Here is a 140,991-nt window from a genome sequence, read left to right as displayed (position 1 = left end):
TTTACCCCCCCCCCCTCTCGACATTTATTTCGAAATCGTAATAGGCTAACGTGTTTGTACATCAACCAATGGGTAGAGAGGTACGTCATGGAGGCTTGGCTTATTTTTGACCCGAGTCGGGGTCATGTGTTTTTCCCCCACTTGAAAGCTTTCTTGTGTATTTTTAATAGGTGGTTTGACCTGTCTTGTCTCTTTCCTTAGTTTCTTGAAAGCTTTGTTGTTTTGAACTCAAAGTAAAATTCAGGACTTACGACAAGATGTTTCTCTTTAAAAGTTAATAATATTCTAGTTAAATGTTTCCGTATAAATAAGAATTATATATATATTTTTAATAAATGTCTCAACTAATGCAATTATTTAAAAATAGATACAAGAAACCTGGCTATTCCAGAGAAATTAATTTTATTGAACACTGTTTCAAAAATAGGTTCATTATTTTGACAATAATGCATAGATTACATTAACATGGATAACACTAATAAATTTATAATGCTGAAGAGTAGAATAGATCTGATATAGTATTTCATCCACAGTAAAAAACCTCTACTCAGTAACTTAACTGTAAACCACAAGTATCATTACTACTACTACTATTTGCTTGAATCTGAGAGTCATTGTAAGACACATTTTCACAAAATCTGTTGAAGAATTCAAGAAACGTCTTGTCTGGAGCTTTTCTAAAATGCTGTACAAGATGTTTTTTATTCATTATTAGGGTAAGATATCTACAGTGAATGAATTATTGACATCCACAGGTTTTCCTCAGAGGTTATTAAATTTTTTTAATAAAATATATTCAATTCGACAGAAAGGACTAAAGTATACTAATGCAATTATTTAAACAATAGATACAAGAAACCTGACTTTTTTTAGAGAAATTAATTTTATTGAATGCATGCTTCAAAAAATTAGACACCACAGAATATATACAGTACATAAATAATGAAATAAAAATAAATGAAAAAATATCTAAAAACTAATATTAAATCAAGGTATTCAATTTTTATTTTATGAAAAATCAAGGAAAAAATTCAAGTGGACTTTATCAAAACATGCTTTTGAATTAGAGAGAAAAAAATTCGTAAAAATCTAACAGTTTTAGGGTAACATTTCTTCAGAGATTATGAAATTTTTTTAATAAAATATATTCAATTCGACAGAAAGGACTACGTCATGATGTCTTAGTTTCCAGGCTTGGCTTGTTTTTCGACCCGAGTTGGGGTCATGTGTTTTTCCCCCACTTGAAAGCATTCTTTGTGTATTTTTAATGAATGGATGGTTTAACCTGTCTTGTCTCATAGCTACATGTAGTTAGGTCCTGTATTCCGGAGATAACGTTGCATCAGTTTCTTTCCCCAATTTCTAATGCAGGGGGAAAAAAATTATTTTCCAATGAGAATCCCACTTACAACGATCTTTGAAAGGCTCTTTTGAAAAGCTTTGCTGTCTGTAGTTAGGTCATGTATTCCTTTCGGCTCCCTAAATTATAGATGAGGGTCTATAGAATTAAAGACATAACATAAAATTCCAATAGATCATAGAGTTGTTGTTTCGAGGCTTGTTTTCGACCCCCGCGTCGGGGTCACTACCTAGATTCGAGGTTCGTTTTCGGCCCCCAGCGTCAGGGTCACTTGTCCTAATAATTTTTCCTCCCCAGCTTTTAGGATGATTATCAGTTCTCTTAAAAGCTTTTAGGGTAAGGTAGCGACATTTGTGTGAAGAGGTTCTAATATCGTTAGCATCAGTATGAAAAAACAATAGACCTCTTTGTAGATGTTAAATTTAAGAGATAGCTAGAAATACATACACATCATTAACCATCAGCTAAAATAAGTTTCCATCAAACGGTTACAAAAAGTAAAAACCGTAAATGATAGGAGAAGATGGAATAATCTCCAAACTGTTGGAAATTTGTTGGAAACATGTCCTCCGAGGTTATTAAATTTTTAAATAAAATATATTCAATACGACAGAAAGGACTAAAGTATACTAATGAAATTATTTAAAAAATAGATAGAAGAAACCTGACTATTTCAGAGAAATTAACTTTATTGAATACATTCAGAAAACAGTCGCTATGCAGTGGATGCAGCATTTTGATTAAAACTACTTATAGAGAAAATATAAACTTTAATTTAGAAAACTGATCCCTGTTTATAGATTATCGAAAAACATTTGATAAAGTAAAATATATATATATTATTTGATATGTTAAAAAGAATAAACACGCAGCATACGTATTATTTTATTACAGACAGTACAGAATATATACAGTACAAAAATAATGAAATAAAAATAAATGAAAAGATATCTAAAAACTGGTATTAAATCAAGGTATTAAATATGTTATCTCCAGATTTTTTAATATTTATTGTAATGCAACACTATGCAGTGGAGTACTTTTAAATAACTCAGGTATAGAAACTTCCCGGATTAATAAAATAAATAGGTTATTATCTGTAGATGATTAGTTAATAATATCAGATTAGGAAGACAATTTGTAAAGAGCAATATATCTTGACAAGAATAAAGATAATATTATAATAAAATAAGTAAACAAATGTGTATAGATGAATTTTCCACGACATTCAAAAGTTCTTATTTGGTAATTTATGAACATTAAAAAGCAAAAAACAAAAGGAGATTATTAATTCATATTTTGTCTGAGATTACAAACCGTGAGGGAAGGAAACGCTTACTTTCTTACTGTACCCTTCTGTCGGGGACGGGTTTAGTCGTCCATGTTTTCACAACAACAACCTCCAGGAGTGTCAGTTTCTTACGTGACTGGTGAGTTGTCTATATGTTTGTAATCCGGAGTTGACCTTTATTGAGGTTATCCATTTAGCTCTTGGTCTTCATTTTTTTCTTTTTTTCTTTTTAATCTTGCATACAGAACAAGGTTGGGTAGCCTTTCTGATGGTATGCTCTCGACTTGTCCTTACCGCTGAAGTTGTATTCTTTTGATCTTTTCTATTAATGAGTATGCATATATATTTTAGATCTTGTCATACAGTTTTATTTGTTTTCTTTTCTGCCCATTTATTTTTCTGAGATTCATATCTCTGTCTTGTTGAGTGTCCCAGTTTCTGAAGCATGTAGCACAAAACATATCCCTCTTGACTTTATATATAAAATTTTACCACTGAAAATTAACTTCTAAACAGTCTGTTTTCATGCAAACTACACTCAGAAATATATCGAACACGTACAAACAACAGAGTTCCAAAACTAAGCGTAAAAAGCATTTTAAAAGAAATAAGGAAGCACTGACACCCCCAAGCTAGCTAGCTTTCCGCAAATGTTTTTCAAGAGAGCGGACCTACCTGAGATCTCCCGTAATGAAAGGAGGAACCGTTTGTAACAGTCTGTTTTCATCTGAACAAGTAAAAACAAGATAATTCTTTCAGAAATATACCTCGCTTAACACACTTAACCAGACTTAACACAAAAAAAAAGCTTTTTAAGAGACCTAAGGGAAACTGATAATGCATCATGACCGCCCCCTCCCTCTTTTTATAAGTGAAATAACGGCACATACGTCCTCTCGTAAAGTACGGTGAAATATTTCTACTATTGAAGCTTTGGTGTCCTAACTGTTTGTTCTACGGAGTTGGTAAACGAAAGTCAGTTGCAGGTGTGAAGATTAAACTCTTCAAGAAAAACACCCTTACTATTTAGAAAAACTGTATTGGTGAGCCAAATATCTATACTCTCTCTAAAAAAAACGTATGTTGCCTGATGATTATTCCATCAAATTGGTTACAAAAAGAAAAAAACGCTAATAGTAGGGAGAAGATGGAATAATCTCCACACTGTATAAATTTGTTGGAAACATTTCCTCAGAAGTTATTATATTTTTTAATAAAATATATTCAATTCGTCAGAAAGGACTAAAGTATACTAATGCAATTATTTAAAAAATAGATACAAGAAACCTGACTATTTCAGAGAAATTAATTTTATTGAATACATGCTTCAATAAAAATAGGTTCAGAAAACAGACGCTATGCAGTGGATGCAGCATTTTGATTAAAACTACTTTTAGATAAAATATAGACTTTAATTTAGAAAACTGATCCCTGTTTATAGATTATCCAAAAACATTTGATAAAGTAAAAAAATATATACATCATTAGATATGTTAAAAAGAATAAAACACGCAACATACGTGTCATTTTTTTAAAGACAGTACAGATATATACAGTACAAAAATAATGAAATTCAAAAAAAAATGAATATTTATCTCTGCTTATTGGAATTATATTGTGCTCTGCATTCGTCAAAGAGATAGTTTATTTTTTTTTATGTCACAGTATACTCTTTTAAATTTTTTAAAAAAATTCAGTCCCTGACTCCCTGGACATCCTAATGCAGTGGCCGGTTTTTTTAAAGTTTTTGTCATATAAATTTTGTAATATATTTTGTAATATATTCTGAATATATACCCATATAAATTTACATAATTTATATGAGTATGTATTCAGTCCTATTTCTCAGAAAAATAAATAAATGGACAGAAAAGAAAAAAATAAAACTGTAAGACTTTATTTATTAATCTGGGAAGTTTCTATACCTCAGTTATTTAAAGTACTCCACTGCATTAGGGTGTCCAGGGAGTCAGGGACTGAGTTTTTTTAAAGTTTAAAAGAGTATACTGTGACACATAAAAATGGACTATCTCTTTGACGAATGCAGAGCAAAATATAATTCCAATAAACAGAGATAAATATCCATTTTTTTTTTAATTTCATTATTTTTGTACTGTTCAGTAACCAATTGATCTTTGCCCTGAAGTAGGGTATTTAACGTATTTAAATGATTAGTAATGTCAACCAGAAAGGCTAAGTCACATAACTAATCCGTCAGGGACGTTTTAGTTTTTTTCAGTCATGAAGATTTCAATTTCATCAATTAAATTTAGGAACCAGTCCAATGTTTGTCCACGACTTAGCCAACTGACTTCTGTGTAAAAAAGTAAGTCACCATATTCACTTTCAATGTCTTCAAGAAACGTTTTAAATTGTCGGTGATTAAAGGCCACGGGATTTTATAAAATTAATCGTTGAAACCACAACGTTCATGACATGTTCAAATCCAAGTTTCTTAGGACACAAGCTCTCCTGGTGGATTATACAGTGGAATTGTATCAATTCATTGTCGTGCCGTCCCATATGCTATTTCACTAATGTTACCAATCCAGAATTAACTCCTATCATGGAAGGAGTTCCGTCAGTCTGATACCTGATAATTTTGTCAGATCTAAATCAATTTTGGAACACTGTTCCAAAAGTCCAGTGAACATGTCATTACCTTTCGTTTGACCTGACAATGAACTCATTCCAATCAGCTCCTCACTTACCTCAAATTCTTGCGTTATTCCACGTGCAAATATTAACAACTGGGCTGTGGAAGTAATGTCAGTTGATTCATCAATAGCTAATGAAAAAATAGGCAAATTTCTTTGAATAAGATGTTATGTGGTTCTTTACATTTTCGGACATTGCAGTAATTCTTCTTTGCACAGTCATCCTGTTCAACTGAATTTTCTCAACATTTTTGGCTGATTCAGGACACATTTTTTAGCAGCTGTCTCAAGGCAATCTTTAACGAAATCTCCGTCTGTAAATGGTCCGCACCTTTTTGCTATAAGGCGAGATATTTCAAAACGTATTTCTGTTGCGATTTCCGAATCTTGAATAGGTTTTGTAAACATCACTTGCTGACCTGTCAATTCTCGTTTCAAAAATGAAATCTTTTGTTTACGTAGTTCTTCGGGTAGATTTGAAAATGTAGAATGCAGACTTTCATAGTGTCTGCTTATATTGTATTCTTGTGGTATGGCTACAGCACTTTTGCAAATCAAGCACACGATATTATTATACGACTGCACAAAACCATCTTTTTCGGTCCAGCCATCCTGAAACTGCAATTTTTCATCCTGTAGTTTGCGTTTCCTACTTGGCCCTGGTTTATCCATTGTAGAATTTATTTTTTACCGTTTCCTAGGGGTGATAATTAATTGTAGCAACCGCACCTACGAAAACAAAATAATACTCATATGACAAATAGACGAATTATAAAATGTACCATTTTTAAAAATTACCTATCGTGTAACTTGTTAAAGTTAAAATAATACACGGTGAGGCGGGCCGCCAGCAAATCAACGGAGGGCCGCATGCGGCTCGCGGTCTGTGCATCCCTATTCTAAAATAACAATCGAAATGAAACAGAGCAGCTAATTTGCTAATCTGGGTACAGAATGGACAGCGGAAATACTACTTTGTCTAGAGTAGTATTTCCTGATTACGTAACTATCAGATCACCCACTAACACCACTGTACCGCTGGATTACAGCCTTTCGTGGGAAGGAATCTCATAAAGAAAAAAAAAAGATTGTGATATCAAATAGTCTGAAATTCATTAATGGGAGAGGCTTGAGAATACCATTTGCTCTTTACAACAGGGTTACCAGATTATCTACCTGTTCGTGCAGCCAGGCGGTGAAGTAGAATGTATTTATTGGTTTACAACTTTCATTATGTGGGTGTAGGGGTTGGGGAAAGTTTGCATAAAAATGTTTATATTTAAGTTACATTTACATTTATATATCTAAGTTATATTCAAGAATTGCTTGAAAAGCGAGCCTTGTACTTGAAAGTAAACTAAAACACTGAGATTTATTTTAAAATAACCGCCACATTTTTCCGTGATGCTCCTGAATTCTTGCTGCCCAATGGAAGACATTAAAAGCGGTTTGCTCAGTGAATGGGTTAATGTGATTTAACGAGAATTATTATGAGTGAGAGAAAGAGAGAGAGAGAGAATGAAAAATTACAAACATATCACTCATTTAGTACGATAAGTGGACTAAATGATACCAAAGCAGGAAACCCACCAACCTGCTTACTTGAGGCCTGAAGTGGCTTGAAAAAAATAGTTCCTTGTTTCGGATTTCTGGATTATCTAAAAAAGAAAGTAAAGAATAATTAAAAATATTCTTAGCCCGCTGACAGTAACCCTATTAATGTACTATGATCTGCAATCATGTACTATGATCCATATAATAATAATAAAATAATAATAAATGCCCGCTGATAGCTACTCTCATTAATAATCTCCACACAAATTAAAACACCTTACCAGTTACAAAAACACTAAAACATGAAGTATGGAAGTCGTAGTAGCACAATTGACAAAACACACCCCTAGAACTGAAGACTAGGGGTGTATTGTGCCAATTGCACACAAAAACACCAACAGTAAATTAACAACAATCCCACTGTCTTCACAAAAGCTTATTCTATCTTCGAAGACGGTTGGTTTATAATGCCGCACTAAAATCCTATTAATTAACTTTTAATTAACAATTAACTTTCAGATTACATTACATTAACCGATATCATCTATAGATCATTGTCTCTCTTACTGAGCTTTAAAGATATTATTTACTCCTACGACAATCCGATGCATCCCTAGTTACATAAATTCCACTCTCTTTGTGCATATCATCAGGGCCGAGCTGTGCGGTTGTCCAGATTGTATGCCACACAAGGGCGCTTGAGATAGGGGTGCCATTTCACCACCCGAAATAATAAAAAAAATATATAAATTTTCTTATTCTTGAATTACATCGTTTGAAGTGAAACATTATTACCACAGATTTTATTTCACAGAGTAGGCATCGACTCAGCGAAAATTCTATAAATATACTCGATTGTTTGTTATATTTTTAGTGGAAATTGTTAGTTTAAGACAGGCCGTGAATTCATTCTTACACTTTGCTTTGCCCAGTAGCGTCGACAGGATGTAGCATAGAGGCAGCCTGCCTAACGGCGCTGCTTAATAAGGGCGCTGGTTCAGCCATTTTACGGCAACAAGATATTTTACAAAAATGCAGCGTTTAGTTTACCAAGTAAAAAAGGCGTCATTTCCAATTGACAGTTAAATATGTGCTTAATATATTTTATTAATAAAAAAATTATAATCATACATACTAAAACTAAACAATTTAGAACCCACTTATTAGTTACTTAAGGAACAACCCATGAAGTATCATACGATGTGAATTTCATAAACTTTTATAGTTTATATATATATATATATATATATTAAATTATATTATGCATGAATTCTCCTACTCAAATTGCGAGTCTCTATCGCCCCATTTCGCATTTGAGCGATAATTCGCTCCCTGCAGTAAACAATACGTTATCCCCAACAGCCATTATACTGCAGAATGAGTTTTATCATGTCTCACTGGATAAGGTTCACAGACATCATTTGCAGACTGTGTAATATATTTCTCAACAAATAGTGCAATTACAGAAAACTGGGAATATAAACACACTAACTAATGAATCACATCTTCCCCCCCAACAGAAACTGCTATATACAGCAGGTGCAATATATGGTTTTTCTTGACACTACCCCGTCATGAACGTGTTAAAACTAAGAAATATATAGTGAATGCATTTCAGATATTATGGAAATCGGTTTAACAGAATTAGTATTTCAATTCAACTGTCAGCTTGTTTTGTTTGGGTTGCGCGATCTTTTGTTAATACCGCACCAATCATATGCACTTCTTAATAGTGGCTTTTTCTCTATTATACTGGCCTGAAATCGCGCGAATCTTTCATTTCTCATTAGTAATTTGTCAAGGATTGTTAATTACGTATCTCAGGTCTTAAATTACTGGTAATTTTTGCTTGATATAATGGGAAAGATGACTCTATTTGGGTAGATAACTTTGATTACACACAAGGAAACTGCTCTTGAGGACAGAAGAAATGATGGAGAATAGAAGCTTCTTGGTAAGTCATACCCATTTTCAGTTTTTTTCTCCTGAAAACTTTAGTTTCCCAAACTCCCCACATATATATCGCAGCACGGTTTTTTAGTTTCAATATAGACGAAATAGCGTCTATTCAAATACGCACTTCTTACAATTTTTTCGGAGTCATTTCAACTTTGAATGTGAAACATATTGAGTGTATTTCGTGTTTAAGTGACTTTGGACAATTTGACTGATTATAATAGTGCACTTATTTTTAGATTTTTCAGAGACAAATAAAATTTTAAAGATAATAGTTTATAAATTATAAACATATTAATCAGCTGAGGGACCATAGATAAAAATCCCGTATATATGCGGGATTAGCTATCGGCGCGTTAGGCTGACGCGACTCGAATTAAATTAATAGACAGGTTATTTATGAGGTATAAAACCCTTTTAGATTATCTTTCTTTACACATACTGCAATTGGCCCTTTCTTGATACTATTTTAGTGTATTTTTGCATCATTTCATTTGTGCGTTACAGTAACAGTGTTACTGTGCACTGCCTTTTGTTTTATAAAATATATTTATTCTGGAATGACTTCTAATGGGACAATATTGATCAAGTACATATAATAAACCACTATGTCATACCAACTAGTTTCACCAACTAAGGCTGTTGGCATCTTCAGGGTACATAACTGACGTAAGGCCCTAAAAAGTAAAAAACTGTTACAAACTATAATCAACCGATTCCAATCATATTAAACAAAGAACAGAGCGCTTACACTACATGCATAGAGCGTGCACGATCTCACTTGTTATTTAGGAACGTTCTATAGTTGACACTATAATTCAGTTCTGGCGAGTTGAAGGATCTGATAAGAGTCTTTCAGATCACGGGCAAGATTAGGCCTTGATTCCTGTTAAGGTTTTGTATACAGCGGACAACTGCTGTGGCTTCTTTAAAAATTCGGGAGCGGAAGTCCTCCTCCATATAAGCAATTGTGCTTCTATCCCACTCTATGGTATGGTTCGTTCTTCAGATATGAAATGCTAACCCCGATTTTTCTTCTCTGTTATTATTGACGTCACCTATGTGTTCTTTTTTGCCTAATTTCTGGGCTTCTTGAAGTCTGTCCAATGTAATTCAAGCTGCACGAGCAGGGTATGTTGTAAACTCCAGCATAAGAGAGGATGACTATCTTTTGGAGATCTTAAGAATTGCCTAATCGTTTCTATAGGTTTAAAGGCCACTCTTATTTTATGTGGTCTAAGGAGTCTTGCAATCGTATTGGAAACTGTCCCTAAGTATGGAATGACGATGGTAGAAATATAACGTACATCATCTTGTTGTCTTTGTGGGGGGTCAGAGAAAAGTATCTTGTGGACGAGTCTTCGAGGAAATCCATTCATGGTAAGGTTGTTAGATATCAAGGATAGTTCTTCCTGGAGGGCCTGTTGCTCTGTTGTAAGGAGAGAAGCATGGTTCTTTAGCATGTGCACAATGCTTAGTTTCTGAGAAATGTGGTGGGAAAGGAAGTGAAATGTAAATAACGTCCTGTATTGGTAGGTTTGTGGTAAATTGAGAGGTTGAGACCACCATTCGTTAGCATCTTAATTAAAGTATCCAGAAATGGTAATTAGTTATCTTTTTCAAGTTCTAGAGTGAATTTGATTGTGTGGTGTAAAGAGTTGATCTTGTTTAGAAAGTCTAACAGGTCCTTTTGTGTGTGGTTCCAAACAATAAAGGATGTGATTCTAGCAGTACTATAACGAGGGTATGAAGCGCCTGTGACAAGTGTCTAGCTTGCACTCCCCCTAACCCAAAAATGACAAAAATGTTGAAAAATTTAAATGTAACAAGTCAAATTCTCCTAAATGCAATACGTTAAATACTTACTATTATCCCCATCAAAATGAGTTGCAGAATTTGTGTGTCTAAAGGGGCGTATTGCCTAAATTTAAAAATAAAATATAAAATAGCAGACTTTTATATCTATTTATTTATTTTTATTTTTTACTTTCTGTGCCCCAAACCTAGTTGCGCCCGTGGGGAGCGCCTCTTTCGCCACTCCCTCGTTACGGCACTGTATTCTATATCTTTAGGTGAAATCAATTTCGGATAACTTCAAACGTTTATTCTTATGAACAGGCTATAAAATATACAGAAAGAACCGAATCATTCACTGTTGTTCATACCTATATTACTTTCATCGTTATCTTTAGTGCAAACTTCTTGACATTAATTTTAAAATCATCATTCACATTCAAAACATTTCAGCACCATCTGTCGAACAACCATGGAATTTCTTTCCATTTCCTGCCTTTGCTAAATGGAGGGGTGGTTCAACGCGACGCAGAGGTTTATTATTGTCTGTGTGCTCGATTATTCCTACAGGATAGATAGACTGCACTCATATTTTTCTCTGTATTTATACTCTAAAGTAGTAAAATCAGATTACTGTAGGAAGATTTGGTTTATGTGTTAAGCAAATCAAAATTTGATTAACATGTGGCTGAAATACAGAAGGAGAAGACCCTTTTCTACAGAAATTTTTGTATTTTGGAGAGAGAATGTGCTGATAAATGGGCCAGATTTGGTCGACCTTTTATTGACGAAATTGAAGTTCCAGTGCACTTCAGCAGTTTTAGAATTAAGATAACATTTTAGTGGCTACGAAAAATGAGAAAACGTTTCTTATCCTTCGTAATTTTGGGAAAAAAAATCTGTTCACTCCGTGTCTAAATGTTTACATTGCTAACGAACCTTGCATGTGTTTCCTGCATGTAATTGACTTTATGAATCAGTGTTTTTTTAAAAAAACTCATGTCAGCGAAAAAAACGCTTAAAATCTCTCTCTGCTGTTCGGATTTTGTACTGGGAGTTCAGTGACACCAACTGAACTCGTAGAACAAAACTGGTAAACTACGGATGAGATAACTCTTTAATTACTTGCTGAAAACCTTAAAGACGTAATGATTTTCGAAGTCAGTTAACAATTGTCATAGTTTTATAAGCAGATTGACGTGCGGTGGTGGTATAGAGGTTAGCATAGCTGCCATCCAAGAAGTTGACATGGGTCCGATTCCTGGCAATCACAAGATGTGCTTTTATCTCTTAGAAATAAATTTTATTTATTAATTCAAAAATTAAAATCACCCGATAATTCGGTTTGCAGTTATTGGTGTAGAATGCTTTGTTTCATTCTGGACAATTCTTCTGTTTTGTAAAAAAAAAAAAAAAAAAAAAAAAATCGAAATTGAATTAAAAGAGAAGTTAACCGTTTTCTAATTTGTTTGTCATATTGTAAATTAATTTTTTAAAAAATGATGTTTTTCAAAAAAAATCGAGTGTTCAGAGAAGGCTAACTAAATGTACGAAGAGATTGTGTGAAGATATTTAAAATAATCGATTCGTTAATTTTAATCTGAAGGATTTATTCAATAGGTGATGGAAAGCTGATTTAACTGACCTTTATACGTTAGTTGAGGGCAGGCTGAAGATGTTAATTTAGGTGATTCTTCACTTACTACAAGACTTCGCTTAGCTGAAGAAAGCTCAACTATGGGACTGCTGTAAGAAAATTATTCTTATTGTTACGGTAAGAAGCACGTCGAATCACTGGGTGTTTAAGTAGCTTTAAGTCAGAACTTATTTTATTATTAAGTCAAGATTTATTTTGTTATAAATCATTTAGTGAGTATTATTTTATGTAAAATATTTTGAAACTTTACATCTATTTTTTTTTCTACATTAAATTTTGTTTACATAAATTTAATGTAGAAAAACCCCAGATAAACTGGTGGAAAAAACCTGCTGTCCACGCCCAAGACTGGCTAACTTGTCTATTGCTGAGGAAGATTCTTAAGCTCCTCATGTTGGCAACGGTAAACGAACCCAGGACACTCCCTTCCCAGGCAAGCGCAAAGCTACTGTTCTAACTGCGCAGACTAATTTGAGATTACATGCGTGCAAATTACATGCCTCAATCTCGTGTTCATAAACAATTTACATCGCTAATAACAGCTTTGTAACTTTTCTGTCTTTATAGTCGCATTCTGCATCCTTCTGACCAGATCGAAGAGAATGGACCGTATTGGGAGGGATCCGGGCCTGATTTTACGAAGCCACTGTCGCCTTATCTCCTCTGGTCAATGCCGTTCTCGATTGCCATTTGAGGTGTGTATAACACGGAGCACTGCAGCAATGCTTCCCTGTTGTACACACTGCCCTTACAAGACGGTTCTTGAATTTCAAATTGCTTAGTATATCACCTCAAGATCCGTGTCTGTCTGCCTGTTCCACGATTACAATATCTCCAGTAAAGAATGAATTCTGTATTCTGTGATGTGGATCGCACATTTCAATCCTTGAAATAAGCAAACCAAAGGTGGATTAAACTCAAAACACTGGAAACAGGAAAATAACTTCGCACTGCAATTTGGAAGTTCGAAAGAAAGTGGCAAGGCCAAAATGCGAACCGGATTATTTCTCTAATTTGCAGGAACTTTGCTCGATACAAAATGTGATTATACTCCTTACTAAATGCATAATTTTATCCATGAGAACGAAAGTGTAGGCTTTATATACATTGTTACATTTATGTTTGCATTCTAATGATAGAAAGAAAGTTCAAGGGAGAGGGACCAGTCCGATATCTGGAATGAGCGATGTGAAGAAGAATTTGCCATGGAGGACCGCAAAATTAAAGAGAATGCAAATAAAAAGAAACTTGCCGAAGAGTAAAAAGATGTAAATGGCAGAAAGGTTAATTGTGGGCTTGTTTTGGCATTTTCCCAGGAACTGTATACCCTTGGCAGAGTACCAATGAAGGTTCGCTTTAGATGAGAACAAGAAAATCCTATTTAATCTAAAAAAATTATCCATTCGAGTAAACTCCTGTACAATGCTTTATTGCAAAATGAAGATGCTCGCGTGTGTGTTTTTCAACAAGGAAATTCTTCCATTAAAAATCAATGGAATTGAAAACAGCGAAAAAAAATATTAATAAGAATAAGGTTAGTAAGAGAGAGTTAACAAATGGAGAAGTGAAAGACAAAAATTAAAAATGATAGTTGAAAATAATATTCTTCTTTTTCTTCTTCTTCTGCAGCTTTTCCCACTTACGTAGGGTCGCTGTTTGTGGTGAGTCTCCTTCACAACTTCCTGTCTTGGGCTGTAGCCACATCCAAGTTCTTCATCCTCAAGTCCTCCTCCACCATCTCCCTCCATCTCTTCTTTGGCCGTCCGCGCTTCCTCTTCCACTGCACATCCATCTGCATGACCTTTCTTCCCACATACTCTTCCTCCCTATTCATCACATGACTAAACCTTCTCAACCTTGCCTCCTGAATCTTTGCTCCTAATTTCGTAACTTTCACCATTCCCCTTACATAATCATTTCTCAGACGATCCTTTCTGGTCACACCGCACATCCACATAAGCATTCTCATCTCCGCTACCTCCATCCTACTGATGTTATTTTTCCTCAGGGCCACAGTTTCCAAAGCGTACGTCATAGCTGGTCTCACTACTGTCCTGTACATTTTGCCTTTCAGATTGATCGGTAACCTCTTATCGCATGGCACTCCAGCCATCTCTCTCCAGTTCCTCCATCCTGATTGTATCCTGCATCCCACTTCCTTCTCAGCCTCATCATCCCCTTTCACTGTTGAACCTAAGTATCTAAAGTCCCTAACCTTCCTGATGACATTTCCTTCTAGCTCTAGATCTGTCTCCTGGCTACCATCCACTTTGCAACACATATACTCTGTCTTACCTCTGCTCAGTCTCATACCTCTCTCTTCCAGTACTTTCCTCCAACTGTCCAGTTTAGCTGCCACTTCTCTTGATTCTTCACACAGCACGATGTCATCTGTATGCAACATAGTCTAAGGCGCGTCTTCTCTCACCTCCTCCGTCACCACCTCCATCACATTATTAAACAGGAACGGACTTAATGCTGACGCATGATGCAAGCCAACTGTCACTGGAAAACTTTCTGTCTCTCCCAGACAGGTTCGAACTCTTGTCTTCACATTTCTACATCTCCTGCACCAACCTGACATATTTCTCCAGTACCTTCTTCTCCCTCAAACACATGAAAATAATATTAAAATCATGATTCATTATAATTTTAACTGCAGAGTTGTTATCGTTATTCTATTGTGAGTTTGATTTTTACACAATTAAAAAAACGTCCTGAAGAATATCCGTTGTGTGTGTTTGCAACAATCAATGACTAAAAATTACAGAGCACAAGAGATATTTTTTCGGTATTGATTGTTACAAGAAGCAAACGAGATCGCACTGTGTTGGATCCTACTTCGTCTTAACACATACTTTGGATCCGATATTAAGTTATTACGATGTTCTTAAACAATTGATAAGTTGTAAGTTGATTTCTAATCCAAATATAGAGAAAATTTATATTTATAGACTGCGCCACTCTATATCTGAATTAGTTCAAGAATTGAAGAAAAACCAACTCTCGACTATTTCTCCTTTATATTTTATTATTATGTTTATAGGACGAGTTTATTTAACTTACTTAATTTACCCGCTTTGGTTCGAATATTTTATGGATGGTGCAGTAAAAGAGATTCAGGCAAAATACAACTTTTGATTAACCAAAACAAACATTTAATTTAGGATCACAAATAATACACTTAAGTTCAAATCACTAAATAAGATATTATAAACATTTTGGCTCTTCTGATAATACAGTCATATAATTTTTAGCAATGGTAAATCTGTTGTCTGAAACATAACTTTCACAAAATCCAATTAACCACTTGGTAAAGATCAAATCTTAAAGTTCCTTAGTAACCAATTACACAAATATCTCACAGTTGCTTAAGTTACGAATACGATAAAAAAGGCGGCAACACTTCCTCACAAGTATACACTTTTAAATCCTCACGCCAGCTAATCTCCGCAAAAATGTTACTGTTAATATAGGGATATATTAGGAAGAGCCACACACACACATATCTCTGCATAGGAATATCAATGGTTGGAATATTCTTACCGGTAATCTTTCTTTTTCATCTACTTATATACGAACACTCTTTATAACTGTATACACTTTAACCAATTAACAGCACTCATTAAAACAAATCTTCTTAGTAATAACTGAATTAATTAACGGTCACAATACACATAATTAAACGTTCTTGCATGAAGTAAAACGCTTGTACTATCTTAGACATTACTTGACTAATTCAGTATTCTATTAATCACTCATGAACTAAGGTAACACACAATAATTCCTTAACCTGAAATTTTTATGCACAGTTGCCTATTCCTCCGGCATTCAATTAATCTTTTAGGCACTATAATTCTAAACACCGCTATTATTAAACACAACCCTGTTGCCTCTAATTATTTTCTAGTTACTCTGTGCTATGCTTCAAGTTTCCGTGTGTCCTTGAAAAGTCGGCCCTGAAATTAATTCTCAACTAAAGTATAGCTAGTCATTTAGTAGTCACTTAGCTATCTTCTGTTGCTTTACTTGTTATTCTGCAACTTACTAGCTAACCCGCTCCACGACTAGTAGACTTTAATTAGCTACTTGAGTGACTCTCCGACTCGCTAATATCGCACTCTGATTTCCCCGAATCAATCTCCTTTTTTCTTTCCTACTCCGAATGCCGAATTAAAATATCCCTTCTTTTTTCAGTGTACCGCGCTTATATATCCCTTCTTCCCACCTAAATTGTTCTCGTGCTCTCTTTAACTAAAAATCCTTTCCAGTAAACTTTCAACATTCTCCCTCATGCTCAGTTCCAAACTCGTGCAAGCTATCTAACATACGTTTCCATGACAACAAAACAAAATATAATAAAATTGAGGCATTGCATAACATTATACCTCTACATATAGGAACAAATAAGGAATATTTACATTTCAATTAATACGCAGTTAAAATGTTGAATATAAATTCTTATAATACTAACATAGCAATAAATAAAATAAATTTAATAATATTTTAACACAGAGTTTTTTCACTATTAACACATATCCTTTGATTAATTAATTAATTATTAATAGAACTTAAAGGTAGTTAAATGAATATTAATTTATAAATAAGTGATTCCCATTAAATAATATTTACAAATGTAGCCTTTGCCATGGTGGATTATGTTGGATTCTGAAGAGAGTATTAATAATTTAAATTTTTCTTCATTCAGAATCCAACAACTGAAAGCAAAAAGTTCCTGCCAATTTTATGGGTTTCTGTGAATCGCAACTTGCTTATATAAGAACAGAAAATCATCCGACTGTGTGAACATTTTCTTAATTCCTCATCGTCCGGAGATGTGGAAGGATACAAAATGGAGACAGAGTGAGTAAACTGCTTAATTTTGGCTTTATTTTAACTGTGTAACGTGTTCCTCTCTGACTTTACAACAATATGACAACATTTATGTGATTTGACAAGACAAGTTACCTACAGACTGAATATTGTTAGGCCAGCAGGTTTATTAAAGGCAATTAACAGACTAAATTGAGTTCTAGTAATTTACGTATTTCGTTTTCTTATTACCCGCGACCAAGACTGCTTCAATCAGCCTAATTTGAATGGGTTTCGAAATCCATAGTTCGGTTTTCTTGACAAATCTGAGTATTCAGAAATACCAAAACACATTAATAGAGAGTAATAATCTCCGTTTTCTCATTTATTTAAATGTGTTTATTCGAACTAAGTGCAATGCAAAATTCTTCGTAGCTTCACTCAAATAAAAGAGAGAAAGAACAAAGTGGCGACTGAAACCACAAAAGCAGAAGAGAGGAGTTTGCGGTGGGTGCATTAAGAAGGATCTCCAAAAAGATTCAAATGTTTTTGAAGTTTTATTCTATTATAAAATGAAGATATTGTGAAATGCAATCTTATTCTATTTATTGTGTGTGTGGGTGCGTATGTGTGTGTGTGTGTGTGTGTTTCGAATTTCGCCAATAATATGGTCCTATTCGATAACATTAATGTATTTTCGGTAGTGCATTGATTTCTCTTATTGTAATTTAACTATTATGAGATGTCCACGCGGTTAGCCTAGTGGCTGTGCAACCCTATGCCTGGGAAAGGAGTGTCCTGGGTTCTATTCCCGTCGACGACGCGAGGAGCTTAAGGATGTTTCTCAGCCTTGGGCATCGACTGCAGGGTTTTTATCTCCAGTTTATCTGCGGTTTTTCATCCCCCAAGTAGGCAAACCGGCCCCGTAAACAAACACACGGATTACATTCAGGAATACTTAAGCCACAGCCATAGGCCTGATTCGTCAGCTACGCCGATTCCGAACCAGAAGGGACAGAGTGTGTGAGAGATAGAGAGAAAGGGAGAGAGTGCTGGGAGCGAGACAAGGGAGTGCATGGTGACAGAGAGGAAGAAAGATGGAGTGTGTAAGAGAGAAAGGGAGAGAATATGTGTGAGAGAGAGAGACAGGGAGAGTGTTTGTATGGAAGAGACAAAGAAAGAGTGAAAGGGAGAGTGTCTCTCTCTGAGAGAGAGAGAAAGAGAGAGAGAGAGAACGGGGAAGCGTGTGGTGCGAGAGAAAGAGAGAGTGTGTGCGAGAGACAGGGAGAAAGGGTTAGTGGGGGTGTGGAAAAGACAGAGAGACAGAAGAGGAAAAGTGTGTGAGAGAGAGAGAGAAAGGATGAGTGCGTAAGAGAGAGAGTACGTGAGAGGGAGACTGGGGAGTGTGTGTGTAGAAGAGCAGAGAGAGACAGGAGATTGTGAGAGAGAGAGAGAAAGGGGAAGTATGTGGAGAGAGAAAGGTAGAGCATGTGTCAGAGAGAGAGAAAGTGAGAGTGTGTTGTAAGAGAGAGACACAGAGACAGAAATTGGGAGTGTGTATGAAACAGAGAGACAGGGGGACTGTGTGGCGAGAGAGAGAGAGAGAGAGAGACAGAGAGAGAGACAGAGGAGTGTGTGTGTGTGGAAGAGACAGAGAGAGGGAGAAAGGGGAGTAGGTGGTGAGAGAGAGAGACAGTGTATGTGTGGTGTGAGAGAGAGGGGCCAGAGAGTGAAAGAGTGTGTGTGTGTGTGTGTGTGTGTGTGTGTGTGTGTGTGTGTGTGTGTGTGTGTGTGTGTGTGTGTGTGTGTGTGTGTGTGTGTGAGAGAGAGAGAGAGAGAGAGAGAGAGACGGAGGAATGTGTGTGGTGAGAGAGATAGAGAGACAGGGGAAGTGGCTGTGTGGAAGTGACAGAGAGAGAGAGAAAATTATGCCAAGTGCCATGTTCTTGTAACTTGTACCTTACGATGAACAATCAGGAAGATCTGTAAATAAAAGTATTCCTGAACATCAAGAACACATCCATATCATCGAACGTCTTAAATTTGGCTTTGCACGACACGGAATTGAAAATACTAACTTTAGTTCCGCTACAATAACTCAAACTGCTACATATACATCCACATATAAACATGAACATTCATATAAAGAAATTGCTGAAGCTTTACTTCATACACTTAATCTTAATCGAAATGGCTGCCTCACTATGCAATTTATTTAATACAACTGTGGTAATGGTTATCCTCAATTTTAAATAAATTTAGCTGCCATATAATCATTTTAATTTAGTTATTTTTAATTTCAGCTTATTAGTTTTAAGAGATGAACACGTGACTGGATCCGTAGAGGGATTGCAATCTAAGCATGCGCTCTACTGTTCTTTAAATTCAATTCCTATTGTTGCTCGAAAATTGTACTCATGATGTCTTATGATATATAAAACGAAATATTTACATAATAAGAAAGTTATTAACTGTGCATTGCGCGCTATTCTGTAGTTATGGATACCCCACCCCTCCACAGTTTTTTACTATATACACAAAAAAATAATAATTCGTCATTCATCCAAAGCCTCTGTCTCTCTTTCTCTCTCTCTCTCTCTCTGGTTCACTTTCTCTCAAAATTTCGGCATAAACTGAAAGCCAGAGATGGCTACTATCCATCCGTTATTCTTTTTACAAGTATTCATTTTCCCATCGGAATGCCACTTCTCTCTCTCTCTCTCTCGTCATCCTTAAGGTAGTCCATATGGATGTCGACTGGAAATATGCAATAAACCTCATAGCATGAACAGACAATTTTTATCTCCCAGCGACGAATAATCTTCTAGTGGGTCACCTACAAGACCTAGATGGAATTTTTTTTCCTCGTTGGATGCTCCTTTCTGAAGTTAACAATCAGCAAAATGTGCAACTGAATTTTCTAGGATAATCAGAGAACGCTTGTATATCCTGAACCAGATTGCCAAGAGAATCAAGAATTTCTTAATTATCAATTAAATTCTACTTCTGTTCATTCATTCTAATCAATCTTTTCTGTTAACACCAGAAGGGTCTTGCAAGAAAGCGTTTTGTTCTGATGGGAGGAGTGGAATCTGCTGGACATCGCATGTTGTATTCCACATGCTATCTTTCCTTGTTTTTCGTGTGAATAAAAATTATTCGAAACCACTTCGGGCCTTGAAGCGGGTTAGGGGTCGGTCTCACACCGGGCGATGAAATCTATTTCCCAGCTAGAGACAATCCCAAACATCTGCGTTCACAGTTAGATTCGAACCTGCGAACTGGTGGGTGGAGAATCGGTATACCAACCACTCGGCCAATCAAGCGGGAATTTGGACCTTTTTTTTATTATTTTTTTATTTTCAAATGATTTAAAGAAATAAAAAATAATGCACACCAGTTTCGATATTGTAAAAAAAATATTATTCTAAATTGAGACATCAGATTTAAGTATGAGAACTTCGTAATTAAAGAGATCTGCATTTCGGTTTTTATGGAGAATTTCGAATCGAAATCGAAGAAAATATATTCCAGAAGTCCACATTTTATTATGAACAAACAACAATTTTTTTAGTAAACTAAAGATTTCAACTGTTTGGCTTACTCCGTTAAAGAATGTAGAGACGATATGCTACTTGTACTGTATATGTATTGATATAAAGAAATTGAAATGTGCAAGACAAGAAAGAGAGAGAGAGAGAGAGATTGCCACACAGATGTCTCTGGAAAACAAAGTGACATAGAAATTCTACCTAATAATAAAATAATGGATAGGTAATAGGTAAATAATTACCTGGCAGCAGAGAGAAATACTCAATTGTGAACAACCACACGCAACATCATCATTTGAACGAAAATATGATCACATCAAAAGTTCTTTATTGGCAAAGAGCATTGCGATGAGGAGAATGACAGTTACAGACTGGCTTTCTCCTCGTTATTATAACATAATTTAATAATAATTATTATTATTATATTATATTATTAATATATTATAATAATATCACTATATTATATCTCCTCATTGTAATATAGCAAGAAGAAGAAGAAGAAGAAGAAGATTAACGACAGTGGAAGAAATGCTGCAAAGTTGAAATTCCTTAATAAAATAACTGCTAAATGAAACTCTCAAAACGAATATATTTTTGAGTTCAATTTATTTACAGATTACTGTAAGATATTTACCTCTTATAATTAGCTGCAATGGTTCCTTCTCTTCTTTTGGCATACGTTTAAAAGCGACAAATTCCGCAGTTGAACTCTTCTGAATTCTCTCACCTTCTTCTTCAAAACATGCCAAGCTCGTTTAGGTTCAGAACATGAAAGAACAAATATCAATAACCGACGAAGATCGCAGTCTAGTTAGGGATAAAATTAATGAGGGACATTAAAAAAAAAAATTGTTTAAAGTTTAGTAGAGACAGAAAGAGAGGATTTCGCTGATTAAATCATAAGCAGAAGACAAAAATATAATCACCAACTAACGTTTCAGGAAATATTACAAATATTAGTGAATTTGCGAAGTTATTTACAGAAGAGACTTTAAAATAACTAACCAACAAGTCTAGACTACGTGACGACAGCATTGTTCGTTTTTCTGCGTTTTCGGCATCTCCTTAATGATAAGATGCATTTTTTATCTTCCTGTTATTTTTTTCTAATTTTAGCACTGATGAATCCACAAAAGAGAATATAAAAAATGAAACTTCTTTTACGTTTATAACTGAAGCCATTCCTTTGGTACCGGAATTAAGTTGAGAAATATTCCCATGAATTCGGTCGATGAGTAATGATATTTCAGACTAACAAGTTTCAATAGATCCACTATCCTTCATTTTCCCAGCCTTTACAATTTCAGAAAGCTTTATTCGGGAAGATGAAGGAGAGAGTTTTGATGATTGGCTGCAATAGAGAAAATTTAAAAGAAACTCGCAATATCTCCAAACAGAGGAAATTGTGGGAAAATATTACCAAATGGCAGAAAGAGGTAGCCACATTTCAAGAATTCTTGCGACTACATTTACAAAACGTCGATGATAAAAACTATGTCAATTTACTCCTACGAGTGTTAAAGTAAATTGACAAAGTTTTTTTTATCATCAACATTCTATTATTATTTATTTATTTATCGTATGACAATCTACATGCAGTTATAAAGGTACATCAGTCAAAATAAATATATAGAGAGTAAGTGACAAACTTCCTACGTGGGATGGTAGTTGGGTGTCACTAATCAATATGACTCAATCCATCGTTGCTTATGTCATTCGCAGATGGAAAGTTGTTGGTGCTACTCCAGCAGGAAAACTCCCTTGGAAGACACCAGCACTCACCGACCGAGATCGACGTGCTCTGTCTCGGAATGTTCTAGCATCCCGTCAGCGGTAGATCGCATAGTTAACCTGGAAAATGATGCAGAGACTTTCTGTCAGCAGTAGAACTGTCCGCTGAACGTCACATGCCTTAGTTTACCACGGCAGAGCTGCTACGAACAAGCTACAAATCACCACCACCTCCACGTTTAAAGAACGTTTGGTCTTCTGTCTTTCACACCGTTCATGGAGCGTAGATGATTGGAAAAGGGTTTAGTGGAGCGAACGAGTCATTCTTCGCAATATTTTATTCTGATGGTTGTGTTTGGATCCGGAGATTACGTGGGGATCGGTTCCGGCAGGACTGCATCATTCCACGAGTCAGTGCAGACAGCTCCATCATTGGAGTTGCATTTCCAGTTTCTTAAAAGGAATTTTATTACAAATATTCAGAAGCAAATGCGACTATTTCGAGCTCTCCCATACGTTCTATCAAACTAATGTAGGTCATTTTATGACAGATAAAATGGCATATAATTTTGAGAATACGCAAACTTTTTGGAGGTCATAAAGCAAAAAATTTGATGTCTTTGTCATAAATAGCTTTTTTCGTTCATTGTAATTCTGTCAAGTCTTCTTAATTCCTCACTCGATCTTCCAACATCTCTATTCTCAATAGAAGAGCTTCCTCGTTTTACACGCTCTACTGATCTTGGAGGGTTCGTCCTTCGTTTATATCTTGATATATTCTTTTATAAGATCACTTGTTCATTTAGGACAGAGAAAATCACTTGTGCGTCTCATATAAGAAATTTTTTTGAAAGAGATTCCGAAGATGAATCTGCTAATTCAATCGCGCGATTGAATATAATTTAAATCCCGGAAGGGACATCTTTCTTAAGGTTTTGATAAATCTTATTAACATCAACCATTTACAGCGTAATTATCGATGTCCGATTTCTAAATGCTTTCTGTCAAAAGAATTACTACCGTCTTTTATTTGTATTTTTTTTATTATTTGGCACCTCCAGGGAGTCCAAGGACTCATCGAGGGAGGGCACCTACTCTACAACTCCGACTCCTCTATTCAATCACCAACTGACCGCAACTACACCAAATCTATCTACCGACGACCACCACTGGTATTTACAGAGAGAATCACAAACATCTATGCCCACGGCGGGATTCGGACCCACAGCCCTTTGGCTAAGAGAACGGATACGTTGACCACTCGCCCGAGTGGATAGCGTATTTTTATATTTTCATATAAAATGTAAAATCCCAAAACATTTCAAATTACCAATCTGTCAATTTAGCCCCCCCTCAAAAAAAACAACTACTGAAATCCGTTAGATTACGTGAGAAGAAAGTCATATTTTAATCTATTCGCAACGTGAAGATTTCTTAATGAGTTTTAAGCCATCGAAATCAAACAAACCTAGAAAAAAAAAAAAACTGAATTTCGATCTCTGTCTGAATGCTGTCGTTTAGAAAGCCAATTGAGAAGCCCTTCAACCAACCAGGCTGACGGCAAGTGAATTCTGATTTTCTTTCTGATTTCAAAAGTGAGGATATTTCCTTAACTGTGCGACAGTGAAGAATAAAAGAAGATGATCGCATTTCTTCAAGTCTAAATCTTCTACGCATTAATATGATCTTTTTTTTACGGATAGTATCGCCGGATATCTACACATACAACGCTACGCGTATCACGATGTGTATTAAGAGAGAGAGAGATAGCTGGCCTGGATGAATTCCCTTCAGGCAGAATTGTAAGAAAGATAACCAGCTTTGATTTGTAATAGTTCGCTACGGCTTGGTGTCGGAATGTTGTAATTGCTATTCATATACAACACACACACACACACACACACACACACATTGGGAGATTAATTTCAGTGTACTCACCGCTGCTCCTGTTTCCTGCTTCTACAAAGATGTTGCTTCGGCGTCACTTTTTATTTTCTCCTTTTCCTTAAAGGAGACCCAAGGAAGTTCGTGTTGCAATTTGTTCAGCCATAGCGCTCTTTTGAATCGCCGTGAAGCAGAATTAGTGTTTGATATTTTAAATAATATGAATATTCCATTATTTCTATTAATAATCGAATTACTGTGATTGTTGCTTTGTGAAGACGCTGTCTTAAGCAAATAAAACACTACTGACGGATTCCCTTCTTATTCTGAATCTTATTAAGAATGAGGATGGCTTTCTATAACTTTCTGATACTAACCTGAGACATGTAACAGACAATTTATAGACATATCTTTCTAGTAAAGATTAAATATGTGTGTGTGTAAAGGTGCATTTTTTTTAAATGATTAACACTCACTAAAGAATGAGAATCACTTTTGCTTCTGCTTTGTTGATGATCGAGTTTTGCAAGGTTGATAAGTAACTGAGGGCTGTTTTTTTTTAATAAATGTTTAATTTGATTTTATTCGCGACATGAAATTTCAAATTAAAATTGAATATTTTAAAGCTGTGACGGCATCAAGCAATACTTCGTCATGTGATTAACGAACAAAATAAAAATTTAAAAAATCTATTTTTTTTATTCCACTTATTTCGTTCATAATTTTGCAAATACACACGAACTTAAGAACGGTTTTGTGTAATCCCCAAACCCAGAGTGAAAATGCTATCAGACAAAGAATGAAATTGTGGGGTATGGATACCTAACCCTCATCGTCTAGTCCTCACAAGAATGAGGACCACCTCGACATTGGTCTTCGCTGCTTGGGTTCATCCCGCCAGCTCGCTCCTGTTCTCGATCAAAATCAAATGGAATTATCCGCTTTATATAAAAATTATCACTCCGTAAACTTATTTTACATCGCGGTTAATTAACCACGTGAACATTCACACACAAAACCTGTTCAAGAACTAAACATCTCTAATAATAATAAATGACTAACAACTAGTTTTAGGTTTGGATTATTTAGTATGGACTCAAGTGTTTGTTTCAGACAAATCATTAGAAAAGGGTACTTCAGTTTAATGCTCTTTCTTTATAAAAGGGCATTTAATAATAGAAAATAAGAAGATATTCTTAATAAAAAAAAACTAAAGACACAGAAATTAAGGTGTTATCAAATAAAGTGATGTCGTTTATTTCAGAGAAATCTACCAAACACAAAATATGGAAAGCTCAACAAAAAAAAAAATTTAAATATTTAAATTGTTTTAACACATCATGTTTAGCATTTTAATGTATTTATTACGTTTAGATATATTCCCAATTTCAAATATGAAATATTCTTTGCTTGGAACATAACTTTGATTCAATTAATGATGACTTAAATGATTCCCCTCATAAATAAACAAATTCTCTGACATGGGAATAGATTCTTCTCTCTTCCTCTGTCTCTCTCAGGAATTTGTGATTTCATATGACTTTAATGTTGTCGTTCCACTTATTTCTGTTCCGTAATTTGAGATGGAGGTCATTAAGTTGAATATTCATAGTATCAAGTAATGGAAGTGAAGATTGGAGGCTATCTTCATCTTCTTTGCTCTACCTTGAGATATTTCATTTTATCTCAATGCTTAATATCTGACAAATTTCCGTTTTATAATTTCCTTGACATCATTGCATGTTTTCGGCCTCTTCAGAAGAACTGATTTGATTTTGTTGTAATTACTGCCAAAGAAACTTAAGCAGCCATGAGGACAGTGTTAGAATTTTCCATCTTCTACAGTCTCTTTTATTTTGACTTAATTATTCAACACGCATCTTGAGTTTCCAGAAGAAAATATCCTCCTCACTGTGCTCGGCTAGCTCACATCATCGATGAGAATTGAATCCGGTTCTCTATAAGCAAAAGGACATCGAGATGCAGTGGAATTATCCATCTGCAGCCTGATTGGGAAGGGTATATAAACAGTTTTCACTTTACTGTATGAAATATTCTAGCAATTCTCACACATTTCGGATGTGCAGAATTCTGAAAAAGAAATCAGAGTACAATGTTTCAAACCATTGTACTCGGATTTCTGTTTTTTATTGTTTCTCTTGCTTGAATTTCAAAATGAGGAGCTCTTCATTTTACTTTCTGTTTCTTAAAGTTGATACATTGTGTTCGATGATGCGAGGGATCCTCGTCTCTGCACATTTTAAATATATATGAGCCCGCACATGACAGTTCCCAAGATTAAAAAAACGGAGGAGGATCAACTTGTGTGAAACAGATGGATATTTAAGAGGAGAATGAAATATCACTTTATTATTATTTAACAAATTTACTGTGTATCGATTGCTTTCTCCGTCCATGATTGAAATCTTTTAGGCAACTAGCTTCTCTCTCTCTCTCTCAGAAGGCGACATCAACTGCCAACTCTCAACATATCTTCTGCAGACATTCATTTAAAGGGGGTTCGCGTGCAATGCCTTATCCAAATTTTGTGAGAGTGGGATGGTACCATTAATTACTCCTAAGCACGATTAATGTCGAAAAGTGACGAATGCCATCCTCACTCATTGACACTGCCAATAACGACTAACCTACAGAAGTGATAAGGCCCCGTCTGCAACTTATCGTTTTCAATGTCAAAAAATGTTTCCTCTATTTATCACAGTATTATTTAAAAAAGCAAATATCGCTCATTACAAGGCAAAGCATGACTGTAATTTATCTTTTAAATATAACGGCAAAAATTCTCAGTGAATTATTTTTCACTTATTCAGTTTGAGCACTAAAATGACCGAATTATGGGAAGCAACGCAGTTGATTTATTATCATCTGAATAGCAAAACACAAATGTTACAATTGTATCCTCCTTTTACAAATAAAATATGCAAGAACTTTCAAATGTCAGTACATCAGAGCGCTCTCAAATTAGCATTTCGTTGGAATGATTTGGATTCAAACAGCTTTCACTGCAACCTGTCTTATATGATGAGGAAGATAATCAGAGAGGTTGCGATCTTCCTGATAGGATGAAAGGAGATCTCTAGAATTCGGCAGAGAGAGATGAAGAAAGCTGCCAACAGATGATGATGAACTGCGAAATCATTTTCAGATTTGCCATTTTATGAGAAACGATATGGGAAAGGAATTAGCAGTGCAAGTGAAGAAATAAAGGGACTGTTGAAGGAATTAATTCCTACTCACTGAGAATCTGGATAATTATTCACAGGGTGAAATGGAGGAATAAAATTTTAATCCATGAGTTCGATAAAACGGAAATGGAATGGAGCCTACATCGTGTAAGCCATGATGAGCAGTCACACGAGCAAGACAGGTCAGATGGGTGACAAAGATGAGATGATCCCAGACTATGAAAAGAAGTGAGCTGGACATAATTAGAGGAAATCCGTGAGAATTTCATTTCTATCTGAGCAGTAAAGGAAGAATGCGCATCGTCGAATACGATTAGTAAATGAGAGGAAAGTCTCGAATGCACTGGAAATGGCTGTTTTAAGTGATCACTTTCGTAACGCGTATTTCTGACAAAGCCATCACGTCTCCCGAAGTTGAGATGCATCTGCTTAAATAACAGAGGTGTCAAAATATTGCAAGGGCATCTTGCAAACACGGCAAGGACTTCCGATGACATATCAGCACGCGTGTTAAAGAATGTGTCAGAAAATTAACTCTCTTCATAACATTGTTGTGAAACTTGAGTCGCAACAGAAACATGATTCCCAATCAGTGGAAAGAGAACGAAATTATTTCAAGCATTGGTTTGCATGGTTTCATAGAAATTTCATTTGTCTTTATCGCCAAAATCCGGTAAATGAAATTCCGAAGGGCCTTTTTTTATATTTTTGTTGGTTTTACTTTTGGTTTAGATAAACAGGCAAAATATAAAAATATATTTTTTATCATTTCTCACACGCTTTCGTTTGTCCGAAGCACCAAAGATCATCGCTTCTGAAAGTTAAATTTTTGAAACTTTCCGACAGGTGATGCAAAAATTATTCGTTGCTCATCTCAGTTTTTTTTTTTTTTTTTTTTGAAAAAAGAATGTCAACTGCAGTCGTCCAACTAAGCTCTAAATAATTTTGGTATTGTTAAGAAAAAAATATTGAGTACATGAAAGAGCAGTGAAAGATAACCAAATTTTTTTTTTCTAATTGGATATATTATCCTCATAAGTTGAATTTCAGAAATAACTCGTCATAATCAAATTTAAATAAGAAATATAAATTTATAGAAATATTGATAAATGATAATACACCTTTCCTAAATTACAATAAGAATCTTATAAGTTAAAATAGTACAAAATGCATGCATAAAGAAATCACTGCTGATCTTATCAATCAGGACCTGATCCCAGTTAAAATGAGCAGGATCCAAATTCAAAAAAAATTACTAAACAACAATAAATATATTTTATAAAACAAAAGGCAACTGCACAGTAATATTAACGCACAAATGAAATGATGCAAAATACATCAAAAAAAGTATCAAGAAAGGGCCAATTGCAGTATATGTAAGCAAACCTTGATTATCTAAAGAGTTTTATAGCTCATAAATAACCTATGTTTATTAATTTAAGTCGAACCGCGTTAACCTGACGCACCGATAAGAACAACGATAGTCTACCACGCATATATACGGGATTTTTAGCTATGGTCCCTCATCAGCGACCCATATATATACGGAATAATCGGTTAAGGGATTATAAAGAAAATAATAGTAAATTTATAAAAAAAATTAAAATTATTCAACTATGCAACAAAAATAACAGTCATTTACAATTTATTTTTTTTTTAAATGTTATAAATATTTTTCGTGAAAACTAGAAGTTCGATTAAAATCAAAATTTATTTTGTCTGGTAAATTTTACCGCCTTCTTTATTTTAAAGTTTCACCGAATGCTTACTGTCGAAAAAAAAAATCAATTATGGTATAGTTTCTTACCTTCCAAATTTGCAGAACAATGTCACTGTTTCAGTCACAATCACACATCCTCAAAGGGCAAAGCGCAGCGTAAGAATGAATTCACGGTCTGTCTTAAACTAAACATTTCTACTAAAAATATAATAAACAATCGAGAATATTTATACAATTTTCGCTGAGTCCATGCTTACGCTGAAATAAATCTGTGATAATATTGATAATGTTTCAATTCAAACAAATTATAATAAACTGGTAATGTATTATTAACTTAAAAATATTGTTAGATTATTAACAATCCATAATAATTTGACTGATTTTGAATTTCATTTTTGTTGCATTAATTATAATTTGTAATTTTCTAATTTACATAGTACGATGTAATTGAAGAATAAGAAAATTTATATATACAGGGTGTCCCAAAATTCACGCAAGATTTAAATTTAGCGTCATTTGTGCGGTAAAGTGTTGCCAACGAGAAAAAAAAAAGACAGTGTGACAGCTGACAGTTCAGGGTTATGAAAAATGGAGCGCTACACGAAAGAACAACGCATTTTCATTGTTGAGCAATATTTTAAAAATAATGAAGGTTTGGCAGCTAAAGTTCGCAATTTTCGTACAAAATATGGTCTGAATAGTGATTTAACTTCATCAACTGTAAAAAGATTAATTACAAAATTCAAGGAATCTGGATCAATTAGTGTTCTTATACACTCTGGCCGTCCTTCAACAAGTCGTTCAACAGAAAACATCGAAGCAGTTCGTGAGAGTGTTGCTGAGAGTCCAGGAACATCAATTCGGCACCGTGGTCTTGAATTGGGCATTTCGAGAAGCTCTCTACAGCGTATTCTCACGAAAGATTTGCATCTTTATGCTTACAAAGTTCAATTGACTCAAGAACTGAAGCCTACTGACCACATACAGCGAAGAGGGTTCTTTGACTGGATTATGGAACAATAACAAGTGGATGCTTATTTTTCGAACAAAATTATCTTCAGCGATGAGGCTCATTTTCATCTTGATGGCTTCGTTAATCAACAAAATTGTCGCATTTGGGGTTCAGAAAATCCACGAGTGATTGTTGAGAAACAAATGCATCCACAACGTGTCACTGTGTGGTGCGGAGTTTGGGCTGGAGGCATCATCGGTCCCTTCTTCTTCGAAAATGCGGCTGGTAAGGCAATAACAGTTAATGGTGCTCGCTATCGCGACATGATAATCCAGTTTTTTGTGCCTAAATTGCAAGATATGGATGTGGACGACATGTGGTTTCAACAAGACGGTGCCACATGCCATACAGCCCGAGAAACAATTCAAATACGGCATGAGTCATTTCGTGGTGTGTAATTTCCCGTTTTGGTGATCAGAATTGGCCGCCCAGATTATGTGACTTAACGCTGTTGGACATTTTTCTTTGGGGGGTTTTTTGAAGTCTCAGGTTTATGCCAACAAGCCCACGACCACCCACGCCTTGAAGGAGGAGGAAATTGAGCGCTGTATCAACGAAATTCAGCCACATTTATGCAAAACGGTCATGGAAAATTTCGACAAAAGAGTGCGTATGTGCGAGCAAAGCCGTGAAGGCCATTTACCCGATATGCTATTCCATGCATAACCCTATACTGTATACTTTATGAATCAATAAGAAATTACAATTTTTAATTAAAAACCTGTGTTTTGTATCAAAATTATTTCTTGCGTGAATTTTGGGACATCCTGTATATATATATATATATATATTATTAGGTTTTTTTTTTAATTTAAAAACCGCTTTCGAATTTTACAAATTTATCCAAAAAAAAAAAAGGGTTTTTAAAACCGACAAACTCTAATTTATAATTAGGGTTTAATGCCTTTTAGCAATTGCTGTGAACACATAAAAATGCTAATCTATGAAGCATTATGTGAAAACATTTTAAGATACGTTATACGAATTCTGCACAGACAACAAACTTAACAGACTACAACTGTTGCAAAATAAAATGATAAAACTATTCTAGTACTCTGATACCAGATATTGGTAAAACTGATATTCTGGAAACAACGACAGGAGCCCACACTTATGAGAACAGCAAGGGCACTACACAGTCACGTTAAAATATTACTTCAGTCAGAGTAATTAATTACTTCAGTCTGACTACAGAGTAATCAGAACAACATATCAGATAACACAACCACAGTCAACAAACGGCATAACATATAAATATAATAATCACTACTGAAAAGCCAACATTGGCGCTCATAGATATTATAGTGAGACTTAAAATCAGAGGGAAATTCACACCCCCCGCACACAAGCCTATAATGGATTCCTTTCAAACACCATTAAAAGAACACAAATATGCCCTATCCAAATCCAACTCTCCCCTTACAAAAACGTTAAACCCTGCTTATACAGTTGTAGCCAGTGGGGACGTATACTTGCCTCTACATGTTAACTGAAAAGAAAAACATATATATATATATATGTGTGTGTGTTTCCAAGCACATACATATATTATCAGTTAAATATACCCCTAGCTCACGATGGGTACTAAAACAAAACCATGAAACCACCGACATCTATTATGTTCCTCAGATAAGCTCTGCAGAAGCTTCGAGGAAGAAAGCAGAAATGCCAGACAAACAAATAAACAAACAAGTATATCAAAATGAATAGACTCAATAACTTTTATGCTGAATTTTTGTAGAGAAGTAAAATAATAATAAATATTAGTATTGGTAAAAATATCTGATGTTAAATATCTGTATTAAATACAGAATCTATAAAAAAATATTGACTGAAAAATACAAATGACAAAATGCAGAAATATTATATATATTAATATAAAATTATTCCATTATCATTATTATTGCTATTGATGGATAAATATTTAGTATATAAAATGTAGGTTTATATTTATAAAAAAAATAAATCCTCTGCATTTTATACTGAATCCCTGTAAGGTACAGGAAGTATAATAGTATGTCTCATTGTGCATACATGTAAATATTCAATATGATAATAAAACTTGTCACTCTCATTGTCAAAAAAGCATGTGTAATTATCTGAGACACAATAAAGTGTTAAATTATTATTAGTAGTAGTATTAGTATTACAAGAGGCCTCCCGCGAATCAGTAGCTCATCGAAGGAGGCCACATGTCACCCAAACCAGCTGTCATACCTTTTCTTGAACTGATTCAAGCAACTGGCACAAAGACATTCCAATAACGCTCTATTGGAGAAAAATCTAGCACCCACCCTTTACTTAACTGAATTCAATCTCAACATCCAGGGATACTCTATCAGTTTCTCCTTATCCTCCATAAAACGAAATATTCTATTTACTGGTACTCTGTATGAGCATTTCACAATTTTTCAGCTCTCTCTATCATATCAACCTTTTTTCTCCTCTGCATAATGTCTGAAGTCCATAAATTCTCAGTGAGTGTTCTCATAATCTACGTTCCTCAGTCTCGATATACTCGGGAAAAATAATTTTTATGTGAATTCGTTTGGTATTGTGGATGTACAAAATCCGAATAAGATAATCCGAAATCACTGCTGTAGATACTGAACAGAATTGTTTCATAGTCTTTGAGGTGTTCGGCCATTATGGATCAAATACGCATTAGCATACGCTTCGTATCCATCATATATTTCAATGTAATTTCAATGGTATTACAATTTTAATAAGCACTTCGCATCCATGATAACTTGAACGTCTATAGACGTCTTGGCCGGTAGCGCGTGTTAAAAGTATGTGTCACTTAATATACTGGAGCAAAGGCTATCCTATGATGAGGACAGTAGTAGTCCGGCCACTACGATCAAGATCAAGATAAGATATTCGTGACGTGATTGGCTGATAAGATCATTGACGTCATTGTATGTGATTCGCTGTTTGACGTCACGAGTGTGGAATGTTTGGAATTTCCCTGGGGGAAAATGTGTCATCCATATCATGTCGTGTTTTTCTGTTTGAATATGGCATTGCGGGTGAAGTTTGAAGATAAGATAGGTGTTGTCAAGATCAGTGACATCATTGTGTGTGATTCGGTGAGTGAAGTCTTGAGTATCGAATGTTTGAAATTTTTCTGGGTCCCATCTGTCATTGATACAACGTACTGTGTTTTTGTTCCATTAAGAGATTATGAGTTATGGTTAGAGATATGATAGAGTATGAAATCTTTGGAATTCCCTGGGGGACATGTATCAGTGACATCACGTTTTGTCTTTGGTTCGAGTGATGTTTAGGGTATGGAATTCTGCTGGATATTTGATCAAGTGTTGGAGTGTTTGGTTCGATTGTGGAAGAGTTGGAAAATATTCGTCTATGGGTAACAGCACGGATTTTCCAATATAAGTGTGTGGTGTTTCGTTCCTGTTATTGACTATAGGAATTTTTAATTTAGAGTCAAGAGATGGCGTCAGCATTAAGACACATTCTTAACAATTATTTACATGCTATCATTGGTGTCCCCTCACCCACACTCAAGCAAACACACTTTTTTCCCCATAGACATAACTCATCCGAATATTTTGATTTGTCTAAAATTTTAAGACCGGAAAGTTCATTACTTTTTTTCTAATTAAATGTTATCTTTATTACAAAGTTTTTGGCTACAAGAATGTATAGTTTAGAGTCAAGAGATGGCGTCAGAATGACATATTTTTAACAATTATTTACAGGCTATCATTGGTGTGCCCTCACCCCCTCTCAAGCACACGCACTTTTCTTTATCGTTGCAAAAACCATCTTATTACCACATATTAGTAACTTAGACATGCAAATTCGCTAATGTAACCCATGATGAAAATCTCTAATGTATGTACCCTATGATTAATCTCTTGAAAAACTATTCAGTATTAGAATTAGGATTGTGCTTACAAAATCATATAAGCAGCGGTCATTTGAAATTACAAATATCACATAAAGTAACTGAACTCAACAAATATTGTCTGTTTTTGGTGTATATGATAAAAAAAAATAATCTGAACTGATGTTAATATTTTCTAATGACCATTGCTATGTTTATGCTACACAAAAGAAACATTAACTTACTCCCTCTCCAGAATGGCACTTCTTTGAACTAACGAACTTCTGAATGCAAATAGAAATTTCAAAATAGTTGAATTATAAAATTATAACCATACATTCACAGCACAACACACTCACACAAGACGATTTGAGGGGTGAAAGAATGAAAAGCTGAAAATGCACTCGATTATTGTTCCTTATAGGTTTCTGTCCAAAGTGATATCGTAGAGTTGAAGTGGAAACGCGTTTTTGTTGTGGGTATGTGTCACTTCCTGTATTTGGTATTCCGGGTGATGGTTTGAGTATGGAATTCTGAAAAGTGAAATGATTTTTGTGTTTTTAACTTTACGAGATACACAAAACAGTCCAGTACAGCACAACATACACATATTAGTAACTTAGACATATTAGTAACACACACACACACACACACACACACACACACACACACACACACACACACACACACACACACACACACACACACACACACACACACACACACACACACACACACACACACACACACACACACACACACACACACACACACACACGAACGCACGCACGCACGCGCACACACACACACAGAAAGGCCTGAAAGAACGAATTGCAGTAAGTAATCTAAAATGCAGTTGACTGTTGTTCCTTATAGCTTTCTGTCTGTTTCTTTAATATTATTTGCACTGTTGTTCATGGCTATGTTCCAAACATTTAAAACTTTAGACGATAGTGATATGTTTAGATGAGCGTAAAACTCAACGTATCCAATCATGACTCATATCCTCCTTCCGGCAACCCAAAAATTCGCATTTCTCCATGCATACTTTTGATATTGTGCCATATGTATATTTTTTTTTCAATCTGATTGGTTGTTTTTCTCTATTTTACTTAAACAGAAAACGCGTGTTTTTTTTTATCCGAAGTTATCAGTATGAGTTAGAGATAAGTGGCATCACTAATAGTATCTGCAAAAGGAGAGGTCACACATCTTCCTAGTTATCGGTTTGAGATGACATCACTTAAACATATCCGCAAATGGCGAGATTGGTCATCTTCCCTTGACTGGGTGGACATCTTCTGGAAGAGAGGAGTATTTATATAAATAAATAGCTATTTATTTTTGCTGGCAAAAGAAGCTTCTAATAGGAAATCCCTAACGGAGAATTCCAAACCTTCTTTGCCTCATTTCCTTTAGTTAAACTTACTAATGATAAAGAAGATGAAAAATAAATAAATAAAATTTCAGTTACAGAAGTAGCTTTGAAGCACAAGGAATCGAAGATAAAATTAATAGCCGGAGGAGGACAACCAGTTTATCCCCACATTTTTGCAAGCAAAAGCAGTTTGTGTATACCAACGAAGGAGACATAAGAACCAAATTTTGTAAAGCAAATTCTGAATTTTTAAATTAAAATATAGAAAAAAACAACCAATCAGATTTTTTAAAAAATTTACGAGTGCAAATTACCAAGGCTGTTGCAGTACATTGTGAAAGCTAAAAGAATAGGCAAGCGGTGAGTTTACGTTTCTTCCCATGATGTCACTAAGCAGAGAATCTCCAGAACCCAGAACCATGGGAAAAAACAGAGCCATGAACCACAGTGCAAATGATATTAAGCAAACAGACATAAACCTATAAGGAACAAGTGTCAACTGCATTTCAGATTAGTTACTGCAATTCGTTCTTTCAGGCCTTTGTGTGTGTGTGTGTGTGTGTGTGTGTGTGTGTGTGTGTGTGTGTGTGTGTGTGTGTGTGTGTGTGTGTGTGTGTGTGTGTGTGTGTGTGTGTGTGTGTGTGTGTGTGTGTGTGTGTGTGTGTGTGTGTGTTACTAATATATCTAAGTTACTAATATGTGTGTGTTGTGCTGTACTGTACTGTTTTGTGTATCTCGTAAAGTTAAAAAAACAAAAATCATTTCACTTGTCAGAATTCCATACTCAAACCATCACCCGGAATACCAAATACAGGAAGTGACACATACCCACAACAAAAACGCGTTTCCACTTCAACTCTACGATGTCACTTTGGACAGCAACCTATAAGGAACAATAATCGAGTGCATTTTCAGCTTTTCGTTCTTTCACCCTACAAATCGTCTTGTGTGTGTGTGTGATGTGCTGTGAATGTATGGTTATAATTCAACTATTTTGAAATTTCTATTTGCATTCAGAAGTTCGTTAGTTCAAAGAAGTGCTATTCTGGAGAGGGAGTAAGTTAATGTTTCTTTTGTGTTGCTTAAACATAGCAATGGTCATTAGAAAATATTAACATCAGTTCAGATTATTTGTTTTATCATATACACCAAAAACAGACAATATTTGTTGAGTGCAGTCACTTTATGTGATATTTGTAATTTCAAATGACAGCTACTCGTATTATTTTGGTAACTGCAATTCTAATTCTAATACTGAATAGTTTTTCAAAAGATTAACCATAGGGTATATACATTAGCGACTTTTCATGTCTAAGTTACTAATATATGGCACAAGAGTTTGTGCAACGAAAATAAAAAGTGTGTTCTTGAGGGGTGTGAGGAGACACCAATGATAGCCTGTAAATAATTGTTAAGAAAATGTCTATATGCTGACGCCATCACCTGACTCTAAACTAAAAATTCAAATAGTCAATAACAGGAACGAAATACCACACACTTATATTGGAAAATTCGTGCTTCAACCCATAGGCAAATATTTACCAACACTTCCACAATCGAACCAAAGACCCCAACACTTCATCAAATATCCTCCATAATTACATACTCTAAACATCACTCGAACCAAAGAAAAAACGTAATGTCACGGATGCATATGTACCCCAGGGAAATTCCAAGGATTACATACTCCATCATATCTCTAACCATAACCGATAATCTCTTAAGGGAACAAAAACACAGTACGTTGCGTCAATGACAGATGAGGCCCAGAGAAATTCCAAACATTCCATACTCAAGACTTCACTCACCGAATCACACACAATGATGTCACTGATCTTGAGAAACACCTATCTTATCTCTAAAGATCACTCACAATGCCATTCGCGAACAAAAACACACGAAGTGACGTCAGTGACAAACGTTCCCCTATGGAAATTCCAAACATTCCACACTCATGACGTCAAATAGCGAATCACACACAACGACGTCAATGATCTTATCAGCCAATCTTGTCACGAATCCTTATCTTATCTTGAACTTGATCTTGTTCCTAGTGGCCGGATTACTACTGAGGACAGGCTGTTGTTGTTGTTTGCAATTACAGCCCAGCAAGCAAGAAGGTGTATTAAATACAGAATGAGGCCAATGGATTAAGCCGGTTTAAATGCGTGTTTTCAATCAATTTAATTTGAGAAGGATTGTCTGTGATATTGTGTTAAAAGAAACACCAACAGTTGCTCCTTTCTTTGAGCACAATATACGTGGAAACATATTACTGATGTTGGTATGAAGAGCCATCTAAAATCACGTCATTTAATAGTATTGCACAGCGATTTTTAAACTGTAGTTAGCGAAAAAATTCTTCGGGTTGCAGCAAGCATTGATAACGTAAGTAAACGAACAATGGCTGCAGCACCAATAACAACAAAATCTTCAACCCTCCTGGTAGGATTCTATGCGGTGGTCCGTGAATTTTCACTCTCCTAGTACACCTTTTAAAATTTTTGAAATTAAAACAAAAAATGGTTTGTGCCCTCTAAAGACCTTTCTCGTACTCCGGGGATACGCGCAACGTCTTCAGAGGGTCTTATGCAAATTAGAAACAGCAGTTCAGTTACTAGAACGAACCGTGTATTAGGTGGCTTTAGTATTTACTGCTTAGCGATGTAAAAGTGAATGTTTGCTTATAAAATAATGGCGCAGAGAAGAAATTTTGTTTCTATAAAAATGGTTCAAGGCATTAAGAAGTTAAAAGTAACGAATACGCACAGACATATCGTATTATTAATAAAACAAATAATAAATGGTCTTGAATCTCTTATAGAATGCACGAAGATTCTCTTTACTAGCTCATAAGTACACTAATACATAAGTAATGAACATATTTGCTTCGCCAATAACAGTCTGCCGAATCATAATTAGCCATAACACTAACGAAAGCTTATAAATTCAGCATATCCATAAATAAACACGTGACTATGACATAATAGGCGACCCTGGAAGAGAACACTCAGACTAATATCTGACAAGTGAAATATTTGCTTGACCAGTAAAAGACAGCACAATTTTTTTTTCTTCTACTTAATGCTTCCTCTTTTACCTTCTATTACGGTGTCGAGGTATTTCCCATCGTTGTAACCACAACTGTCTCGAAGATCCGTGTGTTGAAGGGGGGACGATTTATCCTGTTCTGAGGGACGAAAAATCTGAGATTCGGGGAGAAAAACCCTCTACCTGTGTATGGGACCGACTAACTCACTTTTAGTCAAAAGAGGCCAGATAAAGGTCCCCAAGTCACTGACGGGAATCGAACCCCTAGTTCTTTCCAACCAATGGGCTTTGTCCATATCGACTGAGCTACGGAGGGATACAAAATTTTTCATTCCCTGATTTTATTAGATTCAGAAATCAGCCTAGGGAAATTCCCTGAGTCGAAGAGTTTGAAGTGAGATATAATTGCTGTGCATGGAAGCTAGTTATGCAATGTTAATCAGCTGCACACCTCAAATCATTTGACCTTATTTGATGCAAAGTAGGTAACGAATGAAATCAAATAGGAACCACAGATGAAAAGAAGGTTTTAAAGAAAGGTGAATTAAAATTGCATGAGGAATAAACGACTCAAGGCGCAAAAGTTGCAATATTGTAAGAAAAACAAAATCGGAGTAAGAAAAATGAGTAGCACCATCCAAGTAAAATCCCAAGGAATTCTTTTTATTTGGCCAGTAAGCGAATAACTGACTACAACTGATAACATGAACTACTCTGCATGAGCGTTATTAAAATTTGATGCAAAAAGATGAAAGGCGTTTAATTTAAATCGAAAATGTTACTTTGCTGATCTATTAATATATAAAATAAATAAATGAACAATTTAAGTGTCCGCGGAGTTGACATTTCTCGAGGATTGTGGAAAACTGTATTGTTTCGAAAACAATATCGAAATCGGAAATTTACTGCGCATATGTTTAAAAGCACTCGTGGATAGATATGCACACACCAACCGGTATTATCTCTTTTTGATGTTACCATGAATGTAATTTCATTATACCACAAAAAGACAGAAACAAAAATATATAATTGAAGCACGTTTAGTCTTGAAAGAATTCTCAAGAAAATTTCTAGATGTGTAAAGACATTTTCTCAAAGTTATTGCAAACTACCAGAATTAAAAAGATCTCTTCAACATCCATAATAAAAGCATCATACTTTAAACACGGTAAATCATGCAAACATACTTTATATTCCTTAAGTTTGACCAGAAAACCAAGAGAGAGAGAGAGAGAGAGAGAGAGCCCAACATGTGCAATTACAAAAGATCGCTACGTAGCTGAGGAAAGAGAAAAAAAACGATATTTTTGCTAGCAGTTATGGTCATAGTTCCTGGGAGTTAACAGAGTAAGACAAGATGTTTCAAAGAACAGAAGTAGAGATCAAATTAAGGAAGAAGATGTGCAGATGTTTCGGTTAAGTTTGAAGATGACCTCCCTCTGGATGATATTCGAGCAGCTGCGTACCTTTCTGCATGATTACAGGGAAGTGTTCAGGAATGAGTTGGATAACGCATTTCAGGAGAGTTTAAGAAAGAAGCCAAAAGCAAGAACAGAACGCTTAGAAGAAAGTGAAGAAAGTTTAATAAAAAAAGAATATTAAAATAGTGTTAGAGTTGGAATAGTTAAAGCAATAGTCTGGAGTATTGCAAGTTATGGAAGTGAGTCGTGGACACTCAGACAGGGAGATATGGAAAAAATTAATGCATTGAAAATGTGGTATTATAGAAATATAGAAAAGATTAGCTATATAGAGAAATATCAAATCAAAAAGTTTTAAGAAGAGTTTGGATGAAAAGAACACTGCTCAAGAACATTATGCAAAGAAAGACCAGAATTGCACGACATCATCTGAGAGGTTCTTCGGGACACCTGACAAGAACTATATTACAAGGGAAAGTTGACGGGAAGAGAAGATGTGGAAGATCAACTAGAGAGTGGTTCAATGACATCGTGGAATGGACCGGCTTAAGAATGACGGAGGCGACAGACTGAGAGAAATGGAGAAGAGCTATTCATTTGCGGCAACTAGAGGATGCTACCTGACTACTACGACGACGACAGGAAGGGAGGTTCTCGGTGAATCCCGCCAAATATGAGAACAATATTGTTAGGTTGGTAATATTATAAATATTCAGGAGATCAGTTTGATATGCAATTTGGATTCTTTAAATTTACTTCATTAGTTTTCTGACAGGGCTGTTCCTCCATCTGCATGTTCTAATTGGTTGTCAGTTACATGCTTTCTTTCACGCCGGTTAGCTCTTTTGTGGGATGGAAAATCTTCACCTCCATATGAAACCTACTAACTCACCTTCAGTTGAAACGCCCGAATTAAATTTCTTTGCATCATGGCCAGGATTCGAACCTAGGTCTTTCCAATGAAAGGGCATCATCGTCAAAACCGACCGAGGTAAGGAGGCCGTTCTAATCAAAACACATAATATTTAATATTTATAACAGAACCTTCACATCCATTTTATCTCTCTATTTGTGGTGTAGCGGGATTATGTATAAAATGCTTGAAGCAATGAAAGAAATGTAATAAAAGTATATTTTATGCTTAAAATGTGTATTCTGTTCACTCGAACTAATTTCATATTCCTATCCCCAAAGTTCGCTATAAACAACAACACCGCATGGGATTAAAGCATTGTCTTTAGAAATAAATTTGCTGCTTTTTGATTTTACATATTCAAATAATTATTGGTCTCTTTATTCTCAAGATTACTTAATAGGTTTCTACTATTATAAAAAATTAAAATATCCTTCCAGCATTAAGTAAACAAGTAAAATAAAAAATTTAAGAAAAGCGGGAGGATACCTTCTACCTGTTCCATGGAGGAACAGGTGGAAGGATAACAGCTGGAAAAGAGCCGAGTGTGGTTTTTGTTATGACCAGAGGAATGTCTGTATGAGCAAGTTCAACTGAATGGGAGTAAGTCACTCCATACTGAGGTAAGGGAATCAACTCTCAATGAAAATCATTTTTTTTAATACTGCAAAACAATAAACAGACCACAGAACACAATATAATTAGATTTGTATTGTTCACTCACAGCCTTGCTTGAATTCGGCCATAATTCCAAGTCGAGGAATATTTCACGCTATTGGAAAGATATTAGTATCAGCTATAAAAAGAAAAAGAGAAATCCCTGAAAATTAAAAAAAAAAAGTAAAATAGTTGTTACATTGAGAAAACGTGATATCAATAAATGACTAAAACTAGATGGAATATCAATATATACTGGTTTGAAAGAATTCAATAGACACTTCCATCAGAAAGATGTCATGCCATGCAACCGGTCACGTGTTCGTTGACGGTATAAATTGTAGGAATATAATGTTTCCAACTCAGTGCAACTGTGCCGACTGCAAGAAGGGAACTAACGGAGTTTAAAAGAGGATCGTGATAGGATGCCATGATGTAGCATCTGTTGGGCAAATTGGGCCATCCGAGGGTGAACAATCAGTGATACCATACTGAGATGGAATCAAAGATACGATGCTACGAAGGTTAACATGTACAAACCTTCAGCTGGCAAGCAAAGCGGAGTTACAACCATCGACTGCAACACGAATCTACACATAAACATTCAGAACCGAGGATCACAACATATGTTTCTGGTAGGACCGCAATATGCAAGCCACACTTTATCAGAACGGACATGCAGTGTCGTCTTCCTTGGTGCAAAGAACAGGTACAGTGGGATGTAGAAGCTTGGAAAGCTGCGACGAAGGATGCTACATCTTCAACCGAGGGGGATAAACGGGTTGGGATATGGCGGATGCCGAGGGACCGTCTGATTCCAGAGTGTATAATCCCAACTACCAAATTCGGAGGTAGCTCTGTTTTGGTATGGTCATGTTTTAACTGTTTCGGGTTCGGATCTCTGTTTGTGGTGCCAGGAACATTGAGCTTACAGACAATGCAATGCTTCGTACTTTGGGGCGTTTCTACGGAACTGACCCTTTTCTCTTTCAGCAAGACAATTCACTGCGCCATAAAGCTGCTGCTGTAACTACATGGTTTGTGGTTATGAACGTCACCTCACTTGACTGGCCACCCAAAGGTGACGTCAAGTGAGGTTCCTAATCCCTAACCTAACCTAATCTCAACCCTACTTAACACCTGTGGTATAAACTGGAGTGTCAGTTCCCCCCAGAGAACTGCATTATATGCCTCAGGAAGAATGGCCCAAAATTTGCACTGATCCAAAATAAAAGGGATCCAAAATCCCTTTTAGATATCTAAAAACCCTTCAGAGACAAGACTTCAACAATGGCTTGCACTATACCCTGAGAATAATACTGGTATTTCAACAGCCGAACATCATCCATGTGGTTCCCACTTTGGAGTGGAATACTTGTAAAAGCCTCAACAGACTTCGAACAACAGGACCTCATCAAATGGGGGCTACCTCACTGGACCAGATAATTGTGAGTGCCGGATAACCCAGTCCATGGAACACCTACATTCTTGTCCCCTTCTTCAATCACCTTGTACCAAAGAGGACCTCATATCCTGCACAGAAAGAACAGTTGATTGCGCAAGTTACTCAAGAACATCTGACCATATTTGTTGTATATAACTTATTTATAGTTTGTTTTTCCTCATATGTTACTTATTAGTCCCAGTGTAATTCACGTTTGCCAAATTTAAGCTGTTCTCATTTGTAATGTACACAAATTTATAGTAAATAATATTGTACCACTTACTTACTACTGTGCCATTTGTGTTTGGATACGAAATAGATAAAACTCGTCATATTTTCTTGTCCCTGTTATATTGAATTTACATACTACATTCCATCTCCGTGCGCCAAACCTGCTACTTAGTGATATTGAATATACAATTTTTGAAACGAAGTCAGCGGACACCATAGAGTGAGGAACAAATAGCTATGGTGCACAACTTAATCAGTAATTGTGTTACCGAAAACTGCTAACGACAAGGCCTCTCTTATTATTTCGGACAATCCTTCATTGTGCACCTACTGGCAGTGCAGTGAAGACTGACCGTGATGGAATGAGCCAAATAATATCACCCTGCCGTCATGCAAACTTTGTTCTGAATATTTCCTGAACAACTCCAGTCTCAAGATGGATTTTCCGTTGTCCTGATATGAATCCCATAAAATATCTTCGGTAAGGATATTGGAGCAGCGGATAAGGGCAGATTAAATTATCCCTCTTCAGTGCTTTGTGGCCGCGTGAGGAACAGCGTGGCATTCCTGAAGCTATTTATTGAAACTTGGAAAGCTTCGATAAGAGAATGAGATGTCTAGGTCAGAGGTGAGAAAACTTGCTGCGAATTATTTAGAAAATTTGCCGGTTTAAGAAAAAGAGTATTTAAGAAATAAAATGAATTTAAGAAAATAAAATAAAAGAGATTTAACAGAAAATCAAGAAAAATTTGTACTAACAAACACAACTTTATTATATTTTGCTAAGGATAGTGTTGCACTTGGCATTAAATACGTGAAGTTGGATGCATCTCACAGCAAACTACTGAAGATACGGGAGCCAAGTGACAATTATTTCCACAGTTCCTGTAAGTTTACCTCTCTAAAAAAAATAGTCTTTTTTTTTTCTTTTTTTTTTGACACCAAGCAACAATTATTTTTAAATTTTCGATTTTTAAAGGAGAGAAATGTAAAACAAAACTATTCTTGGAGATAGTGAGTTCTTAGAGTCATTTTTTCGTGAAACTGACTCAGGAAAGAGAGTCAGTCTCTGCTAACGAATCTCTTGATTTCCACTTGCGTGATACGAAAGAAACTCTCATGCTTGGTTCGCAAAGGTAAATAAAATATATGAAAAACAGAAATAAAGAAAGAAGGAAAAATGCATAAATTAAATCACTCGGGGTTGATAGTTTTATGTTTACGTAACTGCCAACATAATCCTTACGAAAACCATTTATTAGCGATTATATTCTAAATGATTAGTGATATTGAACCTTTCTCGCAAACGATGGCGCCCGTTTAAATAAAGAGTCAATCTGCCTGTTCTGCAGGATTGATTATGATTACAGTATGGGGCACTGCTGTCCAATCAGAAATACTGCACGCGGATATTTAAGCTGAAAGTGTTTACACTTCGATTTAAAAAAGATAATTTTCTCCTTCAAACGAACATTCGTATCTATGGGCTATTCAAATAGGTTATTTTACCCCTCCACCTACCCCACAGGCAATTAAATCGCCATATAATCAACGAAGCTTTAGGACAAGTGCCAAGGGAAGGCGTTATAATCAAGCAGCTGACAAAAGAGCTTTCGGACAGGCTCATATATGAATTACTTTTCGAAAGCCTCACTAAAATATTTAATTTTACATCATCAATCGCGGAACGGACAGAGTACTGCATTTTCGTGTAGAGAGACAGAAGAATTCGAAGAAAGAGAGAAATAAATGAAAGGGGAAAAGGGAAATTTGTTTAAAATAAGGTGAAGACATCAAAGATTAAAGGGAGTGAATTCAGATTGCGTATTTTGGCGGAGGAAAATCCTTCCATCAGCGCATAAGTCTGGCTTCTTCACTTTCACTTCAAAAGCACTTACGAAGGACCCTCGCTTCCTAGACGGAATTTGAGCAGTCCTCCTAAAGAAAGATCAGAGATCGAATTAATCTCGGGAATTCGTTCGCAGGTTCTCAAGGAAGGTGACTGCGTTTAAATGAGATTGAAAATCCTAAAAACGTAATAAAGCTATATAAAGTACGAAACACAAACATTCCGCATTACACTCTCTGTGACATCTTTGCATGCACTCATGAGCCAGAACAGCATGATCACCCACACTGTTTCCTTGCAAACAGACGACGAGGTGGATCAAAAATAGGTCGATGATGGCGGAATCCTGTTTGGAATTGTTCTGATGGATACGAGGCCTTCATCCCCATTGAACGCATTTTCCCTTCAATTCTTACCTGGAGATTGTTTCTGATCAGATAATGCACGATACTCCATATAGTTCGACCATCATATCCCTTGGTTGCTCATCTCTACTCACATGAATCCCATTGAACAGTTGTAAGATTCATTTGGAAACAGCATCCAATAGACAACGCCAGTGCCTTGCTCTGTCGCTTATTCATAGACGTTAGTTTATCTAGATGGTCCATAATACTTCAGGACGCCTTCCATGGTCTACTGAAATGAATGCCAGGATAGGTGAAAGCAGTTATCATGGCCAAAGATGGGCCAACACACCAAAAAAGAATATCCTCACCTAATGCTACGAATTCTTGTGAACCAAGTTCGAAATAACACTACAGACTTTAAAACAAAAGGAAAATGCAAACAATCATGTCTTAAGCAAGTGGTGGTTGACAGATTTTGTACTGAACCTTGAAGAATTCACTTCTCTGAGGTCCAGGAGACTCGACCCTCCAAGGACCGGGAGGACGAAGTAAGTGTCGAGTGGTGTGCCAAAAGAGCCGTCATCTTTCTGAGGGGATAAAATGTACTCGGTTGCGTATCGCTCTTGCCACGTTGAACGACCGTAACCTGCGGCATTCAAGAGCTGAAAAAAAAGAAGGAAAATAGGATGAAATAAATACAATTCCTTTTTCTATCTCACTTTTAAAAAAATTGGTTCATATTGGCGTGATCCAAGTCTTCGTCCTCCGTATGAAACTGTTTAGCTCACTTTGTGGAAGAACCCTTTGAAGGATTCTTTGTATCCTAGTCGATATTCAAATCCACCTCATTCCAACCAACCTGCATCATCCACACCAACTGAGATATAAGTGACCAACCCACCATCTGTTTCATGTCTCCTATGTTTCGAATCTCTTTAGTTACTCTGTGCTGTCCACTCGGTATCCGTGATGACTTCCGGCCTACATTATTAATATTAATATTTTGCTGTGCACCTTTCAAAAAAAGTAAGATTTCCAAAAGATTTTTCAAATGATTACTTTTGCTATTCTTGACTGAATGCACATCGTTATATTGTAATCTCTCCAATAAGTAGACTCCTTCTGAGTAAAAGTACAAACGTTGTGTGATTGTGTAAACAAGTGTTTGTGATTTTATGTGTAAGTAAAAAAGAAATGTAATTTTATGTTTAAATAAAAAGTATTTGTAATCGAACTGATTATAAAATCCAAATTCACGCACTTGCCTGCAGTGCTAGAGCTGCAGTGTACAAGTTTCCAAATCCTTTATCAGGAACATGCATGCTCAAAAGTTAATAAGTATTTTAAGTTTTAATGTTTTCAAGTCATCCTCACTGGAATTATTTTCACGAAATCCAGTTCTTCCTATTGAAGAGATCACATCTATGCTCTTCAAATGGATTCTTTCTTCGGTGCAGATTAAAGGCAACAATGCCAAGAGCTTCAAGACTTAAAGGGAAAAAATATGTATATCGTTCAAGAAGCAGTTTAAATCAATCCCCCGAAAATAATCCATTTTCAATTTAAAAGGTTTTGCTTAATAGCTTTACTTCCTCTTCTTACTTAACATAATCATTTGGGCGTGTTGGAGTTTAATGAAATTTGCTGTTTTCAGATCTGTAATAGAATTAATAACTGAACTGTTTAATCCGAACAAATATTAATATAGAAATTATACAAAATAATACAGTTCTAATCCATCGATTCTGGTACTTGCGAATTTGGTTAGTGGGGTTGCTGGGAGGTAGATCGTTCAATGTTCGATTCTAGTCACTGAATAGATGAACTCTTTCGTATAATTTCTTATACCAAATTCCTAGGTTGTGGATTTCTGGCACTGGAAAACAGGTTTTAACTCCTTAAGTTAGGTTTTTTTCACGTAAATTCATGACAACAACAGTAAAAATAGAGCTATTTCAGAAGTAACATATATAGTGTTACGGTTAGGGAACACAAGAGGGAGAGTTGTCTTCCGTACTCTCCTCCTCAGATGCTAAATAAAATCACTGATGTTCTTCGACCAACTATTCTGAGATTCGCTAAGGGTGGAGCTTGGCTGCTTACTACTACCCAAAATGTTAGGACTAAATGGCCTCTCGTAGTCCCTTTGGAAATAAACAGAATAATAGTGGATTTAAATATTTATTTATATTTAATCAGAAACTCCCCCAGGTTTCTAATGAGAGTGACATTATTTAAGAAAGCTTCCTTGTTTGACAGGTAGAGAGCAACGATTGCTCGCGATGTTTCTTTCCCAGTTCTCCAGCTGAGATAACACTCGTGTAGGACACGATTTACTGCTCTTTCGCGTGGTATCTCCACATCTTAATAAAGAAATACTACTACTACTACTACTACTACTAATAATAATAATAATAATAATAGCAATTCAGCATACTATACAAATAAAATATCGATTCATATAAAGCCTTTCATGCTTGGTGTTTACAACTGTATTAGTAAATCGTAGACATTGCTATCCGCTGAATACAGTGATAAGCCTTTTTATGTCACGTTTTTTGAAACGTTTTGAAACTCAGGTACCCTGAGTTTCGAGTCTTCAAAATTCGAGTAATCAAAATTCAAGGAGAACCGGCCTACCTGTCCGGAACTCGGGAGGTTGGGCGCCGTAGTAATCTCTCCAATAAGTAGTAATCTCCCAACAAATTGAAAGAGCCTTAATCGGTGAATTGAGTGAACAACCAAAAAAGGCTTCAGAAGAGGAATGGAAACCATTAATGCTATCCTGGAACTAAAAAATACTAATAGAAAGATCACTTGAAAAAAATAGGAACATTTACATATGCTTCATATACTTTGAGTAGGCCTAAAACCAGATTAAATATAATAAAATGTTCAATATATTAGATAAATTAGACATAGAAAATCGTGTACTTAAGATTATAAAAATCATTTACAGGAAACAGAAAACACAGCTGTTTAACTCTGAGATTTCTGAAGTGAAACTAAAAAGAGGTTAAACAAGGTTGTATTCTTTCACCAAACGTTTTTAATGTCTATAGTGAGACAGTGATGAAAAAGATTGAAAAACAAAAAATAGGAATTTGTGTCAATGACATAAAATTCAACAATCTTAGATATGCTGATGATACCATTCTAATAGCAGAAAACGGAAACACATTAATCAAATTACTGCAGCTACTAATGAAGAAGGTAAAGAATTTGGATTAGATATAAATGCAAAAAATTTATGAAAGTCTGAAAAGAAAGCAGATCCAAAATGTTCATAAACAATATGAAAATTGAACATACAACAGAATACAAATATTTAAGCACCTACTTTACTGCAGGTCGAAAGCAAGATATAGAAATAAAATAAGAACAGCCAGAGCTAAAGATGCCTTCTAGAAAAGTAAAGATCTGCTCAGAAGTTCTGTGGGTATATAAAGAGCCAACAGGCTTCATTTCGACGATATAAAAATTATTTAAATTAAGGAGATATTAAATACCACATTGTTTTAAAACCGAATAACCGAACATTTATAATTAAGTAACTTAATGGTTGCACCTTTTCGACAACTCGTATAACAGAGTATATAAGTTCTTTTCGCAATACCCTTTGGTATCCATTTGTTCTAGCTAATCACTGATGAAGCCTCAAAAAAGGCTGAAACCGGTCTGGGTAGTGACCTCTCACCAAAATGTAATAACAGCATATATTTCCTAGGAAATGTGTTTTTACATTATGGAAAATACCAAGAATAGCGATCAGAACTTTACCACCTTTGCTGCGAGTTTCCCCAGTTTGTACTACGTACTAGGACTACTTGCATTAGCTCACGCTAGTAATCGTCGATACTTTTATAGTTTACTATATTCGGCATGAAACTCTCTGATTCCAATCTTTGAGTTTCGTATTCGGTTTTAAAACAATGTGGGATCTAATATCCCCTTAATTTAGTTAATGTTTATATCGCCGAAATGAAGCCTGCTGGCTCTTTATATTTAAGTATTTAAGTAATTTCGACAGTATTTATACAATAACAATAACTATATAAACTACAATTTTTGATTAATGTATTTAAGCAGTGTAACTACAGCGCTTAAATTTAATAGATGGATTTGTTTTCTTTATATTGATCTCGGTTAAGATGTAATGTATCAGCTTGCATCCTCAGGATGACACCCGTTATTTATTGTTTATTGGTTTCATTGCCGTGATGGAGGAAGGCTGATATCTAATAGGTCTGATATACACTATTGCCATAGGATGAGAAATCCACACACACACACACACACACACACACACACACACACACACACACACACACACACACACACACACACACATACACACACACACACACACACACACACACACACACACACACACACACACACACACACACACACACACACACACACACACACACACACACACACACACACACACACACACACACACACGATAACTTGAAATGTTTTGATGCCTTGCTGAACTGGAAGCCTGAACTAATATATTGTGTTGCATTAAGTTTGTAAGGTGTGTACAGTGCGTATTTCTTGTTCATAGTATGTCCTTTAAGGCTCTTTTCAGGCTGTTTTACTTTGTAAGGTTCCTGTATTCAAAAGGTGGTTTATTTAACATGATTGAAATGTAGAAGCCACGAGTGGCCTTTCCGTAGTGATTATTAAATTATACATGTGATATAATTAGTTGTCTGAGGTCTTGTTATAGGGTACGTATTTCTGGCTGTCCTGTAATTTGGGTCGAAATAATATTTTATAACATCTGCATAGTGACCTGGATGTTTTGCTGTTAGTATTTTGTGTTCTGATATTGTAGTGTATATAAAGCTGGTATTTTCTTTGTTCCCAAAAGACCAGTTTTGCATTTTGTACTTTATGTATTTTGTATTTTCTCATTTTCTAAGTCGGTATTAATTACATCCTAAAGTCTTCCAAGAGAGATGTTATTCGCTTATTTTTCTGAAAACCGTATTGTGCTTTGTAAATAATATGAAAGTTCTCTGTATATGTTGTGAGTTTCCTTAGTACGATCCACTCTATAATTTGATTCTTAATTGGTAGTGGTGTTATGGTTTTTTCTAATTTTAATTTAATTACTGATTAAATTTTCCATGTTTGTATATGGATGTGATTATGGCCGTCTTCAACATGCTTGGTATTTGTCCAGTTTTAAATATTTTATTTATTGATTTCAGTAGGATAGGGCCTAGGCTAGTTGTGTGTTGCTTGATATCATTAAGTCTTATACCATCGTCTTAATATAGTTGGCATAATGTTTTGTATATTAGTGTTTTTAGGCATCATAAACAATATAATAAATGATGAATACAAGTTACAAAACATTACAAATGGCTCAACCGACAGGATTTAAATCCACTTAAATAACACCAAGAATATTGTGGATTTTGAGACAATTTTGGTAACAGATCAGGCAGTTATAAGTTTTAACTTTTAAGAAATTTTTCTTGTTAAATAATCATGAATATTGAAATTACGGATAGTGACCAATTAAATAATGCCACGATGGGTGACAAGGAATTTTTTCGTACCATAAACCCTCAACTTGTCATCCCGCAATTTTCTAGTTACAATAATGACGATGTCTTAGCATTTTTTAGTTTCGTAGAGGAGCTGAGAAGGGTTTGTAATTTGTCAGATTTCCAACTGTTAATTCTACTTAGGAGTAAACTGGTCGGAAGGGCCAACAGCTTTCTGTATTCGTCCCCGATACTTAGGGACACTTTAGAATACACAACGGTTAAGGACACCTTGGTTTCTCAGTTCTCCAAGGTTACAAGCGTAAGCCCAAACTTTTAGAAATTGAGAGGTGTGCTCAAGAAAAGAAGTGTAAAGGACTTTTACAATAGACTAGTCAGTTCCTAAAATTATTTGCACGCTCGGGCGAGATATCCTAGGGAGGTCTAATAACTCTCGCAAGACACAAATTGAACTCTGGTAAGTACAATCTAACTCTTACTCTCTTTGACGCACATATCTCTGGTGTTGAAATTCCCATTAGCTTAATTGGTTTCTTTAGTTCCGAGGCCTGGAAACTGGTATTTAATAGGACATCACAAAGCATTCCTTGAATTTTTCCCCTTATAGTAATTTTGTATTTTTCTTTGTACTCTCTTATCTTGATCTCTCTCTTCCATGGTCTGTTAGTATGGTCATGACGTGAAAGCACAAGATTTGACTCATATCTAGTATTTCTATTTGAGGGTCTCTTATTCTGAAAACAGTTCCGAGCGATGTGGCCATATTTGTTACAAACAAAACGTTGGGGGGGGGGCTCTTTTCTGACCTTTACCTCATTATTCCCTTCCTTTTGACTTGGAGTTATTTCATAGGATTTTGCTGTTAGCTCCACCAGCTGCTTAATAACTGCATCAAGCCACTCCATCATAGGCTGTTGCAACCTTCTACTTCCTTTCTAATTATCAATCATATTGAGAGTGTATTTTCCACTTGGTTAGACTATAATAAGTTTAGTTTAATCCTTTATCCAAGTGTGGACAAATAAAATTTGCGCCTTTGCTCAGTCCTGAAAGTATCATCAGGACTGAGCTAAGTGGTGCAACACCAGGGACACTCGTAGCAAAGGTGGAGAATGCTATCATCACTCCTATCTCATTATCTCCCATAATGCAAAGCATATCTCCTTGCGGATATATGTAATGCAATGCATTAAGGCAAGGGCCACTACTCATACCGGTTTCGACCTTTGTTGAGGTCTAGTCAGTGGGAGCCAGGCCCAGTAGTGGAGACACCAAGTCAGAAGCAATGGAAGGTCATCCCCACCTATAAGTGGGGATGACCTCTCATTTTTTGTGTTGAGGACTGAGCTAAGTTTCTATTGCACCACCTTAGTTCAGTCCTAAAGATACTTTCAGGTGCAAACTTTGTTTGCTCTCACTTGGATAAAGGATTAAACTAAAATTATTATATCGAGCATACTTCCTCCAGGTTAGTAGGGATTCATTCCTTTGGGATGGTTATCTCATTTTCAGTTGTATGTTTAATGTTGAACGCATTTCTTGTTCCTCTTCCCTTTCCTTATGATCTTTAATGGACTTTCCCTTAATCGTACTTGAGTTCTTCTCACACATAACTTCAAGAGAGGAATAATTTGTCTTTTTATTACATGAATTTGGCTGTAGTTAGAAGTGGGACGAATGTCTCCGAGCTTTACCTCTCTCTCCTTCACAGTGAGGTAACATTCCTCTAGATTAGTTATCCTCTATTTGCATGCAGTCTCCATTAGTTCATCCTCGATTCCCAACCTGAACTGGTGGAATATTGCGCAGTCAAGGTGAGGTTTATCGTCTTTGGAGACGCTTACACTATTTGCAGTGGTCAATAGTCTGTTAAAAAATCCGTTGCACTTTCCTTCTTTTCTTGAGCACACCTCTGCAATTTCCAAAGGTTTGGGCTTTTGCTTCTTACCTTGGAGAACTGGGAAATCAAAGGGTCCTTAATTTTTGTGTATTCTAAAGTGTCCCTAAGTATCGGTGATGAATACATAAAGTTCTTGGCCCTTCCGACCAGTTTGCTCCTAAGTAGAATTAACAGTGGGAAATCAGCTCCTCTACGAAACTAAAAAATGCTACGACATCGTCATTATCATCTCCAGAAAATTCTGGGATGACAAGATGTGGGTTTATGGTATGAAAAAATTCCTTGGCACCCATTGTGGTATTATTTGATTGGTCACCATCCATAGCTTCAATATTCATGATTATTTAACAAGAAAAGTTTCTCAAATTTTAAAACCTGTAACTGCCTGATCTGATAACAAATCTGTCTCAAAATGCACAATATTCTTGTTGTTATTTAACCGCTCAACAACCCAAGATGTATATATACGTACAGGTGACCATGGATGCGAAGTGCATATTAAAATTGTAATACTGTTGATATTACATTGAAATATATGATGGATACAAAGTGTAGAGGAGTGATGTATTTTATCCATATTGACGGCGACGTGGTTAAGTGGATTTAAATCCTGTCAGCTGAGCCATTTGTAAAATTTATTACTCATTATTTTATTAAAAATCTTGTAATTTGTATTTTTATTTTGTGATATAGTTTATTACATTACTTATAAAATCAATGTATTTCCCCTCTTACTTTGTTAATTTTTTGTGGTTGCTTGAGCTTGTACATAATGCCTATATGCTCTAATCTATAACTCATGTATAATACTATTATTTAACTTTAGTCCTTTCGTAATCTACTTAGCTTTGTCCCTCCCTTATAATGCTGTAAAGTGTTCTCACATTTGCTAGTATCCTAGAACTCAGGAAAAGTCTCCGGCTGGGACCAAATAATTAATCTACGTTGCTATAATTCAAATGTATTAATCCTTAAAGTCTGCGCGGTTAGTCTAGTGGCTATGTGCTTTGCAACCATATTCCTGGGGAAGGAGTGTCTTGGGTTTTCGATTCTCGTCGCCGACGGGAGGAATTTAAGGGTCTTCCTCAGTCATAGCCAAGTTAGCTTGGGAGTGGACAGAAGGGTCTTGGGAGTGGACAGAAGGGTTTTTTCCCCAGTTTATCTGGGGGTTTTCATCTCGCAAGAAGGCAAACTGGCCCCGTGAACACAATCTACAGCCATAAATGCTTAACCCCCCAGGAGGGGGATCAACTCGCCCCAATAGGGACGGGGGAGGAAACTCCATATGAATAAATAAATAAAATCCTTAAAAATGTATTTTTGTTAACCACTAAACCATTAGGGATCATGTAAAATAATTTCTATCTTTCCTTTACACACAAGAAAATAATTTAACAGCACATGTAATAACGCTTAAATCAATTTTATCTCAAGCAACTCCGAATTATTTTGTCGTGGCGGTTACTCCACTTAGGACACACCGGTTCAATTTGTTTTTATGAGACAGCGCATTGGCTAACAAAGATCAGACAAGCTATTAACAAAACCGGGCATGTTTATTTTAACTAAGACAATTAATACAAAAGGAATGGGACATATCACTTGCCTGATTTTCCACACATTCATTAAAACAAATCACTTAAAGCATTAGACAAAGAAATTATTCACACTCATTTATTAAATACGTGGGTGGACCTTAGCACACATAACCTTATTCTCATTATTCAAGGTCTACAGTATTGTATTATACACATTCAAACTGACGTTCGGCTTTCTAACCTCTTCAAACACATTAAACACATTATACGATAGAATCAACAGCTATCGTCTGTACACATAATCTAGGTTATTAGCAAAAAGCAATCTACTTGCAAGCTCACTATATCATTGTACAGTACTGAATCCAAAAGGGTTAATGGTGAATTCCGCTGGCTCCTTCTTCTTCTTGTGCAACGGCTGTGATCAGGCACCATCCGGCAGTTGTCGTCTTGCAGATTCCTTCCTTGTAACTTTAATGCATTTTTTTTTGTCGATGTTAGGAACTTCGTCGGCTGCTACAAATCAGCAGGCACATGCGTCGGTACATTCGTAGAAGAATTTCATGGAAGGATATCTTGTAATACTTCCAGCGAACACCCCATGATCTCCAGAACTACTGCTCGCGGAATCCCGACTACCTCGAAAAGTTTGCCACGGGAACAAAACATAAGAGAAGGGTCTTTTCACCCCTCAATCTCCGCCTTTTATATCATTGGACGTTCCTCAAAAAAAAGAAATTCCCCAATTTACTGGAAGCGCGCTTATCACCCATGCTTACGTCAGATTTTGCTGAAAATTACTTCTGGTGAAAAATCTCTTGTGGTGAAACTTACTTCTAATTTTCACCACAAGAGATTTTACACTATGTCTAGGTATCGTGTTGTTATATCCTGGGTGATGGTAGTGGATTTACATTTCTGTATGTTAGAGAGTGTTTGTCGGATGGTTACACACACAACATATATATATATATGTATTATCAACTGGTTGAGTCAGTGAATTTCTGAATAATTTAGGTGTATGGAGTTTTTGGTGAGCCAGTCAATGGGCAGATTTATGTCATGCTGCATATTTGTTTGGGCTATGCTTGCATTATTATGGATGGATATTATACGAGCTCGTAGCTGTAATATCAGCGTATTGGAAGATCTTGCCGTTGAGAGGTAGCTGGTTAATATTGTGCATATACATGTTGAATAGAGTTGGGGAGAGAACAGTCCCTGTGGCACTCCACAGGTTACTGGTAGCTCTCTACTTCGGTGTGACCCGATACGTGTGATATGCTTTCTATGTTGAAGGCAGTTTCTAAACCACATGTGCCCATCTATTCCAATATGTCTTAACTTTTCTAATAAGTTTTGATGTGAGTGTGTCAAATGCTTTACTATCAAGACTACCATGGCAATTTAGTTTTTATCTAAGGCGGTATTAATTATGTCCGTAAAATCTTCCAAGCGAGATGTTGTTTCCTTATTTTTCTGAAAACCGTATTGTGCTTTGTGGATAATATGAAAGTTCTCTGTATATTTTGCGAGTTTCATTAGTAGGATCCACTCCATATAATTTGCTTGATAATTGGCGGTGTTGCTATTGGTCTGTAATTATCGATTAAATTTATTTTCCCATGTTTGTCTATGGGTATGATTATGGCTGTCTTTAGCATACTTGGTATCTGTCGTGTTTTAAATATTTTAATTATTAATTTTAGTAGGATAGGCCCTAAGCTAGTTGCATGTTGCTTGATATCCTTAGGTCTTATACCATCAAATTCTAGTCCTTTGTTTGGTTTGATTTGATCTATTACAGAGAGAAGTTCTGTTTCTTTTATGGTTGGTAACCATAATGTCTGTTTTGATTGTGGTCCAAGTGGAGGATCACGTTTTGTGATTGGGTTAATATTTCTGTGCTGTTCTTGGATGGAGTCTGCAAAGTAATGTTTAAAGTCATTTGCTAGTGGTTGGATAGATTTTGCGTCTTTCATGAAGCTGTGTTTTATGGTTTCCGAAGCAATGGTATTGGTGACACAGTCTAGCATCTCGTTGATCAGATGCCACGTTTGTTTCATGTTATTTTCTGCTGAGATTAATTTGTCTCTGTTAGTAGTTTCTTTTTGTATTTCTTATTTGTGTTGAAAGGCGATTCCTTGTCATCTTATATTCCGTTTTTAAAGAAGCGTTAATTGCATATCGCTTTAATTCTTTCCATAATAATATGTTTCATTAATAATAATAAGAAGAATAAGAATAATTTAAGAAAGGAGTTATTGAACATAATCTTCAGCCTATTTTTCCAAGTTACATAATGTTACCGAAGGAACACGGCCTTGTCGTGGCTGTGGAACTTGCGTGCTTCAGGCGGTAGCATATCTGCCATCAAGGCCACCTTGTCTGATAGGTCTCAACAGAGGAGGGAGCTAGACTAACAGTGTTTCATCCCCTATCTTAATGGTGAAAAGTAAGAAGAGATCCATACCGGATCAGTCGACGCCTGGGTCATCAAGGACTGTGTCAGATGTTGGGGATCCTCGGCAAGTGGGCTACAGGACCGAACTCCCCTTGCAGGGAAATGAGGGCAGGAAGCTGAAAAGCGACTGGAAGAAACCAAACAAAAAATGGACTATAGAAGAAAACAGAGAAGTTATGAAATGTTTTTATAGATCAACACCAGAAAAACGAGGTTTTAGAAAACGTATGCATTTAATTTGGAAACAAAAATTCCCAGAATCGACAATAACAGAACAAAGACTTATGGACCAAAAGAATTTAATTTTCCGTAACAAAATATTTACTGAACTAGAGCTGCAAGAATTACGTAAAAAACCAACAACTCCACTAATAGCAAATCACCAGCAGGTGGCTGGTGATTAAACTTTGGAATTCAATTCAATAAGCATCAAGCTGACGACATACTTCAGAATGTTTTGACAGAAGTGCAGTGTAAAATGAAGTCAGGGATATTGGAACATATGAACTCCATAACTGACCGTATAAGCTACGATCATTAAAAGCTTTATATAAATCTAAGCTAAAGCAGCTCCTCTTAGACGCAAATACTGTGATTAAAACCATCACAACCAACAGCATAAAGGGAACAAATTAGCTCGTATACAGCAGAGCCTATATCATTATAATCAATCTTGGTTGCAAACCGTAAGAGCAAATGCCGAAGATGAAACAATCTGCACCATGGATCATCCGGTTGGAACGAAAATTCAACAAACTTCTTGCTGATTTGAGCAACTTAAAGAATTTTAAAGAAGGACGGCTGAAAAATAATAACATCAAAAACAAACTGATTAACACATATAAGTTGGCCAACAAAATGATTGCTGAAGTCACTGAACAGCTAAAACAAAGAATTATAGTTACTGCACAGAAAATTAAAAGATATGAAGAAAGAATAAACCAATATGTGAAAAATATGCAATTTCGACATAACCAGCGTCAGTTCTTTCAGTCTCTCCAGAGAAATACAAATGCAAACAACCATTCACCAGGAAAAGAAGAAACACTCAAATTTTGGAAAACAATCTGAGATAATCCTATTGAACACAATAAAGATGCTTCATTGATTAAGGAAATAGAATCAGAAATGAAACAAAAACAAATGGAAAATGTCATTATCATTAAAGAAATTTTCAGCGCACAAGCCAGAAAATTAAAAAAATGGAAAGACCAACTACATGTATTTTGGTTAAAACATCTAACCAGTCTACATGATCGAATGGAAGAACAATTTAATGAAATGACTTCTAATGGGACAATATTGATCAAGTACATATAATAAACAACCATGTCATACCAACTAGTTTCACCAACTAAGGCTGTTGGCATCTTCAGGGTGCATAACTGATGTAAGACACTAAAAAGTAAAAAACTGTTACAAACTACAATCAACCGATTCCAATTATATTAGACAAAGAACAGAGCGAGCGCGTACAATGCATGCATAGAGCGTGCATGATCTCACTTGTTGTTATTTAGGAACGTTCTATAGTTGGCACTGTAATTCAGTTCTGGTGAGTTGAAGGATCTGATAAGGGTCTTCCAGATCACGGGCAAGATTAGTCCTTGGTTCCTGTTAAGGTTTTGTATACAGCGGGCAACTGCTGTCGCTTGTTTAAAAATTCGGGAGCGGAAGTACTCCTCCATGTAAGGAATTGTGCTTCTATTCCACTCTATGGTATGGTTCGTTCTTGAGAAATGAAAAGCTAACCCCGATTTTTCTTCTCTGTTATTATTGACGTCACCAATGTGTTCTTTTTGCCTAATTTCAGGGCTCCTTGAAGTCTAGCAGATGTAATTCAAGCCGCACGAGCAGGGCATGTTGTAAACTCCAGCATATGTAGGCAAAAAGAAGACATTGGCGACGTCAATAATAACAGAGAATAAAAATAGGGGTTAGCTTTTTATTTCTCAAGAACGAACCATAACATAGAGTGGGATAGAAGCACAATGCCTTACATAGAGGAGGACTTCGGCTCCCGAATTTTTAAAGAAGCCACAGCAGTTACCCGCTGTATACAAAACCTTAACAGGAACCAAGGACTAATCTTGCCCGTGAGCTGGAAGACCCTTATTAGAGCTCTTAACTCACCAGAACTGAATTACAGTGCCAACTATAGAAAGTTCCTAAATAAGAACAAGTGAGATCATGCACGCTCTATGCATGCATTGTACGCGCTCGCTCTGTTCTTTGTCTAATATAATTGGAATCGGTTGATTATAGTTTGTAACAGTTTTTTACTTTTTAGTGCCTTACATCAGTTATGTACCCTGAAGATTCCAACAGCCTTAGTTAGTGAAACTAGTTGGTATAATATAGTTGTATATTATATGTACTTTATCAATGTAGCCCCATTAGAAGTCATTCCAGAGCTTTTATGGTCAAGAAAATTAAACGTTTTTTAACAAGAACAATTCAATTATTTGTTGCAGTCCGGCTCAGTCGATGACTGGATGATATCTGGGCGCACTTTTCTCTTCATGAAAGATAAGGACATGGATGCAGACCCAAGTAACTATCGCCCAATAACATGCCTACCAACTATGCTTAAGGTGTTCACTGCAATCATAGAAAATTGCATATACCACTACTTACAGATGATCAGATTTATCCGATTGAATAAAAAGACAATTTTCAGAAATCTAGAGGAACAAAAGACCAGATCTGTATTAATAAAATATTTCTCAGAAATTCAAAAAGAGGAAAAACTAACTTAATCATGACATGGATAGACTATAAGAAAGCATTCAATTCCTTCCCACAGTCCTGGATCCTAAAATCACTTCAAATGTTTGGAATTAACAAAAACATATGCTCGTTCTAGCTGCTGCTGCTGCTGCTGGGAAATCACGGAAAAAAACGTCAATAGTAAATAACGAGCAATTCGGAGATATCAGCATTAAACGTGGTATTTTCCAATGTGATTTCTTGGTACCATTGCTCTTCAACATTTCTTTGATACCTGTACCTATGATTCTGAACACAGCAAATCTTGGAAACGAAATTCCTAAATACAGGGTGGCCATAAAATAAATTTCCCTCTTTGGAGGCATCTGTAGTTAAAACCAATAAACGGAATGAGACCAAACTTTATATTGAGACTTTTGAAGGCATGGGGAGATGATTTCCGCAAAAACAAAAAGATTTAGCACCAAGAGTTGCCAACAGGGAAAATTTTGGCGCTGGCGGAGCCAAAAACAAGCGTATAATTACATTAAATGCAGGTAAAATGGAATAATAACATGTCGACGGTGTAAGCGACAGCCTCCTCACTCATTCCAGCTAGATATATGGCGCGTTACAATGATAATAATAATAATAATTATAATTAAACTAAAACAACAACTTGCGAGAGACTCAGAAATTAATGTAGTGATTGAACTCACAGGAAATAATGTTTTATTCATCTGTTACAGTCTCTTCTTGCACTGCTTTCCGTCCTCTGTCTGGTCTAACTCCTTGTGATCCAGTTTCTTCAAACTTCTTAATCATAGCTCTCAGTGCTACAGCTGACATAGGACCTGTACGCAGGTTATGAAGCCTTCTAAATTCCCGAAGGGCCGCTACGGCATTGCACTGTTTAAGGTAAAACAACTTAACAAGTAAAGCACGCTGAGGAAAGGAGGTAGGACGCATATTGAGCACAATTCGTTAGTCATTCGAATAACTGCCTGACGTTTCCAATTCCTTTTTTTTAAGTGGAATTGGTGGCGCTGCTCTCACTTACGCACAGTCCTTTTTACCTGTGTTTACTGCAAATATTTGGTTACTTTCCTCCTCCCACCACCAAAATTTCCCCTGTCGGCGACTTTTGGTACTAAATCTTTTTTTCGCGGAATTCATCTCCCCATGACTTCAAAAGTCTCAATATAAAATGCGGTCTCATTCCGTGTATTAGTTTTAGCTATAGATACCTCCGTGAGGGGAAAATTAATTTATTATCACGTAGTATAATATTAAAATTTCTCATCTATTATATATGGTTGACTTGTATTATATTGAAAATCGGCCCAGAAAATAGACTCTTTAGTGACCACAGTTCGTATTTTCAGTCAAGACATCAAAATGCAGTTTGATTTAGATAAATGCACAATAAATGTTTTCTATTAAATGAGAAAAAATTAATGACCCTAGCAATTTTAATTAAGAAAAATATATAAAAGCAATTTCAGCTGATGAACACTGTAAATACTTCGTAATATTAGAAGCCAGTGACATTCTCCACTCGAAAGTTAAACAACAGGCAGCAGCAGAATACACCAAAAGAGTTAGAAATATTCTGAAAACAAAACTAAATGGATTAAAGCAATGAATTCTTATGCTATACCAGTGATCCGATACACAGCGGGCATAAGAGATTGGACAAAAGAAGACCTGGACAAACTGGACCTCAAAACTAGAAAATGAATGACAATGCATTATGCATTACATTCACCAAGTGATTTGACCGGTTGAACCTACCAAGGAGACTAGGAGCACTGGGTCTGCTGCAAGTGAGACAGACACACCATAAGTCGTCCCGATAGTTATCGGTGCACTTGGTGCAACTTCAAAGAAGCTATCCAACTATTTACAGCAATTAAACATCAGCGAAGTGACCCCATATGACCTACAAAAAACTTCATTACTTGGAACAGTCCATATTTTACGAGGCTAACTGACGAACTATTCTTAGATTCTTGTGTAGAGTTTGAATTGTTCTTTATCACCAGTCAGATTGTTGTTTAAATAATATTTGTTGTTTATATAATGTTGTTTAAATCTTGTTTTGACTGCGTATCGATGATGTGAATAAATAATAATAATAATAATAATAATAATAATAATAATAATAATAATAATAATAATAATAATAATAATAGAAGAAAGGAGTTATTGAACAGAATCTTCAGCCTATTTTTCCAAGTTACATAATATTACCAGGAACATTCTGACATTTCCTTTCATTTTTTTAGCAGAAGGTGAATGAATGGTTAGCTGACGAGTTCTGTCCCAACACAGTCCTCCTGACAGTGTGAAATAATCAGAATGCCTCGAATTCAATTGACTTTTTTATCCCATCGAACGATGTGCATTCTTGAATCATCTGTCCATAGGACTTCCTCCTTGAGAGAAATTCCTATGGGCACTCTTATTCTGTGGGGGGAGGGTATAACATTCGTTAAACAGTTGTATCACAACACATTTACAGCAACAAATTCTTTAAATTCCATAGATTCTGAGAATTAAACCTAAAGCTAATAAAATGACTTTGTTGTATATTTGGGTTCTGTACATCTCGGGAAACACTTTGGCCATCCCGTAAACGACTCTGGTTCATAAGTGAATTAATGTTTGTGTCTTCACCAGCCATCTCCATCTGCGTACGAATTTATTAAGAAAGTCGAATGACCCCCGCAGCTACATTGGTCCCTTTGGGATCTCTGCAGAGAAACTTGCGACGTTGTCAGTGCAATGATCTTCTAATTCACATCACCCCTGCAAGAAACCACTCATCCAATTCCACAAGAGGCAATGAACATCATCCATCCGCTCGGGACTGCTGGCCTGTGGCTGTCAACACCTCTTTTTATCTCATTGAAGAAGAGCATTTGTAGTCGTCACATGGCTCAGGAACGGATTGCGTGTCTGAACACTCATGCCGAAGGAATCCAACTCGTCCCTTAACGGGTTTATAATGAACCTCCTTTAAATGTGAACCACATGTTTATCAGAAATTAGGTATTGAGATGAAAAGCCAAAAGGCTATTTTTTTCTGGCGAAGTTGATATAAGTTAAGGGGATAAAAATCCCTTCTTGTTTTTCAGCCAGTAAGCGAAACTAAGATCGAAACTACAGATCGCAGTGTTCGATCTTAGTTTCGCTTACTGGCTGAAAAACAAGAAGGGATTTTTATCCCCTTAACTTATAGAAATTAGGTATATTATTATAAACATATAATGTGATGTGTTATACGTTCAGACACTTGCAACTGGTTCAAAAACTAGCAGCGTGTACATTCAATGGATGCTGAAGATTAGCAGGGTTCAGAGTTCCCCGACTTCCCCAGATATATCCTGATAATCTGTGAAGCAAGCATTTAGCCATTTAGTGTGCTAATGCAAGGCAGTGCAGAATTGAGTTGTGGCTGATCTCCTTAGATGAAGCAACAGTCACAGTGATTTCATTAAACTGACGGAAATATAATTCGGAGTGTATGATACGCTGTTGCGTTATTCCGTCTTCGTTCAGTTAATTTCCTCGAGAAGGAGCCCACGCCTGAAATTCTTGCGATGATCTGCTCGTTGGAACAAGGGTGGTGGGCTTGAAGGGACGACCCAGCGACACAGGTGTAGCGGAAGCAGGGAAATAGTAGGTGGGCTTAGTGTAGGGAGATCATTGGGGTTAAGGCTAAATTAGCAAATCATAATCTATAAAATTAGCAAATCATAATCTATAAAATTAGCAAATCATAATCTATAAAATTAGCAAATCATAATCTATTATTAACAGATTTGGCCACTCGAACGCTGAAACGTTCGAGTGGCCAAAGCCATGGCTGGTCCTGACTTATGCTGTTTTCAAGAATAATTTCAACTTTATCTCAATATCATTCCTAATTCTTCATAGACATTACTGCAAACCAACTTATTCGAAATTAAAATCTGCGGATGGATATGCTTCACGTGAACCAGTGCCAGCTTGTTAAGTTTAAATTGGACCCATCTGCTGTATGTTTCGGATTTATGCGTTCATTGAGCTCTCAGAGGCACATCGTCGTGATGCAATCTGACATACTCGAGACTGTCAATGTATTCACTCCTCGCTTGATGAATGTAAACGTGTGGTTTGCGGAGTTACAACTGTATATGTGTCCGTATTGACTCTGCCCATTGAGATATGTAATTTCCTGACAATAATCCTCTTCCTCGTCCGGCATTTTCTGTCTACTGCTGGACGAATGTCTCCCCCAAAGTCCTCCATTCACATGTTTTATGAATTAGAAAGATAAAAAAGTGTACAGAGAAGTGTCATTTCATTCTTCTTCTTCTTTCACTGCGCGTTATTCCCGTTCCTCTGCAGGGTCCGCGTGTTTCTTAGATGCTACTTCTTGTTAGTACCACTCCCAACCGACCCGTCGCCTAGTCTGCCACTGGGAGATATATTCTTGGCTGTAGAAGCGTATGTTCACGGGCCGGTATGCTTGCTTGCGGGATGAAAAACGCCAGATAAATTGGCGCAAAAACCCTACTGCTCGCGCCCAAGACAGGCTAACTTGGCTATGCTATTGATATTGATTATGATTAATAAATCTGTTATTTAGCATTCTTTTATACATATTATTGTGTTTTTTTTCCCTTTGCTCTTCACATGCGACTATCTACGTTACTCGAATTCTCAATTCAATTTTTAAGCAGATTCCTCACCAGTCGATGGTTTTGATTTTTTCAAACTATATGTTTTATGGAATGAGAATTAAAATTTCATAAATTTCTTGTTTGTTTTTTTTAAATAAGAAACAAGTTGACGTACCAAAACATTTTAAAAGAAACTCACACGTTTCTCTCCAATAACGACACGAAACGAACTTGTATCATCCAACTAGGAAATCTGCATGTATCTGATGGACTGCACAAAAGAGACTGATTTATCTTTTCCGAATGAAATACTTTTAAGTTTAGAAATTTCTTCTCGTGCTGTAAGATCATGTGCTTGTGTCTGCCTTCTGTGAATCAAGAAACGTTAAAGGAACGAGAGATTCAAATCGAGAGACCCATGAACAAAATTGAAAACTAAATCAGAAAAGAAACAAGTTAGGAGACATTATACACTTGTTTCCCAGCCAAAGATGTCTCTATTTGAATAACAACGTGTGATATTTCAACAAGTAAATATATTTTTAATAAATTGCGATTAAGTTTCATGATATTTTTTCCTAATTAAGTAATCATCTGCGAAGTAGAATGCAATTGTAAACTCTACTCTCTACATGGATGGTTAATACCGTTTTCAGCTATGCTTAGATTACCATTTCTTATCCAAAGAATAAAGCAAGAAAGCAAATGCAATACTACGGAGGCTGAAGTTTCGTTTCGTGCATAACAGCAGTTCACATTTAATATGCAAACAAATTTCAACGTTTTCGTTTAAAACATAAGTCGCGGTGGAGACTGTGGAAACTGTTTCGACAGTACATCGGTAGTACACCAAGCGTTGCACTTTCTGGTTGTGAAAGAGGAACTGGTCTTTTTTTCATTCTGTTATTTTTTTTATTTGTTCGTTTTTGTTTTTTTTAACTGTTTTCAATTTAGCCGATCTTTGGCGCAATAAGGGCAGTTTTTTTTTCTTTCACAGTATCCACTAATCTTTGATTTTTAACTTTGCGACTCGCAAAAATCGATTGCAGAACTCAACACATTAAAGCCAGTTATAATGAAGAATATGAGAGAGCGACAGTTGCCGACCGTATTCAGTTCATCGTGATGTCAGCAAACTGTTCGTGCAAATGAATTCAACTCCCAGTGATGACGACGGATGAAGAACAGATGCCAACCGAATTCCAAAAGTCAATTATAAAAATAGTTTCACCTGATTCCTTTTGGGGGGGGGGGAGAAGAAAGGGGAATGAAAAATAGCTATTCGTGGGCATAGAGCGGAATTGTCTACAGCGGACAACCAGAAAATGAAACTTCTTTCTATGTGGATTTACCTCAGTTCGTCATCACAATTGTAATAAAAAAGAGAAAGACGTAATTCTTTGTAACTTTATTAAGCAACATTACAATTTGTCTGGGTGCATGCACGTTACTTTCCCTGACAGCAATTTTAGAAATTCTTAAGAAATATCTATCACGTCGTTTCGGTCATTTCCAGTTAGCCGGACAGCAATCTGCTTCTGTACCACATGACGAGTTGGTCGCCATTTTCGACTTTCACATCCTGAGGACCTACACAATAATAACAAAGATATATCACATTTTGCATAATTCTTTCGGGAGAGAGAGAGAGAGAGAGAGAGAGAGAGAGAGAGAGAGAGAGAGAGAGAGAGAGAGAGAATGGATACTTTTATTGACATAATTCAAATATCTTAGCGTCAAATAGAAACATATATATGATGACGGTCTGAAAAGTTCTCGGCCTAACAATGAAAAAACGAATTTATAATTTCAAAATTATTTTTATTTTTCAACACCATTTTTCCACACCGCCATTATCCCGTCCCTGTAGTGGTCCTCGGTAAAATCTGCAAAATACCTCTCTACTGCTGCAATCATCTCTTGTTTCGAAGAAAAACGCTGACCAGAAAGGAAGAATTTTCGTTTTGGGAATAGACAGAAGTCAATGGCAGCAAGTCTGGGGAATAGGGTGGATATTCCAAAAATTCATAGTGCTGATCCCTTAATTTTCCATTGCCAAAACACCTTTGTGGGCGGTTGCATTTTCCTGACGAAAGAGGATTTTTTTCTTCTACACACAGTCTTTTCTCACGAATTTTATCGTCTAGTTTGGTTAAAAGATCGGAATAATATTCTCCAGTTATTGTTTTACCCTTTACAAGATAACTAATAAACAAAAGCCTTTAGCATCCCAAAACACCGATGCCATGACCTTTCCTGCTGATGGAACCGACTTTATCTTCTTCGGCGCTGAACAACCGGCTTCTGTCCACTGTTTTGAGTGTTGTTTGGATTCTGGTGTGCAACGGTGAATCCAATTCTCATCCATAGTAATAAATCGACGCACAAAATCAGTTTTATTCTTGTTAAAACTCTCGCTTCAAGCACTGTTCAGAGATTTTCATGCGAGTGCATTTTTGATCTGCTGTGAGCAAGGGCAGCACCCATCTTGCGCTAAGCTTTTTCATTTGCAATTCTTTATTCAAAATATATCCTACACGTTCTTTTGAAATGCCTATAGTCTCAGCAATTTCACGCACTTTGACTCGCCGGTCATCCGATATCATATCGTGCACTTGATCGATGATTTCTGGTGTTACACTTTTTGGACGTCCTTCACGTGGATCATCTTCTAGGCTGGTACGGCCATGTTTAAACTCGGCAGCCCATTTTGGAATTATTGAAAACGGAGAAGAGTGCCCATAAACGTTTAGGAACTTCGAATGAATTTCATTTGGCGTTAAACCTTCTTTTACAAAGAATTTTATAACTGCACGACACTCAATTTTATCCATTTCACGGTTCAGATAATATTTTTGCTTCAGACAGCTGTATAAAACAAACTGCTTTATAGAATGACTTGCAATTTCAAATGGACGCTTACGACAGATGTACCAACTTAGAGAAAAAATCATTGCTCAGAGTTTTGTTATCTATGGTCGTGGCTGAGAACGTTTCAGAACTACCCTCGTGGGAAAGAATTATATTCTTCTTTTTGATATTTTATTGATAAAGGGTAATTTATTATTAATTTCAACCTTATATTTATTGGGCAATCGAATTTCGAACCATTCGTTAAATGAAACAACGCTTTAACCTGAATTTTGACCTCAGTTCCAGCACACACCAAAACTAATCTGAGAAAAATTCGAAACAATTGCAGTCACTAATGACCTTACACAAATTGCTCAAAAACCGACCAGAATACCAGATAACACGAACCACTCCCCAAATACCTAGATCTCTTCCTTACCAATGACCCCTCCAAATATGCAGTGATTGTAGTGAACCCCCAGGGTAATTCTGACCACAACTTAGTGCTCATCTCCTCTCCCATGCAACAACGCTTATACAGTCACTCCCACACAAGAGTAATTTGCCATTATAACAGTGCCAAATGGGGCAGTCTCCAAGACTGTCCTTGCTTCATGCTTCATTACCATGGTTGGACTGTTGTTTCCAGTCTTCCAGTCCAAACATATGCACTGTACATATCAATAAGTAATCCTCACTGGCATGAAAACATTCATTCCCCACACTACTCAGAACTGCCGTCCCCTAAACGAACCCTGGTTCTCCAAAAAATGCGTCAAAGCTGTACAAATGAAAAATCAGGCATACAACAACTGGCTCAAATCAAGAATACCATCCTAATTCAATGCCTATACTATAGCCCGAAATAGATGCAAGAAACGTTTTAGAGGTATTTTATCAATACCTCTAAAACGGAATTTGAAGGGGTAAAAAGCAAAAAGCTTGCAGCCTGTCCAAACGGAAGCCATGCCTTTTGTTCTCTTGCCAAGGCAATTGGATTAACTTTTGCCCTCCACTACTCCCACCTCTATCATACCCATATGGCTCAATTGCAACATCACTCATAGAAAACGCTAACCTCCTGGCTTCACACTTTGCCTCCAATGCACACATAACTGACAATGGCAAATGCCCTTCAGTCATTCCAACTGCGCAACATACAATTCCCCCTGTATCCTTTTGCCAAAAAGATTTCACAAACCTGTTGTCTAAATAAGACATGATAAAGTCCTCTCGCCCTGACGGCATTCCTCCAATTATCCTGAAGGTCTGTGCACCAGAACTGACTTCTATCCTATGCCATCTGTGCACACGCTCTTACTCTACTGGTTTTTATATCCCAAATCCTGGAAACTGGTCTATATTAAACCCATCCCTAAAACGAGTGACAAATCTCTGCCATCTGACTACCGCCCTATCTCACTCACTTCAGTCCTATCTAAAGTAATGGAAAAAACCATCAACTATCAACTCCTAATTACCTTGAAGGTACCTGACTATTAAGCGACCACCAGTCCGGATTCCGTGAAAGTCATTCAACAGGAGATCTACTCTCATACATCACCCATCACTGGACAAACGCGATGGAGAAATTCGGTGAATCCCAAGTAGTTGCACTCAATATCTCTAAAGCCTTTGACCGAGTCTAGCAGAAAGGCTTACTAAGCAAACTACAATCATTTGGATTGCCTCAGGACTTCTGCAGATGGATTGCCAGCTTCCTGTCTGAACGCACACTATATGTGATGGTAGACGGCTCCCTATCCTTTCACCACCCAACTAGTGCAGGGGACCCAAAAGGTTCAGTTCTCTCACCAACCCTCTTTCTTCTATATATACGTAGGCTGTTAAATAAGTAATATGACTATATTCATACAGAAAACAGATTACCTTTAATCGTCATAATTTACATGGTCTTTTTCGAAGCAACTACCATGAGACAAAGAATCAACAAAGAAAGAGGATCGTGAGGCTCAGAAGGAAGTGGGATACAGGATACAAGCAGGACGGAGGAACTGGAGAGAGATGGCTGGGGTGCTATGTGATAAGAGAGTGCTGATCAATCTAAAAGGCAAAATTTACAGGACAGTAGTGTGACCAGCTATGACGTATGCTTTGGATACTGTGGTCCTGAGGAAAAATAACATCAGCAGGATGGAAGTAGCAGAGATGAGAATACTTAGGTGGATGTGCGGTGTGACCAGAAAGGATCATCTGAGAAATGACTATGTAAGGGGAACGGTGAAAGTTATTTACCAACTTAGGAGCTAAGATACAGGAGGCAAGGTTGAGATGGTTTGGTTATGTGATGAGGAGGGAGGAAGAGTATGTGGGAAGAAAGTTCATGCAGATGGATGTGCAGGCGAAGAGGAAGCGCGGACGGCCAAAGAAGAGATGGAGGGAGATGGTGGAGGAGGACTTGAGGATGAAGAATTTGGATGTGGCTACATCCCAATACAGGAAGTTTGTGGAGGAGACTCACCACAAATAGCGACCCTACTTAAGTGGGTAAAGCTGCAAAAAAAGAAGATTGTTTTCGATAACACTCAAATTTCCAGACAAGATGAAATTTCTCTTCTCGAACTTACCCTGACATCAAGCCTCTCCTGGTATAAACAAATCACAATCATTGCATCCACAGCTTCCAAAAAAATTGGGTTTTCTCTTTCTCTCAAGAAGTTACTTCACCTCAAATAGCTGTTAACCTTATACAAATCACAAATCCGCCCAGCTATCGAATACTGCTCTCACATATGGAATGGGGCTCCTAAAAGCTCCCTCAAAATGCTTGACTCAATATAGAGGAGAGAAATTAGACTAATGAATGAGCCATCTCTCACCAACTCGCTCCCCTCACTTTCACATAGACGCTTAGTCTGTGCAATCTGCATATTCCATTAATATTTTCATGGGAAATGTTCATCTGAAACAGCATCAATAATTCCCCCAAGCCCATTGGAACACATACAGCTACCACCCAACATCCTTTCACAGTACACCTTGAAACCCACAGAACAAGTTTCTTTATGTCATCATTCATCCCTGCTATGGCAGTACTGTGGAGCAGTCTTCCCCCTGACGTATTTCCCATGGAATACAACATACAACCATTTAAATCAAATATAAACAAATTTCTCCTTTCCCATCCCGTCATCCATATACTGTGTTAACGTACTATAGGTTGACCAGCCAACTTCCCGTATATGGGCCCAACATAAAAATAAAATAAAATAAGCTAACTCCTTTTTATTCCCGAATAGGGAGTAGGTGAGGCGTTTTAGCCCTATCAAACTTTTGGAGACTGAGTGGACCGTTCGATATCCACTGGTACCCAATCAGAGATAGCTAGCCCAAGGCTATCACTAATTAAGCAGCACGCAGTGAAGAGACGGCTCAAAAAGTGCCGACATCTCGTGGTCCCTAACCTTAACACAATATTTTTAATGTCTGAAAATAATATGGGTTCGACGGCCAATTTTCTAGAGTTTACTGGAAAAAAAAACTCATTTGCTCGTGCCAGAGATCGACTAACTCGGGACCTGGTCGAAAAACGTCTTAGAAAAATTTCTTCTAGTCGCTGACTAGATTTGAAACGAAGTCTTGCTTCATACAGCCAAGCTCCCATGGTGTGCAAACGCCACATCCACTGAGCTTTTTTTTCTTTTGGAGACTATATATATATATATATATATATATATATATATATATATATATATTAAAGATACGAAGCAATTTTATAAACTAGGTTTTTAATCCTTCTTTGCAAGTAAGCAAACAGAGAAGTAAGTCAAGTATTTTCCCCTAATGCAAAGCACATTCCCTTGTGGAGATGTATGGTGCTATATATTAAGGTATAAAGGTGCATTAGGGGAAAATACTAAGGAAAGTAATCGGATCTTACTCCAATTTTACCACGGGTTGGCTCAGTGTTGCACTACGTGCAGCCGCAAACTTGACTTACTTGTCTGTTTGCTCACATGGGAATAAGTATTAAAATCCTAGCTTATAAAATTGCTTCGTATCTTTCATATATACAGGGTGTTCGGGATAAATTTGACATATTTATAATTAATTATATTTTTCCGTAAGTTACATGTATTAACACACACTTCTCTTCATTTAAAAGTTTGGACCCTTCTTCATTCACATACAAGATGTCAGAAAGGATGGATAGCTGGAACCCACCTGAATCATGGAAGAGAATAACTTGTATCATGATGATTCGTGCCCGCCATCAAAATAAGGATATTACGACTGCTGCCCAATGCTCCCTGAATACAGTAAAAACAATCAGGCATGAAGTAGAGACTTGCAATGGTGACTACGAGGATGTAGCAAGAAGAAAGATCCCTAGCAGACGATCTGATTGCGTTCGTACAGCAGAATTCCTCGCAAATCTGCAGGAAGAGGTGTTGAAGAACCCTGGCATTGGAATTCGGGCTTTGTTCATGGAGTTGCTAACTGTAGTCAAGCCCTGGATAACAAGGGTAGCCAATGGTAGGCCGTATGTATGGCAGCAGGATTCGGCCCCTTGCCACACCTCTGGGAAAAGTCAAAAATGGTTGTCTGAAAATTTCTACGACTTCACCAGTCCAAATGTTTGGCCTCCAAACTCCCCAGACCTTAACCCCATGGATTATTTTGTATGGGGCGCAGTTGAAAAAGACACCAATCGCACTTCCAGTAATACAAAAGCCCAGTTAATGGATAAAATTAAAACAGTTTTTGCGGCCCTTCCCAGGGAGACTGTAGCATCAGCTTGTTCGAGGTTCCGAAGCAGAATTGAAGCTGTGATCGATGCTAATGGTGGTTATTTTGAGTAAATCTTGTTGATAGTATTGTAATTAACTCTGCCTGTAATGTTTTTTTGTCAATTCATTAAATTTAATAGATACAAAGAATATTTTCTTTTTCCTTACGAAACTGTCAAATTTATCCCGAACACCGTGTATATATATATAAATATGGTCTCCAAAAGAAACAAAAAGCTCAGTGGATGTGGCGTTTGCATGCCATGGGTATCTTTAACATAATATATACCCAAGGCAAAAAAACTTTCTACATCTGCATATATACCAGGTGATTATAAAATAACGTCAAGTGTTGAGAGCCCTTTAGCGAGTAATGTATTGCACGAAACACACCAATATTCGGTAGACGTACAGAGTGCAAAATGGGGATTCGATTTAACGAAACAAAATAGTACCAAAAGTCGCAAACAGGGGAAATTGTGGTGCTGTTTAACCGAGTAATATGCATTAATTTGCATTATCGCGTTTCTGTGAGCCATCATGCAATAAAATAAAAGCCTGTGAGATTTCTTATTATTCTTAGACGAACTGCTTTTCGATGCCTCTTACCTTAGGTGAGCGTGCTTTGTTAGTCAAACCCTATCATCAGCGGAACAATAATACTAGTGCTTGTCTTCGTGATTTTCGGCATATGAAAAATTTACGAAAAGGACCGATTAGCGTAACAAACTTACGAAAACTGATTCGGTGATTTGAAACTACTGGAACTCTAGCAGTGCAGGTAGGTAGGGGACGCAAACCAATCAATCAACAACAAGTTGAACAAGTTGCAACTGCTATTGTGGAACAGGAGATGATGAATATGCAGGGTACCAGCAGTGCACGAGCAATATCCCGGCAAACGGATATCGCATACATAACGGTGTGGAAAATCCCATCAGATGTTGAAGTTTTACCCATAAAAAATCAGTCATGTTCAAGAATTATGCCTTGGTGATGCGACCACACGAATCGACTTATCTTTGAGATTTTCAGCGCGCATGGAAGTGGATGATGCATTGCCGTGGTAGATTTTATGGAGTGACGAAGAGCACTTTTAGTGAATGGTGATATTAACACACGCAACTATCGCATTTGGGCTGCAATTAATCTGCACGTGTGTCTGCAGATGCCTATCCACTCACCCAAATCACAGTGGGGTGCGGATTTATGGCATCTTTTATCATCGGTCCATACTTTTATGAGGAAAATCGCCAAAATGGACCAGTGACCTGTTCCGTCAATGCTAACAGGTATTCCAATATGCTACAGAACTTTGTGATTCCACAACAGCAGCAAAGAGGATGTCTCAATTAGACCATCTTCATGCAGGATGGTGCACCACCTCACATCGGACTTCAGGTACAGTATTTTTTGCGACAACATTTCTATGACAAAAGAAGCATTAGTCATGCATTTCCCATGCCATGGCCACCGAGATCGCCTGATCTCAATTCTTGTAACTTATGGCTGTGGGGATTTCTTAAAAGCATTGTGTATCAAGGACATGTAATCGATATTCCAACTTTAAAAGATCGAATAAACAAGTAGCTTTATTTATATCCTCCTACATGTTTCGCCAATCTGTTTCTATTGGCATCCTCAGGAATACAAATCAGTAAGCTAAAATGAAGGTTACAAGTAGTAGGGGTGACGCTAGTGACAAGATCAAGATCAAGATAAGATAAGGAATTGTGACGTGATTGGTTGATGACGTCATTGTGTGTGACGTCATGAGTTTGGAATGTTTGGAATTTCTCTGTGGGGATATGTGTCACTGGCTTCAGTTGTTGTGTTTTGGTTCGCGTATGGGATTATGGGTGATGGTAGAGATAAGGAATCGTGTTGTGATTGGTGGTGGCATTCTGACAAGATGAAGATCAAGATAAGATAAGGAATGGGGACGTGGATGTGTGTTGTTTTCAGATGTAGATAGTGACATCATTTGTTATTTGTAAATAAATGTCGTCATTTGTTATTTGTAAATAAGTGACGTTGTTGTTTTGAATGGAAAGGATGATATTAGTGGATAAGAAATCGTGTCGTGATTGGTGCTCACTTCTGACAAGATCAAGATCAAGATAAGATAAGGAATCGTGTCGTGGGTGTGTGTTGTTTTCAGATGTAGATAAGTGACGTCATTTGTTAGTTGTAAATAAGTGACGTTATTGTTTTGAATGGAAAGGGAAATATATTAGTGGATAAGAAATCGTGTCGTGATTGGTGCTCACTTCTGACAAGATGAAGATCAAGATAAGATAAGGAATTGTGACGTGAATGTTTGTTGTTATGAAATGTAGATAAGTGATGTCATTTGTTAGTTGTAAATAAGTGACGTTATTGTTTTGAATGGAAAGGGAGATATATTAGTGTATAAGTAATCGTGTCGTGATTGGTGGGACACTTCTGACAAGATCAAGATAACATTAGGATTCGTGACGTGAACGTTTGTTGTTATTGAGTTTGGAATGATAATTTAATTTAACTATATTCTATGTCACACAAACATAGAATTTTCCAATACATTTTGGGTATTTCTTTCCTGTTAAAGTGTGGGAATTCTTAGAGAAAGTCGTGATGGCTCTCGTGTTTCGATCTTTTCTGAATAATTAATTATATACTTAAAGTACCTGTCCTTAAACACACACACACACACACATACACATTAGACATAAAAAATCGCTAATGTGTCCATGTTGATACTCTAATATATACCCCATGATTATTCTTATGAAAAAAAAATACTATTCAGTATTAGAATTATGCTTACCAAACAACATGCGATCAGTTATGTTTAAGTTAAAAAAGTACTTACAGCTTTCCAGATGACTCTTCTAAATACGAATATTCAAAAATAGTTCAATTTTATATCCACAACAGAACACAAACACAAAAACCACAAAGAATGAAATTTCTGTAAATACTGTAACCTGAACTAGTTACTTCGTCCTTTACATTACGGACCGTAGATGATGAGCTTTCGTCATTGCAATATCCCCAGCGAGCGCTTTTCTTCAAAGGGAATGACATGAGTCACATCCGTAAATGGGGGTATTGTTCAAAAGGTAGCATTTCCTCAAGTTTGGATATTTCTCAAATAATTACATATGACTAAGGACTTAGTATCAAGATGTTTGAATAACACATATCCTAAAATTATTCATTCTTTGTTACCGTCGGAACTCATTGGTATTGTAAATTAACGCTTACATTTAATTTTAATTTAGAGTAGTATCCGATTGGTTGTCTGTATTAATTCTTTCCCACTTGGGAAAGTCTGTGCGCATTTTGTTTAGGGTAAGTGTTATTTCCGGTTTCGAATTCCGATTGCTCGAGCTTTTCTGAATAATTAATTATATAATGATGTCACTCAAACACACATACTTTTTTTTTCCATACCTCATTTGTATTTTCTTCTATATTCATATTCTAATCAAGTTCATATTTTATTCATAATTCATCCGGATATTTTGATTTGTCTAAAAGTAAGATCTTAAAGTTCAATAAATAAATAAATAAATAAATAAACAAATCGTGTGTGTATTCACGGTTATTTCAAAAGTGTTCTTACTTAAACATACATACATAACACATCAAAGACACTATTTGTTCTTTTAAGTTTACATATTTATTTCACAGATATTATTTACAATGCAATATGCAGAAATAGGAATTTACATATATCACCAATGCAAATGGTGTTTTTCTTGGCAGAACATTTCTTTGAAAAAAAAAAAAAAAAACTTACATTTCTTTCCAGAATGGGAACATCTTGGTACTATCTAGGTTTTGTGAATATTCCAAAATGTTGATTAACATATATTCACAGAACACAAACACAAGTCTGAAAAGACATTTTCATTATAGGTTACTGTGGCTAACATATATTCACAACACAAAACACACAAAACATATGAGTTGAAAGATATTTCTGTAAATAACCAGAAAAGCTAGTGGACTACTTAATTTACTTTAGTATCCGATTGGTTCTCTGTATTAATTCTTTCCCACGGGTGCCCACCTTGGTGGAATGTCTATGCGCCGTTTTGTTTATGGTAAGTGTTATTTCCGGTTTCGAATTCCGATTGCTGTTAGAGTATGGAATTCAGACAAGTGAAATTTTTATTTATTTATTTTTTTTTTTTTTTCAAATTGAATGGCTATTTTCTGTATTTTACTTTTAAAAATCAGTTTAATTACATATTCTAACAGAATAACTGAGAAAAATTAACGAATAAATAAAATGTGAATTTATTTTCCAACACTGTAGATTTCTCACAAAGTCGTATCTTAAAGATATCTCTCTTATCCCGTCGCCAACTTGTTGTACCTAGGTGAAAAATAGTGTGTGTGTAGTAACGTGTTGGTTTAAAATATCTAATGGCTCTGTAAAATATCCAAATTCTAGCAGTATTGTAATTTCAGGTGAAATCTTCTGCACTAAAATTCTGGTTATTAAAATAATACTCGATTTTTTTTTTTTTTTGCTTCCAAGAGTTGACAGTTAGTTGATATATTTGAGGGCTTGCATCAACAAATAAGACTTTTAACTCACTGAGTCAAAAAAATAAAATAAAATAAAATAAAATAACAAAAATCTAGTTAGTTTGTGGCATTAAATTTTACAAGGAGAAAAAAAAAAAAATGTTGTGGTCTTACTTAAATTTGTATTTTGACTGTTGTCCTCTCAGCCCGACACTTTTCTTTTTTTTTCACAGTTGGGATATTTATATATTTTAACACAATTATTATATTAGATATTCTTTCCAACACAAATAAATAATTATGTATTCTTATTTCAAATGAATATTAGCTCAGAAAGAAAGAAAGAAAATTGTAAAGAAAAAAAAAATGTTTACCTTCAAATAACTATTTTGGAATCACAGCAAACAAGAAATTCATCACCTTTTCAAAGTTTTTAAATTCCTACCCATATTGTTTTCACCATATGGTATCATTTAAATGAAGAACGGTTCTGGCTATAAAGTTTGTTTGTTAATGTGATTGATTTTTCTCTTCCAATGGCTGTAATTTTTTTTTTTTTTGATACATTCATGCTGATTCCTTGTTATCTGCACGCTACGATACCTTTTTATTTTCTACAACAAACGTTTTTTGAGTTCAAGTAACGTGATTGGCTAAAATATCAGCTGTTTGTCTCTGTAAAATAAGCAAATTCTAACAGTCGTATTGTTAGAATTTGGTACGACTGTTTTTTCTAGTCTGGTGAAGGTATCTACTTCAGATGTAGTAACAAATTGTCACTTATCACTTCATTTTTACTTTATTCATAAAACTACAAATCCGTTATTTGGTATGGTCTCTGTTTTTAATTCCTCCATTACTAGAATGTACGGGTGGTGAAGTTTTGAAATAAGTTTCGACTCGCAAGAAAAATAAAATGTTTACATTCAAATAACTATTTATGATCACAGCAAGCAAGAAATTCATCAGCTTTTCAAAGTTTGGAAATTAATACCCATTTTGTTTTCATCATTTGGTATCATTTAAATGAAGAAGGGGTATGGGTATTAAGTTTGTTAATGATTTTGATTTTTCTCTTCCAAAGGCGATTATTATTTGATATATACATGTTGATTCATTTGTTATCTGCATGCTACGATATCATTTTTATTTTCTACAATAAACCTTTTTAGAGTTTAAGTAACGTGATAGACTAAAATATCAGTTGTCTCTCTGTAAATAACCAAATTCTAACAGTCGTATTGTTTGAATTTGGTACGATTGTTTTTCTAGTCTGGTGACGGTATCTACAGATGTAGTAACAAAATTGTCACTTTTCAGTTCATTTGTACTTTATTCACCAAACTACAAATGTGTGTTGTCAAGTTTTGAAAAAAAAAAAAAAAAAAAGAAAAAAAAAAGTTTCGACTGGCAGTGATATGTTTTTAAACTTTTATCATGTACAAATATCTTAAAAGAAAAGAAAAATGTACCTTCTTTTCTTTTTTACATCAAGCTTTTTTAAGAATTTGGTAACGTGATGAGTTAAAATATCTGCACTCTGTAAAATAACCAAATTTTTATCTTACTTTGTGTTGGGAAAGGTAAAATTTGTATTTGTGTTATCTGGAGAGTATAAACCTTTTTTCTATACTAAACTTTAAGAGTTTAAGTTATGTTTTGGGTAAAGTTATCTGCTTTCTCTCTGTAAAATCACCAAATTCTAACAGCTTTTCGATTTGCGAGGATTTTCGAGTATGCTAACGAAATGTTTACAGATAACTCAAAAAAAAATGTCAATAGGTAGCATTAGACAAATTTCTAAATACTTAATTACAGGATATCAGGTTTCCCATGGTCCTTGCATTAATTTCGCATTAGTGATTTTTTTACAATAATTAAACAGAATTGCATTAAGGTATAAACTTATGGATTTAATTATCAAATTCTAAACTGAATAACTGAGTAAAAATTTCACTGTTGAAAAACACAACAGCAACACACATCTTTGTTCATTTAAGTTTTACAAATGCTTAATTTATTTTGCTGAAATATTACTTACAATGAAAAAAAAAATCGAAACTTGTAATTACCTAAAGTATTTCACAATATTTAGTTTACACTATTTTCCTGAAGAAAGATAATTTCAAAGACTTTTGTGGTTCACTCATTATTTTACTTTACTGGACCTAAACACCACAACACAACACAATACGATAGCTGCACTGGACGAACGAATTGCAGTAACTGAAATGACACTCGACTCGATTGTTTTACTTTATAGTACTGTTTACCTGACCCTTTACCCTGACCGTTCCTTCCAAATGAAACTTTCGCGCAGGTGACTCACAGACATGTTTTCGCATGCTGGTGGATTGATGTTGATGTGCGTTTATCTTACTTTGTGACATTATGGTACAAACTTTATCTCTGTGACTCGAATTCATCCAAAGGAAGATGAGCGAGCTACCCATTTGTAGATATCTTTTAGTGAGGTCACCTCAAACTGATAACCAATGAGATGAACGATCTCGCCATTGCGGATGTCCGAAATTGTTTGGATGGAAAAAAAAAATAGCATTATGTGTTGGGTGTGAAAGGGTAGTCAAGAGGTTGACAGTGGTCTTCCCTGCAAGGCTCCCCCACCCTCCCTATCCTCCAGAAGATGTCTGCTCATCTAAGGGAGATGAGCTATTTTGCCGTTGTCGGATTTCTTTTAGTCATGTCACTTCTATAAACTCGAAAAAAAAAATTTTAAAAAACTGGTTTTTTATGATAACTTTTTAGGAAAAAACCCGTTTTTTATGAAAACTTTTTTGGAAAAAAAATAAAAAAACGCGTTTTTTTATTTTTTTTCCAAAAAAGTTATCAGTATCAATTGGAGGTGACATCACTAAAAGATATCCGCAAATGATGAGCTCGCTCATCTCCACGAGGCTGAGCAGACATTTTCTGGAGGAGAGGGGGTTAGGGAAGTATTGCAGAGAAGACCTCAGTCACTACCTTTTCTTGACTACCTTTACACTTTCACAACCTGATGCTATTTTTTTTTCCTCCAAAGTTATCAGTATCAGTTGGAAGTAACATCACTAAAAGATATCCGCGAATGATAAGCTCACTAATCTCAGCTATCCTGAGCAGACATCTGCTGGAGGAGAGAGGGATGATGGGTTAGAGTATGGGATGGGGGAGCATTTAGCATCAGTTAGAAGTGACATGACTAAAAGAAATCCGACAACGGCAAAATAGATAGCTCATCTCCCTTAGATGTGCAGACATCTTCTGGAGGATAGGGAGGGTGGGGGAGCCTTGCAGGGAAGACCACTGTCAACCTCTTGACTACCCTTTCACACCCAACACATAATGCTATTTTTTTTTTCCATCCAAACAATTTCGGACATCCGCAATGGCGAGATCGTTCATCTCATTGGTTATCAGTTTGAGGTGACATCACTAAAAGATATCTACAAATGGGTAGCTCGCTCATCTTCCTTTGGATGAATTCGAGCCTCAGAGATAAAGTTTGTACCATAATGTCACAAAGTAAGATAAACGCACATCAACATCAATCCACCAGCATGCGAAAACATGTCTGTGAGTCACCTGCGCGAAAGTTTCATTTGGAAGGAACGGTCAGGGTAAAGGGTCAGGTAAACAGTACTATAAAGTAAAACAATCGAGTCGAGTGTCATTTCAGTTACTGCAATTCGTTCGTCCAGTGCAGCTATCGTATTGTGTTGTGTTGTGGTGTTTAGGTCCAGTAAAGTAAAATAATGAGTGAACCACAAAAGTCTTTGAAATTATCTTTCTTCAGGAAAATAGTGTAAACTAAATATTGTGAAATATTTTAGGTAATTACAAGTTTCGATTTTTTTTTTCATTGTAAGTAATATTTCAGCAAAATAAATTAAACATTTGTAAAACTTAAATGAACAAAGATGTGTGTTGCTGTTGTGTTTTTCAACAGTGAAATTTTTACTCAGTTATTCAGTTTAGAATTTGATAATTAAATCCATAAGTTTATACCTTAATGCAATTCTGTTTAATTATTGTAAAAAAATCACTAATGTGAAATTAATGCAAGGACCATGGGAAACCTGATATCCTGTAATTAAGTATTTAGAAATTTGTCTAATGCTACCTATTGACATTTTTTTTTTTTTGAGTTATCTGTAAACATTTCGTTAGCATACTCGAAAATCCTCGCAAATCGAAAAGCTGTTAGAATTTGGTGATTTTACAGAGAGAAAGCAGATAACTTTACCCAAAACATAACTTAAACTCTTAAAGTTTAGTATAGAAAAGAGGTTTATACTCTCCAGATAACACAAATACAAATTTTACCTTTCCCAACACAAAGTAAGATAAAAATTTGGTTATTTTACAGAGTGCAGATATTTTAACTCATCACGTTACCAAATTCTTAAAAAAGCTTGATGTAAAAAAGAAAAGAAGGTACATTTTTCTTTTCTTTTAAGATATTTGTACATGATAAAAGTTTAAAAACATATCACTGCCAGTCGAAACTTTTTTTTTTCTTTTTTTTTTTTTTCAAAACTTGACAACACATATTTGTAGTTTGGTGAATAAAGTACAAATGAACTGAAAAGTGACAATTTTGTTACTACATCTGTAGATACCGTCACCAGACTAGAAAAACAATCGTACCAAATTCAAACAATACGACTGTTAGAATTTGGTTATTTACAGAGAGACAACTGATATTTTAGTCTATCACGTTACTTAAACTCTAAAAAGGTTTATTGTAGAAAATAAAAATGATATCGTAGCATGCAGATAACAAATGAATCAACATGTATATATCAAATAATAATCGCCTTTGGAAGAGAAAAATCAAAATCATTAACAAACTTAATACCCATACCCCTTCTTCATTTAAATGATACCAAATGATGAAAACAAAATGGGTATTAATTTCCAAACTTTGAAAAGCTGATGAATTTCTTGCTTGCTGTGATCATAAATAGTTATTTGAATGTAAACATTTTATTTTTCTTGCGAGTCGAAACTTATTTCAAAACTTTACCACCCGTACATTCTAGTAATGGGGGAATTAAAAACAGAGACCATACCAAATAACGGATTTGTAGTTTTGTGAATAAAGTAAAAATGAAGTGATAAGTGACAATTTGTTACTACATCTGAAGTAGATACCTTCACCAGACTAGAAAAAACAGTCGTACCAAATTCTAACAATACGACTGTTAGAATTTGCTTATTTTACAGAGACAAACAGCTGGTATTTTAGCCAATCACGTTACTTGAACTCAAAAAACGTTTGTTGTAGAAAATAAAAAGGTATCGTAGCATGCAGATAACAAGGAATCAGCATGAATGTATCAAAAAAAAAAAAAAATTACAGCCATTGGAAGAGAAAAATCAATCACATTAACAAACAAACTTTATAGCCAGAACCGTTCTTCATTTAAATGATACCAAATGATGAAAACAATATGGGTAGGAATTTATAAACTTTGAAAAGGTGATGAATTTCTTGTTTGCTGTGATTCCAAAATAGTTATTTGAAGGTAAACATATTTTTTTTCTTTACAATTTTCTTTCTTTCTTTCTGAGCTAATATTCATTTGAAATAAGAATACATAATTATTTATTTGTGTTGGAAAGAATATCTAATATAATAATTGTGTTAAAATATATAAATATCCCAACTGTGAAAAAAAAAAGAAAAGAGTCGGGCTGAGAGGACAACAGTCAAAATACAAATTTAAGTAAGACCACAACATTTTTTTTTCTCCTTGTAAAATTTAATGCCACAAACTAACTAGATTTTTGTTATTTTATTTTATTTATTTATTTATTTTTTGACTCAGTGAGTTAAAAGTCTTATTTGTTGATGCAAGCCCTCAAATATATCAAGAAACTGTCAACTCTTGGAAGCAAAAAAAAAAAAAAAAAAAAATCGAGTATTATTTTGATAACCAGAATTTTAGTGCAGAAGATTTCACCTGAAATTACAATACTGCTAGAATTTGGATATTTTACAGAGCCATTAGATATTTTAAACCAACACGTTACTACACACACACACTATTTTTCACCTAGGTACAACAAGTTGGCGACGGGATAAGAGAGATATCTTTAAGATACGACTTTGTGAGAAATCTACAGTGTTGGAAAATAAATTCACATTTTATTTATTCGTTAATTTTGCTCAGTTATTCTGTTAGAATATGTAATTAAACTGATTTTTAAAAGTAAAATACAGAAAATAGCCATTCAATTTGAAAAAAAAAAAATAAATAAATAAATAAAAATTTCACTTGTCTGAATTCCATACTCTAACAGCAATCGGAATTCGAAACCGGAAATAACACTTACCATAAACAAAACGGCGCATAGACATTCCACCAAGGTGGGCACCCGTGGGAAAGAATTAATACAGAGAACCAATCGGATACTAAAGTAAATTAAGTAGTCCACTAGCTTTTCTGGTTATTTACAGAAATATCTTTCAACTCATATGTTTTGTGTGTTTTGTGTTGTGAATATATGTTAGCCACAGTAACCTATAATGAAAATGTCTTTTCAGACTTGTGTTTGTGTTCTGTGAATATATGTTAATCAACATTTTGGAATATTCACAAAACCTAGATAGTACCAAGATGTTCCCATTCTGGAAAGAAATGTAAGTTTTTTTTTTTTTTTTTCAAAGAAATGTTATGCCAAGGAAAACACCATTTGCATTGGTGATATATGTAAATTCCTATTTCTGCATATTTCATTGTAAATAATATCTGTGAAATAAATATATAAACTTAAAAGAACAAATAGTGTCTTTGATGTGTTATGTATGTATGTTTAAGTAAGAACACTTTTGAAATAACCGTGAATACACACACGATTTGTTTATTTATTTATTTATTTATTTATTGAACTTTAAGATCTTACTTTTAGACAAATCAAAATATCTGGATGAATTATGAATAAAATATGAACTTGATTAGAATATGAATATAGAAGAAAATACAAATGAGGTATGGAAAAAAAAAAGTATGTGTGTTTGAGTGACATCATTATATAATTAATTATTCAGAAAAGCTCGAGCAATCGGAATTCGAAACCGGAAATAACACTTACCCTAAACAAAATGGCGCACAGACTTTCCCAAGTGGGAAAGAATTAATACAGACAACCAATCGGATACTACTCTAAATTAAAATTAAATGTAAGCGTTAATTTACAATACCAATGAATTCCGACGGTAACAAAGAATGAATAATTTTAGGATATGTGTTATTCAAACATCTTGATACTAAATCCTTAGTCATATGTAATTATTTGAGAAATATCCAAACTTGAGGAAATGCTACCTTTTGAACAATACCCCCATTTACGGATGTGACTCATGTCATTCCCTTTGAAGAAAAGCGCTCGCTGGGGATATTGCAATGACGAAAGCTCATCATCTACGGTCCGTAATCTAAAGGACGAAGTAACTAGTTCAGGTTACAGTATTTACAGAAATTTCATTCTTTGTGGTTTTTGTGTTTGTGTTCTGTTGTGGATATAAAATTGAACTATTTTGGAATATTCGTATTTAGAAGAGTCATCTGGAAAGCTGTAAGTACTTTTTTAACTTAAACATAACTGATCGCATGTTGTTTGGTAAGCGTAATTCTAATACTGAATAGTATTTTTTTTTCATAAGAATAATCATAGGGTATATATTAGAGTATCAACATGGACACATTAGCGATTTTTTATATCTAATGTGTATGTGTGTGTGTGTGTGTGTGTGTTTAAGGACAGGTACTTTAAGTATATAATTAATTATTCAGAAAAGCTCGAAACACGAGAGCCATCACGACTTTCTCTAAGAATTCCCACACTTTAACAGGAAAGAAATACCCAAAATGTATTGGAAAATTAGTACAACCATCTATAGAAGAAATAAAAACTATATGTTTGTGTGACATAGAATATAGTTAAATTAAATTATCATTCCAAACTCAATAACAACAAACATTCACGTCACGAATCCTAATGTTATCTTGATCTTGTCAGAAGTGTCCCACCAATCACGACACGATTACTTATACACTAATATATCTCCCTTTCCATTCAAAACAATAACGTCACTTATTTACAACTAACAAATGACATCACTTATCTACATCTCATAACAACAAACATTCACGTCACGATTCCTTATCTTATCTTGATCTTCATCTTGTCAGAAGTGAGCACCAATCACGACACGATTTCTTATCCACTAATATATTTCCCTTTCCATTCAAAACAATAACGTCACTTATTTACAACTAACAAATGACGTCACTTAACTACATCTGAAAACAACACACACCCACGACACGATTCCTTATCTTATCTTGATCTTGATCTTGTCAGAATGCCACCACCAATCACAACACGATTCCTTATCTCTACCATCACCCATAATCCCATACGCGAACCAAAACACAACAACTGAAGCCAGTGACACATATCCCCATAGAGAAATTCCAAACATTCCAAACTCATGACGTCACATACAACGACGTCATCAACCAATCACGTCACGATTCCTTATCTTATCTTGATCTTGATCTTGTCACTAGCGTCACCCCTACTACTGTTACAGACTAGGTTATAACCGATGGTTCTAATTCATACAAAAAATTGGTATTGTGCGTGACAATGTGCGTGTCTCGTTAACGTGATTTATTCGTAATATCTCATGACGTAATTGTTATGAAAGTTCATTTCTTTGATATTTAATGATCTGATAAAAGTTTTCCTACGTAGATAAACTTCCTAAGAGTTTATCTACGTAGGCTGTTCAATAAGTAATAAGACTATATTTATACAGAAAACAGATTACCTTTAATCGTCATCATTTACATGGTCTTTTTCGAAGTAACTACCGTGAGACGTGATGCGTCCACTTCTTAAACACATGTGAAAGTCCGTTTTTGAGAGTTCTTTCAAAACTGCCTCCGCAGCTTTTACACATGCTTTGTTGCTTTCGAAATGGCGACCTCTTAGTGGTTTCTTGAGCCGAGGAAACAGCCAGAAATCGCACGGTGCGAGATCAGGACTGTATGGAGGGTTTGGTAGGATATCTGTGTTGTTCTTCTGCAAAACGTCCACTACGCAACCAGAAATATGTGGCCTTGCATTATCGTGGTGCAATAAGAATCCATTCTTCAGCAATGGACGCTTCCTTTTCACGTGCTTGATGATAATCGCTGCTGTGTTGATCATTGTCTCTGTGATGGGCGTCGAAGGTTTTCCCTCAGGTTCAAGATCTTCCACATTTTGCCTTCCTTCCTTAAAAGTTTTATGCCCGCGAAAAACACTCGCCCTCGACATTGCTTCATCGTGGAAAGCTTCACGTATCATGTTAAAAGTGTCCGATGCCGATTTTTGCAAACGCACACAAAATTTAATCGCATAACGCTGTTCCACGGACGCTTCCATTTCGAAGACTTGGCGCGCCTCATAGGGGCTCCGAAACAACCTTGCGTTTAGTCACGTGACACTCTGCACATCAGCCCGTATACGCCATCTATCAACCTCTTTTGTTAATACAGACAGCAACATTTCTTTATTCCACAGAAATTAATATTGTGATGAGTGGTTTCGCCACAGTAAAATTAGTCTTATTACTTATTGAACAGCCCTCGTATATATATATATATATATATATATATATATATATATATATATATATAAGGCGGAAAAACGTTTGTTTAAACTTCGACAGGATACGAAAAAGGATGAGAACAACAACAGGCAGGAAAATACTGAACTTGGTAATCAAAATATTGATAACAACAAGGTAAGTCCATTAGTATCTAAGAAAAAAGAGGTAATATGGTATGGTGACTCAATTTTAAAATTTGCACTTGCCGAGGGAGTCACTACTTCTAGTTTCCCGGCTGCGAAAATTAAAAATATGACAAACGTAATTGAAAACCAAAACGAAATGTAAAAAAAAATGGTAGTGCTGGGATGTACTAATAATTGAAGTGGTGAGAAACATAGTATGAGAGAAGATATGAAAGGTCTGTTTGAAGAAGCGAGAAAGAAATGTGAAAGAGTGAAAATTGTAGAATTTCTACATTGATATGATTAGTACTAAGTTAAGGAGGGCGATGATAGCAAACGATTTCACGCGCGGGCTATGTAGAAGATATGAATGTTAGTGTTTAGATGTGTGGGGTGTTTTTGATAGCAGAACATTTTTGTATAAGAATGATGGCCTGCACTTCAATTCATTTGCTATCAGAATCCTGGAGAAATTACTTCTTGGTATGAGACTTAATGCAGAGAGTCAAGGAAACTATATCATCAAAGGAGGAATGGGAAAAATGTGTGTGAAAGTTCAGCTATGGTATACAAATGTGATAAAGATATGAATGCCTTTGACCATGGTTATGTATGTGGCGAAGGAGTGGAAAAATATACTTCGGGTTCGGACCTTTTAAGTATGTCTGGGGAAGGAAAAGAGAAAATTCTAGAACAAGACCAAATATATTGGATATCTAATTACAAGAATAGGCTAGGTCGTAATGTATTATGTCTATACACAAATGCCAAGAGCATTAGAAACAAAGGGGTTGAGTTTGTTGCGTTATTGAATACTATGTGGCCTAGGATTGCCGGCATTAGTGAAACCTGACTATCAGATATGGTAAGTGGGATCGAATGTAATGGATATAGTATTTTTAGGAATGACAGAAGAGATCGGAGAGGAGGAGGAGGAGTGCTACTAATGATATCAGATGACTTAAACCTAGTTAGAGTAGAAATACAAGAAAACAATGATGGTAACAATGTCCCACGTAGCGATACGTTTGAATCCATTTGGTGTGAAGTGGAGGTAAACAGAATGAAATATATGGTGGGGTGTCGCTACAGACCTGGCAGCTCAGTTGTACGGGACGAAGAAATGCAACGCCTATTTAGCCTTATGGTTACCAAGCGAATGATCATTATGGGTGAGTTTAATTTTTCAAACATTGATTGGGTAAAAGAGAAATCTCATGATTAGGAAGAACAGGAATTTATTGAATTGTTGAGAGATAACTTTCTCAAGCAGCATGTGAAAGAAGGAACTCGAGCTCAAAGAATGTTGGATTTGCTCATAGAATCAGAAGGGATCTCTGTTACGAATATGGCTATTTTACCACCAATTGGTGACAGTGATCATGCTGTTCTTTCTTGCGAAGTATCTACTTGATTTGAAGCTCCGATTAAATCAGGCTACATGATAAATTACAAAGCTGGAAATTATGATCAACTTAGAAGAATACTATCTTTGGTCCCATGGTATCAGTTACTGAATGGAAAAATGTCAGCAATGTATGGGAATATTTGAAAAAGTGCTTGACTGAGGCGATATCTGAATGTATCCCTAGTGTTCGAAGAATAAATACGTTGGGAGTGAAATGGATGTGCAACCTTATTAAGTTAGAGATCCACAAGAAGAGGTTGATGTGGAAAGAGTATCGTGAGAATAAGAGTGAGAGGAGTTATGAAATATTTAAATCTCAGGCCAGAAAAGTAACGAGTATTGTGAGAAAATCTAAAATGGAGTATGAAAAGAAATAGGCCATGCAAGCTAAAGGCAATCCAAAAGAATTTTATCGTTATGTCTCAAGCAAAAGAAAGAATGAATGTGGAAGAATAACTTTATTGAATGCAGATGGTACGCGAGTGTCGGAAGCTAAGGAGATTATTCAGTTAATGGGTGCTCACTTTGCTAAGATATATCAACCAGGTGTATGTAGTATGGTGCACAGTGCTACTGCTACGTTGGATGAAGAATTCAATGTTTATGAAAATGAGGTTGAAGAGCTTTTGCATAACCTGGATAAAATTTTGTCAATAGGGACAGATGGAATATCTGCCCATTTGTTAAAGGGATGTTCAACTAAATTGGCTAGGCCTTTCATACATTTGTATAACTTGAGTCTCGGCTCAGGAATGATACCACAGGAACGGAAGGAATGTATGATAGTTCCATTGCACAAGGTTGGTGCAAAAACTGATGTGTCTAACTACCGACCTATTAGTATCTCTGGTCTCGTAGTGAAGATGTCAGAGAAGTTGGGAAGAACTCGCATACAGAAATGGGTAGCCAAGCATTCTATACTATGCAGGGAACAGCATGGGTTTAACTAAAGGAAGGTCATGGTTTAGCAATTTGCTCATATTTTATAACAATGTCACGGCGGAGTTCGATAAAGGGAATGGATACACTATGATAATGTTGAATTTTTCAAAGGCATTTGATAGGATACAACACGATAAGCTGTTGTGTATACTGAAGAATATGGAACTAAAACATAATCCATTGACTTGGATCAGGGGATAGTTGACAGGTAGATATCAAAAAGTGGTATACAGTGGGTGTAAATCTGTCAGATGTAAGGTAACCAGCGGTGTACCTTGGGGTTCAGTCCTTGGGCCATTATTGTTCAATCTATACATTAATTACATAAAACAGAGTCTATCATCATATTTGCAATTGTTTGCTGATGATGCGAAGATAGGCAGGGTAATCAGGGATGCTACTGATATTCAGAAATTACAAAATGATTTGAATAGACTGGAAATCTGGGCTAACGAAAATGGCTCTCAGTTTAATGTTAGTAAGTGTAAAGTTATGCACTTTGATGTGATTAGAGTTCCAGCGGCATATTATATTAGAGGGGTTATGCTACAAGAAACCGAGAAGGCAAGGGATCTTGGTGTATTGATGGATAAGAATTTAAAGTTCAAAGGTCACATAGCAAACATTGCAAATACAACTCAGAGGATAAAATTGGTACGTTGAAGCAAACCTTGACATGTAAGGATAGAGAAATAATTTTGCCTCTTTATAAGGCTTTGATAAGACCACACTTGGATTACTGTGCACATATTTGGTCTCCCAAGTTCCAAGGGATAAAGAAGCTGTGGAAAGGATGCAAAGAAGAGTTACAAAGATTATATCCGGATTATGAGATTTAGATTATGAGGACAGATTGCTAGTATGCAATCTGTCCTCATAATTATTATTGCGAGTACGTGGATTACAGAATCTGGTTAACAGGAGAAAGAGGGGTGATATGATAGAGGTCTATAAACTTTTGAATGGGTGTTAGAGCATTTCAAATGATGCAATTTTTCGTTATATGGAAGGCGGAGAGAGAACACGGGGGCATCCATGGAAGTTAAGATTGTTCTCAGTCAAGAAAGGGTTAAGAGCTAGGTTTTTCTCCCAGAGAGTAGTGATTGAGTGGAGTAATTTGCCATTATGGGTAGTGAGTGCATCTAGTGTGAATAAATTCAACGGTAGGTATGATAGCTTGATTGGGTAATTTACAGCCTCCCTCGATGAGTCCTTGACTCCCTGGTGGTCATAGATAATAATAATAATAATAATAATAATAATATATATATATATATATATATATATATATATATATATATATATATATATATATATATATATATATATATATATATATATATATATATATATATATATAAAAAATTCGCTCTCTCTTCTCTCTTATTTAAACTCGTTCGCTAAATATGTCCTGAATGATTTCTGCGTTCTCATCGGAGCAAGTGCAAATTGAGTTTGAGATTATTTAACCAGTTTGCTATTTAAAAGTGGAGAAATTAGAATTCATTCGCTCACCTTCCTTGCAGTGTTCCAACGATGATTTGTTGTGCTTTCTGTAAAGCATCCAAGCATATCCGTGCTCAGGATCGTTGGGAATTCCAGCCATGGAGCTGATGTACACACCTTCGTCAGTGTCTCTGTATTCGAAACTAAAAAAAATAAAAACAAAAACTTACAGGTGTGTGTGTGTGTGTGTGTGTGTGTGTGTGTGTGTGTGTGTGTGTGTGTGTGTGTGTGTGTGTGTGCAATAATTCCAATTTTTCTTGCAGTTTTATGTCGTGTAAATTATCTAAGAAAGACTGATCTGTAGCATCAATGTAAAGAAATATTTCTCTTCTGTTATAGACTATTTTTGTTTATTTATTTTTTAATTTAAATATTGAAATTATGAATTCGGTTGAAGATTGAAATGAAATCAGCATGCGTTTTTATTAACACCCAATTATAGTATGACGTATTGTGTCAACCATAGAAGTTTATACTAAGAAAAATGTCCCAAAAATATCACTCAAGTTACGTAAACGCTTCAAAATAAATGAAAATGAAATAAATAATAATAAGTATAAAACAAAATTAGCAAACGACTTCTATTCCAACTTCTAACGCGTTTTGTCCCTGATTCTCTAACTTTTAGAGACTAAAGAGGACAAGCAAACTCCAATATAACCAATCAGCTGATCAAAGATTATCGCTAATTCTGAACGGCATCCGATACAGAGAGAAGGAAAACTTTCGACATCTCGTCTTCCCTAACCCTAATGAAGTACTGTATTGATTGAAATAATTTAGGTGATATAGTCCATTCGCTTCACTTTATCTGACGAAAAACCTTCTTGTCCATGCCAGAGGTAGAGTAACTCGAGTACCGATTGAAGAAAGGGTTAGAAAATGTTCCACTAGATGGCGATGGGAATCGAAATTAGAACGGCATTACTTCGGTAAGCTAAGCGCTATGAATGCAAAAACCATTTACATTCGGCTACAGGAGCCTTTAAAACAATATTAGAATACATTATCTAAATTTTCACATAAATGCAAACAAATTAGCCATTATACTCGTTCCATTCTCACTACTAAAAACAACGTGATCTTCGTACCTAAATTTAGAATCCACTTTTGCAGCCGCTTTCATCACATCAAAGAGTAGCGTATCAGCGGCAATACGAAGGACGATATTATAGGAATGGTCAGCATAATCCCCAAATCTAATAATGTAATCCACATGAACCTTGGGTCCTACCTTGTTCTGTAGATCTTCCAGCATTTCTTTACCTGCAAGAGTAAATAATTGTAATGGCATTAGTTGATTAGGATCATCTGATCTTACTCTATTAAAGAATTAAACAGGAAATAAATGTTCAAAATAGTTTCGAAAGTGGATTAAAACTCACTAGTTTTGTTGACAAATTTGGAACAGTTGATTATTTTGAGGTCCAGGAGAGTGGATTGTTTAAGGACTGGAAGCGCGAAATAGGTTGCCAGACGTGTTCCAAAAGAACCATCGCTTTGCTGACGGCCTAAAAGATACGATGTTGCCGATCGCACATTCCAGTTTAAACCTTCATCACCCACGGCAAACAGGGTCTGACAAATAAAAAAGGAGTGGAGAAACAGTTGAGATCACTATATTTTAAACATTTGTTTTATCACTGCAATGATCAGTAGTCCCAATTATTCTAGTTGGCATCAATCGCATGCATATTTACTTCATAAATAATACGCTTCAACTCTTGTTTAAAATAAAATATAATCGTCCAATATTGTAATGTCGTTCGGCAATATATCAGTTAATTTGTGCGTAGAATACCAGAGATTCTGAGAAAGAGTAGTCCAACTAAATGTACTTACCTGCATTCCTAAGGCTGTAGTGTATACATCTCCAAACCCTCCATCTGGAAGCTGCAAACTTCTCAGCCATGGAAGAGATCTCAGCACCACATCTTCTAGACTAATCTCTCGAGAGTGATTCGTATGAAAACCTGCGTCTGACGTCGAATGTGTGCCGGAATTTTTGGTATCCTTTATGTTTTTGATGATTTCCTTTCTGTCAGCTATACAGACCAGCGACAGCAACGACAAAATCTTCAGGTCTAAGAGAAATAATTATACAATCACATTTTGGGAATGCATGCATCTTAAACATTTTTAGGACATATTTTACAAATTTTGTTAGATATAAGGTGTTGATATCATAGAATCATTGAACGACTTTTAAACAAAACGAAGTGGTGTTGTCATTTTTCTATAATTCCACGATGTTTTATGTTTGATGGAAACTGACAGCGATCAAAAAATTATGATTTTATCATGTCAAAGCTTACAAAAATTTGTTCATCCTGATCCTTTTTCAACTGATAAGCTGGTGAATTCCCTAAGCTTTGTTTTAGTCCACAAGTAAAAGGGAGGAAAGATTTCCTTCCTTCTAGTACTCAGATAGATCATTCTACATGTTTGGATAACGTGAAAAAAGCATTTCTGACTCAGAATTCGGGAATGTATTTCTCTGAGACAAACTGACCCACTCCTCCTTCAAAGCAAGGATTGTATTTTCTGAAGGTGAATTTAGAGCAGCAGTATAATGCGTTCCCAAATCTGTTTTATGGAGTTAAGATCTGGAGAGCATGCGGGCCACTCGATTCGATTGATGTCCTCGTTCTCCAGAAGTATCTCTACTACTCGTGTACGATATGGTGTGGAATTGAAGCAAGCGAACATGACATTGAAGATCTGCGTTACAATATCATTTACCAGTCCTCGTCCCTTTTTCCAGCATTTGTATCTCGGTGCAGCCATTAAGTATATGCCTCTCCAAGCCATGACCCCAGCACAGCCGTATCTATCCCTTTGAAAAACATTTTCACGATGGTAATCAGTACCATTTTCACGACAGATCAAATGTCCTCTAGAATCAGAGGAAAGACTAAAACGACTCTCGTCTGCTAAGCATTAGACAATTCGTGTTTTGTCCAATTTTTATGGATACAACACCACTGAATGAGCTGTGGATAAAGGGACGGCAGACTAGAGGCCTTCATGTGCATAGGCCTATTTTTTTTTGGAGAAGTCTTGCACAGTTTGTCTAGATATCCACGTAGTTTTGCTTGAATGGATCCGACTTGCAAGTTGACCTGCAGTGGTGCGTCGATTGCGTTTTGCAGTTATAACCAAAATTCTGTCTTCATGCTCCGTAGAAAAGCGAAGGCGACCTCTCAGCAAACGTCTGGTTCACATTCCATTGGTTTGAAACGTTGCCCAGAGCCTGGATACACGGCTATGTGAGATTACGAACTCTCTGGCAAAATCAGTAATTCAACAATCCTTCCTTAAGCTTTCCAATAAATCTTTTCTGCGTGAAATCATCTTCCTGACGTCATTCGGTGTTACAAGAGATCCCAATTTGCAACTTTATTCCTTCACGAAAAGAGCATCCCTCAAACACAATTCACTTAGTGCTGCATTTTGCCTTTTATCCCGTTACGTGCTACCACGTGACCCCTTTGTGCGCGATTTAAATGTGTACCTTCTTTGAACTCGCGGTCATTAGTCATTTAAACTACCACAAGCAGATTGGTCTGAATTTGCGATTGTAATATTGAGAAATAGTGTTCGTGTTTAGGTTTGGACATGAGCGTATGAAGCATTCATTCTTCAATTTTTGTTGTTGAGATATTCATAACATTGCAATTTGTCAAATAAAAAGTCCTTCTAAAGAGATTTTGAATTTCTCTTTTATACCTAAGCCGGTATACTCTCCTAATGAGAAGTCCTTTTATTTCATAATATTTTCATCCAATACTGGAGGAAATAGTTTAATCGATTTAATAGTTACCAGAAAATGAAAACGTACGCGAACTACAAAGAAACTTGATTATCACTCCACGCCCAGTACTGGATTGCACGGCAACATGTCAGGACCAACATCCTGTTTCTGGCCAACCACTACACGATTGGTGGGAAATGGCGGAATCCTGGAATTCGTGATTGTCTTGTGGACATCACTAGATTCTCTCATCCGTAATGAACACACATTCATCTCAAAGTCTTACTTGGAGATTGTTTTGATCAAGTTGTCCTACATCGTGCAACGTGGCCTGCTGTATCTGGACTCTTCCAACAAGAATTGTTGGAAGCCTTTGCATTAAGGGCTCAGATTGTGCAGGCATCGTTTGAATGAATAGTATATGAAATCATTCCATCTGCTGCGTTGACCGCTGAGTTATTCTGATTTGGATCCCATGGAGCGTTTGTGGGATCATGCACAATGGAACAAACTCCGGCAGATATCAGCGCTTTGCTCGGTCCTGACCTCATTACCTCGGTCCCGATACATTATCCTGCCTAGTTGGTTCAGAATACTTCGGACACCTTCCGTGGTCCAATGGAACGAATGCCGGACAGCTGCAAGCGTATCTCGGCCAAAGGAGACGCAACACGCTACTATGCATGTGGTCATAATGTTTGTGCTCATAAGCCGTGGAAGTGCAGCATTTCAATCCGTACAACGCTGTAGCTGTTCCTCAGAGGCATTCGACCGTGAGCGACTTCTATTAGGTAACAACGAGCATTCTACTAATGTCGTTTTGCTACTGCATGGAGTCAAAAAATTAATAATTTGCTTAGCGTTACTTTCTTTAACGTGAATATCATGATAGGAAACATTTATTTGAATGTCCTTATCAATAACAACTGTATTATAAATCCATTATGTAATAATTATATTTTCCTACGAAAATAGAAACAGGAATCTTTCTTCTTCATACGACAATTCATTGACTTAAAATCATGAAACTAGGAAAGGAAGCAGCTCTATAATTCCAGTTGTGCTTTTAAGCTTATTATTTTCTTGAATATCATTTTCTCATATCTTTTTCGTTTATTTAGTTAAATTTTTGCAAGTGGAATTTTTTAAAACGATTTTAGTTTCACAATAAACGAAATGTGATATTACCAGTGTAGGAGGGATGGTTTTCCAATTGCAGTGCTTCGAGAAGGACATCAGTCTGCGCTGAAGTTGGTGTTTCTCCAGCAACACAAAGAGAGAGGACTACCGTGGGCATCGTGAAGACCGACGTATTGTTCTTGGAGGAATTCTTCAGATAGTCTACAAAATCGAATCCATGGAAGTTGCGGGGATTTCGGCAAGTGGCTAAGAGTGCTCGGATGTACTGGGCTAGCTGCACGGAGATCAGTGGAACATCGTGTTTCCTGGAAAGGAATCAACCAGAAATTTAATCACTTGTCTATGAAACCTGTAGGCATGTTAGCTGAATAGCTAACATGCCCGCAGGTTTAGCATATAACTGAACATGTAATCTTGGGGAATGGTTTCAAAATTTTCTCTTTCCATTTTTAATCATATTTTAATGATATCTAACAAATTTTCAATTCAGAGATTGATTGGTCAAGTATACAGGATTTATTATGTTAAAAACGAAAATTATTGCGAAAACCAGTTACATGAGAAGAACAATGCATTTACGTACCGACATATTTTTCGAATTATTATGCGGAGTATCTGAAATCAGCAACGTAGGCATGAATACGAACTGGAGTTAATAAGCAAACGGAATAACAGAATAGCCAAGGAGAGTTCTTGGTTTATTTGTTGTTTGGTTTTTCATTTTCATTTGATCATCAATTTCATTTGATCCAGATGAAATATCAACGTTTTCTTGTTACTTACAGCTACTTGTATTTGCTAAATTGCTCTCTTTTGGGGGTTTCATAAATCCAATCTTTAACCAATGATCCATACGTAAGAATTTGAAAGCTAAAAAAAATGCTGCATTTACTCGAATGTAACTCTAACTTTTTTCCCAAAATGAAAGCTAAAAAATCGTGTTGCGAGATAGGTGCGGGAATTTTCTCTGAAAACTAAAGTTTTCAGAAAAAAACTGAAAATGGTGCGACTTACCAAGAAGCTCCTACTCGCTATCACTACTTTTGGCATCGAGAACAGTTTCTTTGTGTGCATCGTCAAAGGCATCTACCCATCAAATAGCGTCATCTTCTTTCCCATTATTTCAAGCAAAAATTGCCAGTAATTTACACGACTTGAGATACGTAGAGCAGCGAAGAACTGCATATGATTGGTGCGGTATTAACAAACCAAAGACAAATTAGCATTTCAACAGTTGGGTTGAAATGCTAATTCCCTTCAACCAAATTCCATAATATCTGAAACACATTCACTATATATTTCTTAGTTTTAACACGTTCACGACGGGGGTGGTGTCAAGCAAAACCATATGTTCCACCGGCAACATATGGTTTTGCTTGGTCTATACAGCAGTTTCTGTTGGAAAGGGGATGTGATACATAAGGTAGTGCCGTTTTATCCCGGTTGTCTCGAATTGCACTGTTTGTTGAAAAATATAATGACTCCTTTAATTATGCATAGCCGAAAATTGCCACGCGTACCCCCTAACGATCTTTCGCCGGGGTACGCGTACCACACTTTGAGAAACACTGTTATAAGGCAACACTGGATATACTGTCCGGTATAACCTAAAGCCATTTCGAAGTTATCTTGACGTTAGTCATCCTTAGTCAATAATAAATCATTTTTATCAGTAGATTGAAAAAAAAAAACTGTATGCATCTTTAATATTTTATAAACTTCCATAAACCTTCCAACATTTTGATTACTTATTTTTCCTTGAATCTTCTCTGAGGGAATCAGACATTCACCAGAGAACATTTTAATCATTAAAGATGAAGATATTTTTTGAATTGTACGCTTTACGAAGTTATTCTCATCAATGACTAACCAAAAATAAATAAATAAAACAAATAAATAAAAGAAAAGGTGAACCGAATCAAATTCGGGACAGTTTTAGAGAAAATTGTATAAAACATTTCATCCACTAATTATATGAAGAAATACTTATTCCTATTTAAACTATCAAATATTACACGGAAAAACAGTAATTGGAAGAACTCTAAACCCTGATTATACTCTGAATGAAAGAGTGCCAGTAAATAATGGAGACGAGACAAATCTGGTAAGAATGAGTGAATTTCAAATTAAATGATTTCAATCTGCGGTGAAGGATAAAATGAAATTGAAATAAGCGTAAATGTCGGAGAGATTTTGTTAGCAGTACTGTAATCAAGTTTTGACGTTTATTACCTGATTACGTAAAACAGATATAAGCCGAGAAACGTAAAAGTACACATTTCATTAAGAAAAAAAAATTAAGAATGAAATCTCGGTTATGGTGTCGCTATTTTCGCAATACATTCCAGCAGTTCTATGCGTAGGAGTTTAATATGCAGTAAGTCACGAATTAATCGAACTATCTTAAGAATAACAGAGAAGAAACACTTCGTACTTTGCCAAGGCCACAGAAATTTCAACTTCCAGGAACTCCCCCAGTACTTCAATCAGAGTGTCGTTATTCAGAAGGCTTTCTTTGCTTGCAAGGTAGAGTGCAACGACTGCTCGAGGGGTCTCTTTTCCCCATCCCCAGCTCAAGCGACGTTGGTTGAGTAGCCACTTTACTGCTTTCACACGGGCTTTCCTCACCCCTTTAAATGAATCCATTTTATCTGTAGCTGAACAAAATAAATAAGATGAGTATGCAGAGGCGAATAATACTCTCCAAAAGCAAATATAAGTAGAAAGAAAAACGTTTATAATTTCATATAAAGGAAACAAACATATGTAACATATGTTGATGTAATATGTATGTAACAAAGAGAAAAAATATTCAAGTAAAACCATTAAGAAAAGCAGGTTGTTTCGATATATATTTAATAAGAAATACAAAAACACACAAATAATAATAATAATATTGTTTAATTATTTTTTTATTGATCTCTCAAATATTTACATATATACAATTATCATCTTGAGTAACATTCAGTATATTATTTTACAAGGTTCAGCACGAAGTGCTGCAGATAATGAAATTTCCATAATAAGGATGGTAACATTTTTTTTCTATCTTTTAAAATAACAATAATTTACAATTATATAGTTCGGATAATAATAATTTTTTTAATAATAATAGTTTATTATCTCTCAAATAATTACATGAATATACTAAAATTTAAGCAACAGTGCAACTTTTTCTTGCAAATGGTTCAGTAAAAATTATAATTACTCTTAATATTATTATCATTTGCAGAATTTCTCAATGTTTAACTTGTGAGTTATTAAGTGTATAGTAATACTTTACACTTAATAACTCACAAGTTAAACAATATTACTTGTGTTGCAGTTTATATAATAATAATTTTTAATATAAATATGTAAATTAAATACATAATTTTAAATTTAAATGTACAACTGAAGTATTACTATCACATTTTTCTGTTTACTACAAGTATTCATTACAGAAAGTTAAGTAAATAATGTTAGATAAATACTACTACTGGGATGTAACTCAACTGCATCCTCGAAGCTTTATAATCAGCTTATCTGAGGATGACACTGGTTTTATACATATATATATATATATATATATATATATATATATATATATATATATATATATATATATATATATATATATATATATATATATATATATATATATATATATTTATTTATTTATTTATTTATTTATTTATTTATTTATTTAATTTTACATATGTATTTATTTTATTGATTGCTAAAATATTTATACATACAATATACATCTTGTGTGACATTGCATCTTATAATTTTGCAGAGTTCAGCACTAGGTGCTGCAATTCCTACATTGGATTTCAGTTAAAATTTTTAATAATACTTTTTTGCCTTTATATTATATATTTACAACACATGTTCTTCTAATATTAACAATGAGGATTATACAGAATTTTTTGCATAATTTTTTATTTTTTTATTTTATTTATTTATTTTTTTTTAAGTTTGCAAAAGAGTGATTATAAATACAAATTCCTGCATTTGCTTATAAGGATTACTTGTAGATGAGTGAGGCAAGATAATCCCACTACTTCGAAGCTTGGGTTAGCTTTTATGAAGAGAATCGGATTTAACCTTCACTATTTGTGTTGTTGGTACTGTTTATGTATGGGATGTAGGCATTGGAGGCTAGTGATTTGTGATGTGTATATTAGTGGTAATGGTTTCTTAACTTTGTTGGTATATTTTCCAGAGTTCGTTTTTAATGTTCTGTAGTTGTCTACGTGTTTTAACTTTCTTAGTAGGTTGTTGAGTTGCGTGGGTATCTGATGTGATCTCACAAAAGAACCGTATGAGTTGTTGAAGGGTGTGAGAATGTAGAGAGTTGTTGTACGGCGTGTTATACGATATGTTTCTCTGTTGTTTCGATTGGTGATGTTGAAGTAATTCCTTGTTAATGTCATTTAGTGTTTCAGGCTTTTAATGCTCAGAATTCTGTGTATCGTCATGTGCTTGTCGGATATTGGTTGTTGCGTGTAAGGTGTCCAGATCACTGTTGACACGATTTTCCTGTGTAGTGTTTCTAATTTTGTTAGGTGGCTGTTTGATGTATTTGCATAGACTGTTATTCCGTATCTGAGTAGGGATTCGCAGATACAGTGATATAGGAGTTTTTTTTTATGTTGGATGGAATAATGTCTCTAACTTGGAAGAGTTTTGCAGCGACGATCCAGATTTTGGTGTGTGTAGGTATTCTATGTTTTTTCCATTTAAGCTGGGAATCTATATAGAGACCGAGGTATTTTGCGTGTGTTACCGGTTTGATTTCGGAACATTGGCAGGTATTTTTGTTGTTAATGCAGCGGTATGTGTGACAATGTATCGATAGTGATGCGCGGGGTATGATTCTTGGGTTGTGATTTATCAACATCTGCGTTTTGGTGCGGTTGATTAGGATTGCGTTTTAGTGGAAGTGTGTTGTGATTTCGTTTAGGTCTTGTTGTGCTTTGCAGAGAGCTGTATTAATGTCTGTGTGGATTGCTAGTAGTGCAGTGTCATCTGCGTATTGAAATATTTGACTTCTTATGGATATGTTATGAACATCGTTAATGTATATGTTGAATAGAGTGGGTGATAATATGGCACCTTGAGGTACACCGTGTTTTACTTGTATACTACGATTGTGACATGTACCTATTTTTGTTACTTGTGTTCTGTTGCAGAGGCAGTTCTTGAACCATGTATGCAGTGTTCCTCTTATACCTATTGAGTATAGTTTGGTGAGTAGTATGTCATGTTCCAGTATGTCAAATGCTTTGGTTAGGTCGAGCAGTATAAGGACGACGTACTTGTTTTTGTCGAGAGCTTTGTTTATTGTGTCGGCGATGTCTTCTAATAAAGTTATGGTGCTTTTTGTTTTCTGAAAGCCGTATTGGTTTTGTGAGATGATATACTTCTGTAAATTGTTCTGTAGTCTGATGTGTGTTATTTTTTCAAGAATGTTTGAGATGACTGGTAGTGTAGCTATTTGGTCTGTAGTTCTGAGTATCGTTTCTTTTGCGGTGTTTGTATATTGGCGTAATTACTGCAGTTTTTAGTTGTTGTAGAATAATGCCCGTGTCGAATATTATGTTCACGAGTTTCAAAAGTATTGGTGTTTTTTGTTCAAATTGTGTTATAAGATCTATGAGTCTTATTTTGTCTATTCCTGGAGTGGTCTTTGGTTTTAGTTGTAGGATTGCTTCTTTCAGTTCCTGTTTTGTTATGGGTGGGAAATACATCGTTTGTTGTTGACTTTGTGTCGGTAGTTTTTTGTTGATCATTGGTAGTTTGTCTTTTTTGAGTTGTGAGATGTTGTTTGGGAAAGCATGGGTGAATGAGTCTGCTAGTTCCTCTTGGTTTGTGTCCTGAGCGAAACTTTTTGCAATAAAATCTTGTGCTGAAGTTTTCCTTTTTCGGGTTATTAATTCGTTGAGTGTAGCCCATGTTTGCTTAATGTTGTCGTTATATTCCATGAATTTTTGGAAGTAGTAACGTCTTTTTGCTCTACGAATTTTTGTTGTTAGTTTATTTCTTGTGTTTTTTTATAAGGTTTGTAAATATGTATTACTGGGTGATTTTTTAATTTTTTTCCATAGGTTTTCTTTTACAGTAATAGTATTTAGTATGTCGTCATTTTTCCACGGATTGCTGTCAGTTTGTCGCCTCGTTTGTGTAATTTTGTTGCTTTTTGTTTATTTCTGTGAACTTTAGTTGAAAATTCTCGTATAATGTTACAGGATCGTTTATTTTAAGTAGGGAATTCCAGTCTGTATTTTTTACTTGGTTATTGACAATGCTCCTTAGTGTGATCGAGTTTTGTCGACTTTTGTGGTGGCGGGAGTGGGGTAGGAAACGTAATAAAACAAAGTTGAGATAAAGTAGTGATCGGCAATTTTTACGTTAATTACTGGTGATGTATATGTATGGATGGGAGCCCGTATGCTGATATGATTTCTTCTCTTGTTGGGGAGTTAATGGTAGAGTTTATGTTGTACTGACTTAGTATATCAAGATATGTGTTAGTGGTTGAAGAAGCGTGGTCAAGAGTATTTATGGTAATGTCTCCAATTAGATGAGCCTGTGTGTTGTACGCGGTTCTCTGCCGCTTAGCCATGTTTCTATCTCGTGAAGGAAACTGAGTGGATTATTATCTTGGGGTCTGTATATTGTGTTTATTGTGTATTTGATACTATTGTGGCTATTTGTGATTTCCAAAATTAGTCTTTCCGCATATTCGAAGTGAGTTTGTTTTTCTGTCACATTGTATTTTTCTTTGATAAATGCCACAATGCCACCTCCTCTTTTGTTTGGTCTCCATAAGTTGTAGGTTTGATAATTATTTATGTTGTATGCATAAATTTCTGTTTCGTTTATTGCAACTTCTGTCAGTAATAGCGCATGTATGTTTATCATGATATAATTGAGCTGTGTTATCAAGTATGTAAGCCAGTGTTTTTTCATACATCTTATGTTTGTGTGTATGATAGTGAAATTGGTGTTGGTGGAAATGTTGTCTGACCAGTTCTTCAAAGAGTCGAAGACCTTGAAGTTTATGTTGTCTGACTGGATATGTTCGCCTATGTTTGAGATCTCCGTTATATTGTTTTTAAATAAGTTCTAATCTTATTATTAAGGATGTCATAAGTTAGTGTTTTATATTGGTTGGCTGTGTTAGTCGCATTCACTTGTAATTATGTATACTCGAGTGTTTACATTATTTCTCAAAAATATCTGGGAATTCCTTGTCCACTGGAACTTGTAATTTTTCTCTGTTTTTGTCTTCCTTGCTTGGTACAGAACATTTTTGAAGTATGGAGTCCAGTGTTCCGTTATATAGATTGGTGGTGTTGAGAGTTTCTTATCACTTAGGATCGTTGTTGTCGGCCTTGTTTTCTTGCTAGCCGTAAAAATGGATTCTCTCAGATTTCTGTTGGGAAAACGAGCGATGACTGGTGGCAGTCTCTCATTATTTTTTTGTGGGCCTCTGTTGATATAGGTGATATCTGTGGTTGAGATTTGAATTCCAATTTTGCTGCCGATCAGTTGCATTATGTTGTTTAAGTCTTCTGTATTTTCTTTCGTTATTCCCTCAATTTGAAGTTTTTTTTTCTTTCTTTTTGCAGCATGTGATCCATTTGACACTTGAGTGTGTTTACTTCTTTCCACAATTCTTGATTTTCGCGTTGGAGTGTTTCTTGCGTTTCTATCGCTACCGATAATTTCGACTTTATTTCTCGCACGGTTCCTAACATTTCTTCAGAGGTCTCGTTATTGAACTGTATGTAATGTTCATACTCCTCGAATTGTTTGTTAATTTGTTCCATATGTGCATTTAATAAGTCTTTCACCATGAGTTTAAATGAATCGAAGATATCTGTAATTTTAGGATCCAGAAGCAGCTTACCTTGATGTGCGTCGTTACTTTTCTTTGGTGTTCTTCCTTTTCTCACGGCACTGTTGACATCGCCATTCGGTCCGTTTCACGACTCCTTTTGCTTTCCACGTGCTTTCTGAGATCCCTGAACAGTGGAAGTGTTTTTTTTTTGTTACATCCGGAACAATGCGGCCCGTTACCTTCATCGCTTAATCGCTTATTGCATTTGTTACAGCACATTTTGCTTGAACTTCGCTGTCTTGGTGACCTTTAGCCTTTCTTCCGTTTAGCAACTATAGTGCGACTTTTAAAATGGCGAAGCCCTTTGTTCTTCGTTGGGTGGTAACTGCAGTACACTCCATGAATTTCAAACACGGAAAATTTGAATCTTACTTATCCGGTTTAGGTAATTTGAATGTCCCTGTCCTCAGCGTGACTAGTAGAATTAAGCAGTAGCACTTTCAAGTTAGAAACATGAGTTAAATAACACTTTCAACCTATAAAACGAGGAGCAGCGATGCAGCGTACGTGCATCCGTCTGCCTACACATAATAATAATAATAATAATTTATTTAATTTTTTTTACAATAGAATAAGTTTATTGTCATGCATTTATACATATATAGAGTATTTACAAATATATAATTCAGATTAAGTATAAATATATAAACGTATATAAATTATTATAACACATATAATAATAAGAGCCTGTGTAGCTCAGTGGATGTGGCGTTTACACACCGCCGCACGAACGAAGACTTGGTTTCGAGTCTAGTCGGCGACCAGAGGAAAATTTTTCTAAGCCTTTTTTCGACCGGTTCCCGAGTTAGTCGATCACGGGCAAGCAGGTTTTTCCTCCCGGAAACTCGGGTTTTTCGTCCTGTAAACTCAAGAAAATCGACCGTAGAACCCACATTATTTCAGACATTAAATATATTGTATTAGGGTTAGGGACCACGAGATGGCGGCACATTTGAGCCGTCTCTCTTCACTGCGTACCGCTTAATTAGTGATAGCCTTGGGCCATCTATCTCTGATTCGGTACCAGTGGAGATTGAACTGCCCACTCAGTCTCCAAAAGTTAGATAGGGCTAAATAGCCTCGCCTACTCCCGTATACGGGAATAAAAAGGTGTTAGCTGATTTTTTTTTTTTTTTTTATATAATAATAATTTTTTTTAATTTATTTTTTGTCTCAGAAAAATTATATACATAGATACAGTAATAATTATATATACACAATTAACAATTATATAACAGATACTTGCAAGTTAATAATATTCTTAAATAATTTTTTTTTTGTCTCAGATAAATTGCATAGATAGATACTGTAATAATCATATATATATATAAATTTTCTTCCTGGAAGCTTAGCGGAGCTTATCCGAGGAAGATAATAGATGATAGATGGTGGTTGTTTCATAGTTATGTTTGTATACGGGTCGCAAGCGAGGTGTTGATTTTATTGTTTGTTGGTATGTGCTTGGAAGACTTCAACTGCTATTACAGTTTCACTTTTTTTTTTTTTTGAAAACAGGGTTGGATTTAGACATGGTGTGTTTGTTTCTTTGTGATCTTGTAGTGATCGTTTTTGAGATGGGGGTTGTCATAGGTTTGTGTGTGTGTATGTGTGGGGGGGGGAGAGAGAAACAGGAAGTGCGCTAATTTTCATTCTCGCTATAATATTTATATAGCGCCTGTTTCAGCTCTCTGTATCTTCCTAGTTTCTGTTGTCGAACGGCAGTTTGTTTATCATGTCAGGTACATAGAAGTTTCGGGTAGCTTTGCTGTGATGATTGTTGTACTTATATGTTATGCAGTTTGTTGACTGTGGTCTTGTTATTTGATATGTTGTTCTGGTTACTCTATAGGTTGGGCTGTAGTAATGCCTTAACATGACTGTGTAGTGGCATGTGTTTCACCTTAAATATTTTGTGTTTTGGCCGTGCTTCCTGCATAAGTGTGGGTTGTTTCCAGAATATCAGTTTTCCACATTTTATCTTGCAACCATTGTAACCTGTTAAGTCTGTAGTCTGTGCAGAATGTGTATGATGTGATTGCGTATCTTAAAATGTTTTCATATAATGCTTTATAGATTAGTATATTTATGTGGGTTCGGGCAATGGCTTTTAATCTGTCTAGTTTGGTTGATATTATCCTAAGCTTGGTATGTAGGTAGTTTGTATGGCTATTCCAACTTTTAATCAGCATCTAAGTGAAATCCGAGATAGCGTGTTGTTTTCACCTGTGTGATGGTTGTGATTTTAGGTTCTGCGCTTTGTGTATAGGAGGATGAATGTTGGATAGCGAGATATTTAGTTTCTATGGGCAGGGTTTGGGGGTTTTTGAATATCATTAGCTTTGTTTTTCCAGGGTTTATATATATGCTGTTTTCGGTTAACCAGTTAGTGATTTGATTGATGTCATGTTGCATATTTGTGTAAGCGATATTTGCGTTCTTGTGAATGGATACTATAGCCGTGTCTTCTGCATACTGGAAGATTTTACTTTTTAGGGGAAGGTGGTTTATGTCGAATGTGTACTATATGTTAAATAGTATGGGAGATAGGACAGCTTCTTGTGGTACACCACAGGTTACATGTACCTCTTTGCTGTACGCCGATCCTATGCGTGTGATGTGCTTTCTGTTTTTCATGTATGCTTTAAACCACTGGATTAGACGACCTTCGATTCCGATATGCGTTAGTTTCGTTAACAAGGTGTTGTGTGTTAGTGTGTCAAATGCTTTTGTTAGGTCAATGAATACAACTAATGTTATTCTGTTTTTATCCGCAGCGTTTATTAGATCTGTGAAATCTTCCAGGAGTGTTGCTGTTCCTTTATTTTTTTGAAAGCCATATTGTGTTTTGGGTATGATTTGAAATTTTTCAACGTATGTGCAGAGTTTCTGATACACGATGCGCTCAATGATTTGGTTGATTACAGACAACGTGGAGATGGGTCTGTAATTACTTATGTTGCTTTTTCCCTGTTTGTGTATGGGTGTGATTAATGCAGCCTTTAATGTTTCAGGAATGTGTCCTGTTTCGAAGATTTTATTTAACAGTTTTTGTATAACTGGAAGTAGGTTGGTTGAGTGTTTCTTGATGTCTTTTGGTCTGAGTTCCGTCCATCCCGGGTCCTTTGTTACGGTTAATTTGTTGAATTGCCAGTGATAATTCTTCTTTTGTTACTGTGGGGAACCACATCGACTGGGTTGCTCGTGGACCTAGTGGAGAATGTTCGTTTGTGTGGGGAAAGGTTGTTTCTTGTAGCTTTTGGACAGAGTTCACGAAGTGCTGATTAAAGTTGTTTGCCAACTGTTTGAGGGATTTGGGGTTGCAGGCAAAGCTGTGTTGTATTGTTTCGGAGGCAGGGGTTCTGTGTATATTGTCCAGCATTTCATTAATCAGGTGCCAGTTTTCCTTTATATCATCTGTGTTGTTAGGAGATTCCGTTTTCTTTGTATTCAGATTTTAAAGCGATATTGCTTGGCGACTTCTTCAGTCGTTTCCATAGAGCATCTTTTCCTTGTATGTCTGTTAGTATGTTGTCTGTTATCCATGGATTCTGTTTCGTTTTGGGGCGTATTTTTATTTTTGTTAATGCTTTGTTATATATTTTGTTAAATGCAAGTTTAAGGTTATTAACACAGCTTCAGCAGAGTATTAAGATGCAATCTTCATCCACTCTGTTTTTCTGATTTCATCGTTTACTATTTTTTCGTTTAGAATGCTATAATACTGTTTTGTAGTCTCAGTGAGATTTATTGGTTCTGGTTCAGTGTGTAACTGTAATGCTGTGAAATAATGGTCTGCCAGTTTGCATGTTATGACGGCTGCTATGTGTCTGTTTGGAGGGGCCCTAATATTTATATGATCAATGCATGATGAGGTTATTGTTGTGTTTCCGACTATCTCTTCTCGTGTACACGACTGTATGGATGGGGTTTTGTTATATGCGAATAATAGGTCTAGGTATTGTTCTGTGTTGTTATTTATGTTCCTAATGTTTTCCTAAAATAGGAGACATTAATATGTCTCCTATTTATTATCAAATATTCAGAGGCGCCTACCTCCGTGACTGAAAGCCCTCTGTTCAGTTCTTCTAGGAATTTTGTGGTTCTTAATTTGGGTGGTCTCTATATTGCGTTTAATATCAAGGAGTTTTCTTGTTTCATGTTTTTAATTTCGATGCATATGTGAAATGCGTATTCTAATTTATAGTTTATTTCTGTTACTTCTAGTTTATGTTTGGTAAATATTATTATACCACCGCCTCGTTTTGTTTGTCTGCAGTGTTTGTGTTGTTGGAAGTGTGGCATTTGGTAGGTGGATGCCTCTTCGTTTGTTGAAGATACTTCAGTCAGTATTAAAATGTCTATGTCGTCTATATCTTCCTTCAGATAAGCTTGCAGGGTCAGCCAGTATTTTTGAATGCTTCTGATGTTGATGTGGAGAATAGGTTGTCCTTTTTGGGGGATAGTCATTTGTTTCCATTCTGTTATTGATTTCAGAATGTGGCAAATATCATGTTCCGGGGTGATTACGTCTGCTTGATGGTCTACATTCATGGTGGCTGGTGTGCTCTTCCTTCTTTACGAGTTGTCAATATTCCTTTCAATGTGGCAGCCTGTTGAGGTCTTCTACGGATTTTGTTTCGATCGGTTTTGCGTCTTATATCTTTCTAAGGAATATTTTGCTGTCTCTTATCCATATAAACTGGCAATTTGTTTCTGTTTTTTACTTTCCTTGCTTGGTAGAATATTTTCTGATAATATGGCGTTAAGTATTCGGACAAATATATTGGGGTATTGTCGTGGTCTCTTTTCAGATCCTTGACTACTGGTTTTTTAATCCTGCTAGCTTTTATACGTGTAGTTTTTGTTGGGCTGTTGGTGAGTCGCACTACGACGGGAGATTGACGGCAGTTATTTTCTCTTTTCCTCTTTTGTGGTAACCGATGCACTGATTAGATGTCTTTTGATTCAATGGGAGAGCCAATTTTTTGGCTTAATGATAATAATAATAATAATAATAATAATAATAATAATAATAATAATGTGAAGCTATTGCAAAAGCATGTGCTTTAGTCGTTTTCATTTACTTCTCGTCATCCCTTTAAAATTTGGGAAGAATCTCTTCGAAAAATATCACACGCATAACAGAAATCCAAACCTCTTAATACAATGCATGTTTGTGGAAATCTGTTATTTCCGTTCAAATAATTAATTAATCGAACTGTATTAGATAGCTCCTGAAGCAGCTGGCGAATACAATTTTGCAAATTAGACTCCTTCCAATGTGCAGGAAGGCCAGAGGCTAATTAACAGGACTCATCCGGAGGTGTGCAGGGTTTATTCCCTCCTGGGAAATTAGTTTTTCATACAGAAACTATGCAAACGGGTGAGTAAAAGACACACACTTTATAGTCAAAAGAATATTTGGAGGCACAGGGCTAACCACATTATCCCGGAGTTATGGTTACGAAATGCAATGATACTTGAAAGGTCGTGGGCGATTTATTGCCTGTTAGAACCCCTGATGATGGTGATATTGATGATGAGTATGTCAGGAAAAAATTCCGAATAATGGCAAATGAAACCAGCAGAAGGGATGTTATTTGTAGTTTGTCGTCCTCTTTGTTCTTTGTATTTCATTGCCATTTTTTTATTCAGGAGAACGAAAATCGTAAGTTTTTTTTTTTTATAAACTAAAATACATATTTATATTATACAATTCAAGTCGTACAATATTATGCAATACAGTACAAGTATTACTATCATTTTCTGTTGGTACTTACATTTAATTTTGGCTATTTATTTTGTTAAAGTTAATAAATGTTTCCTTATATATATATATATATATATATATACAATAGAGTAAAATACATTTCGGATAGGTTTTCGTAGTTTATAATAAGTTACTGGTTTCAGTGATAAAGTAAGTTAGTTTGTGTATTTATGTGTAACCAAGGGCCGTAGCCATACTGATTACTAGAGAATTAAATTAGTTCGAAACAGTCACTGCGAGTCCAGCAACCGTATCTGTGAGGGCTCACGTTACACGGTTGGATTTGATTTTATCATATCCAATTAAGGTACCAATATACTAACTAGTTCATTCACTTAGGAGACTAATAGATTAACGTACTAAGTGAATGAACTAGTTAGTATATTGGTACCTTAATTGGATATGATATGTGAGTTCCAAATCTCTTATACTATACGTTTAAAGTAATTGTCAACATTGTTTATTCCCATGGCGTATTCTCTCAATCGTTTTTTAAATGCATAAGTTGAGGTTATAGATTTGATTTAATTTGGTAGCTGCTTTTGGCTAGGTATTCGAAGGATTTACGAAACATTTCTTCGTTTGCCTTGGTTGGGTACTAACAAGCATGTTCCGATTGCATCGTGGTCCATAGTCTACATTATATACCAAGAAACATTCAGCGTTTTGTTTTGCATATAACAGACAACTATAGTGATATAATTTCTGTAGTGGTAGAATATTATGAACGACACACAGATAGTTGATTGAATGTGGGAAGTCGGTAGTGGTTATGGCTCTGATTATTCTGTTTCGTATTCGTCTTAATGGAAGCAGATTGTTGTAATAATCTCCACCCCAACAGGTGATGCCATATTGCAGTGAGGAATTTACCCAGGAATAGAATAAACATCTTAAGAATGCTGAATTTACAAATTTTTTAACATAATATATATTGTTAATTATGAACCTGAACTTATTTGTTAAGAAAGTGATGTTGGAGTTCTACTTCAAATTGGTATCAATATGAAGGCCCCAAATACTTGACTGATTTTGTTTTTTTGATTAAGCTACAGTCACAATTGAGGATGTCACTACATTTCCTTTCATGCCATTTTATGGTTATATCGTGGTCTAGCTTATTGTTTTATCGGTAACAATTTTAAGTGCATTATTTCTAAACCATTTATTTAGTTTTAACATGTCACGACTAATCCGATTTTCTAGATCCTCGAGGGTCATTTCAGTGTATAGTAATACCGTGTTCATCGAAGGATATCATTTTGCCAAAAAATAGCAGGTATATTGTTTTCTATTATTCAGATAGGATCTGAACCAGTCATTAGTAATTCCTATAATGCCGTATTTGGACATTTTCAGTAGCAATAGGTCATGATGAACACAGTCGAACGCCTTTGTTTTATCGAGAAAAACGGCTGCTGTGTGCATTCCGTTATTTAATCCACTACAGACCGTTTTATGAAACTCCAATAGCGATTTTTCCGTTCCGAGGGAATGACCCTTCCTCCGCATGACATCGGCTAACTCAATTTCATTTGAAGATTCCTGGTGTTTGAGACTAGAATCAGGCTCTTTTAACTAGCCACGGAGTGCCGCCGTTATCTCCTGGACTAAGGCGAATAATAATCGTTCCGATCCTGGTTCTACACAAGACGGTTTTTCTACTTTACAGATTCATCATTCCCGATGATCGTTAAATCGTGAACCACATCGAAATTGGGAAGGGGGATGACCCAGAAAACGAAAGTTTTTGAAAAAAAAAAACAAGGAAAAAAAAACTTAATTTTCAGCGATGCTGAGAAGAGACGTGTTGTCAATATGCTCATCGACAGCAATATCCAAGACGCATTCCGAAATAACTCAGCCTAGTGGCTTTGAGCTTCGCAACCATATACCTTGGGAAAGAGTGTCCCAGGTTCGATTCCCGTCGAGAACTTGATGATCTTCCTCAGGCATAGCCAAGTTATCCGAACTTGGGCGGGGGCAGGAGGGGTTTTTCGCCAGTTTATCTGGCGTTTTTCATCCCGCAAGCAGGCAAACTGGCCCGTGAACGTACGCTTCTACAGGCAAGAATATATCCCCCCCCCCAGCGGCAGACTGGGCGACAGGTCGGTTAAGAGTGGTACTAACAAGAAGTCGCATCTAAGTAACACGCGGACCCTGCATAGGAACAGGAATAACGCTTAGTGAAAGACGTGAAAGAAGATTCCGAAATAACTCACAGACATCAAAAGCATTTACACACTTACTGCAGTATTTTTCATCCGAGTTGTCTCCACAGTCATCCACAGCGTTGCACGTGCTCGTATTTGCAATGAATCTTTTGTTATCACATCGGAACGAAGCTGGAGTAGAAGAGAAAGCTGAAAAAAATATCGAAGGTTATTCAATTCAAATTTTCTATCAACATCAACTACGATGTTATCATTTAAAAACTCAATAAAATACGGATGCAATATCGCTGAAATATGAATGAAAACATGAATGGGAAAATGCATGAAAGAAAATAAAGTTTTCAATCCTGAAAAACAACACTGAGTTTCCTTTTAAAAAATAAAGGCCACAACGAAAATCTTGACCACCACTAATAAAAAATATCTTCAAATTCCTACGCAACATGTGACGCGCGCGTTTTATCACAAAAATATGAAACGGTACGTGAAAATCCCCACGTTACTACTTACATTTGCAGTTGTTTTGGTCGCTGTAGTCATTGCAGTTGTAGCTTCCATCGCAGACTCTCCTTCTGTCGATGCACTGTCCATTGTCACACCGAAAGATTTCCAAGCTGGGCTCGCAGCCTAAAGAAACGACAAAACATATTTAAGCTGACGAAGGCAGGATACAAAGTACTGTACTTTCACTGTGATGTCCTTGGGTACACTCAATATTATAAGACGTCGAGAGAGCAGAGAAATACACGGAAAATCGAGGACATTATTAGAAAGTAAGGTTTTATTTTATAAATAAATTGCATGTTGTTAATTAACTTATAATAATATGCTGAACTACAAAGCAGGAAATTATGACCAGCTGAGGAGTATACTGAGTTCAATGAATGGGATCGGTTGCTGGATGGAAAGGAAATTGACAGTGTATGGGAAGCATTTCAACAATACTTAAATGAAGCGATATCAGAATGTGTCCTGAGAGTTCGAAGAATAAATAGAGTAGGAGTCAAATGGATGTGTAATCTTATTAAGCAAGAGATTGGTAAGATGTGCAGAGAATACCATTTACATAAGGATGACGTTCGTTATGAACGTCATAAGCAGCAGGCTAGAATAGTCACAACTGTTGTACGGAAAGCAAAGTCTGAGCATGAAACAAAACTGGCTTTGCTTGCTACAGACAACCCAGAAGAATTCTGTCGATATGCTGCAAGTAAAAGAAAGAATGAATATAAAATAATAACTCTTATAAATCCAGATGGCGTGAGGGTTACAGATGCCGAAGAGGCTGTTCAGTAAATGAGTTAAAACACCTCAAACACCTGCGTTTCTTCACTAGATGAAGAAACGCAGGTGTTTGAGGCCGAGGTATTAGAGCTGTTGCGCAAATTGAATAAGAATTCAGCAATAGGGACTGATGAAATATCATCACGTGTGCTAAAAGAGTGTTCAGCTGAACTGGCAATTCCTTTGATCAGGGTGTTTAATATGAGTCTCAGAACAGGGAAGATTCCTCAGGAATAGAAGGAATATATGGTAATTCCATTGCACAAGGGTGGTGCAAAGACTGATGTATCCAACGATAGACCAATTAGTATCTTAGGAGTGGTGGTGAAAGTTTTGGAAAAAATGGTCAGGGCCAGCATTCAGAAATGGGTTGACAGTGAATCTCTACTTTGCAATGAGCAACATGGGTTTACTAAGGGAAGGTCATGATTTAGCAAGTTGCTCATATTCAATAACAATATTACCATTGAACTAGGCAAGGAGTATGGATATATCATAATACGTTTGGATTTTTCTAAGGCTTTTGACAGAATACAGCGTGGTAGACTGTTGCATAAATTTGAGAAAATGGGTTTCGGTTATACATTATTAGCGTGGATAAGAGGATGGCTGACACAGATATTAAAAAGTGGTATAGGGGGGATATGAGTTCACAAGATTTAAGGTAACAAGTAATCTACTACTACACTCATTACATATACATATATATATATATATATATATATATATATATATATATATATATATATATATATATATATATATATATATACATACAGTATATATGTAATGAGTTTACACTGTATGTTTTTGAGAATTAGAAATATAACATTTTAATTGCATATGTGTAAATACTGTGATATAATCACACGTTTAAAAACTTTGAAAAAAAATAGTAAACTACAACATGTAATATTATATAACTAGTGTAACTCAGAACTATATAATTGTAAATTATTACTGTGATTGTTATTTAAAAAAATAGCAAAAAAAAACAATGTTATCACCATTATAATTGAAATATCATTATATGTAGCACATAGTGCGGAACATTGTAAAATAATATACTGAATAGATGATCATTGTATGTATGTAAATATTTGAGAGATTAATAAAACAAAAAAAAATTATTATTATTAAGAGAGACCTCCAGAGAATCAGAGACTCATCGAGTTATTCCACATACTACACACACACCAGTTATCATACTTATTCTTGAATACACTAATTGTATTCATATCAATTCCAATCCCGCACCACCCTGTCAGAGAAAAATCTACCCATCACACCCTTCTTGACGGACATCATTCACAGCTTCTGAAGATGCCCTATCGTCCTTTCCCCACCCTCCATAAATCGAAGAATCCTATCAATTGAAATCCTGTGTGATCCTTTCAGAAGTTTGTAAGTCTCAATCATATCACCCCTCTTTCTCCTGTTTGCTAGTGTCTGCAGTCTACACATTCTAAATCTGTCTTCTTAATCAGTATTCCACAATCCTGATATCATTTCAACATTATCCTCTGTACTCTCTCCAATATATCACAATCACAACGGAATCCAGGAGACCGGAACTGTGCAAAATAATCCAAGTGAGGTCTTATCAAGGCTTTGTAAACAGGCAAAATAACATCCTTATCTTTACATGTGAACGTTCATTTCAGGATTGCAATTATCTTATTTTCTCAGTTCTAGTCATTCAATTCTTCGTTAAAATATGTATGTTAACTGAGATAATGATCATTCTTTTAATCTTTTTTTAATCTTGGATGAGATTAAATTTTTAATCTTGGATGAGATTAAATTTTTAATCTTAGATGAGATTAAATTTTTAATCTTGGATGAGATGTAATTTCTCAGCTTTCATTCTCGAAGCTTATCTGAGAATGACACCAGTTGGTTATTATTTATTGTTTTTTTTTGCTGTGTTGGGAAACGACGAAATCTATAATTGAGAAATTCGCGCGCCCGCCCGCGCGCAGCACAGCCAGCAAGGACACACACACACACACACACACACACACACACACACACACACACACACACACACACACACACACACACACACACACACACACACACACACACACACACACACACAATAACTTGGAACGTATTGATGTTTCGCTGAACTGGAAGCCTGAGCGAATATATTGTGTTTCATTGAGTTTGTATGGTATTTTGGGTGCGTGTTTCTTGTTCGTAGTATGTCCTTGGAGCTCTTTTCAGGCTATTGTAGTTTGTAAGGTTTCTGTATTCAAAAGGTAAGTTTTTTATCATGTCTGGGATGTAGAAGTTTCGCGTGGCCTTTCCGTAGTGATTATTGTATTTACTGTATATGTGATATAATTAGTAGTCTGAGGTCTTGTTATACGGTATGTATTTCTAACTGTCCTGTAGTTGGCATCGAAATAATGTTTTAGCAAATCTGCATAGTGATATAAATGTTTTGCTGTCAGTATTTTGTGTTCTCACATTGCAATGTATATAAGGTCGTTATTTTCTCTTTCTTCGCAAAAGGTCAGTGTTATCATTTTGCATTGTAGCGATATTAATCTATTTAATTTGTAGGGTGCACATAAAGCATACGTTGTTATAGCGTATCATAGTATATTTTGGCATAATGCTTTGTATATTAGTGTTTTTAGGCGTATATGGGTACTATGTCTTTTAACCTGTAGAGTTTGCCACTTGTTGTTCGGAGTTTGTTGTGTAGATGGTTTATGTGGCTATTCCAGTTCATATCTGCATCGAAGTAAATTCCAAGGTATCGTATTGTTTCAACCTGAGTGATTGTAGTGGTTTTGTTGTTCTGTGTGTTTTTTATGCTGGAGATGGATGTTGGATGGTTATATATTTATTATCAACTGGTCGAGTCAGTGGATTTCTGAATAGCATTAATTTTGTCTTTTCTGAGTTTAGGTGTATGAAGTTTTTCGTGAGCCAGTCTAAGATCAGATTTATATCATATCGCATATTTGTTTGGGCTATGCTTGCGTTAATATGGATGGATATTATAGCTGTATCATCTGCGTATTAGAATATCTTACCTTTGTGAGGTAGCTGATTAATATCGTGCTTGTAAATGTTGTATAGATTTGGGGAGAATACAGCTCCTGTGGCACTCCACAGGTTAATTGTAGCTCTCTGCTTCAATTATATAACACGGAAGCATATAACACGTATCGGTTTAACCCGATACGTGTTATATGCTTTCTATTTTGTAGGTAGTTTGTAAACTACCAGTATAGAGGCCCATCTATTCCAACATACTTAATGCTTTTCTAACAAGGTATGATGTGTGAGTGTATCGAATGCGTTAGTTAGATCAATAAAGGCTTCCATGGCAATTTTGTTTTTGTCTAAGACAGTATTAATTACGTCTGTAAAGTCTTCCAAGAGAGATGTTGTACTCTTATTTTTCTGAAAACCATGTTGTAGTTTGGGGAAAATATGAAACGGGATAGTACGATCTGCTCCATAATTTGATTGATAATTGGTAATGTTGCTATGTATCTGTAATTGCTGATTAAATTTCTTTTTCCATGTTTGTATATGGATGTGATTATGGCGGTATTTAGCATACTTTGTATCTGTCCTGTTTTAAATATTTTATTTATTAATTTTAGTAGGATAGGACCTAAGTTATTTGCATGTTGCTTGATATCCTTAAGTCTTATGCCATCAATTCCTGGGTCTTCGTTTGATTTGATTTGATGTATTACAGAGAGAAGTTATTCTTTATGGTTGGGAATCATAATGTCTGTTTTCATTGAGGTCCAAGTGGAGGATCACGTTTTGTGATTGGAGGAATATTTCTCTGCAGTTCTTGGATGGAGTCTGCAAACTATTGGTTAACGTCATTTGCTAGTTGTTGGATAGGTTTTGCGTCTTTCTTGAAGCTGTGTTTTATGGTTTCGGAGGTGGTGATTTTGGAAGCAAAATCTAGCATCTCGTTGATCAGATGACAGGTGTGTTTCATGTTGTTCTGTGGAGTGGTTAGTTTGTCTCTGTAGTAGCTTCTTTATGCTTTTCTGATTTGTGTTGTAAGGCGATTCCTTGTTATCTTATATTCGGTTTTTAAAACTGTGTTATTTGAATATCGCTTTAATTCTTTCCATAAAGCGTACTTTCTATGTATTTCTAGGATTACGTTTTGTGTTATCCAAGGATTCTGGGTTGTTTTTGAACGAATTCTGACTTTCTTTGCAGCTTTCATGTTGTTCTGTGGAGTGGTTAGTTTGTCTCTGTAGTAGCTTCTTTTTGCATTTCTGATTTGTGTTGTAAGGAGATTCCTTGTTATCTTATATTCGGTTTTTAAAACTGTGTTATTTGAATATCGCTTTAATTCTTTCCATAAAGCGTACTTTCTATGTATTTCTAGGATTAAGTTTTGTGTTATCCAAGGATTCTGGGTTGTTTTTGAACGAATTCTGATTTTCTTTGCAGCTTTCTACTATATTTCCTCCAGTGTGAGTTTAATGTTGTTGTATAAGATATCTGCTGAATCTGACGCCAGGTGTTCCCAGTCTGTTTTTCTTATTTAGTGGTTGACTATTTCTTCGTCTAGTATTTTTGTCTGTTGCTTTTCTTCTGGGGGGCCTTTCGTAGATATTGTCTTTGTGTGCAGGTTTAGAGCCGTGAAGTAATGATCTGCTACATTACATTTTATGACTGATGCAGTGTAACTGTTTATTGGTGCTCAGACGTTTATATGGTCTAGGAAACAGTGATAGTATTTCCGAATATCTATTCTCTAGTACATGATGTTATTGTTGGTATTAAGTTATACATTGATAGCGTATCTAGGTATTTTACGGTGATTTTATGGTTTTCGTTTGTAATATTTATGTTTATGTTGCCGATTATCATTAGGTATTCGGTTGAGCATATTTCTTGGTGTGAAAGCCAGCAATTGAGTTCTTGCAAGAATTTTATCAATGTTTAGTTTGGTTGCCAGTAAATAGCATTTAGTATTATGGGGTGAGGTCTATTTGTGGCATTAGTGATTTCGAGACAAAGGATTTCAGCATACTCAAATTGATAGGCAGTTTCATTTGCTATTAATTTATGTTCCACATATATTAATATTTCATCCCTACTTTTTGTTTGGCGGCATGATCTATGTTGTTGGAAGCCTGACATTTGGAAAGCAGTTGCTTCGTCATTAGTAATGGATATTTCTGTTAGGACCAATATATCCATAATACCTGTGTAATTCCTCAGATAAGCCTGTAATAATAATAATCAATGTTTTCGGATGCTTCTGATGTTAATATGCAAAGATTGAGAGTCCTCTCCGTTTGTACTCTGTCTTGTTTCCATGCATCAAGCGAGTAGAAAGTAGAACTGCTGACGTATTCTGGTGTAGTTACATTCATCTAATGGTTCACATTCATTTTTCTTGTGTTGGGTCTTCTTTTTGAACTAAATTGGAGTTTTTTGTTTCACTCTTGCAACCTATCTATGTCTTCCGAGTTTTTAATTTGTTTAGACTTTGAAGTTTGTGACTTTTTCAAGAGTATCTTGCCGTCTTTGATTCACAAATATTTATATATTTTTTGTTTTTGCTTTTCTTACTTGGTACAACAGATTCTAATGATTGAAAGGTGCTAAATACTCAGATAGAAAGAGTGATGTATTGGCTTGCATTAGGTTTAAGCCCTTGACAACTGGTTTTTTCAGTCTGCTGGCTTTTATGAGATTATCTCTTGTGGCCTTGCTTGTCAGACGAAATATGACTGGTGCGGCTCATGGGAAGCCTTGTTTTTTATTCATCCTTGATATCTTATTTATGGTCTAAATATTATTATGTTGTATGGGGATGTCATTTGCATGGCCTAACTTTAAAACTACGTCTCTGAGATTTTCTGTGCATTCAGTTTCTGAAAGACCGTTTATGACAAGGTCTTCCTTATGTTGTTGTTGATTTAAAAGTTCATATTGTAGCTTTAGGGAATTAAATTCTTGACGGAGTTCGGATGTGTCTTTTATCAATTTGTGTTGCCTGTGTCTTTTACCGTTTCGGATGAGTCTTTTACCGTTTGTAGGACTTCTTCGACGGTTGAATTATTAAATTTAACAAACGCTTCATATTCTCTAAGTATTTTTGTTATTTATTTATTCTGTTTATCAAATAGTTCTTGGACAAGATCTACTAAGCTGGCTTTTATATACTTTAAACCTTTTTCTAGTAATAAATTGACAGAATTCAAATTATAAGCCTCACCGTTATTTTTTTTTCTGTTCAGTTCATCATCCCATTCTGCCTCTGGCGTAGTGAGTGGTGACCAGTGGTATATCTTGCCAAATTTATGTAGGGATGCTGCATATACAAAATAAAATTTAAAAAAAATATTTTTTCCTAATCAGTAACCAATTTATTAATAAATAAATTTACATATTAAAAAACTGCTTTGTTAAAAATATTTCACCCTCACCACGAACAAACACCAATAATAAAATTTTCGTATCTCACAGAAATAACGAGTGCAAGCATATGATACACTGCCCAAAGAGCAGTGTCAAGCGTAAACGAATATCGGCGAGCCTACGTGAAACTGGCGCGATAATTCCCACACTGCGTTAGATCGCAGTGTATTTGTTTTGTGTAACGATAATTGAAAAAATATAATTCTTTTCATATTTTCAACAGTGACACTCATCATAATTCAGTCTTGTATCTATAATAAATAAATAATTATATTATATTTTAACAAAATAAAATAAGATTTGCAAAAAATATTTCATGCTTTCGTATCTCACAGAAATAATGCGTGCAAACATACTATACACTGCCCAAAGAGTCAGATCCAGTAGTTACATGCAATCACAAGTGCAAACGAATATCGGCGTTAGATCGCAGTGTATTTGTTTCATAATCTAAAGTGTTAATCGAACAATTCGAAATATTAACTATTCAATCCATGTTTCAACATAATCAATGTTGAAACAATACATGTCTCAACATTTCAATCAATGATGAAACATGTATTGCATTTATGTATGTTGTAAGCAGTTATTATTTATAGACACACACAAAATTTATTTTTTCATTTTTTTCTTGGGGGTGCTGAAGTGTCGCATTGCTTATGTACAGGCCGCCACTGGTGGCAACGTTTATTTGTTCTCTCTGCAGTCTAGGCACTTCCATTCCTCTCGTTTGGCATTGGGTTTGCGTTGCCATGTTGTTTCTGAAAATCCGGAACATGTAAAGTGAAGATTCCTAAGGGATTTCCTGCAGGTTACATGATTTCTGTCGGATGATAAATCCTTCAGGCACCTGTTGCACTTCATGACTCACCTTTCTTCTCTCGGAGAACTGTAAGGATGGCGACGTCCTTTGTTCTACGCTCGTTAGTGACCATGGTGAACTCTGTTCAATTTTCGGCACACTCAGATTTTGGATTCCACTTGGCTGATTTTGATGATTTATATATCACTGTCTTCAACGTGATAAGTAGAGTTACTTTACAACACTTTTAAATTAAAAAAAGGAGAATAAAACCGTTTTAAAACTATAAAACACGGGACCAGCGATACAACCATGCAGCCCTTCGTATGACTACACAGCACCCTCTCATAATAATAATAATAATAACAACAACATTTACACTGCTTGATAAGAAGTTTACGGAACCCCATCATGAGCAGGTGCATTGACCCGTGTAACGAGTCACATCTTTGTAGCCATTATAAATCAAAGGGGTCAAACAGAAGAGATTCCTCTATACACCAGAAATTTCAAAATTTGCATATCCTACAATTTCTCATGCTTCAGTTATAACAGTTCAACACAAGAAATTAATGTTCATCAGTTGATCATTTTGAATTATTTCATTGGATGCATTCTTGCTAGAATGCATCCACTGCAGTCTCCTGCTGACCATGAACTGATGAACCCCGAATTTCGGGTTCATAAGTTCATGGTCTGTGGGAGTCAAGAAATTGCAGGATATGCAAATTTTGAATTTCAGGTAGATTATTATTCTACTCTTCAGTTTTACCACTTCAGGGATATAATACTCCCAAATCAGTGCAAAGGTGCCCTTTGAAATGACTGCAAAAAGGAAAATGATGAAGTTTGAAAGATGCATTGCGATAACATATCACCTAGCAGGCCGATTGTTTGGCAAATGGTTGTGAAATTGGGCCATCACAGGTTAACAATCAATGATAGTGTACTGAGATGGAAGCAAGTGCTACCCGCAGTGGATGACCCACTGCGGGATGACCCACAGATGGCAGATTTTATATATTATCCTTCGTAGCATTGTATGCTACGAAGGATAATATATAAAATCTGCCATCTTTCAGCAGACACCTTGAACTAGAAGTTCTGGCCATCGACTTGAACACGAATCAACATTCAGATCAGTGGTTCTAAAAACGGATTTCCGTGGTAGGACAGCGATATGCATGCTCCACATTACGCAAACCACCATGCGGCGTCATCTTCAGTGGTTCAAACAGCATGTACACTGGAAGTGGAAGATTGAAAAGATGTGTTGGGGAGCAACGAATCACACAACACCTTCTACCAAGCAGATGGATGAGTGTGGGTGTGCCGGATGCTCCTGTGAACACCTCTTCCCAAAGTGTGTAAAGCTGAGAATGGAAATTCGGAGGTGGTATTTTTATGGTATGGTCCTATTTTTCCTGGATTGAAAAACTGAATGAATCTCTGTTTGTGGTGCCACGAACACTGAACTCCGAGAGCTGTCTGAACATTTTGGACAATGCAATGCGTCCTACTTTGTGGTGTTTCTACAAAACTGACCATTTACTTTTTCAAAAAGACAAGACAAGAATATTTCAGCAAGACAAGACTTATCATAAGGCTGCTGCTGCTGCTGAAACTGCATGGTTTGTGGACATGAACGCTAACAAAATTGACTGGCCTCCACAGAGCCTTGAATCTCAACCCTGCTGGAATCTGTGGGATGAAATGGAGTGTTCGGTGAGGTGAAGGAATGTCCTTATCACAACAGTCCAGGACCCATCAAGCTAACTGAAAGAATGGTCGAAAATTCCCATTTTTCGCTATTGCTCTCGGACGCTTCTGGAATGCTGCAGTCATCGCAGTGAAAGAAGGTCCTACATCTTAGTAAGGTGGGAGTCATAGCTGTTTGTTCTTCACACTATGCTGTCCATTGATTTATTTCCAAGCAGATTATGGTGTCAAGAATTTTTATTTTAATTTCTTAATTTGAGGATCGTATACTGTGCGGTTTTCTAAAAATTAATACCCACTATGCACCAATAATTGTGCAGATACTTTAGCAATTTACAATTGATACAAGCAGGCAGTGGTGGCCGGTGAATATTTTAAGTGGGATTGCTTCACATACAAAATAAGAAAAAATAATTTATTTTTTCCTAATCAGCAACCAATTTATTAATAAATAAATTTACATATCACAAAAATTGCTTTATTAAAAATATTCACCCTCACTACAAACACACACCAATAATAAAACTTTTGTACTCAGATATAATGCGCAAAAGCATCCAATATATCTGTAGCGACACTGCTCAACGAGCAGTGTTGGTTTTGCCATTCCGACACTTTCGCATCCTGTATTTGTTTTGTGTAATGATCACTGTGAAATTATAATTCTTTTTACATTTTCAACAGTGACATTCTTCATAATTCAGCATAAATTCCTTGTATTTATAATAAATAAATAATTATATGTTATTTTAACAGCATAAAATAAGATTTATCAAAAATATTTCACCCTCACGATGAACCCACACCAATAATAAAAGTTTTGTATCTCACAGAAATAATGCTCGCCAGCCTACAATTTATCTGTTGCGACACTACTCAATGAGCAGTATCAGAATCAATTGTTATGTGCAATGACAATTGCATACGAATTTTGACGAGGATTGCCAGAACTGATTGAACGTGATAATTCTGATACTGTGTTAGATTTCAGTGCATTGGTTTCGTAATCTAAAGCGTTAATTGAACAATTCCGATTATTAACTATTCAATCAATGTCGAAACATAAGCTATAAACTACAACTTGTAGTATTGAATTTATATAATGTTGTAAGCATTGTTATAATTTATAAACACAAACTTTAATTTTTTCGTTTTTTCCTTGGGATGTTGCAGTGCCGTAGTGCTTATGTAAAGCCGCCACTGCACGCAGTGAACCCTAATATCGCGTTTGTCCACCTTTAGTTTTTATCACCTCCTGCACCCTTTGTGGGAAGCTTTCCACCAAAGTGCGGCAGATAGGTGGAATTTGTCTCCATTCCTCCATCAAAGCAGCACTGAGTTCAGACACAGAGCAATGACGTGCTGTGCTGGAATGTCAGCACAATTCACGAGTTTGGAATTTTTCTGGGAACATTTGTGTGTGTGTGACGTCGTTGTTTGTTTGTTCGCGTATGGAATTATGGGTGATGGCTGGAGATAAGGATTCGTGTCGTGATTGGTGGGGCATTTTGAACAAGACCAAATCAAGTTAAGATAAGGAATCGCATGGTGGATATGTCTTGGTATCAGATGTAGATAAGTGACGTAATTTGTTAGTTGTAAATAAGTGACATTATTGTTTTGAATGGAAAAGGAAGATATATTAGGGGAGAAGGATTCGTGGCATGATTGGTGGGACACTATGAATAAAATAGGAATAGGGTGAATGGGGGAAGTGACGTCCGTGTAGTGGATGTGTGATGTTATGAGTTGTAGATAAGTAAATGGTTATCAAATGGCATCATTGGTGATGGTAATGATAAGATAAAGTTTGGAATGTTTGGAATTTCGTTGGGGGGGTCCCATTCTGTCAGGGACATCATGTGGTGCTTTTGTTTCACGTACAGCATTGTGGGTGATTTTAGAGATAAGGAATCGTGACGTTATGTGTTTGGAAATTTCGGGAGAACATATGTCACTGTGATATCACATGGTGTTTTGGATTGCCTATGGAATTGGGCAATGTTTTTACATAAGATATCCTGGAATTTTCCCATGGTGACAAACGTCCATCATTGTCTATAGATGGCAGTACTTATTTTCAAATATAAGTTGGGTTTTATATATTTTTCCTGTTAAAACAATGGGAATTCTTAGAGTAAAGTTCTTAGAATTCTTAGAGATGGTGGGAGTGTTATGAAAAAAAAAACTATTCAGTATTAGAATTGTGCATACCCAAACATATGAGCAGCAGTTATTGTAATTATAAAAATCACTTGTTATGTTTAGGTTTAAAAAAAAAAAAAAGATAAACTTACATTTTTTTCCTGAATGGGACAACATGGAACTATCGAGATTTTCTGAATATTCCAAATTGATCATAAACATATCAATTCACAGCACAAATCACACAAACACAAGATCTGAAATGCACTTGTCTCTTTCATTCATTATAGGTTACTGGAGCATTTGTTTTTCCTTTATTCATCGCTATGTTTTTCTTTTGACACACTTCTGGAGTTTCTTTCTTTACAGAAAACTTTTGTAAGTAGTCAAGAAATTATAATGATAATTTAAATATACTTACAGTCTTTCCAGAATTAATCTTCTTAATGTGAATAGATATTCCAAAATTATTTGAATTAAAGCATATATCCACACCACAGCACAACACACACACACACACAAGCTTGAAAGAACGAAATTTCTGTAAATAACCTGAAAAGCTATTTGACACATTGGGATCATAATATGCTTTTATTCCCACAGAGGTGAGTGTAAGCTCAAACTGCCTTTCCTGAATAATAACCGCCCCGACAGTAATTTCTCATCTCTCAATGCGGAGTTTTTTTTTATATTGTTCTTTTTTTTTCAAATGATTGGTTGTTTTTCTATTTTACTTTTAAAATTCAGTTAACTACATATTATAACCAGAATAAATGAGTAAAATAAATAAATAAATGTGTGTGCGAATTTATTTACCCAATTGTAGATATTTCATGTGTTATCGGAACTTGACTCATTTCCTATTGAAATTATCCATTCGTGTGACATCCTCTGATTAGGTTTTCAATTCTCCATTAGCGTTTTCTTATTGCCACCACAAATAAATAAATAGTTATTTCTTATTATTTCAAATGAATATTAGCTCTGTAATATTAAAACACTACAACACACAATTTTTTTTAAACCAGTACATATAATTCTAATCAGCATAACTGAGCAAAAAAAAAAAAAAATAAATAAATAACTGATTTTCCTTCTCTGACTATTAATTATTCCATTGAATCCACGTGTTCTTAATTTATTTCTGTAACTGAAATTTATTTTTATTTATATATGTTTAGCATTTCCAAGTTAAGTAATCGATATTGAGACAAACAAAGTTCCGAACTCTCCGTTAGCGTTTTCGTTTAGAATTTTTTTTACCAAAAATTTTTTAGCACAACAAATAAATAGTTATTTCTTATTATTTCAAATGAATATTAGCTCAGTAGTATTCTGTACTTTGTAATTAGTTTAATTTCCATGTTACCAATTTCCAATCATTTAAAACTTTAGACTATATGATATGTTTACATGAGCATACAATGTATACTTCCTTTTGATTTTTGTACGGTGTGTTCTTTTGACGAAAAAACAATCATTCTATTAGAGATTATCAGTGCGAGATTTGCGTATGTGAAGGAAATGTTCCAGATAACTCAACTAAGGTCAATAGGTAAAATTAGACAATTTTTAATTACCAAATGCTAACAATTGCACTTTAATTCCAAACAATGATAAAATATAATAATCTGTTGGAGACATCTACAGATATTGTCACTATTGAATTCATTTGTACTTTATTCATTTCCATCCAAAGACACAATTACATTATTAGCCAGCACATCTGTCTTTTGTTTTTCTACAACAAACTTTTTTTTTATTTACGTTTTGAAGAGTTTGGGAAACATAATGAGCTTAACTATCCACTGTCTCTCTGTTAAATAACAAATTCTAACAGTCGTATTTTAAGTATGATTGTTTTTTTCTAGCCTGGTGGAGGTATATACATATACAGTAACAAATTATCACTTTTCAGGTGAAATCTTCTCCACTAAATTCTAGTTATTAATTTAATACCCGATTCCTTTTGCTTCCAACAGTTGACACAGTTTCTTGAAATAGTTGATGGCTTGCATGAACAAATAAGACTTTTAATTCAGTGAGTGGATTTTCAAAAAAAAAAGTCTCTGGTTAGTTTGTGACATAAAATTTCACAAGAAAAAAATGATCTTTCTTAAATTTGTATAACATATCAATGACACCCAATTTGTTCATTTTAATTTACATATTTTATTTGAGTGAAATATTATTTACAAATGTATTTACTGAATCTAACATACAGAAACTAAATAAAGTGAAAAATACAATCTTATTTCTTTGTTCTTAATCTGCTTATTGCTAATTTAATGCTGTTGTTCAAAGGTTCTTCCCATGGTTGCAGAATTGCCAACTTGTGGTTTTCGACAATGTGACTTTCATGTGAAAATTTCTTCGTTTGTGATCGTTGGGAATTTTTTACTGTAGTAAAATTAAGTGTCACATTTTTTTTTTTGAAACCAATACATGTATTTTTGAGCATTATTAAAAGCACAGAAAAGTTCTCTATGTTTTCAAAATCATTTAAAAGTACACGCTATGTTTTCACATTTTGGGCATCCAATTTCATTTAAATCAAGAATACTTCTTTCTATTAAACTTGTATTCAAATATTTGATATTTGCATGTTGGTTCTATCATCCAATTTCTTAGTATGTCCAGATATAGTGAACCAATTTCCCACTTCAGCTGATGGTTATATTTTATTAACCAAGAATTCTGTTTTTAACTCTTTCAGGTAATTCATCTCAACTATGAGGTGATTTTGTAAATGCATAACTTAAAATAACTCCATCCGAAATACAAATTTCTTTACGAAATAAATTTGAAATCTTATTCAAAAGAAATTGAACATGAATTATTCCAATGATAACTGAAAATTCTTATTTTTCGCCCACTGTCGATATTTCATATTCGTTTTCCTTCATTCTTCTTAAATTACTTCATATAGTAGCACAAATAAATAGTTATTTATTATTATTATTTCACTGATTATTAGCTCTGATCTTATATTTTATTTTAAATTTCTGATAAAACATTCTAAACAATTAGAACTTTTCACAAAGAAACTTTCAAAGAATTTTGTGCCTCACCCATTATTTTTACATTATCAAACACAAAACACCACAACACAATACAGCAGCTGCAGTGGATGAACAATTTCCTGAAGTCCAAAGTCACTTGATGCTATGGATTTTTCTTATTGTACTCTTTACCCTTACCATGCCCTACCCTGACTGTTCCTTCACAAATGAACCTTTTGCACAGATGACTCAACTACGTGTTTTCGCATGCTACTTGATATAATGTTGGTGTGTTTTTATCTTACTTTGTGTAGGGAAAGGTAAAATTTGTAGAGTAAAATCTGGAGAGTAAAAACCTTTTTTCTACACCAAATTTTAAAAGTTTAAGTCACATTTTTGGGTTAAATTATCTGCTGTCTCTCTGTAAAACCACCAAATTCTAACAGTTTGGATTTTCGAATTACCCTTAACCCTGACCTTGGCTTCGAAAATGAAAATTTCACACAGATTTCATGGACATATTTCTACATACTGTTGGATATGATATTGATGTAAGATTAACTTACTTTGTGATATCATTGGGCAAATATTATCTCTGTGGCTTGAAGGGTATTCTATATTATTTGTCTTTATTATGTTTAGGTATTTTATCCTCAAACAGCATTTTTGATGTTAGACCATGTGACTATCACCTGTCACTCATATGTCTGAAATTGTTGGAATGGGAAAAAAATAGCATTAGGTGATGGAAGTGAGAAGGTAGTCAAGTGAGTGACAGGGGTCTTCCCTGCAATGCTCCCCCCACACACCCCCATCCCTAAACCCCCTCATTTCCTCTTCTTCCACCCTCTCCTTCAGAAGATGTCTGCTCAGCCTAGTGGAGATGAGCGAGCTCATGATTTGTGGATATCTCTTAGTGATGTCACTTCCAACTGATACTGATAACGCTGGAGGAAAAAAAAACGTGTTTTTTTTTTTTGGAAAATGTTAAGAGTGAGAATTAAATATTGTAAAATATTTTTTGGTAATTACATTTTTTTTCGAATTTTTCTCTGTGAATATACTTGTAAATAGTATTTTAGCAAAATAAAATATGAATTTGTAAACTTAAATGAACAAAGATGTGTACTTTTGTTGTTGTATTTTTCCACAGTGAACTTTACTCAGTTAATCTGATTAGAATTTGATATTTAAATCCATAACTTTATACCTTAATGAAATTCTGTTTAATTATTGTTAAAAAATCACTAATATGAAATTATTGCCAGAAATGGGGAAAAAAGAGGTGAAAAATTGTATCCATGTAATTGATTATTTTAGAAATTGTTTAATGCTACCTATTGACATTTTTGATTTACCTGAATACATTTCGTTCACATAATCGAAAATCAAAATTGTTAGAATTTTGTGGTTTTATAGAGAGACAGCAGATAATTTAACACAGAAAACATTACTTAAACTCTTAAAGTTTGGTATAGAAAAAAAGATTTTTACTCTCCAGATAACACAATTACACATTTTACCTTTCCCCACACAAAGTAAGATAAAAACACACCAATAATATATCCAGCAGCATGCAAAAACATGTAGTTGAGTCATTTGTGCAAAACGTTCATTTTTGAAGGAACAGTCAGGGTAGGGCATGGTAAGGGTAAACAGTACTATAAGAAAAAACCATAGAGTTGAGTGACTTTGGAATTCAGGTAATCGTTCATCCACTGCATCTGCTGTTTTGTGTTGTGGTGTTTTGTGTCTGGTAATGTAAAAATAATGGGAGAGCCACAAAATTCTTTGAAAGTTTTTTATGAAAAGTTCTAATTGTTTAGAATTTAGTAACAAAAAGTTAACATAAAATATGAGATCAGAGCTAATAATCAGTGAAATAATAATAATAATAAATAACTATTTATTTCTGGTGCCATATGAAGTAATCTAAGAAGAAGAAGTATGAAGGAAAACGAATATGAATAATCGACAGTGTGTGAAAAATACGCATTTTCAGTCATCATTGGCATACTTGATGTTCAATTTCTTTTGAATAAGACTAAAAATTTATTTTCTAAAGAAATTTGTATTTCTGATGGAATTATTTTAAGATATGCATTGACAAAATCACCTCCTAGTTGGAATGAATTACCTGAAAGAGTTAAAAAACAGAATTCTTCGTTAATAAAATATAATCATCAGCTGAAATGCAAAATTGGTTCACTATCTCTGCACAAATTAAGAAATTGGATGATAGAATCAACATTCAAATATCAAATATTGCTCGCTAAAGGAAGAGAAAAATCTAAAACACTAACATGGTTAATAGGGAGGCCTGTTCTTGATTTAAATGAAATTGGATGCCCAAAATGTGAACACATAATGTGTACTTTTAAATGCTTTTGGAAACATAGCAAACGTTTCTGTGCTTTTAATAATGCTCAAAAATACATGTATTGGTTTCAAAAAAATAAAAATGTGGCCTTTAATTTTACTACAGTAAAAAATTTCCAATGATCACAAATGAAGAAACTTTCAGATGAGAGTCACATTGATGAAAACCACATAATGGTAACTCTGCAACAGTGGAAAGAACCTTTGAATGACAGTGCAAAATTAACAATAAGCAGATTAAGGAGACAAAAAAATGAGATCATATTTTTTAATTTATTTATTTTCTGTATGTTAGATTCAGTAAATACAATTGTAAATAATATTTCTCTCAAATAAAATATGTTGATTAAAATGAACAAATTGGGTGTTGTTGATGTGTTATACAAATTTAAGTAAGACCATTTTTTTTTCTTGTGAAATTTCATGTGACAAACTAGCCAGAGACTTTTTTTTAAAAATCCACTCAGTGAATTAAAAGTCTTATTTGTTCATGCAAGCCCTCAAATATTTCAAGAAACTGTGTCAAGTGTTGGAAGCAAAAGGAATCAGGTATTAAATTAATAACTAGAATTTAGTGGAGGAGATTTCACCTGAAAAAGTTACAATTTGTTACTGTATCTGATACCTCCACCAAACTAGAAACAGGCTGTCATTCTTAAAGTACGACTGTTAGAATGTGGTTATTTAACAGAGAGACAGTGGACAGTTAAACTCATTATGTTTTCCAAACTCTTAAAAAAGAAGTTTGGTGTAGAAAAAAAGAAGACAGATGTGAGAGCTAATAATGTAATTTGTCTTTGGAAATGAATAAAGTACAAATGAATTCAATAGTGACAATATCTGTAGATGTCTCCAACAGACTAGTATATTTTATCATTGTTTGGAATTAAAGTGCAAATGTTAGCATTTGGTGATTAGAAAATTGTCTATTTTCTAATCTATTGACTATATTTGTCAATAGTCAATATTACCTATTGATCCTATTTGAGTTATCTGTAAACATTTCCTTCACATACGCAAATCTCGCACTGATAATCTCTAATAGAATGATGGTTTCGTCAAAAGAACACACCGTACAAAACATCAAAAGGAAGTATACATTGTACGCTCATGTAAACATATCATATAGTCTAAAGTTTTAAATGATTGGAAATTGGTAACATGGAAATTAAACTAATTACAAAGTACAGAATACTACTGAGCTAATATTCATTTGAAATAATAAGAAATAACTATTTATTTGTTGTGCTGGCAAAAAAAAAATTCTAAGCGAAAACGCTAACGGAGAGTTCGGAACTTTGTTTGTCTCAATATCGATTACTTAACTTGCAAATGCCAAAGATAAATAAATAAAAATAAATTTCAGTTACAGAAATAAATTAAGAACACATGGATTCAAAGGTAAAATTAATAGTCAGAGAAGGACAATCAGTTATTTATTATTTTTTTTTTTTTGCTCAGTTATTCTGATTAGAATTATATGTACTGGTTTAAAAAAAAGAAAAAAAACGTTTGTGTGTTGTAGTGTAATAGAAATTAACAAACTATATTACAGAGCTAATATTCATTTGAAATAATAAGAAATAACTATTTATTTATTTGTGGTGGAAATAAGAAAATGCTAACGGAGAATTCCAAAACGAATCGGAGGATGTCACATGTAAGGACAACAATTGCAAAAGGAAATGAGTCAGGTTAAGATAACACATGAAATATCTACAATTGGTGTAAATAAATTCACGCACAAATTTATTTATTTATTTTACTGATTTAATCTGGTTATAATATGTAGTTAACTAAATTTTAAAAGTAAAATAGAAAAACAACCAATCATTTGAAAAAAAAATCCACATTGAGAGATTCAAATTTACCGATCGCTGGCAGCTATTAGTAATAAAATAAAAACATAGTATGACCCCAACGTGAAGGAATTAATGGACTACAAAATGTACAGATAATCTAGGGGAACAAACGTCAAATAGCTTTTGACTTTTGTTCCCCTAGATGTTGTTCTGTGGTGTGGATATATGCTTGAATTCAACTAATTTTGGAATATCTATTTGCATTAAAAAGAGTCATTCTGGAAAGACTGTAAGTAAATTTAAATTATCATTATAATTTCTTGACTACATACAAAAGTTCTTGGTAAGCAACGAAACTCCAGAAGTGTGTGGAAAAAAATATAGCCATGAATAAAGGAAAAACGAAATGCCCCAGTACTCTATAATGAAAAAAGAGTCAACTGCATTTCAGATCTTGTGTTTGTGTGTTTTGTGCTGTGAATATATGTTTAAAATCAGAAATTTAGAATATTCAGAAAATGTTGATAATTCCAAGATGTCCCGTTCTGGAAAGAAATGTAGGTTAATCTTTTTTAAAAAAGCTTACATAACAAGTGATATTTAAAATTACAATAACTGCTGCTCGTATGTTTGGGTAAGTGCAATTCTAATACTGCATATTTTTTTTCAATAACACTCTCACATCTCTAATAATTCTAAGCACTTTACTCTAAGAATTCCCATAGTTTTAACAGGAAAGAAATACACTCAACTTATATTTGAAAATTAGTACTGCCATCTATAGACAATGACGGATATTTGTCACCCTGGTAAAATTCCAAGATATCGTATCTCAAAAACATCGCCCACAATTCCATAGGCAAACCAAAACACCATGTGATATCACAGTGACATATATTCTCCCGAAATTTCCAAATGCATAACGTCACAATTCCTTATCTCTAAAATCAACCACAATGCTTTATGCAAACCAAACACACCATGTGATGTCCCTGACAGAAGGGGAGCCTCCCAACGAAATTCCAAACATTCCAAACTTTATCTTATCATTATCCATCACCCACAATGCCATTATCTAACAATTTCCTTATCTACAACTCATAACAACACACATCCATGACACGGATGTCACTTCCCCATTCACCCTACCCCTATTTTGTTCATATTGTCCCACGAACCATGCCACAAATCCTTATGCTGTAATATATCTTCCTTTTCCATTCAAAACAATAATGTCACTTATTTACAACTAACAAATTACGTCACTTATCTACATCTGATAACAAGACATATCCACCATGCGATTCTTTATCTTAACTTGATTTGGTCTTGTTCAAAGTGCTCCACCAATCACGATACGAATCCTTTTCTCCAACCATCACCCATAATTCCATAAGCGAACAAAACAAACAACGTGACGTCACACACAATGACTTCATCATCTCCACAACCAATCACGTCACGATTTCTGATCTTATCTTGAACTTGATCTTATTCAAATCGCCTACCATACTACTAGCATTAATTGCCCAATCAGACAATTGTGATGTTCGCTTTGTAACAAATATACTTGATGTGGAAAAATTTCTTTCATTTTCTGTAGACGTTGGTCGTATTGTTAGTGCATCTAAAAGTATTTTCAAGTTGGAGTGAGAGAATGCGTCGCTTCATATAAGCTCATTTTCTTCCTTAGAGAAGCAAATATTTTGTCTGCATGCATAGGGATAGGCTTTGAAGTCGAAATTGATATTGCTTTAGTCAATTCACTCTTCAGATCAGATTCTGATTTAATGTCAGAACTCTCTGTAATGACATCCTTTATTTCTTTTATTGGAACTTCTTCTGCTCTAAATGTTCCTTTAAAAAGTCTTTTCATTAATGACTTTGCGAATCAGGCAATTTCATTCTTACTTGACAAGGTAAAAATTCATGCTCTTCCATCTCACATAAACAACTAACGTTGCTCACGTACTTTATGAGAGACACAAGATCTCTATTTCTACGTTTAACCAGTTCAAGTTTTATTTCCTTTAAAAGTATTTGGCTCATTGAAGAATTCTGTTTTTCTAAATTACTGAACAGGAACGTAAAAATTTCTTCACTTGTGAGAATATTAGCTTATCTATTGCTTAAGACTTCAAATGCTAATCTTACAGGTTGTAAGTAATTCAACATCATCATCATCATTATCATGCGTATCAAGGATTTAGGCCTTGCATGCCTTGCATGGCCAGTCCGCGTGGTTAACCTAGTGGCTTTGCGCTTCACAACCATATGCCTGGGGAAGGAGTGTACTAGGTTCGATTCCTGTCGGAGACGTGAGAAGCTGAAGGATCTTTCTCAGCCATAGCCAAGCTAGCCGGTCTTGGGCGCTGGCAGTAGGGGTTTTTCCGCCAGTTTATCTGGTGTTTTTCATCCCGCAAGCAGGCAAACCGGCCCCGTGAACACACAGGGATACAGCCAAGAATACCTTGAAGCATAGGAGTGACCAGTCTATCTTCGTATTTCGGTTACGAAATCCAAGCATGCTTGGAAGGTTGTGGGCCTTAAAGCCATTGGGATAGATGGCCTGTTCCGGCCTTAGAATTCATCGTTGAATCGTTTAAGAGAATGTCCTGGTTTTCTTTTTCCTAATGGCTTGTTTTGGTAATCTTTCTGTTTCCATTCCATCCATTTATGTTTATATTTTTTAATTTTTTCTATTACTGGTTCTTGGTTTAATTCTTTCATAATATCTTCGTTTCTTTTGTGATCAAATAGTGAATTTTTTGCAGTTTTTATCATAAACTTCATTTCTGCTGGTGTTAATCTTTGTTTGTCTTTTTGTTTTATTGTCCAGATTTCGCTTCCATACACTAAGACCGGTAGGGCTAATGTATTGTATACTTTTAGCCTGGTTTGTTTTTGAACTAGGTTTGGTTTAAATATAGAGTTAATTACAGTCATTTTTAAATATTTTGCAATTTTTACGTTTATATCTTTTTCATTTTCATATGTGATCATACATCCTAGGTAGTTAAATGAATTCACCTTTTCTAAGATCTTGTTATCTATTACTATTTTAGTTCTTCCTGGACCTTGTCCTTTAAAGGCCATAGTTTTTTATTTTTCCGTTTGATATTATCATACCATAATCTTTGGATATCTCATTTAGATTTAACTTAACTTTCTGTAAGTTATCTTCAGAATTTGTAATTATTATTTGGTCGTCTGCAAAGAGGAGAGTGTTTAAGTTAACTGTAGGTGAAAGTTTAATTCCTTGATGTAAATTTTTACTCTATTTTATTATTATTTCATTTAAGTAGATATTAAAAAGAGTTGTTGAGAGGGGACATCCCTGTCGGACCCTTTGGTTTATCTCTCTTGTATATGATAGCTCGTGATTTAATCTTATTTGTATTTGATTATTTTTCATATATACTTGTAATAGCTTTTAGGATATTATTTGGTATTTGTCTTTCTTTTTATATGTTAAATAATATGTTTCTTTTAACTTTGTCAAATGCTTTTTCAAAGTCAATAAATGCAATGTGTGTTTCTAAATTATATTCTCTTCTTTTCTCTATTATTAATTTTAGGCACACTGCTGGGTCTATACATGATCGTCCTTTTCTAAATCCATTCTGTACCTCTAGAATAAAGTTTTCGGAATATTTCATTAGTTTGTTATTTAAGATTCTGCTATATATTTTGTATCAGGAATTTAGTATACTGATACCTGTATAGTTTTTGGGGTCATCTCTATTACCTTTCTTAAAGATAGGAATCACAATTGCTTTTTTTCCATTCTATTGGAGGGATACCAGTTGAATAAATTTTATTTAAAAATATTAAGATTCTTTCTTTGAATCTTGTTCCTGCATATTTATATAGTTCTGAACCTAGTTTATCTTCTCCTAGTGATTTTCCGTTTCTTGTTTCTTTCAGGATGATTTCTAATTCTTCTTTAGTTATTTCCTTTCATTTTCGTTAATTGTTTGCCAGTTATCTTTTTTAAAATATTTTTCTGTCCACAGTTCTGTGTAGTAATTTAGAAATTCTTCTAATTTCAATTCAGTGTTTATTTTATGTTTTCTTTGGTATCTGCATTTAGGTGTTTCAAAATCTTATATACATTTGGTCTTATTTTATATAAATCATGTTCTAAATTAGAAACAAATTTATTCCATGATTCTCTATGTCTTTTACTGACTTCTCTTTTAGCTATGGCTCTTATTCTTTTATATTCTATTTCATCTTCTGATCTTTTACTGCTTAAATTTTTGATTATTTCTTTGACTGTATCATTCCAGATCTTCAGTTTTTTTCTTTTATTGAATTTTTTTCAATAAAACAAAATTATTTTATTGAAAATAAAATAATTTTGTTTTATTTTATGTAGATATTTGTTAATTCTTTGTACATTTGTGTCATTCAATAGTCTAGTTTTATAAACAAATGTTTAAATTTTTCTTTCTGTTCTTGTACTTGTAGCCATTTAGGTGGTAGTCTTAATTTTATTTTAACAAGGAAGTGGTCACTGCTTATTTCATATTCTCTGTGAAATCTAACATCTAGTGAAAATTTTGATGTCTTTTCATTTAATATGAAGTAATCTAATATTGATTTCCATCCTCTTACTGCCCAAGTATCTTTATGTATGTCTTTATGTTTATAGAAATAATTCATTATTTTTAGGTTATTATAAACAACAAAGTCAATCAATTTTTTACCATTTCTGTTTAGAGTGAGTTATCTATGTATTCCTATATTATTATTAATTATCGTGCTTCCAATTCTTGCATTTAAGTCTCCTGCTAAAATTATGTAATCATTTTTATTTTTTTTTATATATGATTTTTAGCTGATTATAAAAATCAATATTATACTGTTCTCTTTCTTCTTCTGGGGCATATAAACCAATTATTGTTAAACAGCCTCTATCTATTTTTATTTTAGCTTCTATTATTCTTTCATTCCATAATTTATAATGTTTTAAATGTTTTGAAATGGAGTTATGAATCCAAATCATGACTACTGCTTGTGCTCTTTGGTCTCTGTCGACTCCACTGTATATCACATTAAAAGTTTCAGTTCTCATAGTTCCTTTCTTTCTATTTTAAAATTTCTTTCATTTAATCACTGGTCTAATTCTATTTCTCTATGCTATTCCTCTTACATTCCAGTTTGCTATGTGTATTATATTTTGTCGTTTCCATTCTTGTTTTACCTTTTCCATTCCAGGGTCATTTCCCATAGATTCAATCCGATTATCTTTTTCTGTCAGCTTACAAGTAGGATTATGTTCTCCATGTCAGGGGACTAGCCTGACGATAGAATAGTTCAGTGGTAGGACTGCTACCTTAAGGCTTCTGAACTAGCCTTCTTCCGAATTTAAACACATAGGAGGAATAGGGTATATTGAAGGGGAAAGAGTAGATTATATACACACGCACGCACGCGCAAGCACACACACACACACACACACACACACACACACACACACACACATGGTGGGCTCCCCTATCCGCCACCTAGGGGACGCGCTCTCTAGTAATTCAACATTCCTCTCAATATTTCATAATACTCTTCTTTCCATAAGTGATCGAGTTTCAGCTCTCGTAAAACAGTCTTAATCGGATTTACGATCTTTAAAAATCTCTCTATCATTCTCTCCCTTGTGTTCCGGCGTGTTTTGCAGTTCAAAATGACTCCTTGTTCCCTCTTTTCACTCTTGGTTATTTCTTGCTGCAAAAGAGAATTTTTTACTGGAGAATATTTAGATATTTTCATAATTCTTCGTACGCTGCTAATTGCCTAAAATAGATCATCTCGCAAATCATATTGATCAGCTCAGGCCACACCATCTAACTCAGAATCATTCTTATCATCTTTATCGTATTCAGAATCTGCATTGAATTCACTATCACTGCTACAAGTCACTGATGCTTCACCTTTCAACTTTTTAACATAAAATACTTTTGTTACAGCTAGATTTAGCGCATGGTTGTAGCACTACTGTGGAATAGTCAGTGATAAGTTTCCGAATATTTCCATAACAGCTGCACTGTCACTTGTAATTGAAACCGCATCAGTTTCAAGATTTAACTGAAAGTTTTCTAATATAACACTTAACCAAGGTTCATAGAGGTCTCATTTCAGTATACGTGAACATTCATGTATTTGCGATTCTTACAACTGGTCCACTCGTCTATTGAAATACTCAGTTTTTTATTATAACATTTGAATACTTTCAATTTCTGGATGTTTCACTTTACTATAATAATTACGTATTAGAGCCATATCTGAAGATGGACTTCTTGGCAACTGCATTCCTTTGCTTGTGAAACTTTCCGCAATAAACTCACTTTTTGTGAGGGTGTTGACTGATATCCCATCCGAGGTTGCTACTTTGCTTACGGATTCTTCTAAATCTCGTCTCTTGACATAATGTAAAATTGTCGATTGTCTCTTAGAAGGCGAAGGCATTGGCTCATTATTATTCAATTCAGACTGTTTTTTCCTTTTCTTTCCATGAATGTATACTAGGTGCCTATGCTGGTTGATGATGCTTTGCATTGCAAAGTTTTGGAGCATATCCGGCAAGGAGCTGATTCGTTATCTTTATCTTTTCTAAAATATTCCCAACATTCTTTATACTCTTTACTCATTCTGACGGCAATCTATAAAAAAAAACATTAAAATATGATTTATGATTTAATAAAAATTAATTTATGAAAACTTTTCTCGATTTCCCAATCAAATTTTCTCGGGATTCGGGAACGGGAAAACGAAAAAAATTCCCGAGAACGGGCGGGAAGGAATTCCCGCCCAGAAACCCTAGATTTCTCTTTTTATGCTGAAAATTCTTTAAGATAAAATTAATTAGTTTCATTCTTTTCGTTTTTACATTTCAATTAGAGAGTGTGTTGGATATTATTTAAACAGCACGTGACCTTTACTGTGTCAACGCTGAAATGGAATCGACGTTCCATTTTGATTTTTGTTAATGCCTGATAACAGGCATTATCAAAAATCAACACCAATAAAAAAATACTAAGTGTCCTTATCTAAAATAAGTAAAGTTCGGTCTGTGTGATTCATGCAAATAACAGTAGCACTGAAATACCAAATACAGTACAAGTGAATAATTACAAAAACAGATTGAAAAATCTCATTTTCGATTCCTGATATGCACCTTCAAGAGGTAAAAGTTTCCGAGATTGTATAAAAATGATTCCATCCCGAGCCTCATGAAAGAAATCCATAAGCACAGCGCCATGTTATGAAAAAAATAAAAATAAATAAAGCATCATAGAAACGTGGACACAAGCAACTGTACTTTGTACGCATGTTATTATCTGATTTCTCTTGCTGTGAGCGTTGGTAGACTAAGAGTTTACATTTGGTATGCTGTCGAGATAATTTGAAGAGCAAACACGGGACTCACTTGAGCTAGTTTAGAGCTCGAGTGTGATTACTGGTGGTTTTTATTAAAAACCTATAACTATAAATTATAACTGAATGATTAATTACTTATGTAAATTAAGTATTGTTTGTAGTTTATTTTAAATATACGAAATCAGAGCATAAACTATGATGTTTCCACATTTCTGGCCATAGAGGGTGCCGAATCCTGATGAAATTAAATGAAATCGTTTATATAGAAGCCTTCCCAACTTTGATAAATAGAACTTTGTTGATGGCCATTATGACACTTGGTGTTCATTTTTTCCGTGAGCTATGAAAAGGCTTCTCGGGAGAATCCTAGTAGGACCGCCACCACACTTAATGGATGGGGAAACACATCTTGGTCACTCAAGTTCCTCCAGGGTGCTGCCACATCTAGAGAAATCCATCTTCTTTGGATTGTGATTCCTTACTGACTAGCTTCGGCTACAGATCGATGTTTAGTGTTGTTATACTTGGCGGCTTCCCCCTAGAAACCGAGAATATGATGGAATCCACCGAAACACAACTACTGAACACACGCGCGGTCACATTTCCAGCACTCCTCCTTTCCATGCGGATTCCAATATTTCACAAAGACAGATCGGATAATCTTGCACGAAAAGTCATTCTTAGGTTTTCAAGTTCACCCCGTCATCAGATGACCATACAAGAGGACGTCCAAGAAATCATACAATTGGACTTCCTAAAAAAGACTTCCATTTGATACAGGAGCTATTGACTAATTTGCGTTAAATATTACCCTTGCATAAAAATTTCTTATTTGCCTTTAATTACCTTGCATAAAAATTACCCTTGCATAAAATTTAAGATTAATTACTACGTGGAGCGCAACACACTCACCGATCTTGCATCAAACGGATTGTTTGTTTCATGTAATTTCTATGACTGTGGTGAAGTCCCTCTCAATCGCCAAGTACCTGCATAACATTATGATTGAAACACTTATATACATACAATGAGCATTACATTCATTGTTCTCTCCCATGAATCCTGCACACTAAAGGAATTTGAAAATGTAATTACAGTTTCTAGATGTAATATTTATCGAAGTGGACCACTTTTAATATTTGTTTCAATCTCACAAGTATGTACTTAAGTAAATTTAAAAAATAATACATTTCGGATAAAATGTAACCATCTGCCTGCTTTAATGCTCAGTTAGATGAATTTAAAAATAAAGTTGCTTAGACTGATGCAAATGCTCAACATCTTTGAAAAATTCATACTTACAAGTGGAGTACTCGACAACTAAGCCTACCGCTATCACCAGCAGGAATCTCATCGTCATCAGTTTTCCTTCCTTTCTTTCAAGATACTTCGCAAGTGACTCAAACTTTGATTTCTTAATTTACAACCGCGATCGTAGCAGCTCTGTTTAAGTAATATTTGTGACAGCAGAATGACCAATGAGAAAGGAGAGAAGGACTGAGAGGATCTCTGTCTGTTGAAATCGAAGTTCAGGATTATCTTAAGGGCGGGTCTAAGGAGAAAGATATATTCAACCACGTGATTACGTTTCCAGATCACGTGGTTGAATGTTCACTAAAGGAAGAAAACAAAACCAGAACCATCTTCTAAAGTGCGCATTTAGTTTGCTTTTGATGATCATCGAGATACTAAAGTAGTCTTAATACAAAGTAATTGTTCTGTTCAGCAACTGGGGTTAACAAAATGAAAAATCTGAAATAATCCACTTTCTCCTCTCTTCTTCGCAGAAAATAATCTCTGTTTGTGGGCATGGGCACTGATCATCTACTTGATCCGGAAACTTCTTTCAGTACCCGTCCTATGAAGCATTTGCTGTGCTCTCAGTTATCAATTAGAGATATTGTCCTTGAAAAACGTAATTTATCTTTAAGGAGATGTTTAAGTTTAAAAGCGATAATTAATTACTTGCGTTTTTCTCATTTCTTATATATTTAAGCATGTCTAAGTACAGTGGACAAATAAATAAATTAATTAAATTAAACTAATACAAAATTTAAGAAAGAATATTTATGAAAGTCATGCAGATTTGGTAAAATATGTCATATGAGAATATGACATATTTTACTAAATGGGATATTCGAAATGGGATATTCGTTTGGCCTAAACTGCAGTTGCTTCCTTTAGAATGAACGAAGTAACCTTATTGAATATTCACGTCTAGGCTGTGTTGAACCAAATAATTTAAATGAAAATTATTTTAGTGCATATTCTAAAATAACAATCGAAATGAAAGAGTATAGCTAATTTGTTAATCTGGGTAAAGATTGGACAGCGCATTCACTGTCTTGAGTAGCATTTCTGGATTATATAACCATTCGCTCACCCATTAATACATATTGGATCACAGCCATTCGTGGGAAGGAATCTCTTAAAAAAAAATTGTGATATCAAATAGCCTGAAATTCATTAACGGAAGAGGCTTGCCGATACTATCTGCTCTTTCGAAAAGGTTACCAGATTATCAACCTCTTCGTGCAGCCAGGCGATGAAGTAGAATGGATTTATAGGTTTACAACTTTTATGGTGTGAGTGTAGGGGTTGGGGGACGTTTGTATAAAATCTATTTATATCTAAGATATATTTAAGAATTGCTTGAAAAGCGGGCCTTGTACTTGAAAATAAACTTAAACACTGAGATTTATTTAAAAATAACCGCCACACTTTTCCGTGATGTTCATGAATTCTTGCTGCCCAATGGAAGGCATTAAAAGTATTCGATGTCTCATTTAAAAGTCTTTAAATTTGTTCAGTAAAGGTGTGGTTTAACGAGTACTGTTATGTGTGTGAGAGAGAGAATGGAAAATTACAAACACATCACACATTTAGTATTAATATTTGTGTTAACACTTTGTCAAACTTTGGGGGGGGGATATATATATATATATATATATATATATATATATACACTGCAGTTGCTTCCTATACATATATAACTAAAAGAGGTAATCATTTTATCTACCATGTGTAATAATGAACCATAACTTTTATTTATTCGTGTCAGAAGCAACATAGTTCAAATTCACATAAATTTACAAAAAAATAATTGATTATATATTGGAATTAAAAAGAAAAGAAAAACAACACAATTTACGTCATAAGTACACAATGCAATAGTACATAGAAGGTCCATCAAATTTTGCTGCCCAGAAATTGGCCACATCACAAGCGTTAGGGGCTCTCCGTAGTGTCTATATTTAATGTTGGTTAAAATGCGTATTACTTTATTTTGTAGAGAGATTAATGGTGTCCGTGTGGTGTGATATGTTCATCCTCAGCTTAGTATACCGTACGGCATAAGAGATTGTATCCATGCGAAATATAACGTTCTTAATATTGTCAG

General features: G+C 35.3%; 1 protein-coding gene across 1 annotated transcript; it reads right to left on the bottom strand.

Annotated features, from left to right (window-relative positions):
• Window positions 1-65,534: 65,534 nt before the first annotated feature.
• Window positions 65,535-139,087, bottom strand: LOC150102082 (uncharacterized protein CG3556-like). The gene is made up of 11 exons (XM_090400709.1): window positions 138,894-139,087; window positions 118,160-118,255; window positions 111,157-111,273; window positions 110,722-110,835; window positions 97,246-97,468; window positions 94,860-95,116; window positions 91,760-92,001; window positions 91,303-91,495; window positions 91,009-91,183; window positions 89,927-90,060; window positions 65,535-65,731 (listed from the first exon to the last, which is right to left on the bottom strand). The coding sequence occupies exons 1-11, from the start codon at window positions 138,949-138,951 to the stop codon at window positions 65,658-65,660; spliced, it is 1,683 nt and encodes a 560-aa protein (XP_090256835.1). The 5' UTR covers window positions 138,952-139,087; the 3' UTR covers window positions 65,535-65,657.
• Window positions 139,088-140,991: the final 1,904 nt, after the last annotated feature.

This window comes from Typopeltis vanoorti, chromosome 11 (assembly GCF_054136105.1).
Source record: "Typopeltis vanoorti isolate ZY-2024b chromosome 11, IOZ_Tvanoo_1.0, whole genome shotgun sequence".
Lineage (NCBI taxonomy): Eukaryota > Metazoa > Arthropoda > Arachnida > Uropygi > Thelyphonidae > Typopeltis > Typopeltis vanoorti.
This window is presented reverse-complemented; position numbering and strand designations above follow the sequence as displayed.

Excerpts from the sequence above, each read along its gene's own strand:
- LOC150102082 (XM_090400709.1), bottom strand. The coding sequence starts at position 138,951 with ATGACGATGAGATTCCTGCTGGTGATAGCGGTAGGCTTAGTTGTCGAG. Across the intron at positions 111,274-118,159 it reads GAACAGAAAAAAAAATAACG|GCTGCGAGCCCAGCTTGGAA; the intron begins GTGAGGCTTATA and ends TCGTTTCTTTAG. Across the intron at positions 91,184-91,302 it reads CAAATTTGTCAACAAAACTA|GTAAAGAAATGCTGGAAGAT; the intron begins GTGAGTTTTAAT and ends TTACTCTTGCAG.